Raw genomic sequence first — 144,179 nt, 5'->3', positions numbered from 1 at the left:
ATACACGCGCTTTTGATGAAGCCAACCAGCGTGTACACGCGACTTGGGCTTAACGAACCTGCGTGTATGAACTTTCTCTTCTTCTTATAGTCTGATCATCAATTCCTTGCTGCTGACCTTCTGTACTATGATTTGTCATCAGTGAGGTTTGCCATCAAGGACAACACTTATCTCATAATGCCAACAATCTCCCCCTTTGGACTTGATGGCAAAGCTAACTTGTCACACTTAGAACTATCATCTGATTCCTTTGAGCTGTCCTCCATCAGTCACATCTGATATCTCTTCTGAAGATTCATCAGGTTATACATAAGTGAGATATTCTTCTATGAGAGGGTTGCCATCAAGTACAACACATGCATCATAATGCTCTATGAGAGGGTTGCCATCAAGTACAACACATGCATCATAATGCCAACAATCTCCCCCTTTGGACTTGATGGCAACAACACCAAATCACTCTCCCCCTTTGACATCAAGGGCAAAGGGTGGACCAAGATATTCTCTTCCTTTGCTGAATCATTCCACTGTCCATACTCCCCCTGAGTACCTGCTGAAATCTCTGAATAGTCTCCCCCTTTGTATATGCCAAGCTGTACCAATCTGTCCATGCTCCCTCTGAGTACATGCTGAATCTCTGTTCTTGCTGAAGTGTGTTGATCATGCTCTCCCTGACTGTAAGCAAGGTCTATAAAAGATGTTCTTCAGGAAGAACATGACTCTATACATCATAAAAGACCTTCCTATCACTTAGGACTCATACATACATCCATCTCTCAACTAAGTGAGGATAAACAAGAAAATGACTCATCCACCCAACCAAGTGGGGATACATCAAAAGTTTACATATGACAACCAATCATATTGCATCAATCATCCCAGGCATAGTGGGGAAACCAAAATAGGCCATTACATGACCTTGACACCATGAAAGAGATACCACAAAAGAGATATATGACATAGAAACGAAATAACCAGACCAAGACTTATGAAAGTCACCAGCAGCATCTGATAATCACCATTCAGATCAGCAACCAAGAGATCCTTCTGTTCTCCTTTCGCCTTTGTTTCTCCTGAAATCAACACCAAATGTGAACTAGAACCAAAAGCTTTAAGATAATGCCAACAATGCATCTTTGGAAGATTATCTGCTCCCCCTGAACCTGTGCCAGATGATCTCTGTCAGACCTATATCAGACTTTCTGCAACCAACATCTGTCCCTGCTGATTTCCTTCAAATCTCCATATACGCGTCTGTATACACATAAACAGGCGTATATACGCAGATATCCCTTACGCAACACGCGTACACCATATACGCGACTATCCCCTTGTAAAACGGCGTATGTACGCGGATATCCTTTACACAACACGCGTACACAAATTTCCATATCAGCAACCTGTAAATGTCCTGTAGAGAATAGGTCATCAACCTATAACAAGGTATGTCTGCATCAAATCATCCCTTTGAACAGAATTCAGAGTCATTCACATGTGTGAAACCACCATAGCCATTTCATCAAGCTCTACATGATCCAAGTATCATTACTTGGGAACATCTGCATCAACCAACATATGTAAGTATCAACCTATCATCATATAGATATGAACTCATCATCATGTCTCCAACAAAGTGATATTGAGGAGTCATCCATGTATCAGCACTATGTATCTTGAGCTCAAACTCTTTTGATCATCAGCAACAATCCTTATTCGCATGAGTGCCTGCATCATAACTGTATGATCTTTATGCATATGACAACAGCAGTATATAAGTGACTCATCATCAAGTGATGTATTCAAGCTTTGTACTCTCCTTGTTCTTATGAAGATCACCATGTAAGCACCATACATGCATCATCAAAGAATCAACCATAAATCTGATCTGAACATCTTCTATGTAACTTCAAGAATCATATGAGAGTTTATCATAGACAACTCACAACATCATATCATAGCAAGATATATCATTTATCCATATAAGAATCATCACCAAGGATTATTAACCATAATGCCAACAATGAATTACTAAAGGCATATGCTCCCCCTCAACTAGTGCCATTTGTTAGATCTGATCATGCATATATCAGCAGTAAGCATCAAAACATCTTCATCCTCAAGTTAGGTTCAAAAACACTTCCAGGCATCATACAAGTAACAAAACATTTCCACACATCCTCAGTAGACTGTAGCTATTAACCAACAGAGCAAATAATGGACTGAATCATATCAGATCCCTTTTCTGAGCCTGTCCCCGCTGCTTTTCTTCAGACTGACATATACGCGACTTTGCAGTGTCGAACACGCGTATATACACGACTTCCCTTTAAGGAACTTGCGTATGAGATTCAGAACACTGAAGGTTTACACTTTCAGCTCCCCCTGAGTCTGATATGTCTGTGCTGTGCTGTGTCTCAGTACATTGTGCTGACTGTACTTCCTTCTTCCTCCATATCTTCAAGTGTGATGAGGTTTTCTCCTTTCGGTGTGATGTCCATCCTTTGTTCCTGCATTCCTTTGCTATATGTCCAAGCTTGTTACATGCATAACATCTAACACGTTTCCTGTTCCTTCTGTAGCAATCAGCAGCTTTGTGACCATACATATTGCAAGCAAAGCAATATCCATTAAAGTACCTTGATTGAGATGACCTGTCCGCATAATAGTCTTGAACTCTTCTTCTTCTACATCTAGCTGCAACATGTCCAAGATTATGACATACATAACATTCAACATTATTCATAGGAGGAGTAAAAGATTTTCTTTGAAGACTTTCTTTCCTTGGTTGATGATGAGATTGACCTTTCATCTCCTTGTTGATCATTTTGGATTTCTCTTTAGAGTTCCTTGCCTCACCTTGTAAACTAGATTCACCTTCAATAGATTCATGGAAACCAAGACCAGTCTTTATAGCAGGAGACCTTTGACTACTAAGAATATCATCCAAGGCTTTAGTACTATCTTGAAATCTCAAAAGTTTATCCTTTTCTTCTAATTTACCTTTCAAGATATTTACCTCAACTTGAAGTTGTTCCTCCTTTTCTAGACATTGCTTCTTCATGTCTTCTCCATCTTTCCTTCCTTCTTCCAACTGATGCCTTAATTTGAGAATCTCCTTTTCTTGTTCTTCATTCAGATCCTGCTGCATTTCACGAACTCGGAAGGCACATTCTAGTTGAGATTTTAAGCTGATGACTTCGTTGTCTTGTTTTTCAATTGCTTGGTGTAGATCTGTATTCTGCTTCTTTGATTCTTCAAGATCTCCTTTTAGTGAGAGGATTGTAGCTTCAAGATTTTCATAGTAGCTGGATCTATCTTTGAGTTTCTTGATGGTTGTGCTTCTTTCGTTGACTTCTTTTCTTAATGATGTCACTTCATGCTGCAATTTTTGACATTGGTCTTCCTTGTCCTTGAGAAGCTTTCTTACCTTGTTTCCTTCTTCTAGTTGGGCCTTTAGTTTGGTAACTTCTTCTTCGAAAGCACATTCCCTTTTGTTCAATAGATCTTGTTGATCTTTAACTTTGTCTGCAAACCTTCTAAACATTGCCTCTATTTGACACTTTTCTTGCTCACCCATAAAAGCATGTTCAGTAGTTTCACTATCACTTCCATCACTTTCACAAGGAAATATAGCAGGAACATCAAAGGATAACACATTCATACCTGATAATGATTCTGAATCTAATTCTGAATCTGATTCTGAATCTGAAGAACTTCTTATACCTAATCCCCAATCGACTCTCCCACTGTCATAGATCTTCTGAGATGGCTTCTTCTTCTTATGAGCTTTCTTCTTAAGCTTCTTTCCCATTGTTCCACGGATCTCCTTCAAGTGATCAAGCTTCTACCAAAGGACCTGCTCTGATACCAATTGTTGGAAATAATACTGAGAGGGGGGGGTGAATCAGTATTATCAGATCAATCAAACTTTTCAATTTCATACTCAGAATCATATACGCTACTTCAATTAAGTGAACCCGCGTGTACACGCTACTGTGTCTAATGAAACTCGCGTATATCCAGAGATCTTATAATTCAGTTAGCTTAATCTTCAGTAAATGCATCAGATCATTATTAAGCATATTACCAGTAAACAGGTGCAGAATAACAGAATAGAACATCACACAAGAGCCACACACATGAACACAAAGATATAAGGTGGAAACCCAATGTGGGTGAAAACCACCTGCTGCAAGTCATCTCAATCTTCTTCTTAATAAGAAAATCCTTTTACAATATTTGTACTGGTGCAGTCTTATACCAGTACGGGAGCTACAACCCCCTTTGCTCTTGTACTAGCTGATCCATTTACTAGTACGCAGGCTGCTACCTGCTACAATGCTCCAAAGATCTCCTTTAGCTTTTGTACTAGCTTAGATACTAGTACGTAGGTGCTTGCCTACAATCTTCTCACCTCCAGGTACCACGTTTCATCAATTTTCAGACTGGATACACTGAAGCACAGCACATAATCTGCAAGGCCACTTTTCATCCAATTTTCATATTGGACCCATAACTATCATTGAAGCTCAAAACAATCATCAAACTCTGAATCACTGAAACCCTGTTAACAACAGTCACCAGAACACAGAGAAGACACAGAACTCTGTAATAACCATCAGATCCATCTGCAACTTCAAATATCAAGCTTTACAATGTATACGCTACTTCGATGAATCAAACCCGCGTGTATACGCGCTTTTGCCAAAGACAACCCGCGTACAGATCTAAAAATAATATTTCATAACTTGCAGCTGTACCAGACATCAGTCATACTCATAACACTTATAGAACAATACATGCGTCAGTATGTAGATCTAGAATAAGCATCATAAAGATAGTTCATTTCAAACCATTTGATCCCGATCTCTCCTTAGATCTAGTTCTCCATCAACCGGTGAGATCTCTCCTTAGCTCAGATCAAGCAATGCATCATCAACCCATAACCCTGCATACTGGATCTAATGCTTCATCAGATATACAAGACATTTCAGATACACTTGCCTAATGATTTCCTTCCCTTTATATAGCCTTAGGCCTTGTTCAATACCAAGAGCCAAAACCATAGAAATCCAATACCATCAACTTCAAAACTAGGGATCAATACGTCCGCCGAGACGCCAAGGTCCAAAACCATAGGCACAACTTCCAAGGAATAACCGCCATGGACCAAAGGTACTTTTCCACATACACGCGCTTTTGATGAAGCCAACCAGCGTGTACACGCGACTTGGGCTTAACGAACCTGCGTGTATGAACTTTCTCTTCTTCTTATAGTCTGATCATCAATTCCTTGCTGCTGACCTTCTGTACTATGATTTGTCATCAGTGAGGTTTGCCATCAAGGACAACACTTATCTCATAATGCCAACATGTACTTGTTTTACCTGCAAATCTTCAAGAATTTTCCTAAGCCACACAATTTCTTTTGTTGCTTCAACTACTGCCACGTATTCTGCTTTTGTTGTGGAATCTGCTGGAACTAATTGTTTGCATGATCTCCAGGAGACAGCTCCTTATCCAAGACTCATAGCATATCCTAAAGTAGATGCCCCAGTTTCTTTGTCGCCATCGAAGTCTGAATCAGAGTATCCAATCAAGCTGAAGTCATCCACCTGTGTATACTTGATTCCAAAGTCTCGAGTTCCCTTCAAGTACCTTAGAATTCTTTTTGCAGTAGACTAATGTCCCTCACAAGGCTTTTGCATAATCCTGGAGAGGATTCCAACAGCAAACGAAATGGTTGTTCTGGTAGTAGTTAGGTAGTTGAGACTTCCTACAAGCTGTCTACACTTTGTTGCATCCTCAAATTCTTTTCCTTCAATAGATGTGAGCTTTAAGTTTCGTTCCATTGGAGTAGTAAGAGGATTGCATTCTGTCATGCCAAACTTGTTCAACAGATCTCCAATGTATTTCGTTTGAGAAAGAAATATGGAGTTTGGATGTTGGGTTACTTCAATGCCAAGATAGTAATGAACATAGCCCAAATCAGTCATTTCTGAACTTTTCCCCAATTCCTTCTTTATGGATGCAATGTAGCTTTCATTGTTCCCTATCATCAAAAGATCATCTACATATACCACAAGATATACAACTGTTTTGCCAACTTTCTTGACAAATAAAGTTGCATCATCAAGATCATAATGTTTGAAATTGAGTGTCAGAAGATGCTCAATTAGTTTTTCATACCAGGCTCGCAGTGCTTGTTTGAGGCCATACAAGGACTTCACAAGTTTTCATACTTTATGTTCATGTCCTTTCACAGCAAATCCTTCAGGTTGAGACATAGAAACATTCTCTTTTAGATCTCCATTTAAGAAAGCAGTTTTTACATCCATTTGATGGACTTTCCAACTGTTCTGAGCTGCTAGTGCAAAGAGTGTCCGGATGGTAGCCCATTTTGCTGTGGGGCCAAAAGTCTCCTCATAATCGACCCCTTCCTTCTGTGCAAAACCTTTTTCCACAAGCCTAGCTTTGTGCTTGTCAAGTGAGCCATCAGCTTTATACTTGTTCTTGTAGACCCACTTGCAGCCAATTGGTTTGGTTCCTAATGGAGGATCAACCAACTTCCAAGTGTTGTTCTTTATGAGGGCATCATACTCCTTTTGTATCGCTTCTTTCCATTCATCATGAGAAGCAGTTTCTTTGAAGGAAGTTGGTTCAAAATCTGTAGACAAGTTCAATTCACAATCATAAGAACCATCCATATCAATAGGTGAATTAGAGTCATCCACATCACCTCCATTTTGCCGGTTTGAATTTCTAGTTCCTGTCTTTCCAACCTCATCAGGATGAACGCTTTCAAGTGTATTTGTCAGCCACTTTGGGGGACCTTTCTCAGATGGTCCAGGCTGCTCTGTTGTTTGAGTTGGGATTGAATCAAGATTGAGTCTCCCAATTCTATCAATCACATCACTTAAAGCATCATCTGTTGTTGGAGTTTCATGTGGGGGAGAGTGTTCTTCAGAAGAAGATTCCACATGTTGATCTAGTATAGGAATCCCCCATTCATTATGTGGAATCTGATTATCAAATTCTTGAAATGATTTTGCTTTTGCAATTCTATCCAAGCGATCAAGTTGTCGCTCAACAACATTGTCAGTTTTGGATGATTCAAGAAAAATTACATCTCTAGATATAACAAACTTTTTATTTACTTCATCATAGATATGGTATGCTTTGGAGGTGTTTGAATACCCCAGGAAGATACATTTATGACTTCTGGCACCAAGTTTGTTTCTATGTACCTTTGGTATCAAGGCATAACAGGTGGAACCAAAGACCCTGAGATGCTTTACCGAAGGAACATGTCCATACCACATTTCATATGGAGTCTTGTTTCTAATAGAATTAGATGGGCATCTATTCTTTATATATGCAGCACATAGAATAGCATCAGCCCAAAACATTATCTTTACATTTTTGAAGAAGAGCATGGATCGTACCATATTTAAGATTGTCCTATTCATTCCTTCAGCTACACCATTCTGTTGGGGATTATAAGGTACAGTTGTTTGATGTTTGATCCCATGTTGGCGAAGAGAGTTTTCAAATTCATTTGATGTGTATTCTTTTCCATTATTAGTGTGAATAGACCGAATATGAGATTGTGCATCATTTTCAATCCATTTATGAAAATTCTTGAATGTTTGAAAAGCATCAGATTTGTTCTTCAATAAATAAACCCAACACATTCTGGTGTAGTCATCAATAAATGTCATCATATATTTGTTTCCATTTGCAGAAGGAACAAGCATTGGACCACATAAATCTGAATGAGTGAGTTCAAGTTTTCTATGTGCTCTTGAAAATGAATCATGAAAAGACTGTTTGCTATGCTTTCCTAGAATGCAAGCATCACATTGCTTAAGTTTCCTAGGAATTGTAGGCAAACCAGCAACACCATTTTTCTTCAACAAGCGAAGGTTGTCATAGTTCAAATGTCCAAATCTAGCATGCCATAATAAACTTGATGGAAGTGTACCTTCTTCATGATGAGAATTGTATGAGAAATGTTGTGCACGAGCAGAGGTTCCTTGCAGCTTGAGAAGTCTTTCTTCTTCTATTCCCCTCAAGCTTGCCATCAAACATATGAATGGAGTGACCTTGGTGGTAGATGTGGACCAAGGACAACAAGTTTCTCTTGAACCGTGGGAGATATAGAACATGATGCAGAAGAAAGTCTGGAAGACTAGGCAGTTTAAGCCTGATTGTACCAAGCCCTGATGGCTTGATTTTTTATTGGTCTACAAAGTATACTGCTCGATCAACATTGTCAATAAATTCTTCAAAAAAATCTTTTCTATGAGTCATGTGGTAGGTTGCTCCTGAATCACACAACCAATCATTTTTCCAAGAAGCAAGTGAAGCATTAAATAAATCTTCATTTACTCCAATATTACATTGTTCCACAACATAGTGAGCAGATTCAGGTGCTTTACCTTTGTCTGTATCATCAGTTTTACCTTTCTGTTGGTTTCTTTTCTGCTCAATTTTTTATTTTTATTTTTTTTTATTTTTATTTTTTTTAATTAGATTTATTCTCTCCATATAGGGCTTTGTGTTGTCTTTGTCTTTAGTGAAAATATAAAACATACATCAGCTATTCATTCTCAAAAGATTTCAAATCTCTTCCTCATCATTTTTTTTCGCAACGTTCTTGAATTGTTTTACATGAAAAGGAAACAAAGCTATCTGAATTTGGTCTTCACCAATCTAATCTCAACGTATATACCATAAAACTTCAATACAATTCCATGTGTTAAACAGCGTTAAGAGTACATTCAACAGCGTTCAAAGTACATTCAACGCGTGGCTATTAACACATTTTACATGCCAAAAATTCTTCAACGTATATACCAAAAACTTTCAAAGTATATGCCAATGTTATGTGAAAAAACTTCAACGTGTATGCCAAAAAAACTTCAACATATATACCATCATTCACGCAGCAGACTCAGGCGCCTTTTCACTCGATCTTGCTTCCAGCCATTCAGCAAATGTAAACAAAAAGACAATGGTACCTCCTTCCAAATAATCCCCCAAACCAAGAGTGCCTAGAACTGTTCCAAATCAGCGCCAGAATGAGTTCTCTACTTCTGTGTTCTTCCAATCCACGTGCACAACTAATAATAAGCTGTCATCACTTGAATAATGCGTTCAAGTGGTCCTCCCGCTAATATTGTGAGATAGTCTTTGCATTAATTTGGCACCAAGATTCCAGACGTGTGGCCACTGTAACATCGAAAACCTTATGGTTCAAACCGCGGTTTCTACCATTCGACTGCAAATGTCAAGTCAAACGTAGGGGAACAGTCAAAGAAATGGAACAGTCAGCGGTATAAACCATGCTAAGGTAAGCAACATAGCTCATATTAATCTGTAAGAGTGCTCTTGGTGACCAACATTGGCTTGAATACTTTGCACCATCTATGAAATGGACAAATTGGCATTCCTATCAAATGCAGCGTGACCTGGAACTTGCTACGCCAAAAGAAAGCTACCACAAAAGCATTGAGGAGACGACCTTGTCGCAGAAAGGGGACAAAGCCACGAGTCCATGATGAAGAATCAACAGTGGCACATTGGTAAGGTGGAGTAATTGTAGAGCACAGGTCGTGGGTTGAAACTCACAGTAAATACATGTGTATAACACACAGCAAAATGGAACTCACAGTAAATGAAACACACAACGAATCGACTCCTTCAAGAGGTAACACACTTCAACGAATACATTAAATAATGAATGAGATTTCGCAGGGATATGACAGAGATGTCAGCCTGCAGAACATGGGCAGAATATAGGCAGAATATGCAGGAGGGAGTTACAAAGCAGAGGGAAACTAAAAATGGTGCTGCCTCTAATACCATGTCAGACCAGGCAGTAACTCCTCAACCAAAAATTGATTTGTGTTTATTCCTTCAGGTAAGTCTTCATTATATACATGAGGGAGAGACTGTTCACTTCATCTCCCGATCACTATTCATATTATTTATTTATCTATTTACATTATATTCACCCAATCATGAGGATTAGGTGTCAACAGTGGTCCAAAAAGTGTGCACAGCCTATGGAAGCATTTCATGGTCAAAGCTTTCAATGTGACTCAAGGCTTAGAGGTCATCAACCCTACCCTAGAAGATCAAAAGTATCTCTCTATTTTAACTAGCTCAAAGAAGAAAATTAATATAGCAAAGATTAGAACGAACTCTCATGAGCTTCATAGTGAAACAAGCCATTGGGTAGTTCCTAAAACACCATGGATGGAAAGGATCTGCCATCTCTGTGAGAATAGGAACATCGAGGATGAAAACCACTTCCTCTTAGAGTGCCCCGCATACAACCATATTAGCTCTCAGTTCCATAATCTTTTTCGCAATACTGACCTTCCTAGCCTTTTACGATGTCAAAATTATAATGAGCTCAAGAGGCTTCTCTCCAAGCTTTTTGAGCATAGAAATAAAATCTTAAATCAAACTAAATAATTTGTTTCTTTAGGTCTGATAGACCAAATTTTGGTCTCAATGGACGTTCATCATCATCATCATAATGTGGCTTGTGATTGGTGCATGCAATAGGGCTTGTGGTTGCAGCGTGACCATCAGCAGCAACATGGCTTGGGTGCAAACTAGGTCTGTTGGCAAACTACCTTCGCAACATTGGTCATGGCCTATGGACAATGGCAAGTCTTCCATCCTCCACAAAGCTCATTAGTTTCCTAAACATCTCTTTGTCAATTAGCTCTTATATGTTTTTCTCAGTCTATGGGAGTTCTGTGGTCGAAAGCCAATGTTATTGCCATTTTGTAATTTTGTGAAAATTATGTTTAGTCATGTCTCTGGTCCTTAAAGGTACTCTCGTCAAATGTAGTATATGCAATTTAAAGACACTAAATTGGTGATCGTGGGTTGGTTTCCCTATGGGGCAGCCTCGATCACCAAAAAAAATTGATTGTACTCCTTTTTAAAAGTAATATAATGTCGAACTTCAAATGAAAAAGAGAAATAGATAATAGAAATAAATATGCACATACATCCATAATGGAACAAGTTATTCCCTGAGAAACCCTCACAAGAGAACCCAGCTAGAATGTGAGACCACTCTACTCTCTTTTCTCTAGTATGGAAATATGCAAATACAAAAGAATAGATATTATTTATGCAGATACCTGACACCTGTGGCCTATAAGGCTACTACAAGTAGTTAAACCCCTTTGTTATGATCTCTAACTTCCATTACTAGTTTCTCTTATCAACTATAGAATAAAACACCATAGCATAGAATGGAGCCCTTACTCCTCTAGAGACCCAAAATTTAACATAGACCAATAGCTAAGATTTGACTCCCACAATGCTCAAATACATTTGTGATTTTTGATAATTTAAATTCCTAATTAAATTCCACATGTTTCTTGCCCCATATGCACGAATAACGAGGGAAGTCATGGCATCCTCTTATACCATGGTGGTCAGTATAGTAGGTTAACTTGTATGAGGCATAACATTTGCATACAAACTTTATTTGATGTGATTCTTGCACCAATAGAAAGGTAATTGATTGTGGAATAATATCAAATGATCTAGCACAATCAAAAATATTTTTACACCAAAATATTTCATTTAATGTTTCAAAATGGCTCCAAAATACTTCAAACCTTAATTCTCCAAAGTAGGACTTATCATTAAAATGACCTTACAAGCTATTTTTTCCAATTTTTTCCACTCTAAAAGCATAAAGATAGATGATACATGATATACTGATATAATTCAAATCATAGCTCCCCATTTATAGAGGTTTTTGGTCCCAAAAATCTTTATTGAATGAAGTTAGAAAAATTTCCCCTACCTTCACCTTGGAGTACAAATTAGTTTGCATGGAAGTTGTCCTTTCAGCCTAACCTGCCAAGTGTCATGGACATCTTTCTCAAAATTATGTCCTCTACCAATTCTTCTTGATAATTTGATGCTACTTCCTTTATGGAAAGTAGGACTTTCCCCTCCTCGTAATCCAACATGAAAGGCTCACAGAGTTTGATATTATTCACTTTCACTACCAAGTAAATTTGCATGTATGAGGGTAGATTGCGTTTGTAGGAATTGTATCCTATCATTTTCAATATCTCAAAAGGATCATACCATAAAGCCTTGATCTTCTTACCATGACTCTGTAACCTTTTTTTTTTCAACTATAAATATACTTTGTCTCCCACTCTAATTGTCTTATCTATCTTGTGTTGATCATGCTTGGCCTTATATTTTTCCTATGACTCCCTAAGAATATCTTATACTTGCAAGTGGATCTACCTAATATTTTCAACAAATTTTGTTGTTGTTAATGCATCTCCTATGAAATCCTCCCTTAGTCATCCTTGTAATCCATAGGTAACATCCAAGGGTGAAGGTGGAAAATATCCAAAGAAAGTTTCAAAGTGACACTTACCATTTGTGTTTCCCTTTTTGTACTTGATGGTTATATGAGACTATTAGAAGAACTGCATCCACTTATAATGTGTCTATTGTAGCTTACTCTAGGTTGTAGATAGTATAGTGGCTAATGATCAATGTGTCTGATGGTCTCCTTTCCCATTAAATATTGTTTCCATTTCTTCACAACTTGTACGAAGGCATAGATCTCCTTGTCATAGGTAGGGTAGCAGAGAACTACCACATGAAATACTTCATGCTAATAGAATATAGGTCTTCCTTGCATAAATACCACTCCCATGGCACATCCACTTGCATACATCTCCACCTTGAAGGGATTGTGTGAGTTTTATAATGTGAGAACTAGTTCTTAACTAGTTTTTATTTTAGCTCTTAAAAATTCTTCTATTGATTCTTCCCTCACTAGAAACTCTTGCATCTCACTGATATGGTGTGGAGTGGTGTAGTTACTGAAAAAATTAAAACTATGAACTTTTGTAGGTATTTTGATACCCCAACAAAACTCCTAACTCCAAAGACATTTGTAGGAACTAGCCACTTCATGATGGCCTCCATCTTCTTGGGATCTATCTTGATATCTCATCTACCAATCGCACACCCCATATGCACAAAACTTTTGTGAAAACTCACTTTCTTGAGGTTTTCTAAAATTTGGTGCTTCTTCAAAGTCTTTGTAACTTGCATTAGGTAAGAGATATGCAACTACTAAGTAGAACTATAAACTAGTATATCATCTAAGAAAACTATAACAAATGAATCTAGATATGAGCATAATACATCATTCATTTGTCTCACAAATGTAGCAAGTGCATTACATAAACCAAATGGCATGTCCAACCATTCATCCAAACCATAATTGGTTTTGAATGTAGTCTTCTAGGTGTCTTCTTATTTGACTCAAACCTGGTGATAAACTAATTTTAAATCCAACTTTATGAAGTATCTTTTGTGTTATAACTTATCTAACACATCATGGGGTATTAGTTTTTGAGTGTTGTAATTGATGCAATTTATCAAGTCGCGTCCTTCCTTCATATAATTATGATGGATAAACTATAATATGAGGTTCTTAATCGAATCACACCCTACTCTAGTAGTTGTTGAAACTGCTCCTTCACTTGATTTGCTTCTAAAATGGATTGTCTATACAATCAAATACTTGGAAATGGATAGTATAGAAATAATAGTATTTATTTAACCACTTCTCCCTTATGTGGTAGCCTTTTAGACTCCGGGGACACTTCATCTATATGTTTTTAGCAACTCTTCCAATTGATTTTTCTACTTGTTAGTACACCCCTCAAGGTATGCCTTTTCTCTCATTGACTCATAATTGAACTAGTTTTCTCTTAAGAAAAGTAAAACATATTTCTCACTAAAACTAACCAACTTTTTCTCTTGGTTGGAACTTACTAATAGCATATTTAAGTTACCTTTATGCACGTTAATGATAAAGGACTTCATATCTTAATGAGGTAGTATTTATTATCTCTCTGCATGAAGATTTCATCCCCTATTTACATTTAGGGTCTTCTAAAGATGGCTCTACATACATCAAGTTGTATTACATCCAAATCCACTTCATCAATATAATCAACATTGGGTATATTTTTTGGGCCCATTTTTCCTTAACCTAAACCCTAAAATGACCTAATAAACCTAATTTATACTCCATTTTGTCTACTTTACCCTCATTTTGGCCTAAAAATTCATCAAAAATATATTTAATTCATTCTCTCTTAAATTAGCCCCAAGGATTAGCTTAGTTGGTCAAGTCCCCGTAGTTAAAGCGCATTTTCTATTGAGAGGTCATTAATTCAATTGTCTCAAGAATGTTGGGGTTAGGCTCCGTGGTAGAGCCGACAAGAAGTGACCCTTTTGGATAGATCTTCTTAGTACAAATATATCTTCAGAGGTCATGAACCACATAGAAGAAAAAATGACATTCTCTCTTAAATCATGATTTTTTGACAAAATTGTGCATAATTAGAATATAAATCTAACTAGAAAATGGAATTTCTAGTAAATGTTCATTCATTTGGATATGTGTAGGATATTTGGGTGAATTCCAAGATATGGGTTTTGTTCCTTGGGAACCACATATGGCTGAATATCTATTCACTTTCAAAAAATTGACTCACATGTGCCTAGTTAGAGCTTGGTCAACACAACTTGTTTTTAGCAAAATACCTTGTTTTAGACTAAAAATTAAAATTATTTTGATGTTTAAGACATTTCATCAAATTTTGAGGCACACCAAAGGTGGAACTCGGCCCAAATAGCTATATAATTAGCATTCTAATTTATAGTTATAATTTTTATAGCATTTCACTTCCAAAAATTTGTGTATAAATACTTAAGTATGTAAAAACTTTCATAAGTTTGTAATTTCCAGATTTCATTCTTTGAGAAATTTGGCTTTAGTTTCAGATCTAAAGAGCTGTGTTGTAGCTTTGGACATGTTTATTTCATCAAGGCATGAAGTTTATTGAGTTTTATTAACTAGTAGTCTCAAAGGTGTACATGATAAGGAGTGGAGTTCCCCCACAACCTCAACATGTACACTTGTTTTGTTTGTTCATATTGTATATGATATATTCTCCATATTTTTCCATGATTTTCATGTAGGAAACTTTCACTTTCATAATTTTTCAATTATCTTGTTCATATTTACAGTTGTTGTTAGTTCTGTTTTTCATAAGCTATTAGTTCTCTTGTTTTTCATAAGCTTGTAATTGTTGATACTTGTTTATAAATGTTGTGAGAGATATCATATTTATTTCCTTATTTTTTGTCATAACTTTAGCTATTTCTTATTGAAAAAACTATCATAGGTTAATTGATGCACATTTTGACAAACTTTTTTTTGAACTAAGTATAATACTAGGAATGACCATCCCTTCATCTCTTTAAAGTGAAAAATGCCCTAGTGCATTCATAATTCATCAAACTAGAATTACTTCAAGGCATCATCGTTATTGTTTTATAGATTTTAGCTCATGATTTCATAGATTATACAATGACTATAGAAATAATCATATTGTTGGATTGAGAAAATACTAAGAGTGACCACCCAAATACCCCTCTATTTTGAAAAGGCTTTAGTGCATGAATGTCCATCAAACTAGACTTACTCTAGCATTCATTTTAATTCTTGTCATTTCCAAGCATTTTCTTTTAATGTGAATACCAAAAATCAGCCATACATAATAGTGTAAAATACTAGGATTCAACCACAATAACTTTCGGAAACCAAGGAAACAACATTTGGGACACTGGTGCATGCCTAATCATTCAACAAATTTTAGGTATGAGTGTGCTTTATATTCCTAGAAGTGTGATTGTGATTAGATTAATTTTATTTTAAAGTTTTATATCATGCTTTCTAAGCTTTCTCCTTTGATTTTTGTAAATCTAGTATTTTGAACTAACACTTCAACATAAAACATAGACATAATCTAGTATTTCATTTTCTCACATGACAATTCTTTTAGTCTAAATTTCTTACATATTGTAATGTTCTTCTAAGTTTACAAGCACCTAGATTGATATAAATAATATGTCCTAATTTATACACATGGATTAGCCTGACATTTTTGGTGCTTCTTCCATGAAAATTCATTTCGAGTTTGAAAACTAGATTTAGAGACATTTCATAAAGGTTTTTCATTTAATTTTTCACAGTATAAACATTTAGGACCTAGGTGTTATAGAAATTTTTGGGCACTGCAACCCCAATCATATATGTCTATAAACTGAGTCCCTAAAAGTGTTGTTTCATGCCCTAAAGGAACAAGGTCAGCTGATTACATCATCTCCCAGAATTTCTCCACAGGAAACTGCTCAGAACTGGTCAAAACTGGACCATACATGCTGCTCAGTGCTAAGGGTGCGATGCATCTCACCTACCCAATGTAAAAGGTGTGATGCATACTAGAAAGCCCTTCTGTAGGGTGCGATGGGCGAGAATGGACAAATGGCAAAGATAGTTTGCAAGGTGGATGATCATGGAATCTTCCAGAAACTTCTCCTGTGACACTTGCCTCTCTGAATTCGCCCAAGGATGAGTAAGATATCATCAATCTCCAAGTGGAATCAAGAACTATCAGAGAGAAGACACTAATCAAAATCCTAGAAGCTGACTCACCTCCCTGCAATCATCTATATATGGATCCCTCATCCCAAAGATCCAGAGGCTGGAATTTTGAATCTTGTAAGGAAGTGTTGTTGGTTTCCTGGTGGAATATCATAGTGTTGGGTGATATAAGCTTTTCATGAGGTGAAGAAGGGCTTTCATGCTGGGAGGATGATGTTGGGTCAGATCAATGGGTTGTAATCCTCTCTTCTAATCTTTATATCAATAAATCTATTCAAGTTTTCCTCCACATTCTTGTATGTCTGATAATATATGCATTTGTGTGGTCAATATATATCTGGTCCTATATCGTTTATGATTGTAGATCTCTGCACTTTGAAGGTATTATGTTGCTTTGACTTTACAGGTACGCTTTGAAACAGAGTGGTCGAGGGAGAAGCGGCAAAGATTCGTCGGTGAGGAGAAGGAACAAGCAAAGAACCAAGCGCAAGATCAAGGTTGGTATTCTTTGATCCTCTCCTATCTACTTCTCATAAAGGAAAACAAAAGTAACTTTAATCTGTTTGTTTCTAAGATAGCTACCCGTCTTAGTGGGACTAGCAACTCTGCATAGACACTAGATTTCCCGATAACAAAATGGCGACTCCACTGGGGAGCGAATAGCTTGTTTGCTTGTTTATACTTGTTTGATTTATAAACTTACAGACGGAGCCTGAAGTTAAGCCAGCTAACCTTCGAACTGCATTTGCCATACAAGTGCAAAGTAGATCAATGTTGCTTCAATCTATCTCCGGGTTTTGTTTATAAACTGAACAATTGATTTGCAAACATCCTAATTGCCCTAGTGGTGGCTCTAGTAATCTCATTAGATCAGTCCCTGTGATTTCTATTTACTGACTATCATTAGCTCGGCCTAAATCCCTGAACTAAGCTACAAACTGTGACCAAGAACCAAGTTGAAGTCTTGTCCCTGGACCATCGCACTTTCTCCTCCTGGGAATCTGGATGCATCGCACCTCCCATGTGCAGTAGTTGCGCTACATCGCACTTTCCCTGTGTTGCAGGTGCGCTGATCAGATAAGACTTCTTCTGCTTCCAGATTTTGGTTTCTTTGTTCACTCTCTTCAGCTTTATTCAGGAGTTTTTTTGTCTGTGATCAGTATGCCACTATGGAAACCCCCTTCATTTGCATGATTCCGCCTCCATAGTACAAAGAATTGTGAATGTTTTTATGTATTATGCGCCATTTACAGTTCTCTTTTACAATAGTAGCGTAATCAAACTGTCGTCTTTTGATTTGGAAGTGTCGCAAGTGTTGTTTTCAGTCAAATAAAAGAATTCTATTGTTCTTGATGGTCGATTATATAGTTACTCTTGTATTTGATTTGAGTTAGTAGTTTTTCAAGCGTCGAAAGCAGTTTTCAATTCAAAGTCGCAAAGTGTCATCATCATCTTCCTTTCATTTTTTAAGATAAATTTGTTAGTACTGTCGCTTTGAAAAGATAATTCAGATTTGTACTTAGCATTCTTCTTTCCATTCACACATTAAGAAGGCTGAAAACAAATACATGCATGTGCATTTGCATTCAGACTGCTTGTTGGTTTGATTTAGGACAATGCATCTAGTGTGTGCTCTCTGCTCTATGTTGAAAGAATAGCATCTCTCTTTCTTTAGTAGCTAGGATTTTCATTTCAAAAAGAAGATTAAACGATTGTTTATCATCTTAGATTTCATTTTAGGAATTGTATATCTACATCACGCGGTGAACCTGAAAGGAAAATTTCTTAAGAAAGATCAACTATAAAATAAATTCAATGAACATAAAAACGCTTTGGAACCTAACGCACAACATTTAAAAGTCTAGGTTAGAGACGTATTCCGACGTCGTAAAGCCTGGTAACTATCGCTTTCATTGTTGGTTGGGTGATTCCTCCTCTTTGAGACGACAAGTTCCAGTACAGACTTGTGCTCCCACGTACCATCGAGTATATATTGGGAGACCACAATAGGCTATATCCTTTATCCATAGGAAGTCGTGTCTGCCGCCCTATCGATCGCAATGCACTGAACACAGCATTCGGGAAGATTGATTGCCATACCGTAAAAAGTATTCTGCAGTTTTGCGATTGGTTTGGTAATCCCTCTGTCTAGATTTCCAGAGTAGTCTCTTTGGTTCCTTTTCAGACTCCTTAAAAGAAAAGGTCCATCTGAGCACTTGTCACTTCAGGCTCATTAAAAATCGAAGGCGACTAGAGTCATCTTTTGTTTTTTCTCAACTCTTAAAAATTTTAAAAACAAGTTGTGTCAAAGCATCTAAAATTTATTTTAATCAGAATAACATCGCTATTCCCGCGTTGGTCTTAGGTTGAGAAAAATGGAGTCCACCAACCAAGGATTTCCCCTTGTGGGAAATCCTGGTCCTTTCTCCTCTTGGGGAGATGTTGGTGCACCTCATATGGCCACATTGTCACTTCCAGGATTGACGATTGGCTTGCCAATATGGCTCTTCTCGACCTCCGTTGTTCAGAACACCGTGATTCCTAAACAATCAAGTTAGCAACTAGATGATGCTAAAGTTACCCCCCAACCTTCTGCTTCGTCTGATTCTCCATCTCCTCCTTCCTCTTCGCTTTATGGAGCTGGTAAAGCCAAAAATCAAGTAACTAAGAAGGAGAAGAAGGGGAAGGAAAAGAAGGAAAAGAAGAAGAAGGAGCCAAAGGCAAAAAGGGGTAACCGTGCGTCGTCTAGCGAAACCCACACACTACACCATCCAAGCTTAAATCTCCATGTTTCATTTGCAAAGGAGACCACTATCATTGAGATTATCCTTGTATCACTCGGATCTTAAGGGACTAGTCTCCTCGTTTGCACAATCCGGTGTCATCAACCTCTGAAAATCATGTTGAAAGTACACCATCAACTAGCGAAAGCGAAGCATTTGGACAGAAAGGAAATGTAAATTTCCTTGTAAACTGTGTGAAGGCGACCACATATTCCACCGTTGTCCCTTCCTAGACGAAGCAAAAAGAGTCTTGGATAACCATCTCACTTCACCGATGTGGCTTTCTCCTGGATACAAGAAACTCTTGCCGAGTCCATCACTAGTTGAAAATCTGACTAACATGCCATTGTGGTCAGTAGAAGCATCTATCATTGAATATAAACCCACTGAATCCATACCAAACGAAAGTCAAAAGGTTGAGGCAGCAGTCGACCCGATCTTGCCTTCGGAAGGTCCATCTTCAGATGATACAATCACCGAAGAGAATGAGAACGACGCCGTTCAAATTCTTTTCGTAAACACAGACTCCGATGAACATGGGGGCAATCTACCCATTCCTTTACCACAGGAAGGAATTTCGCCAAAGTCATATCCAGCCGTCTATTCGGTCCCACCTCCAAGCAACCTAGTGGTTTCCTTCGATTGGAAGCTACTAGATAGACCCTGTCTACTGTCTAAAGTACCATTCCAAATCATTGTACAAGCTTACAGAATGGTCATGGTCGATACTATCATAGATGAAGGGGCTTCTGTGAGTATCATCTCCTCAACTGCTTGGAAAGCGCTTGGTTCGCCATCGCTTATGCCTGAGGTGAGAAATCTGACAGGCTTCGACAAAGGAACCAGTCGATCGTTAGGGATCCTTCCAAATGTGCCTATAACTTTGAGAAGGAAAACCATGTATATGAACTTAATGGTAGTCCAAGGGCCTTTAGATTATAATCTACTCCTTGGACATGACTATATTTATTGCATGGGAGCCATTGTCTCCTCACTCTTTCGAGTAATGTGTTTTCCGCATGAAAGCAAAGTGGTCCAGCTCGTAGACCAGCTTTCGTTCCCCGGCTCACACATGGCAAATAGTCAAATACCATCCCTAAATGGTCTTTTCATGCAAGGAATGTCTCATCAATCTCCAGTCCATCCACCTAAAGAACACGAGTAATTCAGGAGGTCGTGACTGAAACCCAGGGGGCATGCACCCTGGTCTGCTTCGGCAGGAAAACTTTGGGTATAGGGTAGGTTTCTGCGAAGGATATATGACTAGTCTGACACCTGTCCGTATAGGAAAATGGGATTAGACCGGATAAGATACCTCCGTTAGAAGGTATGCCTTTCCTAATAGAACAAATGTTTTGTTTGCAAATTGAGGGGTAACCTGTAAAAGGTAGGCCTTTCCTGACAAAGCAAATGTTTTGTTTGCAAATTGAGGGGTAACCTCGAAACTCTACTTCACTATACCTAGGGGCATGTAAACCTTTTTGTGTGCAAGTGAAGAGCGACCATTTATTTTCTTAGTTTGTAGGTTCTCAAACCCTTTAAACTCGTAGGATTGGTTGTTATTGGCTTACATAAAGAAAGGATATGGAGCAAAGCTTCGAAAGGTGCAAGCTCCATAAAAATGGAATCTATCGATGAGACATCCTTATTATACGACTGGCACAAGCAGTTTTTATGTGAAGTTCAAGCTCATTAAAAATTAAACCTAAGCAATGAGCAAATGTTTCCCCCAGAGTTTAAGCTCATTAAAAAATGAACCGGTCTCCGGTAAATAACCATTGTGAATGCATTATCATCAGCTTTTGAGCCTTGGTCATGTTCTCATCATCACCTCCACTCTGTTTTAGCCGATCATACGCCTCCATTTGATTGTTTACCCCTTTTGAGGAATAGCTGCAAAGAGTGATCCCGTTAGCCATCCATGTGACACTGCCGTGATTGGAAAATTCCAAACCTTACCTAGAATCAGCTGCTACCTAAAATTATCACTCGTTCCTCAAAAAACAAATCTCCTTTAAATTATTTTCTTCTGACTCGTAAAATATGAAAATATTGTCGAGCAGTTGGCCTCTCCAGCTCGTTAAAGGTACCGGGAGTGCTATCCCTCCTCTAGATTTTAATCTTTTTAGACCTGAGGGATTATTACACAAAACGATCGAGCGCTTGTTTTGTTCGGCTCGTTAAAATTATCGAAAATTCATCCCTTTCGTATTATTTTATACTTTTTCGGACTTAAGGGATTATATGACAAAAAAGGATTATTGGATTTTCCTTTACGTTCCTTCTCAGACTCTCTAAAATTGAAAAGGGTCGAGTTATATTTGTCGTTAAACTCGTTAAAACCAATAGCGACAAACTTGTCCATATAGACAAGAACAAGTTTCACTGTCGCTAGGCTCGTTAAAACATAGTGACGGGTTTGTCTGAAGGGAAAATTATAGAACAAGCATATGTTATCCTCCTCAGGCTTGATAAAAATAAAGAGGTACTGGTCAGCAATGACTGGGGAAAAATTGGTAAGAAAACTTGAAGAAACTTTATTGGTAGCAAAGTCGCTCTTGAACATGACACTTTCACTCCATGTTTGAGTCGGGTTGGGTTATTCCATTCACCGTTCATATTACCATTGGTCCTCCGTACCATCCATCTTTGGGGTTAACGCTACCAATCCATTTCAAGTGTCGTCGATATGTTCAAGAGAAGTCGATCAAAGAATTCACCAACCCATCTTGTGTCTCATCCGCTGCAATACCTTTACGCTTCATTCTTTCATGACCGCCACCCTGAACCCTGTAGCACCAGATCGTTTTCACCTCCAAAAGTCATTTGCTCCATTCCGTGTCATAGGTGTGGGATTCATTAAGGCCCTCCTACGACGGGTCACTTCTTGTCGACATCAGCTCGTTATCCAAGAAGTCGACCTAGGAACAACCCTTTTAGTACTTTGAAGCTTGCATGCCTCAATGGCAAGTTTCTCACTTTCGGCGACAGGTTTACATCAATGGCCTTCGACCAAGAGAGTTTGCGTGGTGTTCGACGCCAAGTCCAATTTTCACACCACGCGAATTTTACTGTCGTACCTTGAGGGTTATCATCATTATCGGTGATTCCTCTCGCGCCTGTTAACAGCTTACATCATTGGCTGGTAATCAGGCGATGTCTTTCCATGTTCGACTCCAGAACATTTTTCACATGGATAGACTTGTACTTCGAGCGAAGATTGGACGAGTTTAAAGACCCCAGATCTAGTTTCATCCATCCGGGCTGCGATATATTCAGGAAAATAAAGATATCAAATGTACATCATTACTGCACAGATAATCATCTAAATCAAAGGATGATGGCTCTATCAGAATCATCAGTCTGCCACACATACAGTTGTCTGTCCTATGTACATGAAAATGAATTTATAAAGCTGAGCATGGGAATGCCCACCGCAGCTAGATCATGAAAATGTTATGAAGATAATGTATTGTATTGTATCTTATTGCAGGTCACCTTCCAGTTTGAAAAACCTCGGATCCTCATGATAAAGCATTTCACCCGACATCAAAAGATTAACAACCTCATGCTTTATGGGGCAACTGTTATAGACATTTTCGGGAACTGCAACCCCAATCATATATGTCTATAAACCAAGGGCTTCTGAGTCCCTAAAAGTGTTGTTTCATGCCCTAAAGGAACAAGGTCAGTTGATTACATCATCTCCCAGAATTTCTCCACAGGAAACTACTCAGAACTGGTCAAAACTAGACCATACAGGCTGCTCAGTGCTAAGGGTGCGATGCATCTCACCTACCCAGTGTAAAAGGTGCGATGCATACTGGAAAGCCCTTTTGTAGGGTGCGATGGGCGAGGATGGACAAATGGCAGAGACAGTTTGCAAGGTGGATGATCATGGAATCTTCCAAAAACTTCTCCTGTGACACTTGCCTCTCTGAATTCACCCGGGAATGAGTAAGAGATCATCAATCTCCAAGTGGAATCAAGAACTATCAAAGAGAAGACACTAATCAAAATCCCAGAAGCTGACTCACCTCACTGCAATCATCTATATATGGATCCCTCATCCCAGAGATCCAGAGGCTAGAATTTTGAATCTTGTAAGAAAGTGTTGTTGGTTTCCTGGTGTAATATCATAGCGTTGGGTGATCTAAGCTTTTCATGAGGTGAAGAAGGGCTTTCATGCTGGGAGGATGATGCTGGGTCAGATCAATGGGTTGTAATCCTCTCTTCTAATCTTTATATCAATAAAGCTATTCAAGTTTTCCTCCACATTCTTGTATATCTGATAATATATGCATTTGTGTGGTCAATATATATCTGGTCCTATATCGTTTATGATTGTAGATCTCTGCACTTTGAAGGTATTATGTTGCTTTGACTTTACAGGTACTCTTTGAAGCGAAGTGGTCGAGGGAGAAGCGGCAAAGATCCGTCGATGAGGAGAAGGAACAAGCAAAGAACCAAGCGCAAGATCAAGGTTGGTATTCTTTGATCCTCTCCTATCTACTTCTCATAAAGGAAAACGAAAGTAACTTTAATATGTTTGTTTCTAAGATAGCTACCCGTCTTAGTGGGACTCGCAGCTCTACATAGACACTAGATTTCCCTATAACACTAGGGGAGTGGAAGCAATAAGACGAGAGGTAAGAACCTGCACATTCACTTTAGTTGAGTCTTCGCAAGTCCAATTATTGTTTATATGTGTGTGCTTATATTATATTTAGTGTTAATTATGTTTGTTTATGTATTCTTACATTAGACCTAGAGATCAAAAAGGTAGGTAAATAAAACAAAACCCTCCACCAGTAATCAACCTTCAATGGTACCAAGGACATCAAAAATTTAAAATTAATTAGAGGAACAAACTACACCAAATTTTGAAAGAATAACTACTAAACAATTGGATCAAAAACAATCTACATGGAAGAGATTGGCTCAACGAGCAAAGAGGAAACAAGTGCAACTAGAAACATCCTCAGTAGAAAAAGTAAGCAAATCAATTCCTCAACAAGTCCTTGAAGAACTAGGAACATTTAAGAGATAACAACCTCAACTACCTAGTAAAACATTAGAAGGTGATTTTTATTGGACTTAAGAATTTTCAAATTTGTTTGAAAGAGAAAGGTAGATGTGGATACAAAACTAGAATGCAAAGAAAGATAAAAGCAATAAATACATGAAAGAGAAAGAGAACAGGAATTACTTGAAAGAGAAAGAGAAAGACAAGAAGAATTGGTAAGAATTGAAGCAGAAAGGGAAAGAAAAGCTAAGGAAAACCATGATGAAAGAGGATAAAATGTAGGAGGAAGAAAAAATAGACCTGAAGAGAAAGAAGATCGGGATGATGAAACTACTTCTGGATTTCCCATTTTATATGCACCTACAATCTTTGAAACTAAGGTAAAATGAAGAACAATCCTCCTCCTTTTCTTCCAATATTCTACGGTATGCCTACTAAATACCCTGATACTTTCTTTTTTGAATTTGATATTTTATGTCATACATATGGATACATAAGTGATCCACAAAACCTTATTCTATAGCTTGCTACATTGTAATATTCTACATTAGAATGGTTTATCGGATTAATAGAATCCACTATACTATATTGGGATGATATGAGAAAGGCGTTTTTGAAAAAATATCAACCTTATTGTAGATTCTAAATTCCAAAGAAGACATTTATAGTATGAGTCAACAAGAGGATTAAAGTTTGAAAGATTACTTGGAGATAATTATATATAATCTACGAAAATAAAAACAAAGTAATCTAAGTCTTGAGTTTACCCAAAAGAAAATCTTAAAAGGAATCCAATATGATTATATAGATCTCCTTAATATTATGGGGGTAGGTGATATTTCTTTATTGCCTTATGATGAAATTGTTGAGTTGTGCATGAAATACTCCAAAGGAAGAGTTAAATCTATTAAGGGACAATGAGATTCTCTCTCAAAGGTGACTAACTCAACCATGGGAGGAGTTACAAGGGAAGAAGTTGGAAATTTTGTAGAAAATTTTAAAACTGACTACTTATATACTCTTGGCCCTCAAACTAATACACTAAAAGATAAAAAGAAACAAGAAAAACAAAGTGCTCGGTATTATCTATATTTTTCCCTAAATTTAGAAAGAAACATCCTTTATGTGAATTTCCTTTAGATAATGTTGAAATTTGTTGAATTTGTGTAGATAAACACCCAATGAAAAAATTCCCAATAGTATTAGAGATAAATACAACCTACAAGAAAGAAGGTGAAATAGCATAATCACTCTACTAGGTTGTGCCACCAAGAATTCCTTGGTGGTTTCAACCTACAAGTATGACTGAGGAACCAACTTTGCAATTTTCTTAATATCAATATCTTGTATAGAATAAATGGAATGCTCCAATTCCTTGGTAGGATTGGCCTCCTTAGCAACCTCCAAACTAAAATTATCAACAAGGTTGGTGAGGGTAATCTTATGCAAACCAACCTCCATATAATCCCCAATAGCCTTATCAACAAACTTATCAACATCCTTATCATCAACCTTATCATCAACCTTATCAATCATCATATCCCCGACATTCATACCAACAACAACCTCCTTCTCAGTAGTTCCAACAAACTCAAAATACTTATGTCCAATAGCAATTTATGATACTACAAATAACCCAACTTCAATAGATTCAAATACCTTCTAACCAACCTTAACATATACCTACACAATTACTAGCCCAACAAGTGGAAAATCCCAATAGTAAAGTGGGAAAACTCATGTACACTACATAGGAAAGAATACTTCCAACTTATGCAATTATTTTTATCGATAATATCCACTTAAGTTCAGGAAAGGTTTTACAAAAGGAATATATTGTTATTATGGAAGAATAGGAAGAATAATTTGAGGAAATTCCAAACAAAACTAGCACATATAAAAGCACAGAAAAAATTAATAACATAGAAACATTTAAAAGCATAGAATCTCAATAGGATCAATCATTGGTAGCTAAATCATCTCCCTTTCCAGAGAGGTTGATTAAAGAAAATCTAGTGATCCGTCTTGAGCATGATTTCTTAGATTAATTGAAGAATATGTTTGTCAAAATTCTTTTATTGCAAGCTATTAAAGAAATTCTAGTTTATGCAAAACTAATCAAGCATGTCATGTTTTGAGAAATCTAAGAGAAGGATGAAAAACCTAGCTATGATACATGTCATTGATAATTTTGATAACCTATTGTTAAAATAAATTGAAACAAAAAATTATGTTGATTCGGGAAATATAATGGGCATAATTATGATTGACAATCTTTCAATAACAAACACTTAAATTGACTTAGGTGTATATATTAATGTAATGACAATGGACAAAATGCAATGTTTGAATTTATGAAATCTTCAACCAACATCTACAATAATTGATTTATTTGATAGATCGAGGATTAAACCCAAAGTTGTAATATAATGTTTGATAGTCTCCTTGGATTCTTGGGAATATCCAATAGACTTCTTAGTTCTATAGAATAAATCCAATTTAGGTGGACATCTCATTATCCTTGGAAGAACATGGTTGGCTACATCCAATGCATTCATCATATGTATATATCGGGACAAATTACAATCTCAAAAGGAAATGAAAGTAAGAAAATAACATTATATTCCCCTACCAAATCACTCAATGACTTAGATAAATTATCATGGCTTGAAAAAAATGACTGGAAAGAAGAAATAATTTAGCAAATATTTATTGTCACTCTATCTACTGCTTTCAGCGATGAAACAAACAAAAAAAAATTATATTATTTCATTAATAATCTTGATATTTCATAACACTTATAAAAACTCAATATATGACTACAAATCATCTATTACAACAAAGCTTTTATGAAGATTGCACATAACAAATTCTTTGCAGTTTCAAACAATTTTTCCTATAAATTCAATGGTTAATTCAAATACCAAAATTGTTGAAGTAACTTGGGAAAACTTTGAATATCACTTCCACATTGGAAACATCTCGAGAAAACCAATTGATTCAACTATTAAATAAATATTCCAAGTCATTTTCTTGGGATTACATAGATATGCAAGGAACTCACCTAGCACATGCATTCATCACATCTATACATAAAAACATGTAAAACCTATAAGGAAACCTCAATGATAGATGAATCCAATTTTGAAAGAGACAGTCAAGGAAGAGCACGAAAAGTTATTGAGGGTATATTTTATCTACCCCATATCTAATAGTAAATGGATTTCTCCTTAAGTTTATGTTCCTAAAAAGAATGGGAAATGATGAGTCTATGTTGATTATAAATAATTAAATATAGTTGCCCTTAAATATCATTTTCTATTATCATTCATCGACCAAGTCCTAGACACCCTAGCTGGGAAGAAATATGTTTTGTTCATGAGTGGGTTTAGTGGCTACAATCAAATCAAAATAGATTTATAAAATCGGGACAAAAAAACTTTCACATGTCCTTGGGGAACATATTCCTATAAGGCACTTCCCTTCAGTTTGTGTAATGCACCAACTACATTTCAAAGAGCAGTGTTTCCCATATTTTTTTATTTAATACATGAATGCATTGAAATTTATATGGATGATTTTTATTTATATGGAAATACGTTTGAAGAATCTTTGGTTAACCTATAAAAATTTCTATAATTATACATAGATACTAATCATTCCCTTAGCAATGAGAAATGTTTTATGCTATAAACACCATATATATGTTGCAATAATGACTATAGATCTTACTAAAATTGAAGTCATTATTAACTTGCCTAAACCATCCAATCAACTTGAATTCTATATTTGTATGGGATATGCAGGGTATTTTTGTAGATTCATAGAAAATTTTGGTAAGATAGCTCTACCACTATTTGGAATTTCTTGCTAAAGACATAATTTTATCAAAATCAAAATGCTTTCAAAAATCTTAAATAAAAATTATCCACGACACTAATGTTAAGAGGGCCTAACTAGGATTTACAATTCTAGAACTCTATGTATGCATCTAATACAGTAGTAGGGGGGTATGTCTCGGTTGAAAACATAATCTTATGACTATTCCATTTACTTTATCAGTAAAAATTTAACCCTTACATAGCTCAATTACACTGTTATCGAGAAATAGATGCAGTAAATTATGCAGGTGGTTAAAAAAATCCAATATTATGTTATTGGTTATGAATTCATTATCCACACAAACAATTATTCCATAAAATATCTAATGAATAAACCAATTAATAATGGCAAGATTGCACAATGATTGTTATTTTTACAGGAGTTCAAGTTTAGTATCATTATCATAGATTATCCCGGAAGGGAAAAGCATGTGGAAAAATTTATCCAAATTAACTTTATCCTATTTAATAAGAGAGTAAGATTCATCTGAGAACCATCAAGAAGGCTATATGCCCTCTCCAAATAGCTACAACAACACTTATTATTCCATGTATTCATCAATCATTAGAAAACTAAACAAATCATGGCAAGAGCCATAGATAACATACATCATGTAACCAAAAATAACTAGCATATAAATCATGTCAACTCAACCATAATATCACCAACATAATCACTACAAATGCTCATATATCACAATAGGAAAATGTATCATATTAACATGTAAAAATGACAACCAATTTAGGGACTTCCATGTACCACCTAACCATATATTGGGGTAAACCAAATCTCTCTTTTAGTTAATCAGCCTCATGCCATATTCCAAGCATCAATCTGGGATCTCATGGAATAAACCAAAACAAAACCAAACCAAGGCTTCCAGAGGCCAAGCCACCTCAACCCTCAATCACACTGATTCCACTTGTACCTTCCAGAAATCACTAACATCAACCAGATCAGTCTCTACCCAAATTGTTTAGGGCTCCAAGAACTAGTAGCTCAACCCACAGCCTTCCATGGCTCCATAGAATTTGTCCAACCTGGCTCCAAGGACTAGTATCTCAACCCACCAAGGGATTTAGATCATTTGTCCCAACCTAGGCTCCAAGACTAGTAACTCAACCCAAGTTGTTTCAAGGCTTCCAGAGAATTTGTTCCAACCCATATCCATAAGAAACATGAGCACCAATCAGAAAAACAAGTGGAAAAAAACCACAACACCATGGCCATCCAGGAAATGGCAAGTCGAGGCTAAAACCATTGTCACTCTAGGAAAATTTCCATGCCACTAACAACCCATCCCATAAAATCACATGCATAAACCATGCATCCAGAAATTAACAAGGAAATCATACATGCAACCTATTACTTGTAAAGAAATCCATCTATATCTATTGATCCATTTGTTCCTTGTGCTTTCTTGCTTTCCTTTACCTTATTTCTCCAATCCAAGTGAATACTAGAGTGCTCCAAGAATGCTCAAAGTGTGCAAGAGTATGAGAGAATGAGAGAATGAAATGAGAGCTCCAAAACTAGACTCACAAAAGCTCACACTAACCAAAGTTTTGAACTAATCCTATGAAGCCTTTTTATCATTGAGGCCTCTATTTTCTTCATTTTCCTTCATTTTTCCTCTAATTTCCTTAGCATGCAAATCTATGTCTCTTCACCTTCCTCTTCTCCTATTTTGATTTATTTTCATAAATAAATGCCAATTATTGCCTCTTTATATTTTCCAATGCCTTTGCCAATTTCCATAGCCATTAGTTAATCACAAGTTATACCCATCACTATGTTTTTCCCAAAATTAGCTTGGAATATGTGTCCCGTGAGCTTGGTTTTTTATTTTATTTACATGGAAAAAAAACCATGGGATGTTACAACCCCCCCCCCCCCCGGGGGAACACTGTCCTCGGTGTTCTACGAAACCTATGACCAGAAAACCACTAAAAACAAAAGTATACTTCCCATGGAGCTTTATAACATAGTGTGATGTAGTATTTATTATGAACACCTATCGTAAACCTTGACCAACATGACAATCATACCACTTATTGGATCTTTATAGCACAACTCATTGAGGCATCTACAACAACATCCATATATACATATACATATACCAAAAACTCATTTTCTTGAACCAACAAATAATTAAGGATACATAACCCGCATCTGATCAGTCATCTCCCATGTAGCTTCATCAAGCCCAAAGTGCTTCCACTATGCTTTGACCTACTCAATTTCTTTGTTCTGGAGCATGAGTTGTTTTCGCTGCAATATTCATTATGGTTATGGATGGAATTATCCCTTTGGTTCCACCTGCAATACAAACCATTCAATCACATGATCAACATCCTGGACATACTTCTTAAGCAATGAAACATGGAAAACATCATGAACTTTCATAGTAGGAGATAGTGCAATTCTGTCAGCCACTGGTCCAATTCTCTCAAGGATCTCGAAGGACCCGCAATACTGAGGTGCCAGCATGGCACATGATCCAATCTTCGAGGAGGTCCTCTTGGGCTTGATGCATAAGCACACATGCTCCCCAGCCTAAAAATCCTTAAATACCCTATGTTGATCTGCATAACTCTTATGTTTGTCATGTACTAACTTTAAATTCATTTTAATAACCTGCATTTCATGTTCCATCTCTACCAACATGTCAGTTCCAATCAACACCCTATTCACTGGATTTTTGATAGGAGTATTACAACTCCACCAGTAAAGAACCTCAAATGGACTCATATTCAAGGACTCCTTATACCCATTGTTATATGCAAACTCAACTAGTGGAAGATACTCTTCCAACTTCCTCTGTTGATGCATGACATACATCCTCAACATGTCCTCAAGAATCTTGTTGACCCTCTTTTTTTTCCCATCTATCTATGGATGATAAGTTATATTAAAAGCCAACTCTATCCCCAAACCTACAAACAACTCCTTTCAAAACTTGGAAGTGAAATTGGCATCTCTGTCGGATACAATCTTCTTAGGAACACCATGCAATCTCACTATCTCCTTGATGAAAATCTAAGCTACCTCACTAGCTGAATTCATAGACTTAACTGCAATGAAGTGAGCTACCTTACTTAACTTGTTAACCACAACCATGATGGAATCATGTTGTCTAGATGTCCTTGAAAAACATTTAATGAAATCCATGGAAATGACCTCCCATTTCCACTATGGAATCAGAATGGGCTACAACAAACCATATGAATGCTTACACTATGATTTTACCTATTAACAATCCAAACATCATGCAACAAACTCAACCACCTCTTTCTTCAAGTTTGGCCAATGATAGAATTTCTTAACTGTTTTCAGTGTCTTTTGATAGCCTGGGTGACTTGAATATGGATTAACATGAAACTCCCATAAGATAAGTTTATTTATCTCACTGTCATCTGGAACATAAATCATATTCCTGGATCTGACCAAGCCATCTTCCATGAGATGATACTCCTCATCCCTATCACCTTCACCCTATTATTGTAACATGTTCCTCAACTGTTGATACCTATCATCATGTTGTCCTATCGGCAAGATATGCTCTTGTAAATTTTTCCCATAATAACTCATTCTTGCAATGTGATTCACATGCACTCTCCTACTGAGAGCATCTACAACCCTATTCTCTTTTCCCTTGATGTACTTGATCTCGAAGTCAAACTCGCTGAGAGTATCCAGCCATATAGCTTTCCTGGGATTCAAATTGGGTTGGTAAAACAACTACCTCAGTCCACTATGATCACTCAACAGAATAAACCTCCTTCAAAGAAGATAGTGTCTCCACATCTTGAATCGCATGAATGATAGCTACCAAATCAATATCATGAGCTACATAATTCTACGCATGCTCATTCATCTTCCTTGACTCATAGCATGCCACCTATCCTTACTACATCAGGACTCCACTAAGTCCTCTCTTGCAAGCATCTGTACATACCACAAACTCTTTGGTTGGATTTGCAATCTTTAGAATTGGATCATTTGTAAGAAAATGCTCAACTTCTTAAAACTAGTTGCACACTCCTCAATCCATTCAAACTTATTCCCTTTTCACTGCAAGGATGTAATAGGATAGGAAATTTGTGAGAAGTTCCTGATGAATCTCCTGTAATAATCTGCTAATCACATGAATGATATTACCTCATCCACATTCCTAGGAGTTTTCCACTCCATGATAGATTTTATTTTTTCCAGGTCCACTGCTATACCTTCCTTGGAAACGATGTGTCCCAAGTAATGAAATTTAGTCTAAAAGAAACTACACTCACTAATATTGGCATACAATTGATTCTCTCTCAACAATCTTAGCATTTATTAGGTGTTCTTCATGCTCTTCATCATTCTTATAATATATCAATATATCATCAATAAACACTATCAGAAACTTGTCTAGATAAGGACACAACACATTATTCATCAAACACATGAAAGAAGTTAGAGCATTAGTAAGACCAAAAGGAACCACTACAAACTCATAATTTCCCTACATGGTACAAAATGTGGTCTCGTAAATGTCCTCTTCTATGATATGTACCTAATGATATCCTAATCTCAAATCAATATTTGAGAACATTGTTTCTCCCTTCAACTGATCAAACAAGTCATCAATCCACAGTAAATAATACTTGTTCTTGATAGTCACCTTGTTCAATTGCTTGTAATCAATGTAAAACCTGAGAGTATCACCCTTCTTATTCACGAACAATACTGGTGCACCCCAAGGTGACACACTTGGCTTAATGTATCCCTTATCAAGCATTTCCTTAAGTTGCAACTTCAATTCCACCAACTATGGAGTGCTCATCCTATAAGGTGCCTTTGATGTTGGTGTTGCTCCCAGCATCAACTCAATAGAAAATTCCACTTCCCTATGAGGCGATAACTCTAAAATCTTTGTCGGAAATACATCTTGAAACTACTACAAAATCCAACACCTCTTCAAGACTTCAACATCCTCAACATCCTTACCTTTGTCACTAGAAATATGAACTGCAAACATTACACATCCTTTCTTGCTATTGTGCTTTGCTTGCATAATAGTAACCATTCTCATTGATGTATGCTTCTTCTTATCCTGCCAGATTCTTCTTTCCCCATCATCATCCAGACACTCAATAGCCTTATCATAACAATCTACCTTAGTCCTATGAATGTATAACCAATCCATACCCAAAAACATATTATATGATCCCAATAGAAGCACATTTAGATGTGTAGATGTAAACATACCATTCAACTCAAATGCACAAGGTCTCACCCACTGATGAACTCTTTTCTTGGTACCAGTAGCCAACTGCACCAACCAATATTTTGCATGCACTTCCTTATTCAAGAAACACTTATCCACCAGGTCAGGAATGATATAACAATAGCTATATCCAAGGTCAATCAAAATAGAAACAACTTGATCATAAAGCTTACCTTCCATCTCGATAATAGATTCTTGATGATCAACCAACCTATTATCCAATGTTTCATAAGTCTGAGGAATACTCTACCCAACATCCCCAATTGTTTATGCCTCATAATCACTGTAAATATGAGGTTTTCCACCCTAATGTTGTGGAAAATATCTCCTACGATGCTCTCCACCACAAGTCCAACACTGCAAAGTCTTCCTGCCATCACCCTTGTTCTACTCCTCATACTGAAATCCCTATATTATGTCAACTGCATTGAAGTTGTTGTATGGTTGTATGGTGTTTCATTCTCCTTTTTACCTGCATCCTAAGGTCTTACTCATCTTTTATCTCAATTTCCTTTAGTATTTTCATTACATTTCCTATTGGGTGTGTGTTATATTCTTTCCACGACTAGCCCCATGCACAAACCTACCTATGGTTTTGTGCATGGGTTTTTTACATGGTTTTGGGCATGATGGTTTTATGCCCATGGTATTTTGTAGATCTGGTCAAGGGAACTATGGTTATGTTCTAATCGAGGGTTAATGGATTGGGGTTTATGAATGCTTCAGCTTGTATATATATGTATTGTGACATTGAAAGGAATGTAATAAAAATTCAATCTGGTAGACCTGGTTTTGGGGTCGAGGGGAAAATCTCTGTGTATTTGTTTTGTGTTTCTCACCATTGTATATTTTCTGTTTTTTAAGAATTCATTTGTAGGTAATTTTTTTACATGGTTGAAACCTACATTTGGTATCAGAGTTGTTTCGACTTCAAGGGGACGCCTTTGCTACTGAGGGGTTTTTCTCGGGGCATGTGGTAAACCTTGTTCAATGGAGATTCGTGAGATTGATTCTTATGGTGAAAGAAGATGGAAAGTAGTGGAAAGATAGAGATCGAGAAATTTAATGGTCAGATTTTTGAGTTTTGGAAACTCAAGATGGAGGATCTGCTATTGGATAAAGATCAGTGGATTGTGGTAGATCCAGGTACTAAACCAACGGAAATTTCAACTGAATACTAGGATAAGTTGGATCGAAAAGAAAAGAGTACAAAACGATTATGTATCTTAGATACAGTATTGTTGAATGTAATAGGGGAAGCTAGGGAAAAGGCTTTGTGGAACTAGGTACTTTGTACCAATCTAAGTCTTTGGTGAATAAATTGTTCCTATAGAAAAAGTTGTATAACCTGAGGATGAAGGATGGATACTCGGTGGCAGAGCATCTAAACTCCTTTAATATTGTGGTAAGCCAGTTGTTATCTATTGATATAAAAAAATTAGATGAAGATAAGTGCATCAGCTTGTTGTGTTCTCTACCAGATTTGCGGGATAGTTTGGTTGTTGCAATAGGTAGCAATACAACTACCTTGAAGTTTGATGAAATAGTCTCATCCTTGTTGTCAGAGGAGATGAGGTAGAAAAATATGGAGGTCCAAAATGGATATGCCTTGTGTTAGTGTCAGTCTTTCCAGCCTTCCTCCAGTGATCAAACGTGCTCTTACAAAGTGATTTTGAAGTGTCAAGGTCAAATTTTGTCATTTCAGTGAGTCTTCAAGCAAAATTTGGTCACTAGGCATTAGGTCTAGGGTTTGCTTTCCCTCCTTCTAAAATTGCCCAAATGCCAATCTATGTCACTATTCAGCTGATTCTATCATCATTCATAGGGTTTTAATTATCATGTCAGTGTCTAATGAGCCATTTTACACCTTGTTCATGCTTCAGTTGCGCGTAGGCAAGGTCATTTCCCTCTCCTAGGGTTTTGAAAGCTAATTTCTCTTGGATGGTCAAATCATTAGCAAAACTTGTATCCAGATGTTCATACACCTTCCCCTATCCTTCATGTACCTTATCCAATGCTTCCCATCACTGAGATCCCCCAAATTCCTTATTTTCGCACAAACCCTAGTTTCTTGCTACAACCTGGCAATTTTCTAGGTTGGACCTGTGTTTTGCCCTTTTGGACACCTTCCCCTCACTGGATTTCTGAGATTCTACTTTCTCCTGCTTCCTAACATCCCTCCCCACTCCCAAAAATTTCCTTAAGAATTTACAAGCCCCTCATCCCCTTCATTTCGCTTCATTTCGACAAAATCCCTTGTTTCACACATCGGGATAGGTTTTACTCACATGATGTTTCAGAGCAGTTAAAGATGAATTTTGGAAAAATGAGAGAGGTTTTTGTCCACAACATGCCAAAGAAGAAAAACCTCCTTCAAGTTTTACACAAGTGTCATGGTTTTAGAGAAATGTCAAAAATATTGTTGCCTCAAGAGAATCGAATGCACCTCTGAAGTGACCTTGGGAAAATCAAGTTTTCTCCTAGATTGGTTGGCCAAATGACTTTCTTGATGCATCAAATGATAACTAGACACAATGATCTTTCCAATGAGCTATCATGAGCTCAATTTGGAGTTGAGGAAGGCATTCAAAAGTTGGCTGCAACAGCACTCTGCCTTGAGGCAGCCTCATTTGGCACATTTTGACCAGTCTTGAGCGATTTAATTTTTGACAGGGAAAATAAACTCCAAATTGAAAAATTCTAGTTTTGTTGGAAATTAGACTCAAAGACCTTTCCAACGAGCTATCCTGCGCCCAATTTGGACACCGGGAAGGCCTCCAAAAAGCATCTGAAAGTCGCGCTACGCGTAGGGCTCAGGCACGCTACGCATCAGGGTTTTGGCTCAACGCGTAGTGCGCCGCGCGCTACCCTTAAGTTGGGGAGGTCCATTTCACAAAAACTCAGAATTTTTGGATTTTTCATGACAAATTACACTTGCTCAGCCACTTCCAAGACATTTCATGGAGATTTGAGCCCCCAAAAGGTCAAAAAACAAGCAAAAAATGACCTTCTGCCACTTTTTGGACACACAGGAAGCAGTCTTGGGCGATTGCATTTTTGGAGGGGAAAATTGGCACCAAATTGAGAAATTCCACTTGGGTTGGAAAGTAGACATCCAGACATTTCCAACAAGCCCACCTGAGCCTCATTTGGATGCCTGGAAGTGCCCTAAAAGTGGGCTGAAAGGCGTGCTACGCGTCAGGGAAATTTGCCAGTTTTGCACCTTCAGCTCAGGAAAACGCAGCATTTGACCAATTTTGACTTTTTGGTGGGATTTTTCATCCTCCTTGATGTAATTGATGTAATTTTATGTTGACATGACACTTTTTTTACCTATTCTAGAAGATTCATTCATAAAATGGCAAAAAATTAATGAATGAATTGGTTTCCTAGCTTATAGAGGCAAGTTGTTTTGATTGCCTAGATTGTAGTGCTCAGTTTAGAATTGGTTGAAACAGCTCCTAGGATGATGAGCTCGACCCCTAGAGGCAAGGGAATGTGTTAGCTTGCCTATATTATGTGTTTTCTTAGTCATTTTCATGGTTGGACTCTTGAGGGATAAGCTTAGATTGTTTTACACTTTGTATCTCTGCAATTTTGGCAAAGGAAAGACCAGGGTTTTGCGGCACTATTTGGGATTCCTGTGGTTATTTGTGTTGATGGTGTGTTTCTCTCATGTACTTGTAATTTTGTTATGTGTATCATTTTCTTACTATTCTCTTCTGCAAATTAAGTAAATGAAGTGTTAAGGTAGAATTCATGGTTTCTATGCTCTGCCTTTAAGTTTGCTTAATATCAATGTTTTCATCTGTTTAAGGAGAACTCTCGATGGTTTCTTGCTCTCCTTAGCTCCTCACTGGTCATATCCATCCATTCACTTATTTCTAAGGCATCAAGACAATCTCCTACCTTGCCCCAAAAAGACCTCTGCAAAAACTGTATCTCATCCCCGCACCCAAAATTGTCGTGCTCAGTTTTCCAACAAAACCCTAAAAATTTAAAATCAAACTTTTCCCATCAGTTTACTAGCCTAAAATCAGTGTTCTTTATTGGTCATCTCAGCCCTTTGAAGACCTTTTACCGAGATAGACCCGAAGAGAGCCCTCTCTTGTCCCCGTAGGGCTAGCTACGAGGCTAAGTGGTTTGATGTTGCCTTGGATTTTGTCTTTTTCAGCCTGAGGCCAAATTCAAGCGCTAATACCTTGTCTGTACAAGGATGGTCCTAGAATAGAAACAAAAATAAGTCCTCGAGTGGGAGATCTAAATCTCCAGGAAAACCTGTAAAAGTGTGATGGAAATGTGGAAAGGAAGGGCACTTCAAAAATGATTGTAGATCTAAAGATCCTGAGAAAGGAAAGGGATCCGATGATGCTCCTTCTATAGAGGAAAAAACTACCTTAGTTGAAGGTGTGGATGTGTACTTGGCTTCTTCTTCAAGTATACATGTAGATCATGAGGCATGGTTGATTGACTCACGTGCATCATTTCACTTCACTCCCCATAGGAAGTGGTTCTATGAGTATGAAAATTGTTATGGTGGTGATGTCTTCTTAGGGGATGATAGGATGGCTAGAATATTTTTTAATTCGGGCTTCTATGATCCATAATGAATTAAGAAAACTATTTCAGTAGAAATCACATAAGATAAATTTGTGGCTGACGGGTTTCGAACCAACAAGTGTGGTTCATCATCAGGACTAGATGAAGAGGAAAATCATGGAAAAGGCTTAAATAGAGAGCAATGTAGAGACCATAATTTCAAGTAACGACTATATTTCAACAGTAATATTTAAATTATGGTATTAATTTATTAAAAACAAATATCAATAAGTAACGGCTATATTAAATGACTAGTTTTTGAAAAATAATATTTAAATTATGATACTAATTCATTAATTTATTAAAAACAAATATTAATAAGTAATGACTAGTTTCTAAAAAATAATATTTAAAATAATTGGCTAGAATCGTCAGACCTGGAAAATTCAAGTTGAAGTTGCAAGGTGGAAGGATTAGAACACTTTTGAGTGTTCTACATATTACTGCCTTGGCCAGAAATCTAATTTATGTAAGCAAGATGGATGATGCAAGTGTAAAAATAGTGTTCGAGAAAGATACCTACAAGATAGTTCGAGGAGCACTGGTATTGATGTGGGGAGTTTGGAATGGAACTATGTACAAGCTTCTGCGTAGCATTGTTATTGATGGGTGCAATGATTGTGTGGTTCTTGAAAGTGGAGTAGAAAATATAGTGGTCTCTGGAGAAAATACGATGCTATGGCATCAAAGGCTTGGACATATTGGAGAGAAGGGCCTTCAAATACTTCATGGTAATGGTATGGTAGAAGGTATGTATAATTTCTCTCTGGATTTCGATTTTTGTGAACATTGTGTATATGGGAAGAAAAATCGAGTGAGTTTCCCCTCTGATGCTAAGAGCGCGAAAGGGATATTAGAGCTTGTGCACAGTCAGGTGTTTGGACCTCTGTCGGTTCCATCACTAGGTAAGTTTGTGTACTATGTATCATTTATAGATGACTTATCAAGGAATACATGGATATATTTCCTCAGTATGAAACCTAAAGTCTTTGACGGGTTTGAATAATTTAAGGCTTTGGTGGAAAATCAAACAGAGAAGAAGATAAAGGAATTTAGGACAGATAATGGTGGATAGTTCTACAAGAAGGAATTTGAAGAGTTCTATAAGAAGTGTGGTATAACATGACAGAAGACTACTCCATACACACCTCAAAAAAATGGAGTCGTTGAAAGAATGAATAGGATGTTGATTGAAAAGGAAAGAAGCATGCTCAGTGGTGTCAAGTTACAACAAGAATTTTGGGCAGAGGCGGTGGAGACTGCACGTTACATGGTTAATAGATCACCTTCATCAGTGTTGGAGGATAAGACTCCACGTGAGGTATGGATTGGTAATAAATCCTCTCTTTCACATCTGAGGGTATTTGGTTGTGATGCATATGTACATGTTCCAAAGGAGAAAAGAACCAAGTTGGATAGTATATCTGAAAGGTGCATCTTTATTGGGTATAAGGATGGTTTAGAAGGTTACCCAGAAACAAGGAAGGTTGTGTACAACCAAGATGTGGTGTTTAGAGAAGTTAAATATGTTATTAAACATGAAGTCCTAACAAAGGAACCTAAGAAGATAGAGTTTGAGCTAAAGGATGAAGAATCTGATGCTACAGCAGAAGAGCAATTAGAAGATGAAGAGACATAAACTCCAACTGTGAGAAGATCAGTTCGAGAAAAAAGGTAGACATAAAGTTCTGGTCCATCTTCTTTCTGTTCATATTTTTCCTTATCCATTACTAATGATGATCATAGAACTATCAGGGAGGCATTTTTGGACATCCATGGATTTGTTGATGCAGACTGGGCTGGAGATCTGGATCATATAATATATACAAGTGGGTATGTACTTAACCGATTTGGAGGTCTAGTCAGTTGGATGAACAAGAGAAAGTTTGTAGTGACACTTTCAACTACAGAGGCAGAATACATGGTAGCCACTCATGCAAGCAAGGAAGCAGTTTGGTTGCAGAGATTGTGTTCAAATATGGGGTTAGTACAATGAGTTATAAGGATAGACTGTGACAGCCAAAGTGCAATTTTCTTGGCAAAGAACCCTGCTTATCATTCAAATACAAAGCACATTGATGTTCAGTATCACTTTGTGAGGGATATGGTTGAGGACAAAAAGGTGTTGTTAGTAAAGGTGGACACTTTGAAGAATATTGCAGATGCATTGGCGAAGTCTGTGACCACTGATCATTTTTCTTGGTGTAGAGAAACAAAGAGCATTGTAGGGCTGGACCAATGACTAAGCTCTCATGTGACCCCATGTGTGGAAAAGAAAACAACAAGTGGGAGAATGTTGGGTGTGTGTTATATTCTTTCCACAACTAGCCCCACGCGCAAACCTACCTATGGTTTTGGTGCATGGGTTTTGTACATAGTTTTGGGCATGATGGTTTTTTGCCCATGGTACATAGTTTTGGGCATGATGGTTTTCTGCCCATGGTATTTTGTAGATTGATCCAAGGGAACTACAGTTATGTTCTAATCAAGGGTTAATGGATTGGGTTTTATGAATTCTTCGGCATGTATATATATGTATTGTAACATTGAAATGAATATATTAAAAAATCAATCTGGTAGTCCCGGTTTTGGGATCCGGGGAAAATATATATGTATTTTTTTGTGTTTCTCACCATTGTATATTTTCTATTTTTAAGAGTTTGTTTGCAGGTATTTTATGTATAGGGTTAAAACCTACATTTCCAACCATGCTTAGGCTCCAACTTACGCTTAGACTACTCATAACAATGTTTCAACTTCCCAATTACTTTCTCCAATGTTTGAGGGTCTTCATACTCAATCCTATGCTTAAATGTTAATAAAAGTCCACTAACAAATATTTGAATCTTCGTATTCTCATCCTTAAGATATGGCACATAGCTCAACAACTCCAGAAACTTAGTCATGTACTCTTCATCTATCATATACACCATCTTCAACTCATAGAATTCCTTATCCTTATCATCATAGTATCTCTTTGACAATTACTTCTTTCTGAAGAGTCTTTTGAACTCATGCCAACTCAACCCCTCTATCCTGATGCCTCTGACATGCTTCACATCTTCCCACCAGATGACAATTTTTCCCTTGAGACTGAAAATAGCTATCCTCGCTTTCATATTCTCTATATAGTCATGCAATTTGAATAATTTCTTCATCCCAAGTAGCCATGATTCTGCATCTTCTAGTTTCTTCAACTCTCCATAAAATTTAGGAGGCTTGGCTTTCTTTAACTCATATAGAAAGTACTACTTCTCACTCCTCCTCTAAGGGTGATAGTGATGATGACCATGATGCCTCTTTGATCTAGAACTAGAATAGAACCCATAACCACTACCTCTCATGTCGGGTGTATCCATCCATCTACCACCTATGACCATGTTGTCCATGTTCAACCTATGCCTTCCATGAAACCTACTACCAGATGCCCCATTGGTCATTTCCTCTTGTCCATAACTGATTCATGGTTATCCTCGTCTCTTTAAATTTGATAAGGTCTGAAGGATTGTTGCATTAACCTCAATTTGATTTTCTTGGGATCTGGCAATTCTTTCCTATGACTGAATGATCTTGTCATTATCTGCCTTACAACTTTTGATCTCTACGTTTAGACTTCTCAAGGTATCTGCTATGTCAGGATAGTACTTATCTCTTTGCTACTCAAGTAATTTTTAAGGAGAGTAATGTGAACTGTAATCCACCATCTTGTTTTTCATCTTTCATCTTCTTCTTCCCACAAACATACCATGTTAGATAAACCTGATATAAACATAATCCAACATACCTCGACGAAGTTCAAGGAAGGCTATCTCATCTACGCAAATCAGTCCAGATTAACGCAATACACACACACACACACACATATCATCAACCTCAACATGATGACACAAATGCAACAATGACCATCACAAGAAATAATCAACCTTCATGCATGATATGTTGGGTGTATGTTGTATTCTTTATATGATAGACCAATTGAACTACAAAACACCTTGTTTCTCTCTATACTACTACTACTATTACTTATCATATATCTGGAACTTTAGCAGATCTCGCTCTCCAAAACATGTATTTCTAATTGAAATTTTGAAATTTCATCATATAAAAAATGTTAGGTAAATCAAATGGTTGGCTGACTTTATCCTAATCTGCTAATTTTTTATTGATTTGTTTCTATTGGCCCATATTTCATAGTTCTTGTGTTCAAGAAGGCCTTTTGTAGACACAACTGGGTAAAACTTAAAAATCTCTTACTATTTTTCCCAAATCTCTTTGCAAAACTTGCTTAGTTATTTTCTTCCCCCTTTTCCTACTAGTAAAGGCCTTGGCGGAGTTCGTTGTAGTTAATGCATATTCAACAGAATTGGGGTCTTTTCTATTTTCTCTTCATTTCTTCCATCGATTGAGAGATCATTCTCTTTCACTGTTTGATGATAAAATTTATCCTTTTGTCCCCTCCTATTGAAATTTGTAACTAGGTTCGATCTTCATTGAAGTATTTGAGATGTACTTATCAAAAGAATGAAGAAAATATTTTTATTATTATTTCTTTGACTTATTAAAGCATGGGTTTCATGGTTGGGTCATTATGTTTTAGGTCAAAGTCCTAATTGAGTACTTCTAGGATTTATTATGATTCATTACAGTCATTGTACATTTAAAGAGACCCTTCCTGGGATTTTGGATCATGTAAAAAGAATTATTTTTTAGTCAAAAATGAATTTAGTCTCCTCCACACCAAGTCAGCCTCAAGACAAGTAATTCAACCTCAAAGAAGGGCTATTAATACAAGGACTTCGAATTCATTTGGAGCATCTCATTCTCTCCCACATACAGAGGGGGGGCGATCAGTTAGAAAATCAACCATGTTAGAAAATCAGAAAGGCAGAAAGATTTTCTTATATATATAATTTTTTGTTATTATTTTATCTTTATGTTCTTCTTTGATATTTTAGTGTTGAAAATAGCAACAAGAAATGTTAAAAATAACATCTATAAATTCCAAATTAATTTGTCCTTGAATTAAATTTTAATTATTTTCTCATAGAAACTTGTAATAGTTAACTAAGTTAAGTTGACTTAGTTAACGTAGGAATTTCAAGTTGGAAGTCTATCTGAATTCATGTAAGTGTGGTCCCAAAGTTTTAGGGGTCCATATTGAGTTTATTTGAGTTGTAATTAGATAACTCGATTTGATTGAGTTATAGATAGTTAAACTAGTTCTAACTATTTGTGGAACTAGTAGAGGTCTAGTAGTGACTTGGTGCACTGATTTATCCTGAGTGCTAATCCAACTAATTGAAGATTCCCTCATAAGAAACTCATGCATGTCAGTTTAGAGAAGGACCCAGTTGATACTAGAGTCTAGGGACAGTGCACTATCAGTCGTATGATTTTCTGAGTTGTACAGATCATGCATGCAATCAGTTACAGACCTAAGTTTGGATTGCACAATTTTGGAAGCATGATTTCCAAATTAAATATGGGTTGATCCTCTTAGGAATTGCACAAGGAAATAAGGGTTGGAGAGAAGTTGAATAGACTAAGGTTTGGCTTGAGCTAGCTTGTGAGCAAATAGTTGATTATACTTGTTCGAGGATTGGAACAAGCATTGTATTTTCATCTTGGATTTCTGATTAATGCAATATAGATAGTAGGGGTTTTGAGATGTGGCTTTCCCCAAATATATATTGTGTTATGTTCCATTCATTATCTTCCTCTTGCTGATTATTGTGTTCATCGATCATTGGTTTCCACTATTTGAAGGTAGAGTAGATACTTGTCTTGTGTTTTAGGAAATTACATGAGTTGTGAATCTACAAGAAAATCTACATGGTATCAGAGCTAGATTTGTAGAAATTTTCTACATGGTATCAGATTTGAAGACAATATAGTAGATGATATTTCGAGTTTAGGGTTACAGGTGAAATTCGAATTTGTAGTTCATACTTCAAAGTAGGAAAATGGCTTTCTATGCTTTGAGACTTGAGTATGCCTTGGATGGCAGCTTGAATTACATAGCCTAGAAGGTCAGGATGGAGTTAGTGCTAGAGGATAATGGCCTCAAGAAATTCATTGATAAATAGATTCCTAAGCCACCAGCATCGAATGCCAAAGATCTGACTGAATGGAAGAAGTGTGTGGCAATGGAAAGGTGAATTATCCTTGAGGGAGTTCAAGACCACATTGTCTTAAGTCTCCATGGAAATGAAAATCTGTATGTTATGTGGAAAGCATTGATGGACCTATTTTAGAACAGCAGTGACCATAGGAAGTTGGAACTGAAGTACAAACTTCGAAAAATCAAGATGAAGGTGGGCGACTCAACTCCAAATTACTTGACCAAGTTCACCCATTGTTAGGATGAGCTTGGAAGTGTTAGAATCATTATTTTTGAGGATGATATGGTGAGCCTAACTCTTCTAGGACTTCCCAAGAGTTGGCACAGTTATTAAGACTATATATATGAGAGGGAGAAGCTCCCATATTGGGAACGGCTGTGGTCAGATTTGGTACAAGAGGAGCTTCAACGGAACACTAGAGATGGGACCTCTTCCAAAGAAGTGGAAGAGAATTTATCCTTAGCGAGTAAGGCAAAGAAGGCCAAGGGAAAGAAATCCTAAGGCGAGGTAGGCGGCAAGAACATGGACTTGTCGAAATTCAAGTGTTTCACTGTCACGAGCACGGGAATTGTGCAACGAATTTCCCAAAGAAGAAAGCAAGCAAGAAGGAGCATATAGTAGCTGCAACAAATGAAGCTCTAGCTTCACAATTTGAACTTAATTTCACTCTCATTTCATGCGTGGCCAGGACTGTCATGGGAGGCGTGTGGTATCTTGATAGCAGTGCCTCGTTCCATATGACAGGGAACAGAGATATCTTTAGTGATTTTGAGGAGAAATACCTCAAGCATAGCATAGAGTTTGGAGATGACAGGAGGTATAAAGATATCAGGATCAGTACAGTTACCTTTCATAAGGAGTCTGGCTCCCCTCTCAGAATCACAGATGTGATGTATGTTCCAAGACAAAAGAAGAATCTTGTTTCAATTGCGGTATTTGAAGACCATAGCTATGATGTGATTTTTAGTAAGGGAAAGGTTTTCCTTAGGCACATCACCATAATATAGGTGAAAGAGATCGATGCACGAGTCAAGAACCTGTATGTTCTTGAGGTTCAAGATGCATGCAAAGAATTGAGGAGCAAGGAAAAGGTAAGAGACTTGTTGGTTGAGAGGGAGAGTGAATTACCTCTCAATGTGCAACCCGAGAAGAAGCCTTAGAAGCAGTCTCAGACAATTGTGGAGTGGCCACAATTGGAGAAGTAGTGAGGAGACCGAGTGAATAGATCCAATCAAGCAGACAAGAAGCAGTCTCAGACAATTGTGGAGAAGCAACAATTGGAGAAGCAGAGAGGAGATCAAGTGGAGGCATCCACTCATGCAGAGACCTCCAGTAAGGGGAAATTTCAAGCTAGGTGGGCAGAGGGAGCACATGCAGCCATACCTCTAGGTGAGAGGTGGGGCAATGTGAAATGATAGTCCTAATAGGGTTGAAATTGGGTAGGGTCCATTGAGAGTTTTTATCTCATGGATTATACCTTGCTACAGGAGCCCAAAGTACATAGTAGAAAGAGGAATGAGTAGCAATTGATGCAGTCAGAGATCAAAGTGACATAGGCTTGACAACAGAGATATTGAAGAGTGTAGAGAAGGGTTGAGAACAGTGCAGAGAGACAAAGTCAGCAGAAGCACAGAGTTTTCAGTTTCCAAAAGTAGTAGTAGTCAGAGACTTTGGTGACAAACGCATCATACTAATTCAGGTTGGATGTTTTTTTAGTTTTAGGAGTTGTTGTAGCAACAACACTAGAGAGAAGTGTTGCATCCAAAACATTCCAAAGGTTCAAGGTCGGGATAGAGTTGAATTCCTTTCTGGTTGAGAGGGAGTGTTGAAAATAGCAACAAGAAATGTTAAAAATAGCATCTAGAAATTCCAATTTAATTTGTCCTTGAATTAAATTGTAATTAGTTTCTCATAGCAACTTGTAATAGTTAACTAAGTGAATTTGACCTAGTTAACTTAGGAATTTAGAGTTGGAAGTCTATATGAAGTCATGTAAGTGTGATCCCTAAGTTTTAGGGGTCCAGATTGAGTTTATTTGAGTTGTAATTAGATAACTCAGTTTGACTGAGTTATAGACAGTTAAACTAGTTCTAACTATTTGTGGAACTAGTAGAGGTCTAGTAGTGAGCTGGTGCACTAGTGCATCCTCAGTGCTACTCTAGCTAACTAAATATTCCCTCATGATAAACTCATGCATTTCGGTTTAGAGAAAGACCCAATTGAGACTAGAGTGCAGGGACAATGTACTATTAGTTGTATGTTTTTTTGAGTTGTACAGATCATGCATGCAATCAGTTATGGACCTAAGTTTGGATTGCGCAGTTTTGGAAGCATGATTTCCCAATTAAATATGGGTTGATCCTTTTGGGAATTGTGCAAGGAAATAGGAGCTTATAGAGCAGTTGAATAGGCTAAGGTTTGGCTTGAGCTAGCTTGTGAGAAGAGAGTTGATTATACTTGTGTGAGGCGTTACCCTCTGTAATTGCCTCCAGGTTGAGGAGAGGAACCACAAAGGTAACCATTTCAAACCACTTCTAGGTTGGTAACTAGCCACTTCCAACCTAAGAGAGGGCTCTCTCTGGATCAAATACTAGATCTGACCTCTATTTGACTCAGGAGGCTAGATTAGGGATTAAAAAGTAAAATGATTGAATCTGGTTCCTTGCAACACAAGCCAAGAGATCCATTGGGCATGGAGTCAAGAGGTCTGAAATGAAAACAAATCTGGGAAATCCACTCTGGAATTCGTCAACAGAGGCAAGATAGACATATGGACTGTGCCAAAATTAGAGGGTTGTCATTGTAGTGGGATGGAAAGAGAAACATTCAGTGGGGCATCAAGGTCTCAGCTGTAGAATACCTTGAAACCATGCAGAAGACTTTACAGACAGATGTTAGAAGGCAGAAATCAGAGCATTGTGAGAATGAATTTTGACACATTTCTTAATCTAAACATCTAAATAGATATGAAAGACTTGGAAAATAAAGAAATAAATACACAGAGAAGTTAAACACTAGCAAATACATCACAGGAATCTCTTCAAATTGAATCCAAGCTTGCAAAACCCAATTTTATTGAATTTCAGGAAAAGGATTACAACAGCTCCAGGAGCTCAGAACAGTGCTACAATTCACCCAAATCCAACCCTTTACACATTAAAATTACAATAATATATAGGAAATAATTCTCCCCCGGCTCAGGAGGTTGAATCTAACCAAATTTCCAAAGATAGCAGCAGTTACATTGAAGTTTGGAACTGTCTGCCATGAAAAATGGACCAGACTGTTGAAAACTAGGGGTCACTTCAGGAGCTCGTATCTCCTAAATCATGATAGATGTGTAAAATTTGGAGGAAGTTTTTGTATATCAGCTTGTTCTGAGAAAAAACCTCTCTCAGTTTTTTGATATTCATCTCTATTTACTAGGATCTTCATTTGAAAAATATGTGTTAAACAGGAAAATTATGAATCTCGAAAACTAGGGCTCAAAGATGCATTCGATTCTCCCAATATGTAACACCTGTGGGAAAACTAAAAAATGTTAATGTCCCTTACTCCGTGCTTGGCCATAACCTCACTCATATTTTTAGAACTCATCCCCGTTTACCCAGAACCTGTTTCGGAAGTTAACTGGATAGAATGGTGAAAATGTCCAGTAAATCCCTTATTTTCAGTTGTGACATCCATCTCATGGTTCAAGAAGGTTTAAGAAACCCCACACAATACCTTAAGCATAGCATAGATGAGCACCCAAAATAATTTTTTCTACCCCAAACACCCAAGAAGCTAGAGCAACTACCAATGCATGCAAAATAATGTACAAATACAAATGAAGAGCAAATTCAAAGGATGTTCCAAGAGTTGTGATTTGTTTTATGAGGATTAATTCCCGAATTGGAATTTCTTTGTTATGTATAGGAAAAGAAGTCCTTCTACTACTTTGGGAAGCCTTTCACCACCTTCACTATTCACAATAACTTTTGTACTAAAATCAACAATAGTTTAGATATGTTTTCAACCTTTACCTCCTCTATTTTCAAGTAATTCTCCAGTTTTTCGCCACAAAGACAATGCTCTTGATTGCCATGACAAGCCTTTTGGTTCAATTGCAACCTTACCCAAAACCTGCTACTAATAAAATAATATGAGCTATAAAATCCTTAAATTTGGGAACGCCATGAAATGAGGTCAATACGCTCATGAATTGGCATGAAAATTATAGAGTACCAACATCGTCTCCATCTGGGGATGACAGCTCCTTTAGGAGGTGTCAAGAACCACAAATCTCTGAATTTGCAGATCAGTGCCTTGTGCATTGGGCTGATCCCTTTCTAAAACTGAGCCATAAGCTGAAGAACTCTACTGCTGAGACTTACACACTGAAATCTGAAAATTGAAAACACCTTTGCAATATAACACTAAAAACAAACCAAACTGCAAGATGTTGAAAAAGAATGCTCAAAATGTTGAGCTTATTCACACACCCTCCTACTCTAACAACTGGAAAACTTGCACAATCAAGTGATATCAAAATGCCAGTGTAACCAATCAAGCAAATGCCTCCTTGATTGATTCTCCCAATCAGATTCTCTGTACAACAATAAATATTTACAATTTGGCACCCAAAAACATAGCTGACAATGATCTCCATCATCACTAAATACTGCAATAATTACCTTCACTACTGACTGCAATAAACTTGCCACTAGATCCCCAAAAACATGAAAATTTACCTCTCGCTGATCTAGAAGAAACAAGGTACCTTTTCCTCTTGAATCTAATCTCTCCTCATAATGTACCTCAGAAAGAGTGTGTTCCTGGTCTTCAAAAAATTTTGAACAAGTAGGTGAGTAAATTTCTTCTTGAAATAAAAATTCAAAACATGAAACATGAGAAGAAAATTTTGAATGACGTTCCTTTGCAATTTGAATACATTGTTGATCATCTTCATATGTTGCAATGGAAACAACTTTCTCTTCACCAACTGATGGCTGATTGGAATTCTCTTCAGTCAAGGCAAACATGGTTTGCTGGAAATTTTCCTGAACTGGATGGCAGCTAGGATTTGATTCTTTCTCATGTTGTTGGAAGGGAATTTCAATCAAGGCCTCTTGAATTTCCTCATCCATCAATTCTTCATCACCATAAACACTTTCCAAATGATGAATAAAACCTTGAAAATTATTGCAACAATCTTTTACCAGTAGTAAAGATGGATGTTCTTCTTTAAAATTTTCATAAAACATCATATGAAAATCAGCAAGTGAATAAATACAACCAGGTGGAAAACCTTCATACCATGATCTTGCTTGTTCCTCCAAGGTGGCCATGAACATCTTCATCAGACAATCTTCAGGAAACTAAATCTACAGCCTATGTACATGCATGTGAAATTTGACCAAGTGAAGAGCAGCATACTCTCCTCCCTGATTTCTGAATATGGGAAAATATGTTTGCCAATGTACACAAGGCATGCGGTTTGGAAAACCTAGAATGTGATCTCATTTTAAAGGAGCATACCTTCTAGATATAGAACTCATCTCTATTTCTAGATCCTGCTTCTAGTGGAGTCTTTAGATCAAGTTGGATTTGATTAGAGTTATCAGGTGGGATACTTCAGCCTTTATGTGCTTGACTAACTGTTGTCCATCATCAACAAATCATATCTAAACTTCGATGATCTTTCCCTGGGAATATGAAACTTTTCGCTTCCCCAGTATGGTCTCCAAGATGTTATTCTCTGTAATTTTCTCCAGGCTGAGGAGAGGAACCATAGAGGTAACCATTTAAAACTGCTTCTAGGTTGGTAACTAGCCACTTCCAACCTAAGAGAGGGCTCTCTCTACATCAAATACTAGATCTAACCTTTATTTGACTCAGGGGGCTAGATTAGGAATTAAAAATTAAAATGATTGAAACTAGTTCCCTGCAACACAAGCCAAGAGATCCATTGGGCATGGAGTCAATAGGTCTGAAATGAAAACAAATCTGGGAAATCCACTGTGGAATTCGTTAACAGAGACAAGATAGACATATGGACTGTGCCAAAATCAGAGGGTTGTCATTGTAGTGGGATGGAAATAGAAACATTCAGTGGGGCATCAAGGTCTCAGCTATAGAATACCTTGAAACCATACGGGAGACTTTACAGACAAATGTTAGAAGGCATAAATCAGGGCATTGTGAGAATGAATTCTGACACATTTCTCAATATAAACATCTAAATAGATATGAAAGACTTGGAAAATAAATAAATACATACACAGAGAAGAAAAACACTAGCCAATACATCACAAGAATCTTTGCAGATTGAATCCAAGCTTGCAAAACCCAATTTTATTGGATTTCAAGAGAAGGATTACAACAGCTCCAGGAGCTCAGAACAGTGCTACAATTCACCCAAATCCAACCATTTACACATTAAAATTACAATAATATATAGGAAATAATTCTCACCCAGGCTCAGTAGGTCAAATCTAACCAAATTTCCAAAGATAGCAGTAGTTACATTGAAGTTTGGAACTGTTTTCCATGAAAAATGGACCAGACTGTTGAAACCTAGGGGTCACTTTAGGAGCTCGTGTCTCCTGAATCATGACATATGTGTAAAATGTGGAGGAGGGTTTTGTATATCAACTTGTTCTAAGCAAAAACCTCTCTCAGTTATTTTATATTTGTCTCTATTTACTTGGGATCTGCATTTGAAAAAATATGTGTTAAACAGGAAAATTCTGAATCCCGAAAACTAGGGCTCAAAGATGCATTCGATTCTCCCAATATGTAACACCTGTGGGAAAAATGAAAAATAATGTTCCTTAACCTGTGCTTGAACATAACCACTCTCATATTTTTAGAACTCATCCTCGTTTACCCAGAAACTGTCTCAGATGTTAACTGGGTAGAATGGTGAAAATGTCCAGTAAATCCCATGTTTTCAGTTGTGACATCCATCTCATGGTTCAAGAAGGTTTAGAAAACCCCACGCAATACCTTGAGCATAGAATAAATGAGCACCCAAAATCTTTTGTTCTACCCCAAACACCTAGGAAGCTAGAGCAACTGCCAATGCATGCAAAAGAATGTACAAATACGAATGAAGAGAAAATTCAAAGGATGTTCCAAGAGTTGTGATATGTTTTATGAGGATTAATTCCTGAATTGGAATTTCTTTGTTAGGTATAGGAAAATAATTCCTTCTACTACTTGGGGAAGTCTTTCACCACCTTCACTATTCACAATAACTTTGGTACTAAAATCAACAACAGTTTAGATATGTTTTCAACCTTTGCCTCCTCTATTTTCAAGTAATTCTCCAGTTGTTCACCACGAAGACAATGCTCTTGATTGTCATGACAAGCCTTTTGGTTCAATTGCAACCTTACCCAAAACCTGCTACTAATAAAATAGTATGAGCTATGAAATCCTTAAATTTGGGAACGCCATGAAATGAGCTCAATACGCTCATGAATTGACACGAAAATTATAGAGTGCCAACATTAACCACTCTCACAAGCGAAGACAACACACAGGGGCAAGCCACAATACTACTAATGGGAGTCTTTCTTTTTATGTACGTTTTTGCCCAATCAGTGATAGGGAGGCTAGTGTAGGCCTCGAGAATCAATTTATCGCCACACCTTGTAGCTCGATGTGTATTCAGAACTAGAGCATTGTCTAAACTAGAGTGGACATTCCAAGCAGTTTTGTGCCCATGTTGCGTTTGTTTGTGCCAATCGACATTCTCGAGCCCGAACACCCCAAATTCCACAAGTAGATAGAACAAGGAGAGGAATCGATATCGAGCAAGAGAGTCACATGTATACAAGAAGACAAGAAAAGAAAGGTAGTCATTATCAACAATAGAGCATTCAAAGACAACTTTGAAGAATGGTTGCCACCTCCCGCCTTGAGCTTCCACCACCACCTGAGCCATGTACAGAGGATGTGTAACCAACAGTCTCTCAATTATAGCTGGCTCAAGGTACCTTGCATTCCAGGGTCCCATGTTACGAGTTCAAAGCGAGTGCCTAAAGCATTGAAAGGCATCAGACTAGAATTACTAATGATATAAGTCTCCTCTTCCCTGCAGAACCAGACAATGGTTCCGAGGAGACTGCCCATTAGTTCTATCAAATTCCTAGTTATCCCACAGTTCATCTCCCAACTTGCAAGTGTTGCCCTTACTCTCAAAATTCTAGAAATTATACCATATACCATTTCCAAAGGCTTTGGTGGGTTGTTTCCCAAGGCCTCTCGATCACCTTCCACCTACATTTAACACGCCGCATGGGATGGGAGTTACTCTCCCTATCATTTGAGTGTTTTCGGGGCTCACCACCATCGACGGTTTTTTTGTCTTATTTTTGACACTTTAAATTTTTTGATATATTAAGTATGGATAAAAAAATTTAAATGTTGGTGATTTTCATGCGGATTTTGAAAAATATTTTTTAGGCATATTTTCGACACTTTAAATTTTCTTATGTCCTAAGGATGCACAATTTTTTTTTCAATGTTGATTATTTAACCATTTTTCTAGGTATCTTATGTCTCTTTTTGTTTCTCATCATAAGATGTTTGTTTTTTAAGGGTTTTCCAAACTTGTATTCTTTGTTTTTCTTTACAATGTTTTTTTATAATGAAATTTTTTATTTTTGTGCAAAGTTATATATATATATATATATATATATATATATATATATATATATATATATATATATATATATATATATAGATATATATATTGAAGTTAGGATTTTTCATATATTTATATATCTTTAATTAATACTTCAATAGACATAAAATAATTGTCACTATAAAAAATAAACACTGGAGAAAAATATACATTTTGCATATAGAAATATCTAAAAAAATACGTATTTCTCTACCTTTTCACTAAAAATAACATGTTAATTAAAATATTTTTATCAATAAAATAAAAACAAAAAAAATAGAAAAATAACAAATTTTAATAATTTTATATCCAAGGGTAATGAAATTTGAAGTTTTTTCCAATAAAAAATGATTGGGATAAATTTGAAGTAACAAAAATAATAATAATAATGTTTTAAATAAATAAATATATATATATATAATTAAAAAAAAAAAACATTAAAAAGGAATTTTTAAAAAAAACATTAAATTAAAAACAAAAATAAAAAAAAGAATTAAAAGAAAAACATTAAAATACAATTACAATCAAAAAAAAAAAAAAAAAAAAATTTAAAAAAAAAAAACATTAGAAATTTTTAAAAATAAAAATAAAAATCGCTCAAGCATTTCACCTGACATAGGGCCAGTGGAGCGACATTCAAATCATCCCTCTACTAGCTGGGGGTTGAAAGGATGGCGAAGCGACATTCAACGCTATTTCGTCGGCCCTGCATCAGCCCTTTGGTCCCCGTTTGGCGAAGGGTTGATTCCAAGCTAGCGGAGGGACGATTTCAAGAATCAGCCCTCTGCAAGTCGAGGGCCGAAGGGTCAATGCAAGGTCAGAAAAAGAAACGTTGAACACAGCTACAATTGCCCTTAGGGCCTGACTCGCGGAATCGGCCCTCGACCAACCAAGGTCCAATTCCAAGAATTAGCCCTCCGCCAACCAAGGTCTGAAGGGTCAATGCAGGGGGATTGGGATTTTTTTCAATCTTTTTTTAAGTTTTTATTTAAATGAATTTTCTTTAATTTTTGTATTTTCATTTTGTTTTAATGTTTTTTATTTTTTTTATTTTTAATTATCCAATTTGCTTTTATTTATTTATTTTTTATGGGTTAATTTTTTTCTTAAATTATGTTTTTTTGGAAATATTTTTTTGTTTTTTCATTTATATTTTATATTTCTTCATTTTTTCTAATATTTTGCTTTTGTTTTTATTTTTATTTTGTTGTTTAAATTTTTATATTTAATGAGTTAATTTTATTTTTTTTACATTTTTAATGTTTGATTTTTTTAAGTGTGTTTTTATGAGCTTATTTTTTTATTTTTATTTTTAATGTTTGATTTTTTTTTGTGTGTATTTGTTTATGAGCTAATTTTGTTCTTTTTACATTTTTTATGTTTGATTAATTTTTTTTTTTTTTAAGTTTTTATTTTTTATATTTTTTTTACTTGTTATTGTTTTTTTTAACTTCTTTCTTTCTCCATTTTTTTTTTCCTTTGTTCAATCTTTTAATTTTTGTTTTTTTGTATTTTTCATTTTTATTTATTTATTATTTTGTTTTATATTATTTTTTTTGCAAGATATGTGTTGATTCTCGACTAGTAACCCGACCACATTATGTGTCAATTTGATAGTTGATTTTAAAGTTTTCGTTATAATGGATCAAGTTCACACCCATAGTGTTTGAATTTCATGGTTGACTTTTAAATTTTCATTGTAGTGGGTCGAGTACGCCTACATTACATCTCAATTTGATGGTTGATTTTTAAATTTTCGTTGCAATGTGTCAAGTTGTCTTAAGTTAAGATTTAAAAATAGTTATACTTTTAGCATTTAAATAGGAAACTACTCTTGGTATAATGACTCTTGGTTGAAATATGTTGAAATATGGCAATAAGAATATTCCAATTTAATTTGTCCTCGAATTAAATTGTGAATTAAAATCAAATTTAGTCTTAATAGCTACTTGGAAATAATTTATTTATTTATTTTAAATTAATTAGTTGGAAAAATTCAAGTTAGAAGTCTTTCTGAAGTCATACAAAAGTTATCCCTTAAATTAAGGAGATAAGATTGAGTTATATTTGAGTTGTAATTAGTTAACTCAATTTGCTAAGTTAAGTCCAATTAAATTAATTCCAAACTGTTTGAGGAGCTAATAGTGAGTTAACAGTCAGTTGATGCATGCATGCACTCAACTAGTGCTACTCCAATTAACTGAAGATTCCCCTCATCAGAAACTCATGCATGTCTATTTTGAGAATGACCCAATTGAGATTAATGTTCAAGGATAGTGTACTATCAGTTGCATGTGTTTTCTCATGGAGAAAACTCGTGCATGCAGACAAGGACTTATCCTTGAGGATTGCGCAGTTTTGGAGGAAAGGTTTTCCACTTGGTGAGAGAAGATCATCCACAAGGAATAGCGCAAGGAAATAGGAGCTTGGAGGGTAGAGAGGAAGGCTAGAGAGAAGCCAAGATTGCCTATGAGCATTTGTGAGGATTGTACTGAGAGCTGGCTAGCTATGAAAGCTAAGGCTTTGTATAATTCCTATGTATTTCCACCATATATGATAATACAATAGTGTGGGGTTTTTAGTTGAGGATTTCCCCAAAGTATTTTCATGTGTATTGTGCCATTGAATCTTCTTCTTTTGGTTATATTTTTCAGCTCGATCTTTAAGCTTCCGCAAATTGATAGTAGAAGTACGTTATAGTATTCTGCTTTGATTTATATTGCATTTTCGGGTTAACCTACACATATTTTCTACATGGTATCGGAGTTATGAACAGTATACTGAGAAGAGAATTCGAAGTTTGAAGTTCAAGGTTGTAGGTGCAAATCAAATTCATATCATACTTCAAGGTTGGCCAATGGCATTCTATGGCTTGAGACTCGAGTATGCCTTGGAAGGTAGCTCGAATTACATAGCATGGAAAGATAGAATGGAGGTTGTGTTAGAAGACAATGGCTTGAAGGAATTCATTAATCAAGAAATCCCAAAGCCAGCTTCAACTAATGCACAAGAGTTGGCTGAGTGGAAGAAGTGTGTGGCGAAGGCAAGACGAATCATCCTTGAGGAAGTTCAAGACCATATTGTCTCGAGTCTCCATGGGAAGGATACTCCATTTTCAATGTGGAAAGACATTGAAGGACCTCTACCAGAACAGTAGCGACCAGAGGAAATTAGTACTCAAGGATAAGCTTCAAAGAATTAAGATGGAGAAGGGCGATACTATTTCCACATATCTGAACAAGCTCACCACCTACAGAGATGAGCTTGGTAGTGTAGGAATAACTACTGTCGATGATGATATGGTAAGCCTCGCTCTCCTTGGCCTTCCAAATAGTTGGAATAGCTACTAGGACTCCGTGAATGGAAGGGAGAAACTACCAAATTGGGAACGACTATGGTCGGATCTTATGCAAGAGGAGATCAAGAGGAGCACACAAGATAGTTCTTCACCCAAGAATGATGATGAAGAAAATCTGGCCTTAGCAATTAAGGCAAGGAAAGGGAAGGGGAAGGCTTCCCATTTCAAATCGAATTCTTCTCATGGAGGGAAGAAGGGTGACATGTCTAAAGTAAGATGCTTTAATTGTCACAAGATAGGACATTATGTGACTAATTTCCCATCGAAGAAGTCCAAGAAGGGATCCTTGAAAGGATCGAAAGGTGAGGCATTAACCTTTCAGTTCGAAATGGACTTTACCCTCATCGCATGCATGGTGTCATCGATGATGGGTTGTGTCCGGTATCTTGACAGTGGAGCCTCATTCCACATGACTGGTGATAAAAGTTTATTCAATGCCTAGGAGGAGAAAGACCTCAAGATGTGCATAGAGATGGGTGACGACGGAAGGTATAGTGTTTCAAGAGTGGGCACGGTTGATTTTCAAAGGGAGCATGGATCTCCTCTCACCTTGACAGATGTGATGTATGTGCCTGGACTGAAGAAGAACTTGGTATCAGTCGTGATGTTGGAGGACAAAGGCTACGATGTTGTCTTCAGTAAAGGAAAAGTGTTCCTAAGACACATAGCCACGGGCCAAACCAAGAAGATAGGGATTCGGGTAAAGAATCTCTAGGTAGATGATTGTGCAACATTGAGTACGAAAGCAGAATTGGTGCAAAGCCAAGACATTGGCGAGTTGTGGCACAAGCGATTGGGCCATTTGCATCATGGAGCTTTGAAGATAATGGAGCAGATATCTACAGGACTTCCCAAAGGTAAATTTGAGCAAGTTGACACATGCAAAGGTTGTACCTTGGGAAAGTACACCAAGTCTTCCTTTCATGATCGAGACAGACGAGCAAAGGCTATCTTAGAGTAGGTTCATATTGATTTGTGTGGACCATTCTCGACAACATCCACAACAAAGCAAAGGTATTATGTGATTTTCATTAATGACTATTCTCGTAAATGCTGGAGTTATTTCATGCATAAGAAGGACCAAACCTTCACAAAGTTTTGTGAGTTCAAAGCTTTGGTCAAGAAAGAGTCAGGGAAGAAGATCAAGGCCTTGAGAAGCGACAATGGTGGAGAATATGTCTCTCAATATTTTAAGGACTTTTGTGCAACAGAAGGAATTAAACGAGAGTTGTCAGAACCTCATAACCCACAGCAGAATGGGGTGGCCGAGAGGAAGAACAGAACTATTGTAGGGGCAGCACGGGCAATGTTGCATGACTAAGGCCTACCACTTCACTTGTGGGCTGAGGCATGCAACACAGTGGTCTATTTGCAGAATAGAATCCCGCATCACATACTTGGGATGAAGACACCAGAGGAAGCTTTTTAAGGTAAGAGACCAGTTGTGGGTCACTTCAGGATCTTTGGTTCATCGGTATATTGCCATGTGACAAAGGATGCACGAAAGAAGCTTGAGCTGATAGCAGAGTTGGGGATATTTGTAGGGTACACTGATACACCTCACAAATATCGGGTGTACTTTCCTACCAGTCGGAGGACAGTGGTTCGCAGAGATCTCAAGTTTGATGAGCAGAAGGCCATGCGAATTTCCCTTGAGAGGGAGCTCCAACTACAGGCTATGGAGGAACTGTTGGTTCCTAAGGAGGAGGAGCTTCAAACTGATGCGGAGAAGCCACATGTAGAGGTTCTAGGAGTGGAGACATCCACTCAAGAAGAGTCTTCCAGAGATGGATGGAAGCGCACAAGAGAAGCTGACAGATTGTTGGAGGATGCGAGAGAGAATGTGGGAGCACCATCTTCTCAACGCAGATAGAGGAGGTCACCTAAGAGGTACATTGGATACATGGCCCTTGCTGGGGAATGTGTTGAAACCAAACCATCTTCCTTTGATGAAGCAATGCAGCAGCCGATTTGGATTGATGCTATGGTGGAGGAGTATGACTCCATAGTTTGTAACAGTGCTTGGGACGTGGTTCCGAGACCAAAGAACAAGTCAGTTGTGAGTTCCCGTTGGCTTTACAAGGTAAAACAAGTTGTTGATGGTAGTGTGGAGAATCATAAGGCAAGATTTGTTGCCCGTGGAGTTTCACAAGTCGAGGGGCTTAACTATGATGAGACTTTTTCTCCTATCACAAAGTACTCATCTATCAAATCTATTTTGGCACTATTAGCACAGATGGGTTGGAAGATCCATCAGATGGTTGTGAAGACTACTTTCCTCTATGGCCAGATTAAGGAAGAGGTGTACATAGAGCAGCCGGAAGGTTTTGAGACCTTCGATTGTGAGTCGCATGTGTGCCGACTCAAGAGAGTGTTCTACATGCTGAAGCAAACACCTCGTGCTTGGTACACTAGGATAGACAACTACTTCACCGAGTTGGGCTTTACAAAGAGTGAAGCGGATGCGAACCTATACCACATCGTGGTGAAAGGTAATTTGTTGATCATCGTACTTTATGTTGATGATCTCATATTGACTGGTGATGATCAGTTGATCGTTTCTTGCAAGGAGGACCTTGTAAGAGAATTCGAGATGAAAGACATGGGTCTCATGCATTACTTCCTTGGCATGGACGTGTGGTATAAGGATGGTGAGTTGTTTGTGTCTTAGGGAAAGTATGCCAACGAGATACTCAGGAGATTCCACATGGAGAAGTGCAAGCCCATGCAGAATCCTATAGCAGGTAACTAGAGGAAGGAGGTTTCTACTTCAAGAGAAGTGGTAGAGGCTACTGTGTACAGGTAGCTTGTGGGTTCACTGATGTACTTAGTGAACACATGACCAGATTTGTGCTATGTGGTGAACCAACTGAGTCAAGCGATGGTTCAGCCTAACAAGATGTTTTGGAAGGCGGAAAAGCATGTATTGAGATACCTTAGAGGCACATCTCAGTATGGATTATGGTACATATGGACAGAGGGAGTGAAGCTACAGGGCTTCACTGATGCAGATTAGGTAGGCAGTCCATCAGATCGAAAGAGCACATCAGGAGGGATTTTCAACCTTGGGTCAGCAGCAGTTTCTTGGTACACCAGGAAAAAGAGGTCGGTTGCACTCAGCTTGGTAGAGGAAAAATACATGACTGCAAGTCATGCAGCATGTGAGGCCATCTGGATGCAGAAAATCCTAGTTGGTTTGTTTGATCAGAGGATGGATCCAATTGTGATCTATTCTGATAATCATAGTTGTATCAAACTCTCTAAGAATCCAGTATTTCATGATAGGTCCAAGCAAATCGACATCCGGTATCGTCATCTTAGAGATTGTGTAGCGAGGAGGATCATGTTGCTGCAGTATATTTCGATAGAGGAGCAAGATGTTGACATTTTGACAAAGGCAATGTCAAAGTGTAAATTTGAGTTCCATAGAGATAGGATCGGGTGGCAGATAATCCCTTTCTTGTTGAGAGGGAGTGTTGAAATATGGCAACAAGAATATTCCAATTTAATTTGTCCTTGAATTAAATTGTGAATTAAAATTGAATTTAGTCTTAACAGCTACTTGGAAATAATTAAATTAATTAGTTGGAGAAATTCAAGTTAGAAGTCTTTCTGAAGTCATGCAAGATTTATCCCTTAAATTAAGGAGATAAGATTGAGTTATATTCAAGTTGTAATTAGTTAACTCTGTTTACTGAGTTAAGTCCAGTTAAATTAGTTCCAAACTGTTAGAGGAACTAATAGTGAGTTAACAGTCAGTTGATGCATGCATGCACTCAACTAGTGCTACTCCAGTTAACTGAAGATTCCCTCATCAGAAACCCATGCATGTCTATTCTGAGAAAGACCCAGTTGAGATTAATGTTCAAGGACGGTGTACTATCAGTTGCATGTGTTTTCTCATGGAGAAAACTCATGCATGTAGTCAAGGATTTATCGTTGAGGATTGCGCAGTTTTGGAGGAAAGGTTTTCCACTTTGTAAGAGAAGATCATCCACAAGGAACAACGCAAGGAAATAGGAGCTTGGAGGGTAGAGAGGAAGGTTGGAGAGAAGCCAAGATTGCCTGTGAGCATCTGTGAGGATTGTATTGAGATTTGGCTAGCTGTGAGAGCTAAGGTTTGTATAATTCCTATGTATTTCCACCATGTATGATAATACAATAGTGTGGGGTTTTTAGCTGAGGCTTTCCCCAAAGTATTTTCATGTATAGTGTGCCATTGATTCTTCTTCTTCTGGTTATATTGTTCAGCTCAATATTTAAGCTTCCGCAGTTGATAGTAGAAGTAGGTTATAGTATTTTGCTTTGATTTATATTGCATTATCGGGTTAACCTACACAGGTTTTCTACAAAATATGTTGAAAATTTAAGGTTTTTTATAGTCATGATATTTGGTTTTAATTTCATGATTGAAAATTTGTCAAAATTTTAAGGTTTTTTGGAGTCATGATATTGTATGTTTAATGTTATTGTTAAAAACAGTTATAAGTATTTTATCTTTAACGCCATGGCTGAAAATTGTTGCAATTTTAAGGTTTTCCAAAGACATGATATTTTATCTTTAATGTCATGTTGGAATTTTAAGGTTTTTCGAAGTCATGATATTTTATCTTTAACGTCGTTGCTAAAAAATGTTGAAAATTTTACCCAAAAAAAAGACATTGTTCCAACATCAACACTTCTTCGTTTTCAGGGCCTTTTTTGCACACAAAAAAAAAGTTTTCACTGTCATATTTAAAAAATGTTGAAATTTACCATAATAAAAAAAAATGTCATTCTAGCATACACACTTTTCATTTTTAGTTTTGTTTTTCATGTTTTTTGCTAGAGTTCTCGTTTTGAGGTCACAACTCTCGTTTGATTGGTAACTTTGTTCTTTTCCTTTTACATATGTGTAACTCCCAATAGAAGAAGAATCCATTTGACAGAATGACAAGATGAGGAAATTGTTTATTATAAGGACTGAGGAGGCATAAGGCGAGTGATTCTGAGAATGACGGTAGCAAAAGGGAAGGGGGCATGTGTGACAGAGTGTGAGTGACAGGTAGGTGAGAAGGCCTCCTCAAATTTAGACCCTGAGAATGATGACGTATGCACGAGTCAAAAGGCTTAGGGTTTCTGAGTTTAAGGAGTAGGAATTTAGCAATTAAACATGTTCCTTCACCCTAATAATGAATTTATGACATTAATTGCACTAGTTTATCCAACTTTTTGGCCTGAGGTATGAATTTCCTTCAAAGAAGATGCACGCAACTTACACAACTAGGTTGGGCTTTAAATTGCTTAAATTTATGTGAATTTTTGTAGAATATGGATGTCAACAAAGAGTATTTATAAATAGAGGTGGCTCATTGGTCCCATTAGTGTGATTTACGTGTTTCTTTGCTAAATTTGGCAATTTAAAAGCTCCAAATGCACAAGGGGTTGGGACAGGAAACAACAGTGGGAAAATGCCAAAAATAGACTTTTGCAAGTCCTTTATGCCAGTCACCACGTGATACGTGTGGGAATTTCATTGGTGGGAAAGTGTGAATGACGGCATGTTGGAGTCAGCAGGACATGGGGATGGCCACGTGGCACACTGACAGCGCATGATGACTCAAAAAACATGGCATGTTTGATGACGGGTGACTTCGTGACAGGTGGAGTTGGTTGAGTGGTCGACGTGTCACACCACATGGAAACCTTTCTCATGGTTGTAAAAATAATTGTTGAAGCCCAGGATTATGTGTGAGGCACTCCAAGAAGGGACACGTAGCATTAGTCTCATGTCCCTATGACGTTATCTTTCTTGCAATTCCATGGTGCAGGATAACTTGAGCCGTAAGATGAAAGGAATTCTTCAACATCCGATTTGTACATGTGTAATTTTCTTCAGGTCCCAATGACCTCAGGCTGATGCAGGTTGTAAGTTGGACTGGACCACATGGATGATGATTGGGAATCGACATGATAACAGGTGGACAGATGATGTGGAGTTGTTAGCTAGGTGTATGAGTATATCCATGTGGAGGATGGTTCAATAGGTGGATAGGTGATGTGGCATATGGCGAGATATGTGGGTTGTTGAGGTGGATAAGACATGTGGCACATTCTGTAAGGGGAAGGTTGCGGCATTTGAAAGTTACAAGGGCACGTGGGAGGCTCGTGGAGTCGACACGTGGCCCCCTCCACATCACTCCTCCACATTAACCACCAAGTGGTTCTATGAAGCGGGGTGCTCTGAGCCATACGAACAGATGGCACCTCCATCATCATATCATGACAATGTGCAGTTGTGTTGATGATTCGCCTATTACCCTTTCCCTCTAGCCTAATGCACTTGTGATGAGTGTGTCCGCTAGTTCCCAATGCCCATGGACCATGCTGCAACATGGTGCGATGGCATGTGCCTATGATAGGAAATTGATGTTGGCACCCATGAACGACCACATTTGAAGCTAATCATTCAAACCTTTTCCCTTGGCCTCCATATTTTGCAAGGGTGTTGCATTTGAAACCAGCATCGGCTCCATGGGGGACAACAAGCCCCTGTGGTCTATTGAGAACTTGTAGTTCCAATGTCTTCTATCTTTGGTTTGTAGAGTCTACTTGGAATTGGCGTCTGCCTATTCTTATGACTTTATTGAAATTAAAAAAATTGCAGCCTTGTGCATAGCACAAAAGGTATATCTATATATATATATATATATATATATATATATATATATATATATATATATATATATATATATATATATATATATATATATATAGATATATATATATATATATATATATGTCTATATATATATATATTGTTATGCTCTTAACCCGCAAAAAGATACCCAAATACAGAATATGCGAAGAAAGATACCCAGAACATAGAATAGTGAGAGATAACAACAAATATTTTATTATTTAGAAAGCAATGTTCACTAGCCTCTTCGAGGGGGCAACCTCCAATAGAGCAGAGCTCGATACAAAAATAAGACACGATGCTCCTCGCAGGGAGTCTCTATCCTTTATATATGACTCATACATGCAATACCATGGATCAATACCATGGGTTTTATTAATACCATCTATCTAATACCATGGCCCTTTTGCAACTAATTGTGGTCCCGTCATTAATTGCGGGTTACCCACTTACAATTATTAATATGGGCTTTATTGACTCTTTACTAGGACTCGATCCCACTACATAAATAAGGGGGTTAGGGTGGGACCCTAACATGCCCTCCCCCTTAAGAATAGCCTTGTACTTAAGGCTGAAGCTGCAGAAACTGCTGAAGAATAGTGGCTGGTTCCCAAGTTGCATCTTCTGGAGAGGTGTCTTTCCACTTGACGAGAACTTCCCTAATCATGCGGCCACGTAGGTGCCTTTCTCGTGTGTCTAGGACCTGTTCAGGTTGGAGCCAGATTGACCCTTCCTCGTCCAATTCAGGTAGACTGGTTTGAATTCTGCAATTGTTTCCAATCACTTTATTGAGGCATGAGACATGGAAAACAGGATGGCTTTTTGCAGTAGGCAGCAAAACCAGCTTGTAGGCTACTTCTCCAATGCGCTGAAGTACTTGATATGGTCCGTAGAATTTTGGAGATAGTTTCTGACAACCCTTGTCTTTGAGTGATGTTTGCTTATATGGTTGCAGCCTCAAAAAGACCTGATCCCCTTCTTGAAATTGGCGCTCTGAGCAATGCTGGTCTACATGTTGCTTCATGCGGTTTTGAGCTTGATGAAGATTCTCTCTAAGATGGGCGAGCATGGTTGCGCGGTTTTGTAGGAGTTGATCCACTACTTGTACCTTTGAGCACCCCTTGATATAAGAAGTAGGAGAAGGAGGGAGTTGACCATATACTGCTTCATAGGGAGTCATTTTGGTGGTGGCATGATAGTTGGTGTTATACCACCATTCAGCCAGAGGTAACCACTGTACCCAAAGATGTTGCTTTTCTGAAGTGAAACACCTAAGGTAGGTTTCCAGACATTTGTTGACGGCTTCAATTTGACCATCTGTTTTTGGATGATAAGAAGCACTGAGTTTTAGTTGGGTGCCTTGTAGCCTAAAGAGTTCCTGCCAAAAATTACTGGTGAAGATCGGGTCGCGATCGAACATAATAGAAGTGGGCATGCCATGCAATTTGAAGATCTGATCCATGAAAGATTGAGTGACCAAAGTCGGTGTAAACGAGTGGGGTAGGGCATAGAAATGAGCATACTTCGAAAGTTTGTCCACAACCACCATGATGACTGACTTGTTTCCTGACTTTTGAAGACCTGTAATGAAATCCATAGAAGCATACTTTGAAAGTCCTTCCACAACCACCATGATGACTGACTTGTTTCCTGACTTTGGAAGACCTGTAATGAAATCCATAGAAACCTCCGTCCATATTGCTGCCGGGATAGGCAACGGTTGTAATGTTCCTGGTGCTTTAACGGTGTCCCCTTTGTGGTGTTGACATACATCGCATTCTGCTACAAAAGTAAGGATGTCCTTTTTCATGCCTGTCCAAAAAAATGATCTTCTGGTGCGAGCATACGTCTTCTGAAAGCCTAAATGTCCTGCAATGGGGGATGAGTGCAATTCTGCCAAAATGCGACTTTTGAGGGTGGATGTTGGTGATATTACGACTCTGTCCCTGTAGCGAAGAATCTCATCCTGCCACGAGTAGCCCTTGGTGGAATTTGGATCCGCCTGCAATTGAGAAATGAGTTGGGAGAGCCTGGGATGTGAAAACCATTCCCTGCGAGCCTCTTCAATCCATTCTGGAATGGGAAGGGAAATTGCTAACAGGGTACTTCCCTCCTCAAATTGACGAGATAATGCATCTGCTACACTATTTTCTTGTCCTTTCTTATAAATGATCTCATAATCATATCCCAGCATTTTGGCGAGCCATTTATTTTGTTGTGGGGAGGATAGGAATTGCTCCAAAAAATATTTAAGACTGTGATGGTCTGTGTGGATTTGGATATGTCACCCCAATAAGTAAGGTCGCCAGGTCTCTACTGCATGTAAAATGGCCATCATTTCCTTCTCATAGGTAGATTGGCCCAGATTCTTCCCACTTAGTTGTTGGCTTGTGAAGGCCAAAGGTCGCCCTTCTTGTATTAAGACCGCCCCAATACCTGTACCCGAAGCATCACATTCAATGACAAAAGATTTGGTGAAGTCAAGGAGTGCTAAGACTAGAGTGGAACACATGGCATTTTTGAGAGCTGTAAATGCCTGTTGTGCATCCTCATTCCAGAAGAATGAAATTTTCTTCAGGAGTTGAGTGAGGGGCTTCGCTATGCGACCATAATTGCAGACAAATTTGCAATAATAGCCTGTGATACCCAAAAATCCTCTCAGGCTCTTCAAGGTCTTAGGTTGAGGCCAATCCTGCATTGCCTGGATCTTTTTGGGGTCCACCTTGACACCTTCACGCCCCACAATGTGGCCCAAATACTCAACTTCTTCCATGCCAAACGAACACTTGGACATCTTAACAAATAATTTATGCTTGCGGAGCAGTTGCAAGAGTAGATCTACATGTTGAAGATGTGCGACCCAAGTGCAACTATAGATGAGGATGTCATCGAAGAAGACAAGGACAAATTTCCTGAGATATGGTTTGAGAAGGTGGTTCATAAGGCTCTGAAAGGTAGATGGGGCATTACAAAGACCGAATGGCATGACCAGGAACTCATAATGGCCTTCATGAGTTCAGAAAGCAGTCTTTGGAATGTCGACTTCCTTCATGCGAATTTGGTGGTAGCCTGAGCGCAGATCCAGCTTAGTGAAGAATTGAGCCCCATTGAGTTCATCCAGCAAATCATCAACCACCGGGATGGGAAATTTATCTTTGACTGTCAACTTATTGAGGGCCCTGAAGTCTGGACACATCTGCCACTCCCCATCTTTCTTGAGCACCATGACCACCGGTGATGAATAAGGACTAATGCTAGGACGAATGACACCTGCTTCCAAAAGTTCCTTGATTATTTTTTCTATTTCTTCTTTGGGTGAACGGATATCTGTATGGGCGCACATTTGGGGGTTGGGCCCCTGGAACCAAGGTGATGCTATGATCATGTTCCCCTCTCGAGGGTGGAAGCTCATGAGGCTTGTCAAAGACCGATAGATGGTTATTCAAAATTTGTTGCATCTCAGGATGAATCGGCAAAGACTTGGTTTCGACTGCCTTTTAAATTGAGCTATAACTCCATGATGGCCCTTTTTTAGCAATTTTTCCATCCTATGCGAGCTGATGATAGAGGGAGCTCCCGCCTGGAGTCCACAGAGGGTATGTGTGGAGTTGTTCTGCTTAAAACTCATATATAACTCCTGGAAATCCACTGTGATTGGCCCAAGGGTGCGAAGCCATTCAACACCGGGGACAATGTCGCACCCTCCCATGTGTATGGCAAACATCTGGGTCTTCAACTGATAATCCCCCATTTGAAGTTTGACATTTTCACAGCGGCCTTCACATTTCATTGTGCCCCCATCCGCAATTTGGACTTGGAAGTTAGAAACTGCTCGTACAAAACAATGCACTACTTCCGTGACTTTTTGATGGGTGAAATTTTGTGTACTTCCACTATCAATCAAGACTACTACTAGGAGATGTTTAATAAAACCTCTGATTTTGAGAGTTTGAGGTGAAGAAATCCTGGCCAAAGCATGCAGTGAAATAACGGGTTCGTCAGTGACATTGTCCTTTTGGTTGTCCTCTTCTACGGCCTCATGTTCCTCCAGTGGTGGATCTTCCTCTGATGAGCTGTAATCAGTGGCATCAATTTGAAAAAATTTGGGCTCCTTGCATTTATGACCTGGGGAGTATTTTTCATCACAGTAGTAACATAATCCTTGCTTTCTTCTTTCGGCCATTTCTGCAGGTGACACCACTTTTGAAACTTAAGTGTTTGAGTCGTGCTATGAACCTGTGGGGGGCAACCCTTAGCTGTGAAATTTGGGCGATTGTACTGGGCTGCTAATGCACATTCCACGTTACGAGCTACCTTGCAAGCCTCTGTCCATGTGGGAGGGTGGTGCAGTAGGACGTGGGCTTTTATGGCTTCTTTAAGACCGCTGATAAAACATTCTATGTAGAACACATCTGAGAGACCCCTAGTGCGGAAGGCTAAGGCTTCAAAGGCTGTAACATATTCATCCACTGTGCCAGTCTGTCGAAGCTTAGTAAGACAACCCAAAAAAAAAGATTCCTGGTCAAAGCGGTCTGTAAGAGCTTTTTTGAAGGTGGTCCAAGTCACAAAAGGTCCATTGCAACGTTGATGCCATTCCCACCATTGCCACCTTTCAGTGTCCAAGTACATGCTCCCCGCCATAAGCTGAGTCTCATTATCTAAGATGTTATTCAGATTGAAATACTGCTCCATTTGTGCTATCCATGCCGTCGGGTGAGAACCATCAAATTTATGCATATCCAACTTGGGAGGTCACGGACGGGATTGTTGGTGGGGGCCCCAGAGGTGAAGAGAGTGGCTAGACTCACCCTCATTGTGTCCATTGCCAATATACGCCTCCTCGTGGGCTTCCTCCTTGCCCTTTGGGATTATGCTAGTTAGTCTGTCAAGCTGAAGTTGGAGGGATTGCAAGGTTTGTTCTAGTTTGTCCATCCTCTCATTAGCCATAGCCTGAGCTCTAGTTTCTACCATGCACCGACCTAATGTTCTTGAAATTTGGGACCGCCCAAAAAAAAATTTCACTAAGAATTGAACTCAGCTCGTCGTCCTGATTCTGATGGGCTAAATCACCAATAAGCGCCCCGGAATATATATATATATATATATATATATATATATATATATATATATATATACATATATGTATATATGTATATATATATATGTATATATATATATATATATATATATATATATATATATATATATATGTATATGTATATATATCTATATATATAGATATATATATGTATATATATATATATATATAGATGTATATATATCTATATATATAGATATATATATGTATATATATATATATATAGATGTATATATATAGATATATATATATATATATACATATGTATATATATATATAGATGTATATATATATATATATATATAGATGTATATATATAGATAGATATATATATATATATATATATATATATATATATACATATATATATATATATATATATACATATATATATATACATATATATATATGTAGATATATATATATGTATATATATATATGTATATATATACATATATATATATATATATATACATATATATATATATATATATATATATCTATATATATACATATAGATATACATATATATATATATAGATATATAGACAATGAAATATTTGGGCAGATCCACCTGAAGGGATTACATCCCATCTGCTTAATAGTAGAGCCTAACCTTGAAGGCGTCGAGGAGATTTGACCCCCTGACCTCCATTAGCTAAGTTCTTTAGCAATGGGAATTCGACCAATTCAGCGAACCCTCGAGGCTATATATTATATATATATTTCTTTTATTTTATTTTTCCTTTTTTCTTTTTTTTCTCTTTTTTTGACAATGGTGCAGTATTCAGGTGAACAATTTCATTGAGAACCTACCATTGACAGGGTTCCTAAGGAAATCTCCATCAAGTGTCTCTAGTTGATAAGTATTGTTATCAAGAACTCCCTATACTTGAAATGGACCAATCCGTAGATTATCGAACTTTTCATGCTTGACTTTATGAGCTCAAATTGAGTCCCATTTCAGTACCAAGTCTCCAAATTTCAAGTCTCATCCCTCTGCTCTTTTAGCAAATATAATCTCCATCCTCTACTCGTGGGTTTCAGATTTACTCAAGGCCTCTTTTCTCTGTTCTTGAACTTCTATCATCTGATAGATCCTCTTCTACATACGGCTGATATCTGGTCCCTCATCCTATAATAGCTTCATCACTAGCAAGGTGAGATTCATAGGAAAAACCACATCCATTCCATACACCAGCTAATAAGGTGAGGTGTTGATAGCTCTTTTGGTATTGATTTTTTCTGCCCACAAAGTATATTTGAGGTTTGCATTCCAAATCTTCTTATTCTTTTCTAGCATCCTCTTAATAATCCTTATGAAATTCTTATTTGATGATTCTGCTAATCCATTCCCTTTAGGATAGTATGTTGTGGAATGCACCAATTTTATATTGTAACCTTGACAAAATCGTATGATTTTCAAGGACATGATGCTTGAGAATTATCTGTGACTAGCCTTCTGGGAAATCCAAATCTAGAGAGAATTTTACCTTCTAGGAAGGCTATGATCACCTTCTAATAAGTCTTGTGGGTCGGCATAGCTTCGACCCACTTGGTGAATTAGTTTGTGGTTGTAAGAATGTATTTGTGCGGCCCACATGAATTTGGGTGTATCTCTCCAATGAAGTACAATCCCCACTATTGAAAAGGATCTTGAACTTTGATTGGTTTCAGAGGTAGATATCGAAGCTTATGTATCCCTACAAACATTTGACACTTTGGACAAGCTTGAACAACAACATTAGTATCTTTGAACAAGGAAGGTCAATGGTATCCTACTCTCAAGATCTCATGGGTTGTGAACTTCCAGGCCTGATGTCCTCCGCATACACCTTGATGGAACTTTGAAATTATTTTTGATACTTGATCTTCAGTAACACAAGTAAGATTCCAACAAGGTCTTTCTAATACAAACCTTCATCCAAGATGTAGTACTTGATTGCCTTTATTTTCAAATATTTTCATTTGGCATTAGGTATTCCATGCGAACATTCCAAATTTTGTAGGAAGAATATGGTACCTTTATACCATGGTGAATTTTGGAACTTTAAGAGGTCCTTCGGGAAGGGTTTTGGTGGATTCCTTTCACCCGATACTAAGGGTTCTTGTGGATTCCTTCCTACTGGAATGAGAGGTTCTTGTGGATTCTCTCTTCTAGGAAGAAGAGGATTTTGTGGATTCTCTTCTTCCGAAGAAGGAGGTTCTTGTGGATTCTCTCTTCTAGGAAGAAGAGGATTTTGTGGATTCTCTTCTTCCGAAGAAGGAGGCTCTTGTGGATTCTCCTCTCCGTAGATATAGCATAGATTTTCATTGGTGCACATTTCTAGCACCGCATGATTTGACTCGGTGAGAAGTTTGGTTAATTCTTGGCCCTTGGTAAGCTTGGTCGACTTGATTTCCAAATCGTACTCTTACAACTTAGTTATCCATTTTCCTTGTTAACCATCGTTATCGATTTGAGTAAGTATTTCCTTTACTACTACATATGGAACATATGTTATTACTTTGGAATATAACACATATTCTTGAAATTATTTTAAATCATTTACCATGGCATAGCCTTTTGTATCTAGAATGATATATTTAAATTATGCATATCGTAAGGCATGGATTAAAAATGTTATAGGTTGCTCATACCCTTCTTCATTTGTAGCAGGACTAACGTGACGATATGCTTGGAGGCAAAGGAGAAAATTGGGACTCCTTTGAAAATTCAGGACTTGCTAAGACTGGGGTTTCCATGATATCCTACTTGATTTGTTTAAATGAATCCCACACTTCTGGGGTCTATCTAACATCATTGTTATTTTTGAGTATGCGTGTTATATGCTTTAGTAGCTCTACAGAATTTGTGATAAACTTGCATAGAAAATTGATCTTCCCCAAGAATGATTGGAATTATTTCTTATTTCAAGGCAAACCAATATTTGATATGGCCTCAACTTGTTCTAGGTCAATTCTGACACCTTCATTTGAGACGATATACCCCAACAATTTCCCTTCTTGCAAACCAAAGAATGACTTCTTAGAATTCAATGATAAACCAACTTTTTCACACTTCGTGAATGTTTGTCTCAGGTGCTCCAAATGAGCGTCATTTTATTTTGAGAAAATAGTCATGGCATCCATATAGATGACTATGAAACAATATCTCTTTCCCACAAATGTGATATCCATATCTCTTTAAAAGGTAGCTCTTGCGTTCATCAACCCAAAGGGCATTTTTTCTTACATGAAGATATTCCGTGGCATCGTAAATGTAGTCTTATCTTTTTCATCTGGGTGCATCGTTATCTAATTATAGCCTGAAAATCCATCCATTGTTGATATTTTGGATGCTCCTATAACCTTTTGCAGCAAGTGGTCCATCTTGGGAAGCGGATAATTGTCTTTCAACGAACATCAATTCAAGTTTCTTAAATACACATAGAGTCTCATATCTCCATTCTTCTTCTTGACTGGTACCATATTAGCCACGCATTGAGAATATCTCAGTGGGATAATAATATTCATGTCCAAAAAATTTATGATATCTTTCTCTATTGTTGGCAACAAAATGGGATTGAACCTCCTGCGTTTATACACAAAAGACATAACATTTTCTTTCAATGATATTCTATGTTGAATAATAGAATTGGCATAAGTTTTAAAATCTTCATAACTCCTTGCAAAAACATCTTTAAAATTCTTAAGCAAATCAACATACCTATTCTGAATTTGGGCTCTAAAGACTTGGCTAGTTTTACCTTTTGTGTATTTTCTTTTGTACCAATGTTGTGTTCCTCAACATTTTCATCTACTAGGTGAAAAACTAGCTTGGTGGGCACCTCGTAGTGATCAAAAATCTACTCAAGTGGACCAATCCTTTGGGGATGAAATTTTTTTTGAGTTGGATTACCTCATGACCTTCAATTTGATTCATGAACTTGCCATCAACATCTTTTGGATCTTCTTCTTTCATATTTTTTTTGGACGTTTCTTCCTAAAAGTCGATATTGATGGTAGAAAATTCATTTATTGATTCGAGTAATCTTCTTAGTTGTTGGTCGTCTTCAAGGACCTACTAAGATTTTACATTGTTTGGAACAAAAGGCATGTACTGCATTTCTACTTCATATTTCAACTTTGGTTTAGGAGGTGGTTTGAAGGTACTTTCCGCAATCACCAAGGCATCTACAAGTTGATTATCTTCTCTACACACAATTGTAATGTTAAAATCATTAAAAAAAATTCAATAATATCCCACATTGCATTGAGATGTGATCTCATTTGGGGGTGCTTAGTGGTGTAAACATTTCTTACTTGTAGAACTACCAACTCTAAATCCCCAAATGCTACAAGGTTTTTTACTCCCATTTTATGGGTTCTCTAGTCCTAGAATTAATGCTTTGTATTAAGTAATGTTTTTCGTGGCATCAAATTCTAGTTTAAAGGATAGTGAAATGTTTTGTCTTGTAGGCGATATTACAATCACTCCCACCCCTATTCATCCTTGAGCATTTGCTTCGTCGAAGAATGATTTCCATATTGAATTCAATTTGTTTGTTTGTTCCCTCTCAATAAGGGTTGATTATGTCTCAACCATGGCCTTAGGGATGAATGATAGGATATAACATCCCATCCATTCTTCTATGGCATATAGCAGTATGTTCTTAGACTTATTCACGTCACTGATGACATATAAGAGTTTGGCTTCTCAGTGCAGTCTTCATTCTTGTCCTCCAAAAATAGGTATGGTAGCGTATGATAATTTCATTTGGAGAGTTCCACCCAATTTCCCAACCCATAATCTCGAAAGCAGCATACCATATGAGGCACGGATATTGGCCACTACTATGTTCATGACCAGGCTCTTGTTTGGTATCTAGGTGAGAGATACTATCAAATCCTTAATAAGGTTGTGTTGTAGCGGCTACAACCACCCTCCAAAATTTTGCATTAGATTCGTTTTTGGAGCCTCCCTTCCAACTTCTCACAGCAACTTGCCTTGCTTCGTCAAGTTCACAAGCTTCATTGTTTTTCTTACACAAAGGCAGCATTTCGATCACAGCTCGATGCATTCCCCCCCACAGGCTGATCACCTAGACTTGGTCTAGTTGCAAGCTAAGCAACTCCCCCAAGAAATTGCGCAATTCTGGAGAGCAACTAGCCTTCCCTCCAGAAATTGTGAAATCCTGTCTGGCATCCTGCTGGGCTCCAAAATTACTCAATTCTGCCAATCAACCCTCACAGAGAAAATTGCGCAATTTTCCCTAGCAGGGATACTCAACCCAAATTTTGCGCAAATCTAGGCAGCAGTCAGCTACTTTGCCAAGAAATTGCACAAATCTCCTAGGCAGCCAACCCAGCTCCCAGCCAGAAATGTGCATTTTCTCCCAGCAATCGAGCAGTCTATTGCATGTGTATCTGAGTTGACGGTTCCCTTCGGGACTGAGCAACACTAACTTGCATGCATGGGCTACTTCTCCCAAAGCAGCATGCAAAGGCATCCCTTGTTTTAGGGATCTATGTTTAGCAGTTGGAGGTTACATGCAAGGATCATTTCAAAAACCTCCCCCCAAGTGTCTCTTTCCCTAGATTTGTGGCATGCAAAACTAGATGATGTAGAGCTCATTCCTCACATCAACCTTGCAGCTCTGACATCCCACATCACATCTAGCAGTTGTCGGCACACTCAACTCAGCTGCTTTTGGGTAAGCCCGCTTTCCATGACATGTGTTGCATTTCTAGAGATTTGTGTGTTTTGCTTCGTATGAGCATTGGCTGCTTGATTTCAATGAGTACTTGTTGTCATTTACATGTATACTAGCTTATCCTAGCACTGTTTCAGTTTTCGTCACTATCTCACTATTGTCGCATGCATGAAACTGTTTTTCACGAACGGTCGCCGATTCGGCGACTTGTTTCACCCACATGCATGTTATTCTATTTTCTGAATCTGTCATTCACCATTTTCATGCATGATCATTCACTTATGCTTACACTCAGTGTCACCATGCATTCGCGTTCAGTTTCTCATCGACGAGTCTGGGCAGCCTTGGCCTGGACTCTGCCTCACCAAGAGTCTCACCAAGACAGCATTGCGCAATCCTGAGAGGGAAGGCTCTATCTTCCTCTGAACAAATGTGCATTTCTACCTAGTGATTGTCCTCTAGGAATGTTTTGCACATTTCTGAAGGACAGTGACTGTTGGCCTAGAAAATTGCGCAATGCAGTCACTGAGCTCGCAGCCATTGCCAACCATGGAAAATTTTAGGGGCGAATGTTCGCCCTTTGGCGAAATTAAGGGGTTTTAAATTTTTACTGGGCGAATATTTGTATCATAGTACATTTTTACAAATCACCTCAAATAACCCACCTTGTTTTAAGGGAGAGGGTAAAAAAGGTAAATTTAGCCCTTGAAATTAGGAGTTACAACATTCCATTCACCCTAATTTTCAAGAATAGGTTTTATTTAAGTGAATCCTATGGGCCAAATACCATATTTATAAAAGAGGTATGGTAAATTAATAAAAATATAAATAAATGAGAGGTATGGTAAATAAATAAAACATTTTTTATATTTACTCCATAAGTCACCTTATATACATGCAAGGGTGTAAACAAATAAAAATATAAGTAAAGTGGAGGTATGGTAAATAAATAAAACACTTACTCAAAAGGTATGGTAAATAAATAAAAATATAAATAAACTAGACGTATGGTAAATAAATAAAACCTCTTTTTATATTTAGTCCATAACCCTCGTTCTATTTATGAAGGCTCAAAAAAGAGGTTTTATTTAAGTGAATCCTATGGGCCAAATACCATATTTGTAAAAGAGGTATGGTAAATTAATAAAAATATAAATAAACGAGAGGTATGGTAAACAAATAAAATATTTTTTTATATTTATTCCATAAGTCACCTTATATTTACAAACACTCAAAAAATGTATTATATTTAGGTGAAACCTATGGGCAAAATACTATGGGACAAATACCATGGGCTAGATTATTATTAATGACATGAAAAAAACATTATTAACCCTAATAATAGTGTTAATAAAAATAAAAATGGCACATGGTATTGACCCATGGTATTCACCAAGATGGCACATGGTATTGACCCATGGTATTCACCTGGAATGTAGCCTATTTAAATGGGGGGATTAAAACAGCATAGATCCATCTTTACTCTGTATCTACTAACCCCCGAGAGGTATCAAATATCATGATATGCAAACTAGCATAGAGTGAAAAAATATTTGATCCCTTGGTGGATCAAGAGTAAAAATGGATGTTGTAATTTAATATATGTTAAACATTTTAGCTTGGTTAAAATAAAAAATAAAATAAAAATCAACTATTAATTTTATTATTTTTTATAAATTACTAATAGTAATTTTTAAGCTCCAGGTTTATGATAACCCATGGTATTGACCCATGGTAATACCATGGTATTCATGTGAGCAGAGACTATTTAAAGGGTAAATTCTATCATCTTAGATCCATCTTAATTCTGAGTCTACCAAGTGCTCAGAGGGATAAATAGATTTCATCCCCCAAGAGTGGTATATGTGGAGTTAAGATGGATATAGGTTGGTTTTTATGATAATGAAGATATTAAATAGACTTAGGAAATTATATTGTAAAAACATCTTAAGGTGAATGGTTAAAGCATAGACATTGGACAAGTATATTTGTATACTTCTGTTTTAAACTGAAACAAATCTAGGGCTAAAAGGAATGGATGATTGCACTAGTCATCCTTCTATAACTTTCCAACATAGGCTGGAGTAAACAGATTGTAATTTGGGTAATTTTTCTAACTGCAAACAGGAACATACTTGTGTATTGGCAGGGTGGTTACGAGGTCCCTAGAAGTGATGAATTTGAATTTTTCTTGGTTTTAAAATAGTATTAGGTTTTTTCTCATGCTTTCTATGAATGACAAGGGTGAATTTTATCCTACACCCACTAGGTTATCGATATGTAATTTCGGTAATTTTGATTTCAAAAGATATTTTAAAGAAATGCAATGATTTCATTTGTGTATTCAATAAACACAATATTCTAATGGAATTTTGCATTTGTGGTTTACCTATATAGATTCCATGGAGAAGTATTAGTGGTGTGACATCAATTGTCCTCAAGAAGAGGCTTTAGTTTTACTCTTTTCTGGAAGCAAATACTTTCTTCCAACATTTTTGAGTTCCATGAAAAATTTGAAAGTCCTAATAGTATTCAATTATGGGTTCAAGAGAGACATAGTATTCAATTATGTGTTAAAGAGATCCACAATGAATGATCTATCAGCCTTATCTTCACTTAGTTTAAGACTATTCACTTGGAGAGGCTGCTGTAGGAATTTACAGGGTAAGTTCCTCAGAAAGAATACCAAGAGGACACCGCTCACAACCAGATCTCAAATCAATACACCAGTATTTTTGACGTGGTTAAAACCCTCAGAGTGCAAGGAGGGAAACAGTCCACGGCCTGTCCCAACGTGGGTACAGACAATTTATTAATCAAAGAATGAAAATTTACATAAGCTTCTCTCATGCACGGATTGCCCGAACAATGACCCTCCATGCGCTTTAAATAGAACTCATGGACCAATCGGGTGTCAAGCCACGGATCAAGTGTCGGTAATACCGAGGTGAGAGTGAACCGTCGGATCACTACATATCGTGACCGTCGGATTGTAAGTTACAAAATGTACAACGGTAAAGAAACACACTTTACCTAACTCTAACCTAACTCTATACTAGACCAAGTTGAACTTAACTATATCCTATGTGTCGGAATATCCTAACATCCCCCCTTAAGAACAACTTGGGATAGGATTGAAGGATTTACAAATATGACACAATAGGAGAAGGAAGGAGGCACTAGAGCCTATCCCCCCTTAGTGACAACTTCCTGAACTCCAAGCATATATCGAAGTTTAGTGAACTTCGCCTCTGTGAGAGCCTTTGTGAAGATGTCTGCAACCTGATCATCTGTTGGACAATATTGCACTTCAAGAACATGGTCATGAATGAGCTTTCTGATGAAGTGCATGTGTAGTTCAATGTGTTTGCTGCGCTGATGCTGGACTGGATCTTTGCATAGCTGAATGGCACTTTGATTATCACACCAAAGTGTGGTTGGATGCTGCTGCTCAAAGCCAAACTCTGATAGGATCTGACGAAGCCACAAGGCTTCCTTACTAGCTTCCACGGCACCACGATACTCTGCTTCTGCTGATGAAAGAGAAATGGCAGCCTGTTTCTTACAAGCCCATGTAATAGGTCCTGAACCAAGAGTGAAGACATAACCGGCAGTAGACTTCCGATCATCAAGGTCACCAGCCCAATCAGAATCAGTGAAACCAACTAACAGAGGAGCTGCTTTGGCACTGTAATGAATCCCAAACTGTACTGTACCTCGAACATAACGAAGTATTCTTTTAGCTGCTTTCCAATGACTTTCACGGGGGTTTTGCATAAAACGAGCAACAAGGCCAACAGCAAAGGAAAGATCAGGACGAGTATGGGTTAAATACAAGAGTTTTCCGACAAGTTGACGGTATAAGGTAGCATCAACTTCAGGAGAAGTACAAGAGACTGAAAGTTTGACTCCAGACTGAAAGGGAGAAGGGCTGGCTTACAGTCTTCCATGTGAAAATGACGAAGAATATCACAAGCATACTTGGACTGGGAAAGGAAAATACCCTCTTGGGATTGCAAGACTTGAAGACCGAGAAAATAGTGTAAGTGTCCTAAGTCTGTCATTTCAAATTTCTTTTTAAGGCTGGACTTCACATGGTTTATAAGGTTGGGATCACTACCAGTAAGAATAAGATCATCAACATAAAGAACAAGGATGATGAGAGAGTTGCCCACTTTCTTGGTGTAGACAGTATTGTCAGAATGACACCTAGAAAAGCCAGATTCTAAAAGAAAGCTATCCATTTTGGCATACCAAGCTCGAGGAGCTTGCTTGAGGCCATAAAGGGATTTCTTAAGTCGACAAACGAGGCTGGAGTCTGTTTGTATGAAGCCAATGGGTTGTTCCATATAGATTTCTTCCTGCAAGTCACCATGCAAGAAGGCAGATTTAACATCCATTTGATGGACTTCCCATTTTAAAGAGGCAGCAAGGGAAAGAACAAGGCGGATAGAGTTCATTTTGGCAACTGGAGAGAAGGTTTCAGTGTAGTCAATGCCTTCAACCTGTGAAAAGCCCTTAGCAACTAGACGAGCTTTATGTTTATCAACTTTCCCATCTGGTCCATACTTGGTTCTGTAAACCCATTTGCATCTAACAAGTTTGCGTCCCTTTGGTAGAGGAACAAGATCCCATGTATCATTTGTCATCAATGAATGATATTCTTCATTCATAGCTGTTCCCAATGTGGATGGCCTGAAGCTTCTGCAAAAGTGTCAGGATCATGATTTACTGGAGCTTGAGCCAGTAAAGAAGAGGCTCTTTCAAACTGAGAACGTGTACGTCGCTGATCTGTAGGATCACCGGCAAGATCACCTGCTGCATCCCGAGTAGCACGGACCCATCTTGGAAGTTGAGGATCCTGAGAAGGTGGGGAAGGATTATCATCCTCGCTTTCATCATCAGAAGAAGAAATGTTTTCAAAGATAGAAGAGATAGGAAGAGGTGGCACATCCGCCGGACTAGGCTCGCAGGCCGATTTATTTTCATCAAATTTTACATCTCTTCTAATGATAACATTTTTGGACTTAAATGGAATAAGTCTATAGCCTTTTACATCTTCAGAATATCCAACAAAAGTACATTTCTCACTCTTAGGTTCTAAGGCTTTATGCTTTTCATCTGGAATATGGGCCCATGCTTCACTTCCAAACACACGAAAGTGACTTACATCTGGTTTAATGGAACTCCAAGCTTCTTCTGGAGTGATATTCTCTAGAACCTTAGTAGGAGTGCGATTGATTATATAATTTGCACAATTAATTGCTTCGGCCCAAAAACTAAGACTGAGTCCTTTAGATTGCAGCATACAATTAGCCATTTCCTTTAAGGTGCGATTTTTCCTTTCAGCTACACCATTTTGTTGTGGAGTGTATGGAACAGTATGTTGCATTTGAATTCCATTTTCGGTGCAAAAGTTGATGAATGCATTTTTAACATATTCTCCACCATTATCAGTTCTTAGCTTAAGAATTTGATGTCCAGATTGTTTTTCAACGAATGCTTTGAAGGCCAAAAAGGTGGTAAATACTTCGCTCTTGAGTTTTAAGAAGTATACCCAAGTGCGTCTGGAGAAATCATCAATGAAAGTTAAGAAGTACTTGCAGCCAGAGAATGAAGCAACAGGAAGAGGACCACATAAATCACTGTGCACAAGCTGTAAAGGGGCTGAGGCGTGCCAAGAGGCACGTTTGTCAAAACTGTCCCGATGATGTTTTCCGAGTACACATCCGGAACAAACACCATCTTTGCAAGATACCATAGGAAGACCTGTCACCATGTTTTCTTTACATAGATGCTGAAGGGAGCGATAGTTTAAGTGACCATACCGCTCATGCCAAAGTTTGCTCACTTCATCATTATGAGCAACAAATACTGAGGGAAGATGGGATGACCCAAAGTTGTGAAACTTATACAACCTTTTGGAATCATCAGCAAGACCAGTAGCTAGAATCTGTTTAGGATCTTTTAGATCCTTGATTACAACATCATGAGGTGAAAATTCAACAATTTTACCTTCACCTGAATGAGTTATCTGATAGACAGATAGAAGGTTGCAGGATAAGTTTGGAACACATAATACATCATTGAACTGACCATTGTCTAGATGAACAGTTCCAGTCCCTACAACATTAAGAGATCTATCATCACCAACATATATATTTTTGGTGTTACAATCATTTAAAGAAGAAAACATGGCTTGGTTTTTGGCCATGTGACAAGAGGCTCCAGAATCAATGAGCCACTCATGAGAATGAGAAGAAGAAGAAGATACATTTAATGCATAACCAGACTGAGATGATTGACGATGACATGCAGAAAATGCCGTTCCGGAAGTTGAAGTTGAAGTAGGCTCCAGATGGATGTTATGTTTCTTCATTGCGGCTTCCAAGGCTTCCATCTTCTTAAAGCATTTAGATTCTAAGTGGCCATCTCGATTACAAAAGTTACAATGTCTGTCAGTCTTCTTCCATTTGTTTTTATTGGTCTTGTCATTGCTGAAATGATCTTTCATCTTGAGGCTGAGTTGGTTTAGGACCATTCCTTTGAGGATAAGACTTCTTAGGATTCTTTGAATTTGGTTGCTGCTGGGCGGCTAACGCTTTCGAGGAAGAGTTTCCAAGATTAAGAAGACCAAGGTGTAAGAGTTTTTCTTGTTCTCTTATTAAGGAATCACAAAAGGAGTCAAAGGAAGGGGGCTTGTAGTCTTTGCCTTGACAAATGAAAGCTTCCCTGGTAGAATGGAAAGTGGAAACAAATACAGAGTAGGCTGGTCCCAACTTAGTAAGGATGGAATAAATAAGGTTACCATCTTCTTTCTTAACTTTAACACCTTCCAAGAGATATCTAAGGGTCTTGAATTTGGACAAGAAATCTTCAATGCAAGAAAAATTATTAGGATCCAAAGTAAGCAACTCATTCTCAAGTTGATGGGCTCTAATTTCATTTTTAATCCCAAAAACTTTAGCAAGTTTTTCTAATGCTTCATGAGGAGTTTCAATTTCTGCAATGTGGAATCTAAGATCAGGAGAAACAGACATTCCTATCAAACCACGTGCTTGATCTTGTCGATTTTCCCATTTTTCGGCCTTGTCTTCATCTTTGGGTTTCTTCTCTTGGTCTGTGGCTATTCTGAAGAGACCTTTACTTCTAAGTAAATCTCCCATGTAGGCTACCCATTGGAAGTAGTTAGTGCTGTCAAGAATGACTTGGCATGGACTTTCCATTTTTTGAAAAGCAACTGAAGCTGAAGATGCTGAAAGTAAGTGGTCCAATGGATAGATCTCGAAAAAATAGGCGGTTTTAAAAAAAACGGCTCTGAAAAAGGCTTCCGGATGAAGAAGTTATGGCTTTTTGAAAAAAAATTGTTGACGTTGCCGGCAAAGTGCGCGAATGTGCGGGAATGAAAAAATCCGCCCCCACAAAATGGAGACTTGAACCCAAGACCTCTACTCTCTTAAAAGGTCTTTGAACCAATTGATCTATACAAAATATTTGAGAGAGAGAGAGAGAGAGGGGGGGGGGGGGGGCCTCGATTTGCGTGCTTGCCTTGGGAAGACTCTTTTCCCTACAAAACACAAAACACAAAACCCAACACGAATATCCAAAGAAAAACGAACCTTACGGCTCGAAGTTAGCTTTAGCCAAAAAACTAGAAATTTTAAAAAAAAATCTCAAAGTTAGCTTTTAGCCGAAAAACTAAATATTTTTCTCAATGTTTCTGATTTTCCGAGATCACACTAAGGTGCAGGGAAAAGAGCATACGCATGAGAAAAATCCTTTCTTTCTGTTTCTGATTTGCCCAGATCGCACAGAGTCGCAGGGCAAAGAGCATACGCAGAAATGAAAGGTATAGATCCGGAGAAAAAAAAAAAGGCTAAATAAACCGAAACCGAAATAAGCAGAGAGAAAATGACAGTAAACTGCAAAAAAAAACACTGTATACCTCCCGATCTGAAAAATGACGCAGCTAGGGCTACCGGAAACCTTTTCGCGTGAAACGAAAGGGGTTCCTCACTGAAACAGATGCTCTGAACGCAACAGAGCAGTCCTCTCGGCCCGAAAGCAGTCAGAAACAGCAGATCTAGGAAACGACAGCCGCATGCAGTTCTACCGGCTTCAGATTTGGATCACCAACGGACGCGGCCCTCAAATAGCTCTGATACCATGTAGGAATTTACAGGGTAAGTTCCTCAGAAAGAATACCAAGAGGACACCGCTCACAACCAGATCTCAAATCAATACACCAGTATTTTTGACGTGGTTAAAACCCTCAGAGTGCAAGGAGGGAAACAGTCCACGGCCTGTCCCAACGTGGGTACAGACAATTTATTAATCAAAGAATGAAAATTTACATAAGCTTCTCTCATGCACGGATTGCCCGAACAATGACCCTCCATGCGCTTTAAATAGAACTCATGGACCAATCGGGTGTCAAGCCACGGATCAAGTGTCGGTAATACCGAGGTGAGAGTGAACCGTCGGATCACTACATATCGTGACCGTCGGATTGTAAGTTACAAAATGTACAACGGTAAAGAAACACACTTTACCTAACTCTAACCTAACTCTATACTAGACCAAGTTGAACTTAACTATATCCTATGTGTCGGAATATCCTAACAGCTGCATGTGCCCCCACTTCAAGAGCATAGTAAAGTCATGTAGAACTTAGAGAAGCTATCTTTAAGCTTTTAGTGAAGATTAGAAAAATGTCTGGGTTCAATAACACCCAATCAAGCATTAAGTTTCCAATAATGCTAGATTTTAACCTGGAGCACTTTTGTGATTTGGAGTAGATGCCCCCTCGTATTTGTGACACGTCTTCAGTTGTGAATTGGACTATTACTAACTGTCATTTCCTTTGAAAGTTACCTGATGACTTGGGGAACCTCAACTCTTTAAGAATGTTAAGGAAGGAAAGAAAGTACATTATGCTAAGTTCTCTTATGCTTTTCAAGTTTTTCTTAGATATCTGCAATGTCTCAGGTAGGAAAGTACATTCTATTAATGAAAATTTGTCTTGATAGAAAGGCCCAATTTCAAATTCTAATGCTTTCAAAAAACATTGTATAACTGTAATTTTTCTAAAAGGAAAGCATATTTTTTCAATTTAAGTATCATGATCCCATATTCCAACTTATTTTTCAGTAACCCATTAGGCTTTGTAGCTTTGAATAAATCCATGTCTTTTGATAAGATCCTCTTCCAAATTAGAACGCAGTTTCCTTTTGGCAATAACCACATAAAATGTCTTGATTTTGTTATTGAGAAAATAGAGGTTGTGAAACAATCCTATGCCATACAAATACTTGATTCATTGGTTATGTATCAATTATGGCTCTTGATGTAACAATGTCTTGATTTTGTTGCTTGAAAATAGAGGTTATGCTTTACTATTTCACAAAATTTCTTACAATCTTTCCATAAGTATTGATTTGTAATCTCAGTCACTGAGGGATGACAGTAATGACAAAGGTAATATTCCATGGTTTGAAGTTCCCCTCTTACTAAATATTTAAATATCTCACCACAATTTAACTGTTAGTTAAAGGAATTGTATTTGATTTGTAAACAATTCATTGCTTGATTTATAGATTTTGATTTTTTCCCTTTTTTATTTTTTTCTCAGATTTGGTATGAGATATCTTCCAAGATTTGGGTTCCCTAGTTTCCCCACCATAGCTACGAGGTTCAGATGCTATCATTAAATATTCTCGAATGTTACAACTTGTCCAGTAAGTGTGCTTTGAAACATTGTTGTTGCTTTTCCATGGTGTTAATGCAAATAAGCATTGCAACTAGTGCCATTATTTAGATTAAGTGCCGAAATCTAGGTGGTCTTGTAATGATGGAGTGATTGTTTTCTAGCTACTAAGGCCATATGAATTTTTATCTCTTATGTTGTCCCGAGATATTCAAATTCAGAATAAGAATTAAGGTCTCATTTCCACTGTAGATTGCATTCAGTTTCTTGAACATAATATATAGTAGATTATCTTTTACTAATCAATTGTGGATGTGATCCCTCGCAGGAAAGGAAATTCAAAGTGACTTTGATTTCACATTGATTTGTCAAAACATCCACACAGGAAAGGAGATTCAAAGTGACACAGATTTCACACTGATTTGTCAAAATGGAGGCAAGAGAAAAGGAAACTTTGTATTCAACAATGCTCTTAATTTCATATGTACATGCATAGACATATTAGTAGAAAATATTGAAGGGTTTCCTAAGTAATATTTTCCATTCCACTACATTCTTTACAGCTTGTAAATAAATAACTCGGAACAATTCATTACACTACTTGTTATTCTTTATTAATCAGTGGTTAAGATTTTGATATTGAACTGACCAAGATTTTTCTTCCTTCTGTGAAATTGTGTGTTCTATAATGCTTCTTTTCCATTCAGTATGTATAGCATATAAAGTGTTTCTAATGGAGTAGGAATATTGGAAAGTCTTGTGATCCTTGAACTATGTTACAAGGTAGAAACTCGACGGGGCAGGGTAGGTGCATCCCCACAAAGGGGTCACAAATACCAAAGTTGGTATTGGCTAGTGCCTTGAGCTAGAAAATTTCCTTTACCCTTGTATTAACAGTGAATCTGGAGAGGATTCTAATATTATCTTTATAATATTTATATCAGTTAAGATTGATGAATAAAATTCATGAGACATGAGCTAGGATGTCCTTGCAAGGTGGTTGTTGATTATTGGAAGCCATGATGGCCATTATGTCAGGCTAGGTGGTCGCACTCCCTTGATCGTGAGCACGATTGTGATCAAGATGGAAGACTTCATAGTCTAGATTGATTGTTTAGCAGTGATAGTTAGTGGGCTCATTCACAAAAGCTTCTATTTCACTAATCCTTTTGATAGAGTTGTCAGATTCAATTTCCAAAGGTTTTAATTACACTATAGAGTTGAGTTCTGAGAGAGTTTTGATTCACAATGTTAAGTATAGCAACTATGACACTTGAATGAAGACAAGCATAGTAGAGGTATCAGACTCTGTTATAAACTTACCTACATATTATAAGGGACTTGGTTGGCTTTTTTATAATTTTATAAACAAGTTCCATGTCGTGGAAATGTGAAAAAAAAAAACAGTGATATTTCCACCATGTGGCTCTTGTCATATATGGTTTTATACTTTTTCAAAAAATTCTCTAAGAGTTCACAATGCTAAGATTCACTAGGACTTTACAAAGTTTTATTATTTAGTGAAAGACTCGCCAAGATCTTACAAGATTTTATAGTTGAGTAAAATATTCGCCATGCTTGGTGAGAGATTCGCCAAAAAGTTATATATATATATTATATTACTGATAAAATCGCCTTCCATTTTTCCTATATACCATCGAGATTCGCCCATTTATTATACATATAAATTTAGGGGGGTTCTTAAAATTTTCCCTGTTGCTAGCTGAGATTGTGCATTGCGCAATTCCAGCAGTCAGTAGCTAGACTAGACTGTGCATTGCGTAGTTCCAACAGTCAGTCAGTCTCCCAGCAACCTAGACTATGCCTTGCGCAGTCTTGGCAATGAGTCTCCCGACCTCTCGGCCGAAATTACGCAACCTTCATGATTTGTCACATAGATATGTTGCAAATCAGTTCTCAAGTTCATTTTGGTTTTTCATTGACAGATTGGTTGCCATGAGTGTTGCCATGTCTCCAGGTATTGCAGGTGTTCATCTACCTCTCAACAATGCAGGTGCAATGGTTTCCAAGAGGGCAGAGTCGAAGACACCTTTCAGAGCACACCTGGATATGCAGTCGATCAAATTTCTATGAGCTTTCCTACTCACAAGATATCAATTTGTTCGTAGAAAAGGACATCAAGATATGACAGCAGCATCATGAATAGTAGCTGAAGGCGGCATACTGAATGAAACGAACGCACCGAATGCAATGAACGCAACGAATGCAACGAACACAACGAACGCAACGAATGCAACAAATGCAAAAGGAAGGTTGTTGACAAAACAAAGGCATAACAAAGTTGCAAGCTCAAGAAGATCCACTAAAGATGAAAGCAACTTTGGAGACTTAAGCTATGAGGTGATGGCGGGACATGAAGATCGTACGAAGACAGAGAATGGAACAAATAAGGAGTTGCATTTGCTGAAGCATCAACTCAAGTAAGAACATGAAGTTGCACAGATAGACGAATGAGTTGCAACAGGAACAGGAACAGCAGTGGGCGCCACATGCACTCACGGATGAAACTGTGCCCGTACAAGTTATATATCTATCCCAGTAGTTGGCACGGAGCATACATAGTGAGCAGTGTTGTTGATCGCATGAAAGGGATTCATGTCATTGTGCACATGCATGTGATCTAACCTATTAAGCACACTCACCAAGGTGAAGATAGGAAGCAAGTCCAACTGGAGCTGAACATGTACTTCGGTAGGTTCATGGGCATGACCACCAGCACAAACTTGAAGATCAGCACAGACACTATGCATCAGTGTGTTTCTGGTTCAACCACACCCAAGAAGACCATGTGCATGTTATCATATGATTTAGACGAAGGAGCCATACCAATGCAACCAGATGCAATGGAGGCAATAGTTTGCTTCAGCAAGATGTCACCATGAGGTGCATATACACCATCATAGACGACCAAGCTTGGCATCAGCTCACCACCTTCACCATCACAAGCATGTCAAAGAGTTTGTCTCACCACAACAGACTGAGTGTCAGTAATGTCTTGCATGGCTTTCTCAAGCCATTTTGTCTCACATGAGCACATGTGCATTGTAATGTAACGTCATGTCAAGTGGAAGTTCAAGTGTCAATAGTTGGATGTAATAGTCATAGAGTAGATGAAGAGTCATGAGGGTAGATGAACTGTCACAAAGGTGAATGTCAAGGGCCGCACCCTTTGCTATAAATAGAACCTCATAACTCATTTTAAAGGCTTTTGGTCAGCCAAGCTTCTGATAAGACTATGTTGGAGAGCTTGGACAGTATTGTAATGCGCCTTGGCTTCTCCATTTCACGGAGCTAGTACATCTCTTTGGAGGAGCAGGTGGATGTGGTTGTAACGTTCAAATGTTGGGGCTAGCAGGTGTACATGGATGTATTGTATGACTGGAACCTACACTTCTTTATATAATAAGAGCTAGCACGTTTCATGTATATGTTGTATTGTATTCCAACTATCTTGTTTACTCTAAACGACATATGCATTTGCTTTCTTATGCACGCATGTATGTACTGTTCTGTATGAGCATGTATGAATCTTTCTGAAATGTGTTGATTAGTTTAACCATCACTTTGGATTTCCAACTGACTTTCTTTCCAACTTGTGATGCATCTTCACTTGTGTGTTCCCTTCCCATCCGAGTACTATTACAGGTTGTTAAGGGGCACACTTACCTCAACCCACCAGTGTTAGAACCTCTCATGCACCTTCCTTGACTCACTGCAGTTGTCACGCCCTTGCTACCAATAGAGTCATCTTACTAGCCTCTGTGTGAAATCGCGGTCAAGGCATTACCATACAACCCATTGTTGGGCTCCCACACCAAACGTTCTGAGGTCTAATTGGGAATTTTTACTAGGGAAATCCCCTTACATGTTCGCGGGTCGAGCACCGTCAACATTTTGGCGCTAGAAGTAGGGCCAGATGACAAGCTGAGTCCTCACATACATTTGAATCTGTACACATCTATCATGACTAACTACCGAGTTGCTCTTCCCAAATGTATGCCTTATGGGAACGATTTCATCATCTCAGAAAAGCTCTGAGATAACTTGTCTTATAAAACATTTGATGGTGGAGGCTATGTAGCCTTGATAAGGCACGCTATCAGCATTCTAGGCTCATGTGAAAGACATGGATTCTTTGAAGAATAAATGAGTTGCGCACTGTTCATCTACACGCTTCGAGGGCACCCAATGCACTAGTGTTCCACGCTACCCAAAAAATATATTCATTCTCTTGCTCATCTGGTCGTAGAGATGGACCATGATTTCAATCACTTTAACTGGAAAGCACTTGATCAAGAAATTATGAAATTACAAAAAGCACTTGATGAATCCGTTGATCAGTTTTACACACGTTTTGTAATCTTGCATACTGATTCCCTAAAGATGAAATTGATTGGGAATTTCTCGATGGGAGATTTGAGTATCTTCTTGAAATATCTGAAAATCCACAATTCTTGAAATCACTCGAATCCCATGCATACTCCGGTGATGGAACTACGCAATCATAGGCAGGCATAGTTGCTATCACAAGTGATTGTCGGCCTTCACCTCATCAAATAGCTCCACCACCGCGGAGTGAGGTGGGAGATCATGCACACACATATGTTGAACTATCACATTATCCCAACCCACTTGCTCTTGAAATCTGCGCAGATTTGGCTTGCAAGCATGTTGGTTGTCACATGGATTCATTCCCTCAACCTCCATCCCCATGTTTTGTTGATCCTCCAGATTATACTGTCTTGTGTTCTTCCATTCCAAACTCCTCACCTACTGTGAATGAGGATCAAGTTGTCGACAAAGTTGGGTTATGTAGCCAACCTGCGCCATCATTCATGATGAGTGTGTGCAAAAATCTAAAGAATAGCTCGCAGTGAAGGATGACTCCCTTCCGACCGTGCCTCATCCGCTTCATCCTAACACCCTTGTGATTCTGCCACTGCTGATTTCCCCTATGAAAACTTATTTCCATATGTTTCTACTTCCGATCATTCACAGGACACCTCAGATGTCAAACTGTCATTACAGTGCGGAGAGGACACATCTTCCTCGGAAAATCTATTCAATTTGTCATTTATCTTTCTTGAAAATGAAGAGGGTGAAAATATTTTCTTCTCATCTACCGCTCTGTCTGATTCATCAAATCATGAGGATGCCGACAAACATCCTGATTTTTCTGATCTTGGTTATCGTGATCTATTCACTTCCTCATCTGACCACGATGTTGATTCAACCGTTGTTAATCTATCCAAGACACTTGTTGCCTTGTTGGGGCTTGACCCAGGTTCGAAGGTGATTTAGACAAACAAATCCCAGTACTACTGGCCCTTTCAGCAACAGTCCACGAAGCACGGACTGAGGTCTCACCTGAAGTAGTATGGGAGGGTGCTAGAACTAAGTTTCTGCACCCTGGAGATGTATGATGAGTTCAAGTGGTCTGTGGTTCGACCCTGTGTGCACATCGTTACACGCACTTACCCGTACCTCGCAACTTGAGATGTTGCCTTCGTGCAGCCCTACTCGGGGGCCGAACACTGTTATTACCAAAGTCCTTACTAGTATTCCACTATTAGTTGATTAACTTAGCCTACTGGCATGCGTTAAGTTATACGTAGCAATATAAATCATTCATACATGTGCGCGTAGTATAATTGAAATTTATATCAAACAGGTAATAATCGAAGAACAAATACATGGAATTAAGATAAAACTTCTCTTTATTATTATCTTCCTCAGTTACAGACTTGAATCCACCCTCCGCACTCAGTTGCAGGGGTCCGCGCACTCAACTGTGGACTGCTAGGGCTCTGCGCACTCAGCTGCGAAGCCTTCTCCTACTCTACAACCCAAGACACACTTTACACTTGTGACTCAATCACTTAGACTTGTTCTCCCTTCATTCGTTATCTTTTACACTTAGAGCCTTGCTCTATTTATACAATCCCATGGTCCGTCGACCATGGGTAAGTCGACATTACATTACAAACTAGGGCAGACAACCCTATGACTCTAACATACTTCTGCACCCACAATTCGCAGGGCTTTACAACATCATTCAGTCAAAACATGGGCTTTGAGCCCCAAAACATGCCTCGGGGGGATTCCATGCCCAACAGGCCCCCAACACAAACATCGTGACTCGCCCTCGAGTCACTCTATTAGCATGGCGATCTTGGCACAGAGTTCCTCTAACTGTCCTCAAACTGTGCTAATGTCGACAGCGCACTGAGTCATTGCTTGCTAAATTTGTTGCATCCTTTGTTCTGAGACCTCTGTGTCTGGGGCGCTTCTCTTCATTAACGTGTGCATCCCTTGTATGTGCGTGAGATTTCCTTCGATGCTTGTTGTGATAGTGAAAGCCTTGTCGATCCACGGCTGGACGTGCGCTTTGAGAACTACCTCCTTATGTCGTGCCGCGTCCACCTGCTCCTTCAGTGCCTTAGCTTGTTGCATCCTCGCAAGCCGCTGAGTGAGGACTATTGTCTACATAGTTCCTCAGACACTGTCATATTGCTGTTGAAGTTCTCGCGCCTCTGTCTCTAGGCGCTAGATGTTGGGGTTCTCCTACAGAGTTGTGAGGACCTCAAGTGCTTGCTCCAACAAAGTGGTACAGTCTTGCACTGCACCTCTAATTTCTTCCAATCCCACTGCGATAGTGCTAGCGCGCTGTTCTCGGACCTCCGAGGGAGTGGAAGTCTGCGCCTTTAACCACAACTCGGCTATCTGAAGATTCAACTCTAGCTGAACCTTGGTCGTTTCCTCTCTAGCCTCGTGGACTCTGGTTGCCAACTTGTGGATCCACACCTCTACTGGTAGGTCTGCTGGAATGGCCAACTCCGGGACGCATCAGAAAGCATTTTCTACCACCTGCACCAATTGTTGGTTCTGCGACACCAATTCGTCGTGCTGCAAACTGAGTTGTTCCATGTTTATCTTTTGTTCGCTGAGAACTTGGATCGCGTGGCTCTCCCTAGCGCGTAGTTCTACCATTATCCCATCCTATAGCAGATACAGTGTCTCACGCGGAAGGGCAGCCAAATTAAGGCCAAGGCCTTTTATCATGTTAACTGCAAATCTGTCGATCTCGTTCGCTGCTACTAGGGCCCCTTTCGGTAACACTATTGTGTTTTCCATTCGTGTGTGCAGCATCTGTTCTGCTGCCAAGGATTATGTTGTGAGGTGGGTGGAAAGGGTACCCACTTGAGGAGGCCACACCTGTAACTCCTATAGCTACGCCCTGAGGGCCCCCGACACAGTCTAGTGCTCCTACATAAAATATTGAAGGGCCTCATTTGTGACATTGTGAATCGTCTCGCCAATGTCATGCAGATCACCTTCGGTTGAGGTGATCGGGTCAATGGCCAATTTCGGGGCCTTGACCTTCTTCCTTGGTCCTGCTCTTTCTGCTGTGTGTGGGTGCTTTCACTGTGTGGATGCAGTCCTTAGATCCGCGCTCCCTTCTACTGTTTCTGCTTCCTCTGCCTCCTGCCCCTACGAGGACATTACTTGGCCCTCATCCTCCTTTGCGATTGTTGCCTTTGCTACCTCTTTTGTTGTTGCTACTTTTGCAGCCTTCTTCTGCTCGGCGACTTTCTATGCCACTTCGCGCGCTACCCTTACCTCAGCTGTTGTTGTTTCCTTCCGCCTTTTCTCAGCCAATTGTGTGACGCGTAGCTTGGCATCATCCTTCTTCTTCTACGTTGCCGCCTTCTCAAGTTCTACAAGATCTGGGGTGCGCCATTCCGAAGGCCATGTCTCCAAGACAGTAAAAATGGCGTCATCAGTGGCTACAAAAGGTAGCTTCATCCACTACTTCACCGGATCCTTATGCGCCCTGATAAAAATGTTGCGCATATCACCTTTAAAGTCTGCAAAAACTCTGCAGACTATTGTACAATGTGGGCGACAGGCACAGCCTTCGATTGGTCCACATCTAGATGCTTATCTCCATGAGCACCCAGAATATTTTGGTGTCGCGTATCCGTTTCACATCCTTTGTGGCCTAGAGCGAAGTGTACTTCATGGCCTCTGGTAATTCTCTGTCAATGCTGGGGAATTGACTGTCCTCCAACAGTTCCCCCGCTACGAGAATTATGGATAACAACAACCACGCATAGTGGAAGGTTTTTCCCTGCTCCTGGGCATCACGACAATTTTTCAAAAATTCCTCGCAGAGGAATTTGGACCAGTTGAACTAGACCCCCTCCATGCACTGCTCGGCCAGTGTGACCACTGGTGCCAGTACCTCATCGATGCGGCACTTCCTCATAACTTTGCCGACCAAGATTTGGGTTGTTACGCGTACCCCTTTGTCCGTGATGTTGGAGATGGCGTCGCCCCTGTTCTTCTTCTCCAGCTTGTATTTCATCTTCATGGCTTCTGTAAGGACCAAATCACTACCCTTTCCTTTGGCTACAGTCCCGGGGTCCTTTCCTTTCCAGGGGAGATGATAAATGTAGTGAATTAGGTCCATCATGATGGGGATAGGCTCCTCCGGCCATAGATACCCATCATGCACCAGGCAGAGCAGCTGCCTGATGAAGAAAATGGTTATGGGCATGGGGTGGAAATGTGGCACCCATAATAAGTTCAGTAGCCCAGCCTTTTCCACACCGCGTAGCCACTTCCATGGTTCTAACGTTGTCACCACCCCCACAATGTTCTGCTTCATGAGGTTCCCAGTTTCCAGGTGAGGGAACTTCTCATGGTCAATGAGGTCCCAATATTCAAACTTCATGGTTGGCACATGGCCCAGGTGCGTGCCTTCAAACACAATGTCGTCTGGGAGGAACAAATTCTGGACTGAACTCTTAGTTTTGTCTAGGTCCTTCGGAACTTTGGTCTTCCCTTTCCATGGAGGGACATATGCGGGCAGTTTTGTTGCAAAGCGTGTAGGTCGAATATCCTCCTCCATGTCTTCATCTTCTTCTGTTATAATGATAAGGGCCTGCAAATCTTCTTCTTCTTCATCTGTGTTGATCGTGACAGCTTTCCCTTTTTCTGCCATTGATAGCTTGTTGTGTAGTGGGTTCCTTGGCGACACGTGTATAGGAGCGATTGCTTGTTTATCTTTCTTGGGCCTCGGCGTTCGCAGTGATTTGGGGATTTCTGCCACAACCCTGACACCTTCTGGAACATCCTCCACCATTGGGGTCTACGTGGCCTCACTGGTGGTTACCTCTTCAATTCCCAAACCATCCTTAGTTGTTGTCATCATTTCTAGGTTGTATTCTATCACTCGCAAACTCAGGGGCTCAATTGTCGCTTGGCTCTCAATGCTCAGTTCTCTGCTCAATTCTCAAATGACCAAGTGTTGCTTTCTAGGTAGCCCTTTGTGTTTTATAGCAGCTTTTGAATTCAAAGTTGGCTGTTCCCCCAATTCCAGTCCATTAATACTTTCTTGGCGACAGATTTTCCCAAATCTTGCCCATAAATCACGTCTTAAATGTCCAGTGCCTGCTCCATTTGGCCTCAATTCGAGCATCCTTTAGTGAATTGTGACTTCAACAATCACTTTCTGTCCAACCCATGTGGCAGCGCAGCCCTTCATGCGTGGTCGTAGACCCTGTGACGCTCTACTTCTATGTGCATCCCCAATATCGCACTGCTCCCAGGTAGAATAGTTTATAGTCCCACGCTTCCTTTCAACTGCCTGAAGCACTAAGACTGTCCTTCCTGTGGCTAGTCAGGTGGTCACACCAACCGTGTGGGACTCCATCCCACCCTCCACCATGGTTGCTATGGTCAACATCGCACACTTTACTACTCCCAATGCGCTACCCTAGTCACTACGTTTGGCGATATGCAATCCAAGCCAAGGCAGCAGACTAATCAATTTACGGCGATAGTGCTCAAACTTGTCTTCCTTTATCTTATCCTCTAGCTTCTTGACCTCTGCGTCCATCATAGCACTTTTCTTCCTTAATCGTACCCTTTCTTTTTCAAGTTCGCAGAGTCTAAAGTTTCCTCGTCGGATTTCTTCCTCAAGTCCTATGTGTTATGTTTCTCGCGGTTGTGTGATTCCTTCTTTCCGGGCTTCGCAGACTGTCGTATCTATGAGTGCTACTATGCGCGGACTAGGATTTGCATGCTCCATAGGGATTACAACCCCTGCCTCATACTTCAGCTTCAGAAGTTCTCGCGCGGTCAAGGTTTCGCACATGGTCCTATAAGCCCATAGAACCACTGGTATGTGCAAGTCCCAATCAGTGCGTCTCACATGGTCGACCGTGTTCAGCACTTCGCACACCTTGTCAAAGGCTTCCCCGTGGATAATCCGTGCTTAGTCTTATCATACTTCGTCATTCATGCCCTCATCTTGCCCACTCCTGCTTGTTTTTCCTGTTTGCTATCATGAGGACAGTGTGTGTTTGTGCAGGTTGCGTACCATATGCCTATATCCATCTAGAGAGGTGGGCGCATAGGCTGTTTTGTCCATCATAGCCAGCTTTCATCCACATCTGAGGCTTTGCAAACCGTATTAGCATCATTCTTATGTAGTTGCGCCAATTCTCAAAACTTCTTTGATGTGTATCCCACCAACTTGCGGGCATAGCATGCAGTACCCATTTCATAGCATCGAACCGTTGCTATTATGGCACCTCTCTTTCAAATTTGTTTAGGAAATCATCCACTGCTATCAACCCATCATTGATCCAGGTCTAGGTGTGAAGAAGGACCCTTCCAAGACCTTTTACTTTCGTGATGTGTTAAAATGCATTTTAAAAGAACATTAATGAATACATCTGCATGCTGAAAATAAGAGGAACATATCAATCATCAACACATGAAAACATAAGCGTTGATAACGGAGTTCGTCCAGGAGGGACTACATCTCTGGGCCCATGTGTCAAGATGGTGTAGGTTGTTGCATTAAATGTTGTCCATAATGGTGATGCACACAAGAGATGATGTCTCGATCATACAAGAAAAAATTCCCTCACGTAGGAGTGGCTCTAAGAGATATCCCACAACTTGGAACTCTCAATCAAAAGACTCCTATCAGTATGATACAAAAACATGCATGAGAATCCCACCAACATGGCACAAAAGGGATGTCAAAGAAAAACACATGCATGATGACAACAATAGTATCCCAATAACATACAACAAGGGATCTCAAAGCATAACATAAAGAGTCATGACAGGAAGTACATCACATAGAAAGATTCTGCATCAAACCAAGCAAGGAATCATGACAACATGAAATAAACAAGATCCTACATCAATATCAATCAAGGATCCATGCAGCATAATGTAAAAGAAGAAGTAAATGGAAAATAACCATATACCTCACACCACGGGCCATCTGAAGAAGTGGATGCCTCACTACTGAAGCCGCTCAGACCATCGATCTCAAGGCGATGATCATATGAAGATGGCTACTTCGCACAAGAATGTGGACATCTGAAACATAGCTATCAATGTGTTGAAGCTTGCTGACACATTGATTCTCATAGCACCGATCAAGAAGAATCGATCATAAGGAGAAGAATCGATCAAAGAAGAAGAATCGATCTCAAAGAGAATAACTGCTCTGGAGTCTTGGCTCTGTAGCTCGTTGGCTATCTGGCTCTATAGCGCTCTGGCTTATGTCAGTGCAACTCTGCAATCTACCAGAATTTCAAGCGCTTTCTGGCTTTCATGCTTCTTTGCAGCTCTGCGGCTCTGTGAATTTGAAGCGCTGCTCTGGCTTCATGCTTCTTTGCATACTCAGGCTCTTGGGCCTCTCTCCACGCAACCTTTTGGGCTCTCTGTTACACCGCTCTCGCCCTCTGTTACGCAGCCTTTTGCCGCTCTCGGCTCTCTGCATCCATGCTCTCGGCACTCTAGCACAGGCTTTCGGGCTCTCGGGCACTCTCTGGCATGCAAGCTCTCTCCCTTCTCCCCTCGACTCTCTAATACCCATCATGTTTTATAACCTATTTGGTACAAGGCTACTTCAAAACTAGAGGTCTGTTGCTTAAGAATAGAAGCCGTTTGTATAGAACAATCAGCGGGCGCAACAACCTTTAAAAAAATATCCTTTTTATCGTTTTACAACGATAATACAAAAACCCATAAAACACTGAAAAACATTGAAAAATATGAAAGTTCGGATTTCAAATTTTATAGAATCAGACCTATAAATCGATGGGGTCCGCACTATATCGCAATAGCATCGCCCCTTCGTATCAGGCTCGCCGATCTCCCGATCGTCGATTTAATCTTGGTCGTTGATCGATTTCTGATCTGACGGCTAAGATCACGTCGCATATCACTATTGCTTCTACCAATAGCCCTGCATATCGAGGGATCTGATGATGCTGAGCATCAATCATTCTGATTACCGATATCGGCGATCGCTAATCGCAATCGCAATCGGCCCAAGGTTCTGGTCCTCAGCCTTTGGGTTTCGCTGACACTGATCGCCGATGCCGATATTCCATTGCTAATTTACAAGCACCGATATAGCCAATCACTGCCTGAATAGCACCGATATTGGCCATCACTTGCCTCCGATTGCAATTTTCCTTATAAAGGCTTAAAACCCATTTTTATGAGAAAATCCTCCTTTTCCAAAAGAACTAAGGCAAACACTTTTCGCAATAACTTCGCCATCCGGACTCGGATTGACGAACTGTTCATACCTCCATGATCAACATGACGAGATCTATGCTTTGGTCTTATGTTGACACCATTCCAAACACTTTGATTTTCAAGCGTTTCCATGCCATGATGTCTGAAGATCCACCTAGATCAATCCTCCCCACTGAGGAGCTTTTAGTCGTCCAAAAGCATAAAAAGTAATCTGCAACTCTCTCTGTACCCTATCTACATCACAAGCATCCTGAAAGGCCTCGCTTCCATCTCCTTCACCTTTGTTCTTCGGAGCCTTAAGCGACGAATCGACACCTGCTACACCTGCAACCTGTAGTATATTGTTTTTGTAAATTACATGCTTTGAATGGCATGACCAACTAAAGACCCAAACGTCCCACACTTGCCACGAGTTTATAATACATACTCGATGGTCAAGTTTACATCAAGATGGACGTAACACTCCAGCTATGGCAACAAGGCCAACCCATCATGGTTGCTTCAAAAAGTGATGGAAAACACATAATCACTGCAACATATGATTTACACACATCAGGCCAATACTATTGTGTGGACAAGTGATGAAACATAACATCACTTTCAAAGTTTTAATATGCGACTCAAAACATGACCAAACATCATTGTTGCTGACCACGTGATGGAAACACATCATCACATTTACATTTTAAAATGCAACAAGTAATTTACAAAAGAATGACCATCAAATGACAACATGTCAAGAAACCATTTCTCACTTATCTTTGTGAATGGGTCACCTCCTTGAGGTGGTTTTGCTTGTCGAACAACCACTCTTCCTGGTTCACGCACCGACGCTTTGTCTTTAAGGTGCTACTCTGGATGGAGCTTCCAGCAAGTGGCTCTTTGATGGCCATTTCTATTGCAATGACTGCAGTAGGCTTTCTTCCTCCATATCTGCTTAACCTGTTTCTTTTCATGCTGTTGAGAGGGTCTTTCACGCCTCATGAGTGCTGCCATTCTTTTCCAACACTTAGAAAAGGTATGGTTAGGTAAACCACAAAAGGTACATGTTTTTCAATGCCTTGACCTTCGTTCATTATTAAAAACATGATCATAATCAAAAGGAACATTCAAAGATCGAAAAAGATTATACCTTCCTTTGCTATTTCTGATGCCAATATGGCAATGAGAGCTTGCCTCAGCTCTCTCCCTACAATGAGCACTACCGTGGGATGATGAGAATGTGTTCCCATGATTCTCTTTCCTTGATGATTTCATCGATGTCTCGGATGACTCTAACACCTTCAAGCACTCTCCTTTAGTGTATCTCGAGCCTGCAAATGGATGTTCGTGCACAACCTCCAAAGGTTGAGTGATGCCTTGGTTATTAACACCAAGTTCTTTCTCCTCGTGCCTCATATTTGTACGAAGCCTCATGTTTATCCCTGTAATTGAGATCTCCAAACCTCCAACCGACATCATACTATGAGAAGATGAAATTGAAAGGAAATCAACATATTTTACCTTCTCTTTCAATTTGGAAAGAACTGATAAGGGTTTCTCATCATTTGTTGTTGGTGGATTCCTAACTGTCTCGGCACCTTCCCCAACTTCTTTCCTGACGTACCCAAGTCCTTCCTAACGGGGTAATTCCTCTACTTTGATGGGATTGACAATGCCTTGACCATTAACACCCAAGCCTTTTCCTTCATATCCCATTCCCTTCAACAGTTTGGAGCCAATTCCTATGGTATGATTTTCAAACACAGCGAAATCATCATCAGGAAACATATATGAAGATGGAGAACTACTTTTTACCTCACATGGGTTACGCTGCAGCTTTTCCAAGGCCTCGTCCTTTGCTTGCAGTTGTCGTAGCAAACTTTGTTTCTCCTCCTTCTCTTCATGTAGACGCATCTTCAATTCATCATTCTCTATTTGAAGATTATGTTTGTTTTGCTTCAGTTCTTCCATGGCCTCTTCTGTGGCTTTCAACTAAAGCTACAATCGCTCCTTTTCCTTTGTTTCTTTCTGTAGAGTTTCATACACAATTTCCACTTTCTTGGAAATTTCAAGCATGGTCTCGTACATCGCTCTTTCATCCTATGTCATTGCATGTTCCATTGTTCACGCTGCAATTCACATACACGTAAAGACCGCTCTGATACCACTTGATCCAGGTCCAGGCGTGAAGAAGGACCCTTCCAAGACCTTTTACTTTCGTGATGTGTTAAAATGCATTTTAAAATAACATTAATGAATACATCTGCACGCTAAAAAGAATAGGAACATATCAATCATCAACACATGAAAACATAAGCATTGATAATGGAGTTCGTCTAAGAGGGACTACATCTCCAGGCCCTGGTGTCAAGATGGTGTAGGCCGCTGCATTAAGTGCTGTCCATAATGGTGATGTACACAAGAGATGATGTCTCGATCATACAAGAAAAAATTCCCTCACGTAGGAGTGGCTCTAAGAGGTATCCCACAACTTGGAACTCTCAATCAAAAGACTCCTATTAGTATGATACAAAAACATGCATGGTGAGCATCCTGCCAACATGGCACAAAATGGATGTCAAATCAAAACACATGCATGATGACAACAAGAGTATCCCAGCAACATACAACAAGGGATCTCAAAGCATAACATAAAGAGTCATGACAGGAAGTACATCACATAGAAAGATTCCGCATCAAACCAAGCAAGAAATCATGACAACATGAAATAAACAAGATCCTGCAATAATATCAATCAAGGATCCATGCAGCATAATGTAAAAGAAGAAGTACATGGACAATAACCATATACCTCACACCACATGCCATCTAAAGAAGTGGATGCCTCACTGCTGAAGCCGCTCAGACCATCGATCTCAAGGTGACGATCGTATGAAGATGGCTACTTCGCACAAGAATGTGGACATCTAGAACATAGCTATCAACGTGCTAAAGCTTGTTGACATTTTGATTCTCACAGCATTGATCAAGAAGAATTGATCATAAGGAGAAGAATCGATCAAAGAAGAAGAATCGATCTCAAAGAGAATAACTCCTCTGGACTCTTGGCTCTATAGCTCGCTGGCTATCTGGCTCTGTAGCACTCTGGCTTATGTCACTATAGCTCTGCGATCTATAGCTCAAGCGCTCGGTGGCTTCCATGCTTCTTTGTAGCTTTGCAGCTCAATGGATTTGAAGCGTTGCTCTGGCTTCATGCTTCTCTACGTACTTAGGCTCTCGAGCCTCTCCCCATGCAACCTTTTGGTCTCTCTGTTACACCACTCTCGCCCTTTGTTATGCAGCCTTTTACCGCTCTCGGCTCTCTGCATCCATGCTCTCGGCACTCTAGCACAGGCTTTCGGGCTCTCGGGCACTCTCTGGCATGTAGGCTCTCTCCCTTCTCCCCTCGGCTCTCTGTCACCCATCGTGTTTTATAACCCGTTTGGGACAAGGCTGCTTCAAAACCAGAGGTCTGTTGCTTAAGAATAGAAGTTGTTTGTATAGAACAATCGGTGGGCACAACAACCTTTAAAAAATATCCTTTTTATTGTTTTACAGCGATAATACAAAAACTCGAAAAACACTAAAAAACATTGAAAAATCCGAAAGTTAGGATTTCATATTTTATAAAATTGGACCTATAAATCGATCAGGTCTGTGCTATATCACAATTGCATCGCCCCTTGGTATTGGAATCGCCAATCTCCCGATCATCAATTTAATCTTGGTCGTTGATTGGTTTCCGATCCGACCACTGAGATCATGTCGCGTATCACTATCGCTTCTGCCAATAGCCCTGCGTATCGAGGGATCCGACGATGTCGATCACCGATCGTTCCGATCACCGATATCGGTGATCGCTAATCACAATCGCAATCGGCCCAAGGTTCTAGTCCTTGGCCTTTGGGTTTCACCAACACTGATATTCCATCGCCGATTTACAAGCACCGATATCGCCGATTACTGCCTGAATCGATATCAGCCATCGCTTGCCTCCGATTGCGATTTTCCTTATAAAGGCTTAAAACCCATTTTTATGAGAAAATCCTCCTTTTCCAAAAGAACTAAGGAAAACACTTTTCGCGATAACTTCGTCATCCAGACCCTGATTGATGAACCGTTCGTACCTCCACGATCAAGACGACAAGATCTACACTCTGGTCCTGTGTCGACATCATTCCAAACACTTTGATTTTTGAGCATTTCCATGCCATGGTATCTGAAGATCCACCTAGATCAATCAAACACAGGCAGATCTCTTACCTCTGTTGTCACGCAGAGTAGTGATCTTAACATCATGTTGCAATTGAGCGTGGTTACCTCATGTAACCGGTTCTGCCATTGTTCTATTTCCTCATCTGAATCTGATGTGCAGGAGCTTTCACGCTCCCACAAAATCCTGCCATCTGTTGTAGGATTCACCCAATCCTGTTCTCGAGCAGTTATCTTGTAGATACAGCCTAGATTGTCATCGTGCACTGGCTCTGTGTAGCATGATCCTTCTGCAGGGTGTAAAGGTACCACTACGCGCAGTGACTTTTTCTAAAAAATCATTTTGTGCTTCTTCATATTTATCACTCTGTTCATATCAGTGGCCAAATCTATTCCCAATAGCGTGGGATAGGGATTATTGTCATCAAAAATCTCTATCACTTTGAAATCTGCAAGCGCACTCGCACCTTCGATATCTACCATTATCCCTACAATCTTCCCATTGGTAGGATCTTTGGCTAGTTTTCCATTCGCAATTGAATAGGAGACCATTGCAACGTGGGCCTGCCCATACGCTCCCATGTTTGCTTTGGTAGTACGTTCGCGTCCAATCCTAAATCCAGAATCACTTGATCCATTTCATATTCCTCAATTTGTGCAGTTGATCTCATCTCCCTTCATGTTTACGTTGTGTGCTTCCCAAGCTTTTAGACTCCGCATGGTTCTCCTGACCCAGTGCACCTAGTGATGAGTTCTTGCAGTCCCTTTACCGCCTTGTTGTTGCGCAACAACTTCATGCATGTCTACAGAAAGGTAGTAAGCATTGATGGGTCCATCTTCGGTTCTAGTTTGTCTTTACTACCTGAAGTGGAGGCCTATGTGCTCTTCTTAGCTTCCATGAATGTCTCCTTCGCGTGCTCCAAATTGAACTCTGGTTCCTTTGTGGGAGCCTAGCAAACTCAAGCACTCTCTTCTGGCTACTTAACTTTGTCATCTCCTGTCGTGATACCACTTCAGATCACAATGTTTACATTTGAGTCCTCTTCGCGTGGCTAGACCTCATCATTTGCAGATTCTGAGTCGGTGGAGGCTGGATTGTTCCTTTATCACGCAACCTCACTATCAGTGTAGGGCAGTCCCCTGTCTCATGATCAAACTAGGTACAATATAAACATGATGCTCTCGTCAGATTTGTACAATCACAGGCATAGTGCCCTGGCCCTCCGCAGTTGTAACAAATCAGCTGCCCGTGACCCCTTCCTAGTCCCATTTCACCTCAACCTCGTTTGCGCCCCTAAACCCAATGCGCGTCATCCCTGTATTTGGATCGAGGGTTCGCATTTCAGTCTAAACTCTGTAGGTAGGGGTCTGATCCATCATCAATTCATAGCTTCTACAGGTGCGCTCATCATGGCCTACTGATCTGCAAAAGTTATAGAACAACTGTTGGGACGTCTGCATATACTTCTGTAATAAGTGGCAGTTATCTGTAGTATGCTTCCCTCCTATCTGAAAAATCGTGCACCATAATGCAGGCACCTCGCTCGACCCTGCGTGTGCCTCTGGTCTCAATGGCATTGGTCCTCCTCCCGCCAGGTAGTTCGCGAAAACTGGACAATGGTCCTTGTCATGTCCCTGGCCTTTGCACTTTATGCACCATACCTCCTCGCGTGCCTCTGGGCGAGTTGTCCTATCTTGTTTCAAACTTTGCATCTCTAGACACAAGTTTTTCAACTGTGTGTGGATCTGTTGGACTCCCAAACTATGATCTTGTATTGCGGTCTTGTGCAATCTCATTGCAATTTCCAAAGCTTCGACCTGAGTGGATAGCTTCTACTATGACAACGCGGTCCTTATATGCGGTGTTAGTGACACTACAAACCATGTGTTGTGTTGCCCATCCGTCAAGGTCATGTTGGCTTCATGAATCATACCCTTCAGCCTCTGATCTAGCTCCCAGGAGGTCTCGCCTAGAAGCATCGCGATTTCCTTAAACCCGATAATCGATTGTGTCTCTGATTTTGGCCTGCTAAATTCTCTATTTAGCGTGGCTTGGATATCCGCGATCCCTGCGTTTGGATTTTCATTGGAATACTTAATGTAACATTTCAGTGCGCGATCCTGCAATGTGCTTACCAGCATCTCCTTCTTTATATTTTCATCCATAACTCCCTGTGCTTCCCATACAGCCTTTACCACGAACCAAAATTGGTCTGGATCTTCATTCCCTACTCCTTTGAATACCGGAAACTTTATTGCGCTCGTCATATTGAACTGTGGTGGTGGCAGAGGTGGTGTGGGTGAAGATGGGGGTGAAGATGGTGAACTAGTGGTGGTGTAGGTGGGGGTGGTATGCACAGAATTCGCTGCCTTATCAAACTGATCGCACTTCATGGTGAAACTTTCGCGAGCTCTTCCTCATTTTCTCGCTGAGGCAAAATCAAAGGGCTAGTTTCTATCTCTGTGCTACCTTCATTTCTATAGATCCTCCCACTTCCTGTAGCCCCAAACATCAATTTATTTGCATAACCTGCTTTTCACACAGTATCATTTTAATCCAAGTGTTCAAATATTTAACGTACTTACCTCGCGGTCCTTTCAGGAAGCGTCATTCTGCCTCGTTGTAGCTGACTGAAGTGTCTACCACAAACTCGGTGATAAACCCTCCTATAATTTGATCGAGCCAATGGTCCACAGTGTGCGTGATCTTATCTTTCGATGCTTCTAGTCTGTGCACCAATTCTAGAGTCCACACAATCGGTTTGTCAAGCCTACACCTTCCTTGACTATCTGCTAGCTTTTCAATCCACTCGTACAACTCAGAGGGGAAGGATGCAAAGAAAATTTCATGGATTTCTGTATATAAGTAGCGCTCTAACCATTGTTCCTTCAATATTCACAGATTCCTATTTTCCTGCACCACGAACTTGTGAATTTTTCTTTCCAACCACCCTTCAATTTCTTTCTTTGTCAGATTCCAGTGACACGACATCAAACATCTCTTATGCAGATCCCGGTCTTGGCAATGGAACCATTTGTTGGCTTGTTGGGGCCTGACCCAGGTTCGGAGGTGATTTAGCCAAACAAATCCTAGTACTACTGGCCTTTCGACAACAGTCTATGGAGCGTGGATTGAGGTCTCAACTAAAGTAGTATGGGAGGGTGCTAGAACCTGGTTTCTACACCCTCGAGATGTTTGATGAGTTCAAGTGGTCCGCGATTTGACCCTACGCGCACTTACCCGTACCTCCCCAGCCTAAGATGTTGCCTTTGCCCAACCCCACTCAGGGGCCGAACATTGTTATTAATCAAGTCTTTACTCGTATTCCATTGTTAGCTGATTAACTTAGCCTACTGGCATGCGTTAAGTTATACTTAGCAATATAAATCATTCATACAAGTGCGCATAGTATAATTGCAATTTATATTAAACAGGTAATAACCCAAGAACAGATACACAGAATTAAGATAAAACTTATATTTATTATTATCTTCCTCGGTTATAGACTCGACTCCACCCTGTGCACTCAGCTGCAGGGGTCCGCGCACTCAGTTACAGACTACTAGGCCTTTACACGCTCAGTTGCAGAGCCTTCTCCTACTCTATGACCCAAGACACACTTTACACTTGCAACTCAATCACTTAGACTTGTTCTCCCTTCATTCATTATCTTTTACACTTAGAGCCTCGCTCTATTTATACAATCCCATGGTTCACGGACCATGGGTAGGCCGAAATTACATTACAAACTAGGGCAGACAACCCTATGACTCTAACATACTTCCGCGCCCACAATTCGCAGGGCTTTACAACATCATTCGGTCAAAACATGGGCTTTGAGCCCCAAAACATGCCTCGAGGGGATTCCATGCCCAACAACACTGGTCTATGATGATCTATTTATCAACGAAGTCGAAACCCCCCAGATTGTCGAGGCACTTCTGCCCGAGATGATGGTTATGTCAGGCCCTCGTTGTCCTAAGTTTGGTCTCACTTTTGGCTAGGAAATTGTGGAAACACTCAAGGCTCCTCATCACTCTCTACTTTGCACTGAAGGTCAACCAAGCACCCAGATTTTGCTTCCTCCGCTCGAACTACACGATCCCATTGCTCATGCATTGGAGGAATCTTACACGGCAATCACACATGCACAACACAAGTGGTCTACCTTTCTCACGTTTGCTTGCATGTCACAGTCAAGAGAATGCACACACTCAACATGTACACGCAGTGTAGCACAACATCATGGCAGCTCCACAGAATGCATGTCATTAACTTTCACTCATCTTTGTTCAGTGGTCACTTGTAAGCTCGTAGTGTGTTGGTCTTCATTGTTACATCTTTCTTGTTTGCTAGTTCACACATTTGTCTTCTTCGCAAACCATGCCTTCACCAACATGGGTCAACCAACGTGAGATGACCCATGCACTGTTAGCTTAAGAGTAGGAGTAGTGTTTGCTTTTGAGTTGTTTGCTTGCATTCTTGTTTGATTACTTGTTTTTTTTGTTTGTTTGTTTGCTTGCTTGTTTACTTACTTGCTTTTCTTTCACTTTTTCTTCTACTCTTGCTTTGCTTTGTTGTTTGTTAGTTCACTTGTTTCATTTTCTAGGATAGTTTCGCATGAAACTATGTATGGCTCTTGAAGCAAGTTGGGTAAAGTATAAGAGGCCTTGTGTTGCTATCACTACTTGGTTATCTGTCAGCTTTCCTACGTATGAAGAAATTGTTACTTTTATTCCATGATACGTTGAACGAAAATACGTATTGTTCGAAGTGAACCTTGGTGAAAACACAACGCTTGCGCGCTAACTAGTGTCACCTACTCTAGTTGGTTTTTTTGGGTTAACCCTTGTCAGCTCAGTCAAGTAGATTAAGGTGAGGGGGGAAACCTTCACAGGCACGTAAAAGGTATAATAAACTACTTCTTTATAGGAACAACCTCTTCTTCTCTCAATAAGTTGGGATCCCTCTTCTGCCTCTGAAATGAATAAGTGTTATGCACACTTACGAAGATGAAAATAAAGAAAAAGTGAAAAAAATTGAAAAAAAAATGATAGTGAATAAGATGAAAGAAGAGAAAGGCTTCTTCTGTAGAGAGGTGATGCAAGTAACTCCACCGGGGTACTAACCAGGCTCAATGGTAGCGGAGCCATGCTTGTGTTCCTATGTGACTCCGTCGGGGTACTGTTCAGGCCTGCTGGCAATGGAGCAACACTAGAAATGGAACTAAGACTTTGATGAATATACTGCTTGTGCACCAATATACCCCTCAACCCCAATAAAAAACAACTGTGTTTCCTTGGCTTGGAATGTGTGTCAATCGACCAAGAGCTTGGCAGATGCTACATATTACAATCAAGCTAGTGTGAAACCAAGATGAGCTGAGAAATGAACAATAATTCTGGAGGTGTTAGACTTGCTTTTCACAAACAAGGTCCATTCAAAGAGTTGGAGCTCTACCAGTGTGTCGCCAAGTGTTGTAGCGGCTACAACCACCCTCCAAAATTTTGCCTTAGCTTTGTTTTGGAGCCTCCCTTCCAACTTTTCACAATGGCTTGCCTTGCTTCGTAAAGTTCACAAGCTTCGGTGTTTTTCTTGCACAAAGGCAGCCTGTCAATCACATCTCAATGCATTCCCCTCATAGGTTGATCACTCAGACTTGGTCCAGTTGTAGGTTGAGAAGATCCCCCAAGAAATTGTGCAATTCTGGAGGGCAACCAGCCTTCCCTCCAGAAATTGCACAACCCTGTTTGGCAGCCTGTTGGGCTCCAGAATCGTGCAATTCTACCAGTCAATCCTCACAAAGAAAATTGCACAATTTTCCCTAGCAGGGCTGCTTAGCCCATAATTTGTGCAAATCTGGGCAGAAATCAGCTGCTCTACCAAGAAATTGCGCAAATCTCCTGGGCATTCAGCCCAGCTCCCAGCAAGGAATGCACATTTTCTCCCAACAATCGAGCAGTCTATTGCATGTGCAGCTGAGTTAACCGGTTCCCTCTGGGAACGAGAAAAACTAACTGGCATGCATTGGCTGCTTCTCCCAAGGCAACATGCAAAGGCATTCCTTGTTTCAAGGATCTATGTTTTGCAGTTGGAGGTTACATGCAAGGATCATTTCAAAAACCTCCCACCAAGTGTCGCTTTCCCTAGATTTGTGGCATGCGAAACCGAACACCGCAGAGCTCATTCCTCACATCAACCTTGCAACTCTAACATCCCACATCACATCTAGGAGTTGTCGGCACACTCAGCTCAGTTGTTTTGGGGTAAGCCCGCTTTCCATGACTTGTGTTGCATTTCTGGCGCTTTTTGTGTTTCGCTTTGTATGAACGTTGTTTGCTTGATTTCAATGAGCACTTGTTGTCATTTACATGTATACTAGCTTTTCCTAGCATTGTTTCAGTTTTCATTTCTATCTCACTACTATCACATGGATGAAACTATTTTTCACAAATGGTCACCGATTCGACGACTCATTTCACCCACATGCATGTTGTTCCATTTTCTAAATCTTTCATTCACCATTTGCATGCATGATCATTCACTTATTATTACACTCAGTATCACCATGAATTCACACTCACATTCATGTTCAGTTGCCCGTCGACGAGTTTGGCGGCCTTGGCCCGGACTCTACCTCACCAAGACATCATTGTGCAATCCTGAGAGGGAAGGCTTTGTCTTCCTCTCAGGAAATTCACATTTCTACCTAGTGACTATCCTCCGAGACTATTTTGCACATTTTTGAAGGACAGTGACTGTTGGCCCAAAAAATTGCACAATGTAGTCACTGAGCATGCATTCATTGCCAACTGAGATTGTGCATTGCACAATTCCGGCAGTCAGTGGCCAGAATGGACTGTGCATTGCACAGTTCTAGTAGTTAGTCAGTCTCCCAGTAGCCCAGACTGTGCCTTGTACAGTCTTGGCAATCAGTCTCCCAACCTCCCGGCCGAAATTGTGAAACATTCATGATCAGTCACACAGATACGTTGTAAGTCAGTTCTCAAGTTCATTTTGGTTTTCGACTGACAGAATGCTTGCCATGAGTTTTGCCATGTCTCCAGGTATTTTAGGTGTTCATTTTCCTTTCAGTAGTGCAGGTGCAATCGTTTCCAAGAGGGAAAAGTCGAAGACACCGTTCATATCACACCTGGATATGCAGTCGATCAAATATCTATGAGCTTTCCTACTCACGAGATATCAAGTTGTTCATAGAAAAGGACATCAAGATATGACAGCAGCAACATCACAGCGAGCAGCATCATGAACAACAGCTAAAGGTAGCATATCGAATGCAATGAATGCAACGAATGCAATGAACACACCGAATGCAACAAATGCAACGAACACAATGAATGCAAGAGGAAGGTTGTTGACAACATAGAGGTGGAACAAAGTTGCAAGCTCAAGTAGATCCACTAATGATGAAAGAAACTTTGGAGACTCAGGCTATGAGGTGACGGTGCGACATGAAGATCGCACGAAGACAGAGAATGGAACAAAGAAGGAGTTGCATGTGTTGAAGCAGCAACTCAAGAAAGAACATGAAGCTGCACAGATAGACGAACAAGTTGCAGCAGGAACAGGAACAACAATGGGTGCAACATGCACTCATGGAAGAAACTGCACCTGTACAAGTTATAGATCTATCCCAATAGTTGGCACGGAGAAGACATGGTGAGCAGTGTTGTTGATCGCATGCAAGGGATTCATGTCATTGTGCGCACGCATGCGATCCAACCCATTCAGCACACTCACCAAGGCGAAGACAAGAAGCAATTCCAACTGGAGCTGAACATGTACTTCAGTAGGTTGATGCACATGACCACCAACACACACTTGAAGACCAGCATGGACACTATGCATTAGTGTGTTGTCGATTCAGCCGTACCCAAGAAGACCATGCGCATGCTATCAGACGAGTTAGATGAAGGAGCCATACCAGTGCACCCAAATGCAATGGAGGCAAGAGTTTGCTTCAACAAGATGTCACCATGAGGTGCATACACACCATCATGGATGACAAAGCTTGGCATCAACTCACCACCTTCACCATCACAAGCATGTCAAAGAGTTGGTCTCACCACAATGGACCAAGTGTCATTAATGTCTTGCATGGCTTGCTCAATCCATTTCATCTCACATAAGCACATGTGCATTGTAATGTAACATCATGTCAAATGGAAGTTCAAGTGTCAATAGTTGGATGTAACAGTCATAGAGTAGATGAAGAGTCATGGGGGTAGATGAATTGTCACAAAGTGGAATGTTAAGGGTCACCCCACCCTTTGCTATAAATAGAACCTCATAACTCATTATAAAGACTTTTGGTTAGCCAAGCTTCCAATAAGACTATCTTGGAGAGAGCTTGGATAATATTATAACGTGCCTTGGCTTCTCCGTTGGACAGAGCTAGTACATCTCTTTGGAGGAGCAGGCAGATGTGGCTGTAATGTTCAACTGTTGGGGCTAGTAGGTGTACATGGATGTATTGTATGACTGGAACTTACACTTCTTTATATAATAAGAGCCAGCATGTTTCATGCATATGTTGTATTGTATTCCAGTTGTCTTGTTTACTCTAAATGGCATATGTATTTTCTTTCTTACGCACGCATGTATGGACTGTTCTGTATGAGCATGTATGAATATTTCTGAAATGTGTTGATTGGTTTAACCATCACTTTGAATTGCCAGCTGACTTTCTTTCCAACTTGTGATGCATCTTTGCTCGTGTATTCCCTTCCCATCTGAGTACTGTTACAGGTTGTCAAGGGGCGCACTCACCTCAACCCCCTAGTGTTAGAACATCTCATACACCTTCCTTGACTCACTGCAGTTGTCACACCCTTGCTACCAACAGAGCCATCTTACTTTCCTCTGTGCGAAATCGCGGTCAAGGCATTACCATATGACCCACTGCTGGGACTCCCACACCAAACGGTCTGAGGTCTAATTGGGACTTCTTACTAGGGAGATCACATTACATGTTGGTGGGTCTAGCACCATCAATAGGTTGAGACATTTTACTCTTATAGGATCAAAGGAGTAGAGATCATGGTACGAATTAGTGATATCTAATCCCAGCTCAACCATGACCAACTTGGGCATGAGGTTGTGGGAGGCTCCCGAGTCCAGCATACAATTATGAAGTAGCTTATTGTGAACATTTAAAGTGAAATATAAAGGACGACTATCGTCATCCTATTATTCTACATGTGATCTGCAATCCACATAAGGATGGTCTTCTTGGATGTTTAGAGTGTTGTTGTGGGAGATTTTCTTAGAAGGGGTCATGAGTTTTTGTATTAGCAGCTAATAAGTCAGATTTTGTGCTAGTTCTATTAAACGGAGGAGAACTTTGATCTTGCTCAACTCTTGCTTAAGGTTGAAAGGTGGCGCTAGGATTTTTTCTGACTCCTTGATCTGTTGAGTTGTTACTTGTGGAGAGATATGACCTATTGACTTCTTAAGTTCCTGAGTCGAATTTGGAATAGGATCTTGAATGATCTTAACTCTCTTAGTTATCAACTATTTCACTTTCTTTAAAACTTTAAGAGGTGGAGTATTAATCCCTTGAGCGGGCTCAAGATTGGGTGATGATGAAATTGCCTTTATCTGACGATTCATGTCAATAGGTTTACCTTACATGAGTTGCAAATAATATTGTCTTCTTATTTCCGCCATCACGAAGTCACTAATATTTTGATATTGAGATGGTGGGATCTCATAATATCCGTATCCCTCATAATCATATGATGTATAATTGTCTTACATTGCAAGGGAGTTTGCGTAGTTTGCTTTAGTGATGTAGAAGGTGGGATTTTGATCTCCTACCCAATTGATATATTCATCCTGCATGTATTCTTCAGGGTACTCGTCTATTTTTAACTTAAGGTCTCTCCTCATAGGATATTTTATTGGTTTTTCCTTGGATCTCTTTTCCCCATTCATTTATTATGGTTTGAATGGTTTACAAATGAAAGGAGGGTTACAAGGAGGTGGGTTAGGATTCTTTCTTGTTCCTTCAACTTTGAGCTTGGAAATTTTATTTGATAAGTTTATGTTCAGTCGATTCATCTCCTCTATTCGCTCTTCAAATGAGTCCTTAGTGTACGTGGGATGATCAAGTTCGTCCTTTATTTTCTTCTTCCCTTTGTCTTTATTTCCCCACCTCTCTCTTTCCACATTGTGATTCTCATTCGTTACTTCCACTCTTCTCAGTTTTCCTGTGGCAGTTAAATTTCCCTCTATCTCGATTACATCTAATTACATGTCAAAAAAGTTCCTGGGTCATCTTTCTTTGAGCATAATAGAGAAATCTAGCTCAAAATGGCACAATTGGCAATGGTAGTGATGGGAGTAAGTTTAATCTCATTGGAGATCTTGTTGTAGAGATTATTAAATCTTTTTGTGAATTCCTTTACGTTTTCATACGACTTATTATTTACCACATAAAACTCTATGAAATAGTATTGAAAGTCATTTTTCTCACCCCACTAGGCATGGAATGTCCTTTCCAAGTCATCCTACCAGTGTAATGATTTAGCAGGAAGAATACAGAACCATTTTCACACATCCCCCTCAAGGGTCTGTACAAATAGCCTCATAAATACATCCTTGTCTTTTACCATGAATTTGTCGGTGAAGTCTTGGAACGTGCTTGGAATGCGCTAATATGTTCCTCAGCGGCACCTTTCTTTTCGCCACTAAACCTGGGTAGAAACTTCAAGTAATTTTCAAGCATGTCATGTAGCATCCAAAGAAAATCCAATGGGTCATATCATGTTGCGACCCAATCCAATGTTTGGTCGGGTTGATTTTGTTGATTACATCGTTAACATTGTCCAACTATGATGTGTTGTAAGATCATTTCCCTAGCGGCAGATGATATTTGAATTATGGTTCTCTTAGTAGTTTGTGGAGTTGCCTTTTCATATTTATTTCTAGGACTCAGTGACTCAGAATGATTGAGTGTTATATGTGAAGGTATAGTAATTGTATGAATAGCCTCATAACAAGGCAGTTGAGCAATGATTGTTGCAAAGAGTGGAGATGGAATACAGGTTATTTGACTTCCTAAGAGTTTTTCCTGTAATGTTTTGTTATGTTGACTCGAGGTGTACATAAAACACTCAGGGTCGAAGACAAGAGGCATGAGATCCTTATCTGGATTACTCTGGGTGTGTCTTCATGATGAAGCCAAAGTGTGAATATGTAAATGATGAAAAAGTGTTAAGATGATGAAATAAAATCGATACGAATATGTACATAAATTAAGAATGTACAATGGGTGTGTCGAGGATCGTAGTTAGTTGGTTAGTCATTGTAGAGAGTGGCTAATAGGATGATGGGAACTTATTGGTAAGTAATGAGAAATTTGGATAGTGGAGTTGTTAGGTGGAATTCACAATGAATTATTTTAGACTTTGTCCACCACAAATATCAGAATGAATGTCATTCTTCCCAGGGAATGAATTCAAATCGTCCCCAGAAATGGCACCACGAGATGTTGGGCCACTAGAGTCACACTACATTGTGTTGTAGTGCAGAGTCTGGGAACATCTAAGTGTGATCTTATTTACTGCTTTATTCCTAATATATTATATTTAAATCAATGTACATGGCCATCTATTGTTTTTAATATTGTTCATTGTATTTTATATCCCTTTGACTTCAGTGTTGTAACTCATGGTTTTTAACTAAGAAAGGTCAAAAGGTGTAGATGACTCAAAATGCATGCAAATAAGACCATATATTTAAATTGTTCTTGTAAATGTGTGTTTATATTGACTGTGTAATTTTTCTCTGAACTCTTTTTCTTCTTCTTTTTTGCAATTGCTAGAAATAATTAAAAATTCACGCATGTTATTTTCTCCTATAAAATGTCACAAGAAAGTAAAAATACATGAAGAATTCATCGCAACCATGAAGTACAATCTCTATGCAAAAATATCTCACTATGCTAAATGTAAATCTATAAATTAGAACAAAATTAATATCTCACTTATTTGGAAAATTGATTCATCATTCACATTTAACATTCATAACATGTTCTTGAAAGAAAGTGTTTAAAATATGCATGAATAATCTTCAAATTTATCTTAGGTTTGCAATAATTGTGAAATATGTTTGGGACTCATGGTTAAGGAAAAACCACTAGCCATTAAATACATTTGTTGGGCTACATTTCCACTAAGTTTAAGTTGGATTATTCATAACCCTTGGGTTTGACATGAAAAGTTGAAAATGTGAAAAATGGATGAAAAATGGAGAACAAATCCTACCTAATTCAAAGGAGCAATTAAGAATTCCTTTAACTTATTTAAGATTTGGTGGGCAGCTAAGCAATTAAGAATTCAACCGTTAGAAAACAAAGAATTTTGAAATTTATCATTTCTTGAAAAACCCTTATAATAAGTATAAAATAGGTTGAGATACTCTTCAAAATACCTTGATAAATCTTGAAAAGCTAAAATAAACTATCATATTGATGCAAGAATTTATTTTACTTAATAATTCTCACACAATTCACACAGAAAATCAGGTTCACAACTCAAAGTGCCATGGAAATTGCATAAACACTCATTTAATTGGTAGTAAACGTAAAAACATGAGATGGGTATGAAAAACACATGATAAAAAGATATATACAGCCCAAGAGTTACTACAATGTTCTTTCTTAAGATAGCTTCAAGAACTCCTATTAATTCATCAAAAAAATTGGCAGAGTTTCCCCTACAACTAATACCCCCCCCCGCCCTTTTAATTTTCAAAATGAGGCCTATATATAGGCACTCAAGAATTTAGACCTCACCCTAAAACACTATTGGTACTTGAATAACCACCAAAATTTGTTACAAAATTTCCAGTTGTACAATAACTAACTTCTTCTAGAAGTTTCTTGAAGAATCTACTGGTTGTGAGGTGGGCCCATTCAGATTTGGCTTTGGTAACTCTTTATCTCTCTCTTGGTTGGGCGTTGGCTTCCTTCTCTCTCTTGGGTGATGCCTAGGTCAAGCGCTACATTGGGTGCATTGTCGATAGTGGTGCTAGTGATGTTGATGACAATGTTAATATTGGAGTGAGTGTCGAGGCTAGTGTCGATTGGTGGAGTTTCATCTAGTGTGTAGAGCTCCTCGAACTGGAATCGTGATTTGTTGAGGCTACTTGAGATTCTAGGGTGAATCCTTATTGTAGAACCCATTCATACGGTCCATTAGGGTCTTCCACTCTTTGTCGTATGGGTTGTCACAATATCAGGACTCAATAATGACTCACTCTAAACTCGTAATGTCTTCACGGTCAATTTTGCCTCTTTTCCTTAATATATTCTTGAGTAATAATAGGACTTCATATTGGTTATTGTATAACTTCATAATCTTATTTCCAAGAAGGAAATAATTCTCTCTTCCAAGGCCCATGTGACCTTCCTTAATTGCAATGAGGAGTCTCCTGAAGGACTTGTTGTAGCGGCTATAACCACCCTCCAAAATTTTGCCTTAGCTTCATTTTGGAGCCTCCCTACCAACCTTTCACAGCAGCATGTCTTGCTTCATCAAGTACACAAGCTTCAATGATTTTCTTGCATAAAGGCAACCTACCTACCAAAGCTTGATGCATTCCCCTCACAGGTTGTTTCTCCAGACTTGGTCCAGCTGCAAGCTGAGTAGCTCCCTCAAGAAATTGCGCAATTCTAGAGGGCAACAAGCCTTCCCTCCAGAAATTGCAGAGTTCAATCTGGCAGCTTGCTAGGCTCCAGAATTGCGCAATTCTACCAGTTAAGCTTCATCCAGAAAATTGCGCAATTCCTCCCAACAGGGCTTTTCGACCCAGGAATTAAGCAATCCTAGGCCGTAGTCAACTACTCTACCCAGAAATTGAGCAAATCTCCTGTGCAGTCATCCCAGCTCCCTTCCAGATATGTGCATTTTCTCCCAATAGTTGAGCAGGCTCAATTGGTTTGACCAGTTCCACCCGGGACCAAGGAAACTTGACTTGCATGCATGCACTACTTTTTCCCAGAATAGCAAAAGGCAACATGCAAACGCATCCCATGATTTAGGGTGCTATATTTAGAAGCTAGAGGTTACATGTAAAGATCGTTTTAGAATATTTCGTCCAAGTGTCGCTTTTTCCTAGATTTGTGGCATGTGCATCATGAGCTTCAAACTTATTTATTCAACGCTTCAAAGTTCATTTCTTCACGTCGATCTTAGAGCTCTGACATCCCACAGCACATCTAGGACCCTTTGACACATCCAGCTTAGCGATTCACAGGTAAGTCCTCTCAACTTGTCTTTTACAACATTTCTGTCGATTTTTGTGTTTTCACTTGTATGAGTGTTGTTTGCTTGATTTCTTTGAATGCTTGTTGTCATTTACATTCATACTAGCTTGTACTAGAACCATTTCAATTTTCATTGCTATCTCACTACTGTCGCATGCATGAAACTATTTTACACGAATGGTCGCTGATTTGGCGACTCACTTCACCCACATACATGTTGTTCCATTTTCTAAATCTTTCATTCACTGTTTGCATGCACGATCATTTTCTTTTGCTTACACTCATTATCATCATACATTCACTTTCACATTTTCTTTCAGTTGTCCGTCGGCGAGTCTGGGCAGCGTTGGCTTGGACCCTACCTCACCAAGACAACATTGTGCAATCCTGAGAGGGAAGGCTCTGTCTTCCCCTCAAGAAATGTGTATTTTTGCCCAGTAGCTATTCCCCGAGCCTGCTTTGCACATTTTTGAGGGATAATGACTACTAGCCCAGAAAATTGCGCAATATGGTCACTAAGCCTGCAGCCATTACCAGCTGAAATTCCGCATTGCGCAATTCCAGCAGTCAGCAGTCAACCTAGATCACGCAATTCCAGCAACCATTCTTGCTTCCCTGATAGCCCAAACTTCCTTTTGTGCAGTTCTAGCAACCAATTAGCCAGCCTCCTTGAAGAAATTTTGCAATCTTTGCCTATCAATCCCCAGGTATGTGTTATGTCGCTCCTGAATTTGCGTTGGTTTTCGCAGACAGATTTCTTGCCATGTATGTCACTTTGTCTCAAGATCTCGTAGGTGTTCGTCTTCCTCTTGAAATTTTAGGATCAATGGCCTCTAAGAGAGCAGGATCAAAGGACACTGATGGAAGTGCAACTGAAGCAGCGGTTGAGCGAGTGTCTGTAATTCTATCAATCTATGAAGATACCAAGTCGATTCTAGACAAGGACTTCAAGCTGAAATTGCAAAAGGTTAATGATGCACTTATAGGCACATTTGGGGAATACCTCGAGGACCGCCAGGTATACTTGAACATTCACAAGTCTGGCTTGTACCAAATTGCATGCAGATACCTCACGTTCCCATGCGTGGACATGATACACTGGATCATCTCACACACTGACCCTGAGACGATGACCTTGAGCAGTGTCAGCGAGATAAAGATTGCAACCTTTAGGGCACAGGATTATGATGAGATGTATCACATTTTGGAGCCCGTGACTATCATGTAAACTCCCTTCATATTACCTAGCATCAATGCCAACTCCAGAAACATTCTGAAAAAATGGGTAAAGGAGCCAGCTAGATTTAGGATGACACCCAACCAGATCTACAAGAGGAAGATACTACGGAAGGCATATCAATACTTGGTCATCTTTTCATGTCGATTGTATGTCCAAGAAATCATGGAAACCTTCCCACATAATTGGGTGATTGTGTTGGACCAACTGGTCAGGAAGGGTAAACCCTGCAACTAGTCTAGCATGTTGGCTCATCAGTTGAAGGAATAGGTAACAAGAGCTCAACAGTCACCCAAAGGTATGCAAGAAGAAATCTACATGTCCACCTACATATTGGATGCAGTCTGTGCCCAACAGGAGTTCCCGGGCTTGAAGTGGGCATGGTCACCAGTGGAGATTGCTGTGAATACTTATTGTAAGATGTTGTCCGAATGCAGCTTCAGAGGAGTTATCACATGGTTGTCTGATCATCTTTTCACCCAGATTTACAAGATGATATTTGAACAAGATCCACCCTCCATGTCGATGGAAACAATGGAGGCACTAATAGACATAGATGATTGGTATGCCTCACCGTTCGGCACCTTCATATAGAGGTACAGTGCGGAGAAGCCTCCGCATGTTCTACCGAAGTTTTCCTTGGACGTGCTCGTCATGCAGGAAGTAAAATATCACATCTCGGCAGGATTGATAGCTAGGCTACACTGGAAGAAGAAGGCACCTTGGCCCACTCTTCCGCTCATTGGGTTATATGACATCCAAAGTTTCAAGAATTCAGATGTCAAAGAAGAGCAGATGAAGAAGTATCCATTCAACCTCCAAAGTTACAATCCATATGACCTACATTTTCTTGTGAAAGATCATTGCACGAGAGTACAGTTCAACTGGATCCATGAGGCATTTCATTGGGAAGAGGATGACCCATGGAGATATTGCTACAGTTTCTCCAAACCCAATGGATAGGTCAGCTTCGTTGTTGAATGGTTAGCGAAGCAACATGAAGCAGCATCTTGGAGAGCACCAGAAGCAGTAGCAGCAGTAGAGGTGAACATACTAGTGCCCGACAAGGACAAGAGGAAGATTTTCAATCGCATGGGGGAAGAGAAAAGCTGCAAGTTCCGAGAAGATCCACTTGTAGAGAAAGCAGTTATGGCTATAGAGACAAAGAGGTAACAGTGCGATAAGTGAATCATGCAAAGGCAGAGGGAGAAATAGAGAACGGAGGAAATAGAGAAGGAGTTTCATGAGTTGAAGAAGGAGTTTCATGAGTTGAAGGGGAAACTCTGAAAGGAACAATAGTTGCACAAATAGGAGAAGGAAGCACAACAGCAACAGGTACATCACGGGCGCAACATGTTCAGATGGATGAAACAGCGTCCGTACAGGTAGTGGACTCATCAAAACAACTGGCATCAGGCAAATAGGGTGAACCATCACAAGAGCAGCACTTCACTCGGGAGATAGAGCGAGTGCTTGAATGAATGGATATGGACATGGAGTAGCAGGTGTTACACAGTAATTTGTCACTGTCTTCACTCCAGTCCTTCTACTGTGTCATGTGTCCAAGTCAAACATGCTCATATTGAACAAATGCTCTATTGTGCTGCCAAATGACCCACTTTTCCTAAGTTATCTGCCTCATCATGACTGTGGACTTAATATACGTGCTAAAAGGTGCTCATAAACAGTCCAGATGTGCTGCCAGCACGGAGGTACATCTAATTCCCACGATGGTCCGATTTCATGCTCTATCATGAGGTTACTTATTATCTTTAGCGATGATTTGACTAGTTATGTTACTCACTAGCGATGTCAGCGTTATAGCTCAGTTATGCCCCCGCAATGATCGAGATTGGGCAAATTTGTTCCAACATTCGGCCATCCAGATGACTCCAGACCTGGTTGTTGGCATAGTTTGTATCACCCTCCTTTCTCTGGCATGGTAGTTCCATCAATTGTGCTACCTTCCTTTGTGATAAGCTCACTCTTCCACCTTTCATGGAGACTCCTTCTCCTATTTAAACTCTCACCATTGCTATGCATTGCTAGTTTTCTGATAGTTGGCTAGTTGAGCAGTGTTGTTAGTGTTTGTGAGTTTGCTAGATAGCTGGTGTGAGTGTGATAAGTGTGGGATTGTTGATATCTCGTGGAAGGTTGTGAAGTGCCCTTAATCTTGTGTAAAACTTATGAGTGAGAGAGATCTTGTATGTTGGGAGATTCATCTTCAAAGAGTGAATGCTTGAGGAACATGCTGGTTGGATCCCTCTGAGAAGGCTTGTGACGTCAAGACTTTGGTTGTAAGCTTACTCTTATTTCATTATTAATACAATCAATGATGTTTTCCTATGTATTGTATGTAATTTACTTGATAGCTCATGACTTCTTGACTTTGTGAGTAAACAGATCATTGTTGTTTTCTGGTTACGTGCTTTGTTGTATTTCCTTTGCATTGTTTCAGGTTGATCACTCATTAGGAGAAGGAAGCGGAAGCTGGAGCAGCGCAATGGAACTCCATCAACCACCGGTTGAGGTAGGCCTCCAACTATGACTATTTAAGGAAAGTTATTTTTGATATGTCCTTGTTTTTTACTAGACCCACTCTAGGGCTAGAGGGGTTGCCTCTGTCCGCAGAGGGAACACTTTCCTGCATCACAAATTGGTGACTCCACTGGGGAGCTTGGCCTTTGTTCTTCCTTTGTTTGCTCTTGTTTTGATTTTTGATTTGGTCTCTTTTGAAGTTTGGGGATTAGTTATCAGTCTTTTGAGTTTCCTGGCTTGATCTGGGAAGTACCTCTATTTGATTGAAGGATTGACTGCTTTTGATTTGGGAGTTTTGGTTCGCCTGTCATTGTTTTGAACATCATCGCAGATTTAAATTTAACAGTCGCGTTGTCATCATGCTCACCCTTTTGTAATATCCTGTGCATCGCGTAATTACGCCTCACAGTCGCAACGGTTCTAAAAATCTGACCATCGCAGAAAAGTCGTGTACTTCCGCATTGACATCGCTCTGTTGCTGCAATTAGTTCTTTATCAGTGCTAGTTGCTTGTGTATTACTTGCGCTGATTACTGTAGAATTGATTTTCTCAATTCTGCCTCCTGAGTCCATCAGTCCTGCTGGTCCCTTGCTTTTCTCGCTTGCTTGGTAGCTTGTTTTTCACTGTTTATGGTTGAGGCACTCTTTTGTGAGCTTTGTTGAATGAATCTTGCTTTTTTGCCTGTGTGACCTAGTTCATTATTTCAAGTTTCTTGAATCAGTTGGCTTGGTTGCTTGCTTGCTCAAGGTTCGTTTATAGCTTTTTGTTGGTTTGATTGAGCCTTCCCCTTTGCTTGTTTTTGGTTGATTGTTTAGTGACTGTTATTGAACCAATATTTGGCATTGATTCGATTTCTTTTCGCTACCGAACATAGATCACAATTGTTTGGGTCAACCGGTTTTTCCCACACTTGCTTGTTGCTTATTTGTTTCTTCTAGATTTAAAGACATCAAAATCAAAAGGATTGCATTCATTTAGTGTACGAAAGTGAATGTGAATTTGCATTTCAAGTTTGCATATTGGAAAGCAAATGATTAAATCTCTCATTAGTAGTATTCGTGCACTTTATGAATTGATGTCTATATGCATTGAGTGACTGCCTTTGTTGTCTTGGTTTTCTTGGTTTGGGAATAATCTCTCTACCCTCCCATAGGTAGATATTCCTTGAAGGAAAAAGATTTTTCATTCATTCTAGCTGCATCCTAGGATTTGTTGTATACATACGGTAAGGCCAAAAAACTGAAACATAATCCAAGATCAACTCTAAAATGAACTGAATAAATCTAACAACGCATTGGAACATAACGCACATATTTAGAGGTCTATGCTAGAGACGTGCTCCAACGTCATTAAACCTAGTCACTTTTGTTTCCACTCAAGGTTTGGTGATTCCTCCTTCTGTGACTCAATAGTGGTCTAGTACGGAATTGTGCTCCCATGTACCATTGAGTATATGTTGGGATACCCCACTAGGTTATCATCCTTTATCCTTAAGAACCCGTGTTTGCCGCCTTACAAACCGTAACGCACCGAACACAACATTCGGGAAGATTGACTGCCGTACAGAAAGTCCTTGGTTTTCATATGACTGCCAAGGTGTATATGTAGTTTTACGGGTTGTCTGGTAAACCTTTTGCCTAGTTCTCCAGAGTAGTCACTTTCGTTCCTTTTCGGACTCCCTAAAAGAAAAGGTCCATCTGAGCACTTGTCACTTCAAGCTCATTAAATATTCGAAGGTGACTAGAGTCATCTTTTTGTCCTTTTCTCGACTCTTTAAAGATGAAAAGGTCAAGTTCTATTCCTGTGTCTTAAAATTTATTCGGCCACGTTCACATTTACCCTGTTAGATCTTGTTTGCGAGGGTTCTTTCTCGTTAGTTTTCCTAGGTTTTTTGAATCAAATCATCCTGGCAGAATCACCGATCTCGTCTCCCGTTCCAAGCAACCAAGGGTCTCCCTCTTCTGTTTCTCTTGAGATACTGGTTGTTAGTGATACTCTCCCTGTTATTCCGAGTATCCAACCAATTAACTCTCGCGCTCCAGAAGACGAGTCTTACGATATTCATTGGAACCCTGTTTGGGAGCCTTCCGAAGAAGATATTCCTAGTACTCCTCCTAGTGTTTTAGTCCCAATGTCTTCTTCTGACATGGATGACACATCCCCCGTTACGAGTGAAGAATCCGTTGTGACGAGCGGTGAAATTCCTATCTCAACGAAAACTACACCCTTCCGTGTCACCCCTCTCGGTGTCACGTTGCCTTTACGCTATAAGGCTTTGAGGGATGTTATGGGTTCTAGGACCTCCCTTATGAGTTCCATGTGGTCTCATACCGTCACTCTAACCTCAAAGTCTTTTATTCCTCAAATTCACAATGTGTCTGTCACCTCAGTCCTGACTATTCCAATTGTCTGTGTGGCTTCTTCAACCCCTGTTGTTGGTGTCGTCACTGCATCCTCAGTTGTGACCACTGTTGCTGGACCTTCGTCCGGATCTGCGAATAGTGGCCCGTCGGCATCTACACCCAGAGTTGTTGATCCTACACTAAATTCCCCACCTTCTTTTGGTTCCATTCCAGCATAGGGGGCATACGATCAATATTTGTATGCTCTTCAGAATCCGGACCCTCAAGATCCATTTCATTATTATGATTCTCAAGGAGCTCATATTTATTACCCCGGACCTTTGCCCTCTTAGCCTGCGGTTGAGGTTACAGTCCCATTATCCGTTGCTTGGGGTACCACCGGTTATCATGGTGGCCAAGTACCCCCTGCCAATTTTCAAGGACCACCTTATCAAGGTCAGCCGTCTTACACGCAGCCCTCCTATGGGCAGCAATATTACGGACAGCCTTATCCAGGGCAACCTGGAGGCCCACAAGGACAACCCTTCCAGGGACAACCTTCGGCCTCTGGTGGTTCATCTTTTACCTATTTTGGGCAACCTTCTGGTAATCTGAGACAACCTTACATGCAACAAGGCCAACCTAGTGTCCAGCAGGGCTACCCTTCTGGGCAAGCTGGTCAGCCTTACGTTCAGCAAGGCCAACCCACTGTCCAATCTAGTCAATCATCTGGACAAGTTGGTCAGCCTCAAATCCAATCAGGTCAACCAACTGTCCAATCTGCTCAGCCATCCGGTCCATCAGGACAGCCCTCAGTTGTGCAAGGACAACCCAATACCCAGCAAGCTCAACCTTCTGGGCAAATGGGTCAATCTCAATCTCAACTAGGTCAACCTTCTGGCCAGGTGGCTCAGCCTCAGTTCTCTCAAGGACATCCATCTAGGCCTGCTCAATCGGGCACTCAAATGATTGTTGCTTCTCAAGCTCCACCCGGTTTTCAGCCCCAGTCTGGGCTCCAGACCCAATCTGGTCTTCAAATGCAAGTTGGATCCCAATCTCAACCTGCTTATCAAACACAGCCTGGCTCCCAGGCTCAGTTTGGAGCCAAGTCGCCTTATGGTTTCCAGCCATAGAAAATTTTAGGGGCGAATGTTCGCCCTTTGGCGAAATTAAGGGGTTTTAAATTTTTAGTGGGCGAATATTTTGTATCATAGTAAATTTTTACAAATCACCTCAAATAGCCCACCTTATTTTAAGGGAGAGGGTAAAAAAGGTAAATTTAGCCCTTGAAATTAGGAGTTACAACCTTCCATTGCCCATTTTCAAGAATAGGTTTTATTTAAGTGAATCCATTCGCCCATTTTCCAGAATAGGTTTTATTTAAGTGAATCCTATGGACCAAAGGCCCAAATACCATATTTATAAAAGAGGTATGGTAAATTAATAAAAATATAAATAAATGAGAGGTATGGTAAATAAATAAAACATTTTTTAGATTTACTCCATAAGTCACCTTATATACATGCAAGGGTGTAAACAAATAAAAATATAAGTAAAGTGGAGGTATGATAAATAAATAAAACGTCTTTTGTACTTACTCAAAAGGTATGGTAAATAAATACAAATATAAATAAACTAGACGTATGGTAAATAAATAAAACCTCTTTTTATATTTAGTCCATAACCCTCGTTCTATTTATGAAGGCTCAAGAAAGAGGTTTTATTTAAGTGAATCCTATGGGCCAAATACCATATTTGTAAAACAGGTATGGTAAATTAATAAAAATATAAATAAACTAGAGATATGGTAAACAAATAAAACATTTTTTTATATTTACTCCATAAGTCACCTTATATTTACTAACACTCAAAAAATGTGTTATATTTAGGTGAAACCTATGGGCAAAATACTATGGGACAAATACCATGGACTAGATTGTTATTAATACCATGCAAAAAAACATTATTAACCCTAATATTAGTATTAATAAAAATAAAAATGGCACATGGTATTGACCCATGGTATTCACCAAAATGGCACATGGTATTGACCCATGGTATTCACCTGGAATGTAGCCTATTTAAATGGGGGAATTAAACTAGCATAGATCCATCTTTACTCTAGATCTACTAACGCCCGAGAGGTATCAAATATCGTGATATGCAAACTAGCATAGAGTGAAAAAATATTTGATCCCTCTCAGGGCTTAGATGTTGTAATTTAATGTATGTTAAACATTTTAGCTTGGTTAAAATAAAAATCAACTATTAATTTTATTAATTTTTATAAATTACTAATAGTAATTTTTAAGCTCCAGGTTTATGATAACCCAGGGTATTGACCCATGGTAATACCATGGTATTCATGTGAGCATAGACTATTTAAAGGCGAAATTCTATCATCTTAGATCCATCTTAATTCTGGGTCTACCAAGTGCTCAGAGGGATAAATAGATTTCATCCCCCTAAGAGTGGTAGATGTGGAGTCAAGATGGATATAGGTTGGTTTTTATGATAATGAAGATATTAAATAGACTTAGGAAATTATATTGTAAAAACATCTTAAGGTGAATGGTTAAAGCGTAAACATTGGACAAGTATATTTGTATACTTCTGTTTTAAACTGAAACAAATCTAGGGCTAAAAGGAATGGATTGATTGCACTAGTCAGCCTTCTATAACTTTCCAACATATGCTGGAGTAAACAGATTGTAATTTGGGTAATTTTTCTAACTGTAAATAGGAACATACTTGTGTATTGTCAAGGTGGTTACGAGGTCCCTAGAAGTGATGAATTTGAATTTTTCTTGGTTTTATATATAGTATTAGGGTTTTTCACATGCTTTTTGTGAATGACACGGGTGAATTTTATCCTACACCCACTAGGTTATCGATATGTAATTTCGGTAATTTTGATTTCAAAAGATATTTTAAAGAAATGAAATGATTTCATTTGTGTATTCAATAAACACAAGATTTTATAATTGAGTAATGCTTGGTGAGAGATTCGACAAAAAATTAAATATGCATATTATATTATTAATAAAATCGCCTTCCATCTTTCCTATATACCATGGAGATTCGCCCATTTATTATATATATAAATTTGGGGGGGTTCTTAAAATTTTCCCTGTTTCCAGCAATCCCAAGGGAAAACTCAATTTTCCCCGTACCAAAATTATCAACAACTGCAGGTGAGTCCTTATCAGAATTACTAGCAATCGTATGTTGCTCCTGCAGGCCAAGTTGGTAATCAATGGAATGCTGGGGAAAATCCAGGGTCAGCCATCTAGTTATAGCTATAACCCCTATGGAAAAAATCCCTACGGACAGAACCCTCCTGGGCCAAATCCGTCCGGACAGAATCAATGGGGGCAATAAGCAGCTGGCTGGAACTCTGGTGCTACCTCCTACCCGCAGCCTCAGATGTCCTTTAATCCTCAATTACCCTTTTTAGCAATATTGGAATTACCGGATGTGTCCAAACTGACCAATGATCCTATTCTTCATAATCTATATTGGTCGTCGGTTCCAACTATGATTCCCGGTGATTGTCCCAAATTTGATGGTAAAGTTGGAGAAGATCCCCAAGCCCATGTTATGACTTATCATCTATGGTCTTCATCAAATTCGTGGCTTGATGATTCAATCCAGCTCTGCCTTTTTCAACGGACCCTCACTGGCTCTAATGCTAAATGGTATATTGAGTTAGCTCGTGGATCTTTTCAATATTTTAACTCGTTGGCTATGGCATTTTTAACTCATTTTCAGTTGCTGATTCGATATGAAACAGGCACACATCTCCTGACATCCTTAAAACAAACAATGGCTACGCATATCTCCGATCATATCCATGAATGGAGACTGCGTCGCCATTTGATTAAGTTTTTTATTCCCGATCAGCTTCTGACCGACTGGTTCACGAACTCATTTGTCGGTCCGATAGCCCGGGACATTGCTATGGGGGCATGTGTAACTGAAGAGCAGACTATTGCGCGTGCTCAGTACCTTGTCTTGGTTTACTCCCAATCCAGTACCCTATATGATTATTTGCTTGATGCCCTGAGGCCCGAAACTTCCAAAGCCCCACCAACACCATCTGTTGACGGTGTCATTGGTTCTATTAATCCGCCCTCTAAGAAATATTCCGCGAACCCTGGGAAGCAAAAGTCGAATGCTCCGAATGAAAATACTTCTCAGGTTGTATCCAATTCTGGTAATACTTCCGAGGTTAACGCCATCCAGTCCACCATGACAGACAAAGCCTCAAAAGGAAAGAAGAAGGGAAAAGGAAAGAATAAAGCTGATCAACCCAAGCAGGATTCCCCTAAACCTCCACCCGAGGAAGGTGCCAAATGCAAGCCCAAGTATCCTTGCCTTATCTGTGACAAGGATCACTATACCAAAGACTGCCCGAGGTGGTCTGAAGTTAGTTGTTTGTTGAAAGGTGCTCCCAGGACTCCTGCCATGCTCAAAGAGCCTTTTCCCTTGCAGCAAACGCAAATGGTGGTTGATCCATCTCAATCCTCTTCTCCCTTTAGTTCCCAAGTGTTTATGGCTGGGACGATTCCCGTCCACATTAGTACTCGGGAAAAAGAGTATCTGTCACCTGCCAGGAAAGAGCCTGAGGTCCCCTCTAGCGCTCCTCTGTCTAGTTTTGGTCTGCTCCATATTGAGAGACCTAGCACTGAGACGCCCATCCGACCCCCTCCTAAAGGTGTACTCTGGAAATCTTCTTACAACCCTAATGCTCGTGCTGCTCAGCACTATAGCATCATTGAGGACTTAGCCCAGGCTCTGTCAGCTATGTCCGCTTTAGAAGTTCTCTAGAGTTTCCCCTCTCAGAGGAAGTCCTTGCTATCGGCCATCGGTGGCATTGACTCGGCCGACTCAGATTTGATCACTTTTGACCTAGACAGCCATATACCGAGACTGCCTCACCAAATTTCCTTCCTTATCCAAGTCATCATCAATTCTAAAACGATTCATCATACTGTCATTGATGAAGGCGCTTTGACTTGCATAATGTTTGTTGCTTGTTGGAAGGCTGTCAGTTCTCCAACTCTGAGCCAGTCTCCTACGACCTTGGAAGCCTTTGATGGGAGAGAGTCTCACCCTTATGGTATACTCCAACACTTGCCTATTACTTTGGAAGGGAAGACAGTCGAAGTGGAAGTTTAAGTCGTTGATGCCAATCTAAATTACAACCATCTTTTGGGACGAAGTTGGACATATGCCATGCGAGCCATGGCTTCATCTCTATTTCATGTCATTCGTTTCCCTCATCAGGGGAAGATCATCACAGTAGACCAGCTGTCTTTCTTTGCCTCCTCTTCCAATGGCAACATGCCCTTTGTGGAGCATACCTCCATCCCATGTGAGAGTGTGGGAGCTGGACTATTTAAAGATCCTACCCTTATGGGTGTTTTTTCACTCCCACCTCCCAACGTCGCTCCTATTAATATGATTTCTATTCGCTCTGATCCTTGGGTTCTCCCCCCCGCTGATCAGATAGAAACTTGGGGCAATGAGATGCCATTGAGTCCTGCTGAGCTCAACTACGTCGAAATTGTTGCTGCATCGGCTCCACCCTCTTAATCTGCTCCTTCGAGCAGAGCTCTCAACTCGTACACTCATTCCCCTTGGCTTGGAGGCGACACTTCTTTAGACCCTTTAAAGGAAATTTTTCCTTCTAATGAAGCCATTATTGAGACCATGTCTCTCGAGGAACCCCCTTGGTCTGATCATCACCATCGTTCCTCGTTTCTCCCTACCCATCGGGAAATGCTTACCTGTCTCGAGCAGTTTGCTCCTTGTCTCCCATCCCAACCCCTTCAGACACCCATTCAAGTTTATCAAGTGTCTTCTGAAGGGAACATGGGAAACATCACGCAAACTCAGCCAATCGACATCTCTGTTAAACCTGGGATTGTCGAGCACATCCATGTCGGAGTGACTTGTACTTCGGAGGAGATTCAGCTCTATACTGATCTTTTTCGCGAATTCTGTGATGTGTTTGCTTGGTCTTATGAAGAAATGCCTCGCATCAATCCTAGCATTGTGGTGCATGAGATACATATGTATCCGGGTGCTAAGCCTGTTCGACAACGTCTACGCCCCGTGCACCCCCGAAAGGCTGCGGCTATTAAAGCGGAAGTTGAAAAGCTTCTTAAGGCTGGTTTTATTTACCCCATCCCACTCACAGATTGGGTCTCCAATATTGTCCCTATGACTAAAAAACAAGGCACTATCAGGGTCTGTGTTGATTACCGTGATATTAATCGGGCCTGTCCCAAAGATAACTATCCCACGCCCTTCATTGACCAGCTCATTGATGAGTGTGATAGGAGTGAAATGTATTCATTCATGGACGGATTTTCTGATTATAACCAGATTAATATCGCGTCGACAGATCAGCACAAGACCGCCTTTATCTGTCCGTGGGGCACTTTCACCTACAAAAAGCTCCCTTTCAGTTTGAAAAATGCCGGTGCCACCTTCCAACGCGCAATGTCTTATGCATTCCATGATATTCGACACATTGTGCAACCTTACCTGGATGATCTACCAGCTCATTCAGCAAAACGCTAGGACCATCCCACTCACCTTCATGAAATCTTTCTCCGTTGTCGACACTACCGCATCCGGCTTAATCCACATAAGTGTGTCTTCTGCGTTGAGTCAGGCAGACTTCTCGGGTTCATCGTCTCCCGAGAGGGTATCCGTTTGGATCCCCTTAAAGTCGAGGCCATTCTGAATCTCCCTCCCCCTGCTTCTTTGCAGCAATTGCAGAGTTTGCAGGGCAAAGAAAATTTCTTAGGACGATTCACTCTGAACTATGCCGAAGTGGCCAAAGGCTATACGCAATTATTGAAGTGGGATACCCCTATTCTTTAGGATATCACTGCTCAAGAGTCCTTCGAGCACCTCAAGGTTCTCCTTGTTTCTGCTCCATTATTGCGTCCTCCTAATTATCATCATGACTACACTCTATATTTGGCCGCTGTCGATACCACCATTGGCATGGTTCTCATTCAAGATGATGATGATGAAACTGAGCATGTCATTTATTATCTCAGCCGCAATCTACTAGATACGGAAACTTGATACGCTTACGTCAAGAATTTGGCATTAGCCACCGTTTGTGTCGTCCAATGCTTCCGCCATTATATCTTTTTGCACACCACGACAGTGGTTTCTGATTGCAACCCAATGACGTACATCCTGTCACATGAGTTGCTGGGGGGCAAGTACTCGAAGTGGATTGTTATCCTCCAAGAGTTCGACTTGGAATTCACCACTGCCAAGTCTAAGAAATCCCTCGTCTTTGCTGAGTTGCTTTGCTCTTTTCCATCTCTTACCGCGCCCTCTCGGTTAGAGGACCATATTCTGGATGAAACTCTGTTCTTAATTAGCACCCTCGATCCCTGGTACGGGGATATCATTATCTATCTATAGACGTCCTCTTTTCGTCCCGATGTGTCTAAGGATGCTCGGCAACAAATTCGCCATCAATCTCAGCCCTACCGTATTATTGGGGACACCCTGTACCGTCTCGGCGCCGACTCTATTCTCTGCCGATGCTTAACATTCGAGGAAGCTGAGTGAGTTCTAAATGACTGCCATTCTGGCACCTGTGGTGGTCACATGTCCGGATATGCTACTGCTCAAAAGATCCTCCGTGCTGGTTACTTTTGGCCCTCCATCTTCAAGGATTGCATTCTTTTCGTCCGCTCCTGTCACGAGTGCCAAATCTACCAGCGGAAGATGCGCGCGCCCCCTGCTCCATTGCACCCTGTTGTTACCATCGGCCCTTTTGCCAAATGGGGCATTGATTATATGACCTGTAACCCTCACTCGGCCGGGGGGCATGGGTATATTATTGTTGCCATTGATTACTTCACAAAATGGGCCAAGGCGATGCCCACACTATCTGAAGACGGTCACACAGCGGCACAATTTTTGTCTAATCATGTTATCTCATGGTTCGGAGTCCCTCAAGCTATCGTCACTGATCATGGTAAGCATTTCCGTAATCATATGATGACTGAGATAATAACCCAGCTAGACTTGCGACATGATAGCTCGACTCCATACTATCCTTAGGCCAATGGTCAAGTAGAAGTTGTCAACAAGGTTCTAGTTACGATGCTTCAACGCACCATTGGCATGCACAAGTCTAACTGGCACTTGATGTTGTTCTCTGCCTTATGGGCCTACCGAACTTCTGTAAAGGATGCCACCGGTTTCACCCCGTTCCAATTAGTTTACGGATGGGAGGCTACCCTTCCCATCGAGTGTGAGATCCCTTCTTTGGAATTTGCCATCGAATTACTCCCCAACACTACTCCGGTAGAAGAACGCCTTCTTTACGTAGAATGGTTGGACGAGACTCGTCGACTAGCCTCTCTAGCTATTGAAGCACAGAAGAAGAGAGTGAAAACTCACTTCGATCATACTGTCCATCCTCATTCTTTTGTTGAAGGAGATTTAGTCCTGCTCTACAATCAAGCGAATGATAAGTTGGGGGCAGGAAAATTCAAGCCCATGTGGCACGGGCCTTATATTGTAGAGCGAGTTTTGCAAAAAGGGGCCTACGAGCTGATTGATTATGAAGGGAACCCTCTAGATAAGCCCCGAAATGGGCTTTACTTGAAAAAGTATTATGCGTAAGCTTCATGCACTATGATTTGTACATACGTGTGTTTTAGCAGGTGTGTGTGTGTGTTTTCATGTTTTGGCTTAGTGTGTAGGCATATTGCCATGTATTGTGTCTTTTGCTTCTTGTGCAGATGTCTGGTGCACCTTACGTTGGTTTCGCTGATGGTGTCTGCCGCAGTACCCGTAACCTATCTTCTGCGGCATGGGTGATCTACGATCCTCACAGTCAGTTGGTAGACCTTCAAGGTGTTTGTCTAGGTTGTACCACGAACAATGTCGCTAAATATAGTGCTCAAAACTATCACCTGATAAGAACCTTTGAAAAAGGCGGATAACACTATCGAGCCTGAAAAACATAGAGAAAACAAGAAAAATAGAGTATCAGTGGCTTAAAACTACATTGCATGGGAGCCGTTGGATCTCGCAGATCAACGGTCCAGATCTGATCGGCATACCACAATCAACAATGGCAAGCAGAGTCTATCAGAGGCGGCTCTATGGGAAATGTGATAGCAATCAACCTAATTAAATGAGAGCCGTTGATCTATGCATGCAGATCAACGATCCAGATTAACTCGCAATATCGCAATCGGAGATTACAAAGGAGCGCTTACAAACGGCTCGAAGGATCAACGACATGTGATTGCGATATCGCAATATCGCATCAGAGAAATGCAAGGGAGCAGGGCCGATAAAAATTCGATTGTGATAGCCGGACCCGATAAAATTATGAATGATATTTGATAATATTTCAAGTCCAGTAAAAGGGCTTTTTCAATGTAAATCGCATTTTTGTTAAATGAACTAAAAACAAAAGAAATGTGAATAAAGCGATAAACCGGACCCGAAAGGGTTTATACATGCAGGTGTATATGTTTTGAGATTCGAAAAAAGCAGGATTTCGGGCAGGCTGTAGGCGGTAAGTGGTTTTGGTCGGGCTCTGCCTGAGCCCATACACTAGTTGCCACGTTTCCAAGTGCTGGAGAGAGAAAACCACCCTTTTGGGGCGGTTAACCCCTGTACCCCTGAGCCGCCCGAAATGAACCTCAACCGTTGGATAAATATCTCTCAGATCAACGGTGGAGATGCGATAAGTGATATAAAGGCGGACACAATAGGAGTTGTAAGGCGGAATTTATACTATTTCAAATCCAATAAACGACAGATTGGCGAATTTTCACAATTTTACATGTATTTCTTTGTGTAAATAGAGAATGACCATTTTTGGGATTTCAAAGGCATCGATGGTCTGTTCCATTATAGAAGAGATGGCCACCATCCCTGAAGGCGTTTAGCAATGATTGCTAACGCTTAGAGGGAGATTTGAGCAGACAGAGGCTGGGAGCCAAAGAGCCTGAGAAGGGGAAAATAACAGACAGCACCTATTGGCTTTAAAGCCACAAACTAATAGAAGACAGAGTTAAGCAATGCTGAGACAGAGCAAAGACATAGATCAAGAGTGATAGAAAGAGTCTGTGTACTCAGAGAGGCTTGAGGGATTCAAGAAAAACTCCTGTTGTTGTATCTGTTGTGTGGAGACTCAATTTGAGCTCATACTTTGTAAAACTCTGCTCTTGAAGACATAATAGAGAGGCCACCACTGAATGCTGGACCAGGAGATGTAGCCCAAGAGTTTGGGTGAACTCCATATTAAGCTTGTTGTGTATATGTGTGTTTGTCTATTATGTTTCTTTAACTACTTCATTGTGTATGTATTTCGCAATCTTATCGATCCATTGAACAAAGTAACATAGGCAGATCCATGCACATGAGTTTGTAATACCTTAATAATTGTCTAAGATCACATTATCAGATCAAACACAGACTTAGCTTAGTTTCCTTTGCTTACCCCTTAGTCTATTTTTGATGCTTTTACCTCCGTAACTTAGAGAATTAGCATTAGATTAGTGATTGATCTAGTAATTCAGCTTATCATAGTTATTTAATTGGTTAGCTAGGGTTTGGTGTGAGTTTAGCATTACATGATTGTTTTCTTCATTACTGCAGTACAGTAGTTATCCATTAGAATATATTTTCTCTTCTTCCATCAAAATCAAGCTTCTTCTGACCCTATAGAATTCTGGCTTGGAACCCCTGGGGTCTCTTGCCAGATGAGCAGTGACAACAGGCAATACCTTCACTTCTACTTGTGCATATAGCACTGTCACCTCCAAGTTTGTACAAACCCTAGGTTGATAAGTAAAGCTGGTAGCCCTGGGAGTTGCATCATTCTTGCTACAATACCTAGGCTCATCAGGTACCTATTCTAGATAGTGATCTTGTTCAGCGCCCGATAGTCAATACAGAGACTCTAGGTCCAATCCTTTTTCTGTACCAATATAATCTGACTCCCACAGGGTGATGAGCTTGGCCTGATGTGCCCTTTCTACAATAGTTCCTGAATCTATGAATCTACCTCTTGATATCATCGTTCTCCAGAACAGAGCATCGATAGATTGGTCCATTGGGCAATGGCGTGCCTGGGGTCAGATCGATGGAGTGCTTGACCTTACAGTGCAAAGGTAACCCTATGGGTGAGATGAAAATGTCCCTATACTCCTCCACAACCTTGTCCATCTATTGTTGCTGTGCAAAGGAGCCCTACCTGGAAGTCATGGCCACAGCCTTCTTCTTGTCTTGGGGGCGAATCATAAGGAAAACAAATTTCCTAGTCTAGGAAATTATCTTACTGCATTACTTTGCAGTGATCAAAGAGATGGCGGTAGGCAGGGCTACCTTCGGTATCATGTACAACTTATTAGCCAAAGTAATAATCACAGAACGAGGTCTAGACTCATATATAGCATGTCGCTTCCACAAGTATGGTGGTCCTAACAATACATTAGAAACTTCAAGAGGATAAATGTCACACAATTCCTCATCCATGAAGGGCTTGATGTTATAGGGAAGGCGACACTGCTAGTTGACACGAAGACCTCGTCCTTAATGGAGCCACCGATGGTGTACGGTTGTGGATGTGTTATAGTCTTTAGGCCTAGTCGCTTCACGACTTCTGCTGAAATGAGGTTCTTTTGGCTCCCGCTATCGACAATGAACTACAGCGGAGAATTTCACCCACATCTGTGAGTGGAAGAGGCATTCTCCCTCCTCTATATCTTCAAGCTCAACTTTTTGGATCTTTGTGGTCGCCACATTGGCACTGGGCTCTGCATCAATGATCTGCTTCCCTTTGTCAGTCCCCTTATTGGGTTATGATTTAGAGTCAGAACCTGCATCTGATTCAAAAGCCTTCAGCTCGACCACCAGTGACTGCTTGGCCCGACACTCACTTGTATTGTGAGTGGAGCTCTTATGGAACTCACACCATTTTTTTGTATCCTTCTTCGTCTTCAAGGTGTTGTTCTTTACTTGTGGCTTCGGCAGGTTGTCCTGGGTAGCCCCGCCTTGACTTGGTCCCTTGTTTTGTGGTTTGGGGGCACCTTTTCCTTTCTTTGGATTTGCAGTTCCAAAGTCCCGCTTCTTCTGTTTAAACTTCTGCCCAATCTTTACAGCATACCAGTACGCCATGCTGAGCGAGGAAATGTCTAGGAACTCCATCTCATCCTGGACGTACTTGTGTAGATAGTCGTGGTACTCGAGCACCAAATTCAGCTCAGTATCCTTAATACCTAGCTTCGTGCAAAGCGTATGGAAAGTATTTGTGAACTTCGACACATCTTGGTCCCTTCCCTACCGTAGCGCTGTCCACTTTATGTATTTATCTTCATAGCTCTCGACAGGGTAATACTGTTCCTTGATGGCATCTCGGAAAGAATTCCAACTGGGTGTAGCTAAAAATAGCAAGGGTTCACTCTCATCCTTTTGTTCATAGTAGGTTTCCCACCAGTCCTTGATGTGTGGGGTGGCTTTGAGAAGTGCAAACGTAATCTTCTCCCGATTGGAAAAGTCATGAACTGAAAAATATCCTTCCAATAGATTTAACCATTTATCTACGGTGTCTACATCTATAAGGCCTTTGAATATGGGAATATCGAAGTTAAATTGTACCTTAAAATGAGTGGTGCCTCTAAAGTGGATGTTGGATGAAGATGCATCTCCTGTGTGTAGTCGTCGAAGGATCTGGGCAAAGTTATCCATCATCACATCCCTCTATCACTCGAGGGCTTCTTCAAGCAACATTTTGAAAGGATCTCTTGCCCCCTCGTCTTTCTTTTCTTCCGCCATGGGAGGTCGTTGATTTTGTGAGGCTGATCCTACAATGGTTCAACCAGATCGAGCCCTAACTCCTTATACCCTGACCTCGTTGGGGACATGCAAAGAAAAATAGAGAAAGAGTAGACCGCTCTGATACCACTGATCCAAAATTAAACTGGAACACAACAACTTACAAATATACTCATAAACACAAATATGCAGCAGAAAAGCACTTCATTTCATTAATAGAAAAATATTGAACTATGCTTACAAACAAAATGGAAAAAAGATAGCTCAAGCGATGGTAGCTTATCTCTGAGAAGAGATGTGGCAGCTACATGTCTCTGAACTGAGTTACAATGAGGCTCAAGGGCCTTTTTTATTATTTAACAACAAGAGAAGACCCTAAACAACCAAAAGCCTAACCCGAGGAGATGTAACACTAAGAGTTTTTGGGCCCCATTGGGGTTAGTTGGGCAGCCAACTTCCCGAGGTCGTAACTTGGTCATATCATCTTCGTTTGACGTGTATGATACCTCGTTGGAAAGATCTCTCCAAGGACTAAAACTGTCGATGCAATTACCTACATAATCATCAGCTATTAGATAGGTAATCGCATCGGCTGTTGTATTCCTCGAAGAGATATTTCCAACAAGGTATCATACGCATCAAACGAAGATAATATGACCCAAGTTATGACCCCGGGAAGTTGGATGCCCAACTAACCCCAACAGGGCCCATAATCTCTTGGTGTTACATCTCCTCAATTAGGGTTTTGGTTGTTTAGGGTGTTATCTTATTGTTCAATAATAAAAAGGCCCTTGAGCCTCATTGTAACTCAGTTCAGAGGCATGTAGCCGCCACATCTCTTCTCAGTGATAAGCTACCCTTGCCCAAGCTATCTTATTTCCATTCTATTTGTAAGCATAGTTCAGTATTTTTCTATTAATGAAATGAAGTGTTTTTCTACTGCATCTCTATGTTTATGAGTATATTTGTAAGTTGTTGCATTCATGTTTAAGTTCGCATCACCTCCAGTGACTTTATTCTAGTATCCCTAACGATGAAATCTGTAGGAATTTACAGGGTAAGTTCCTCAGACAGAACACCAAAGGACACCGCTCACAACCAGATCGCAGATCAATACACCAGTATTTTTGACGTGGTTAAAACCCTCAAAGAGGGAAACAGTCCACGGCCTGAGCCAACGCGGCCACTTCAGGAAAGTTATTAATAAAAGAATGAAAATTTACATATGCTTCTCTCATGCACGGATTACCCTACAAATGACCCTCCATGCGCTTTAAATAGAAATCATGGACCAATCGGGTGTCAAGCCATGGATCAAGTGTCGGTAATACTGAGGAGAGAATGAACCGTCGGATCACTACTTATCGTGACCGTCGGATTGTAAGTTACAAAATGTACAAGGTAAAGAAACACACTTTACCTAACTCTATACTAGACCAAGTTGTACTTAACTATTTCCTATGTGTCTGAATATCCTAACATCCCCCCTTAAGAACAACTTAGGATAGGATTGAAGGATTTACAAATATGACACAATAGGAGAAGGAAGGAGGCACTAGAGCCTATCCCCCCTTAGTGACAACTTCCTGAACTCCAACCATAAATCGAATTTTAGTGAACTTCGCCTCTGTGAGAGCCTTTGTAAAGATGTCTGCAACTTGATCATCTGTTGAACAATATTGCACTTCAAGAACATGGTCATGGATGAGCTTTCTGATGAAGTGCATGTGTAATTCAATGTGTTTGCTGCGCTGATGTTGGACTGGATCTTTGCATAGATGAATGGCACTTTGATTATCACACCAAAGTGTAGTCGGATGCTGCTGCTGAAAGCCAAATTCTGAAAGGATCTGACGAAGCCACCAGGCTTCCTTACTAGCTTCTACGGCACCACGATACTCGGCTTCTGCTGAAGAAAGAGAAATGGCACCTTGTTTCTTGCAAGCCCATGTAATAGGTCCTGAACCAAGAGTGAACACATAACCAGCAGTAGACTTCCGATCATCAGGGTCACCAGCCCAATCAGAATCAGTGAAACCAACCAATAGAGGAGATGCTTCGGCACTGTAATGAATCCCAAACTGAACTGTACCTCGAACATAACGAAGTATTCTTTTAGCTGCTTTCCAATGACTTTCACGGGGGTTTTGCATGAACCGAGCAACAAGGCCAACAATAAAGGAAAGGTCAGGACGACTATGGGTTAGATACAAAAGTTTTCCTACAAGTTGACGGTATAAGGTAGCATCAACTTCAGGAGAAGTACAAGTGACTGAAAGTTTCACTCCAAACTGAAAGGGAGAAGGGGCTGGCTTACAGTCTTCCATGTGAAAGTGGCATAGAATATCACAGGCATACTTGGACTGAGAAAGGGAAATACCTTCCTTAGATTGCAAGACTTGAAGACCGAGAAAATAATGTAAGTGTCCTAAGTCTGTCATTTCAAACTTTCTTTTAAGGCTAGACTTCACATGGTTGATAAGGTTGGGATCACTACCAGTCAGGATAATCAACATAAAGAACAAGAATGATAAGAGACTTGCCCACTTTCTTGGAGTAGACAGTATTGTCAGAATGACACCTAGAAAAGCCAAATTCTAAAAGAAAGTTATCCATTTTGGCATACCAAGCTCGAGGAGCTTGTTTGAGACCATAAAGGGATTTCTTAAGCCGACATACAAGGCTAGAGTCTGTTTGTATAAAGCCAATAGGTTGTTCCATGTAGATTTCTTCATGCAAGTCCCCATGCAAGAAGGCAGATTTAACATCCATCTGATGGACTTCCCATTTGAACAAGGCAGCAAGGGAAAGAACAAGGCTGATAGAGTTCATTTTGGCAACAGGGGAGAAGGTTTCAATGTAGTCAATGCCTTCAACCTGTGAAAAACCTTTAGCAACAAGACGAGCTTTATGTTTATCAACTTTCCCATCTGGTCCATACTTGGTTCTGTAAACCCATTTGCATCTAACAAGTTTTCGTCCCTTTAGTAGAGGAACAAGATCCCATGTATCATTTGCCAATAATGAATGATATTCTTCATTCATAGCTATTTCCCAATCTGGATGGCCTGAAGCTTCTGCAAAGGTGTCAGGATCATAATTTACTGGAGCTTGAGCCAGTAAAGAAGAGGCTCTGTCAAACTAAGAACGTGTGCGTCGTTGATCTGTAGGATCACCGGCAAGATCACCTGCTGCATCTTGAGTAGCACGAACCCATTTTGGAAGCTGAGGAGCTGAAGGAGGATCCTAAGATGGTGGGGGAGGATTTTCATCCTCACTTTCATCATCTGAAGAAGAAATGTTTTCAAAAGTAGAAGAGATAGGGAGAGGTGGCACATCTGCTGGACTAGGCTCGCAGGCCGATATATTTTCATCAAAATTTACATCTCTTCTAATGATAACATTTTTGGACTTAAATGGAATAAGTCTATAGCCTTTGACATCTTCAGAATATCCAGCAAAAGTGCATTTTTCACTCTTAGGTTCTAAAGCTTTATGCTTTTCATTTGGAATATGGGCCCACGCTTCACTTCCAAAAACACGAAAGTGACTTACATCTGGTTTGATTGAGCTCCATGCTTCTTCTGGAGTGATATTCTTTAAAGCCTTAGTAGGAGTGCGATTTATTATGTAATTTGCACAGTTAATTGCTTCTGCCCAAAAACTAAGACCAAGTCCTTTAGATTGTAGCATACAATTAGCCATTTCCTTTAAGGTGTGATTCTTCCTTTCAGCTACACCATTTTGTTGTGGAGTATATGGAACAGTATGTTGCATTTGAATTCCATTCTCAGTGCAAAAGTTGATGAATGTGTTTTTAACATATTCTCTTCCATTATCAGATCTTAGCTTAAGAATTTGATGTCCAGATTGTTTTTCAACAAAGGCCTTGAAGGCCAAAAATGTGTTAAATACTTCACTCTTGAGTTTGAAGAAGTATACCCAAGTGTGTCTGGAGAAATCATCAATGAAAGTTAAGAAATACTTGCAGCCAGAGAATGAAACAACTGGAAGTGGACCACATAAATCACTATGCACAAGCTGTAAAGGGGCTGAGGCGTGCCAAGAGGCATGTTTTTCAAAACTGTCCCGATGATGTTTTCCGAGTACACATCCGGAACAAACACCATCTCTGCAAGATACCATACGAAGACCTGTCACCATATTTTCTTTACATAGATGTTGAAGGGAGCGATAGTTTAAGTGACCAAATCGCTCATGCCAAAGTTTGCTCACTTCATCATTATGAGCAACAAATATTGAGGGAAGATTTGATGACCCAAAGTTGTGAAACTTATACAACCTTGTAGAATCATCAGCAATGCCAGTAGCTAAAATCTATTTAGGATCTCTTAGGTCCTTGATTACAACATCATGAGGTGAAAATTCAATGATTTTACCTTCACCTGAATGAGTTATCTGATATACAGATAGAAGGTTGCAGGATAAGGTTGGAACACATAATACATCATTAAACTGACCATTGTCTAGATGAACAGTTCCAGTCCCTACAACACTAAGAGATCTATCATCACCAACATATATATTTTTGGTGTTACAATCATTTAAAGAAGAAAACATGGCTTTGTTTTTGGCCATGTGATAAGAAGCTCCAGAATCAATGAGCCACTCATGAGAGTGAGAAGAAGAAGATACATTTAATGCATAACTAGACTGAGATGATTGACAACCACATGCAGAAAGTGCCATTCCTGAAGATGAAGTTGAAGTTGAAGAATGCTCCACATGGATGTTATGTTTCTTCATCGCTGCTTCCAAGGCTTCCATCTTCTTAAAGCATTTGGATTCTAAGTGGCCATCTCGATTACAAAAGTTGCAATGTCTATCAGTCTTCTTCCATTTGTTTTTATTTGTCTTATCATTTTGTTGAAATGATTTTTCATTTTGAGGCTGAGATTGCTTAGGACCCTTGTTTGGTTTAGGACCATTCTTTTTAGGATATGACTTCTTAGGATTCTTTGAATTTGGTCGCTGCTGGGCGGCTAACGCTTTCTTGGAAGAGTTTCCAAGATTAAGAAGACCAAGGTGTAAGAGTTTTTCTTGTTCTCTTATTAAAGAATCACAAAAAGAGTCAAAGGAAGGGGACTTGTAGTCTGTTCCTTGAGAAATGAAGGCTTCTCTTGTAGAATGGAAGGTGGAAACAAACACAGAGTAGGCTGGTCCCAACTTAGTAAGAATGGAATAGATAAGGTTACTATCTTCTTTCTTAACTTTAACACATTCCAAGAGATATCTAAGGGTCTTGAACTTGGACAAGAAATCTTCAATGCAAGAAAAATTATTAGGGTCCAATGTAAGCAACTCATTTTCAAGTTGATGGGCTCTAAGTTCATTTTTAATCCCAAAAACTTTATTGATTCGTTGCATTGCTTCATCAGGAGTATCAAGTTCTGCAATATGGAATCTAAGATCTGGAGAAATAGACATCCCTATCAATCCACGTGCTTGATCTTGCCTATTTTCCCATTTAGCAACCTTATCTTCATCCTTCGGTTTCTTTTCTTGGCCTGAGGCTATTCTGTAGAGACCTTTACTTCTAAGTAAATCCTCAATGTAGGACAACCATTGGAAGTAGTTGGTGCTGTCAAGGGTAACTTGGTATTGAATTTCCATTTCAATGGAAACTGAAGCTAAATATGCTAAAACTAAGTGTTCCAATGGATAGATCTCGGAAAATTAGGCTGGTTTAAAAAAAACGGCTCTGAAAACGGCTTCCGGATGAAGAAGTTATGGCTTTTTGAAAAAAAATTGATGAAGTTGCCAACGAAGTGTGGGAATGTGCGGAAATGAAAAAGTTTGCCCCCACAAAATGGAGACTTGAACCTAAGACCTCTACTCTCTTAAAATAGCTTTGAATCAATTGAGGTATACAAAAAATTTGAGAGAGAGAGAGAAGGGGGAGGGGGGGGGTACTTTGGGTTGCGTGCTTGCTTTGAGAAAGCTCTTTTTCTCTACAAAACAAAAAACACAAAACCCAACACGGACATGCAAAGAAAACGAACCTTACGGCTCGAAGTTAGCTTTAGCCGAAAAACTAAATATTTTCAAAAATGAACCTTACGGCTCAAAGTTAGCTTTAGCCGGAAACTAAATATTTTTCTCAATGTTTCTGATTTTCTGAGATCACACTAAGGCGCAGGGAAAAGAGCATACGCATGAGAAAAATCCTTCCTTTCTGTTTCTGATTTGCCCAGATCGCACAGAGTCACAGGGCAAAGAGCATACGCAGAAATGAAGGGTATAGATGCGGTAATAAAAAAGGCTAAATAAACCGAAACCGAAATAAACAGAGAGAAAATAATAGTAAACTGCAAATAAACATTGTATACATCCAGATCTTAAAAATGACGCAGCTAGGGCTACCGGAAACCTTTTCGCGTGAAAAGAAAGGGGTTCCTCACTGGAACAGATGCTCCCAACACAAAAGAGCAGTCCTCTCGGCCCGAAAGCAGTCAGAAACAGTAGATCTAGGAAACGACAGTCGGATGCAATTCAACCGGCTTCAGATTTGGATCACCGACGGACGCGGCCCTCAAATAGCTCTGATACCATGTAGGAATTTACAGGGTAAGTTCTTCAGACAGAACACCAAAGGACACCGCTCACAACCAGATCGCAGATCAATACACCAGTATTTTTGACGTGGTTAAAACCCTCAAAGAGGGAAACAGTCCACGGCTTGAGCCAACGCGGCCACCTCAGGCAATTTATTAATAAAAGAATGAAAAATTACATATGCTTCTCTCATGCACGGATTACCCTACAAATGACCCTCCATGCGCTTTAAATAGAAATCATGGACCAAACGGGTGTCAAGCCACGGATCAAGTGTCGGTAATACCGAGAAGAGAATGAACCGTCGGATCACTACATATCGTGACCGTCAGATTGTAAGTTACAAAATGTACAAGGTAAAGAAACACACTTTACCTAACTCTATACTAGACCAAGTTGTACTTAACTATTTCCTATGTGTCGGAATATCCTAACAAAATCTTCTCTAATTTGAGCTTGGACTTTACATTATTTAGTGATACCTGTAATTTAGAAGCAGACATAGTAGTGTTAGTGAGTGTGAAATACATTATCTCACTTGTTTGTTTCTGCAGGTCCATCTAGTCTATGGGATGAATATGTTGTGTATCAAAAGTGAACACAGATTCCTTGTAATTTGCAGATGACCTAAGAGTTGATATTTTAGCTTGGAGAAATGCTATCTACATTTTTCCCTTCTCTGAGTCGAAATATGATAGTAATATGTCATGAGAAACAGTTGTTTTTTTCCAGAACTATGTATAAGTGGAGGCTTTCAGCATTTCATTACTTTGCTTAATTTCCTTGTATTTGGCAAAAATGTTGGGCTCAGCAGTGTCTTGAGCCAAATCGACTGTCTTTGATGTCTTTAGAGGATCTCCGGAAGTAGATGAAGACGATGATCCTATGAAGATATCCTTCTCTATGTTAGACACATGAGGACCTATCTTTACAATAGTCTGTTGTTCTTTTCTGTCTTGCTAAAAAACATTTGCAGAGTTAGTTTTTTGCTTCTTATCATAAACTAGGAAATCCTTTACTCCCATTTCCATCACTGGGGAAGACTATTCGTCTCTTGCGCTCCTCTCTTGTTTCTCTTTATGTATGGGTGTTCGAGTGGTTGTAATAGAGAGAACCTGCTCCTCTACCTCCTGTAGTGTGTTTTCCACCCACTGAGTCTGGTTCATGTACTGCTCAATTTTGTAGGTTTTTAACGCCGTACAGAAATTACCTGCATATGAATTCTAAAACACAAAAAATAAACAATGCAAGAGCATAACACATATACACAGATATTTCCCCCTGGATCCCAAAACCGGGACTACCAGCTTGATTTTTCTTTATGTCCCTTTCAATGATACAATACATATATATACATGTCAAAGCATCCAATACCATGGACCGAAAACCATCGCGCCCAAGACCATGTGTGAAAACCATGCACAAAACCATAGGTAGGTTCTCCCCACCTAATATAGGGTCCAAACAAATTTCCCCGAGGCACTGCCCCAGACCCCGTAGAGGGGGGCTACCCGCCCCCCTTTAACCCCCAGTTAACTAGGGAGGCTAGTCGTGGAAAGAATATAACACAACCCAACAAATTTTTGGTCGAGGAGTATGTGAATAAGGTGTGGTATTTTTCTCCACCCTTAGCTTTGAGATCAAGCAAAAAGGGTCATAAGACCAGGTGAAACTCAATTTAAAATTCATTTGCTTCAGCAGCAAATCGGCTTCCTTACTAGTTGATCTGGTATTGCAGACAAAAGGTCCCACTTTGGCTTTAATCTTGAACTAGGCCTTCTTCTTGGCTACCACGAAATGTAGGTCATCCATGTGAATCATCTGCCAAATGTACTCTAATGAGAAAAGTCTCATAGGCACAAATTTGGGCAGTTTGTAAGGTTGCATCTCACACCCATATATATGAATTTCTGTGTATGTCTGGTACAAATAACAGTCCCTTGTCTTAACTTTATCACTAAGATGAAGAATCTTCTGAATGTCTTCACCTATCCTCGGCTCCACATCTGATCCGAATCGGATCCATGAAAGATTGTCAAAGAACCATGACTGTATCAAGTCGAACAAATCTCTAAAGAAGTCCAAAACAGCGATCAAAAACACCCTGAACCAGTGGCAATGGCAGCCAATGTGGAACGACGAGGACCTCGGTAAAATCGCGCTGACTGAGGCCCATGGAGACCATGCAGGAGGCCAAAATAGCCCCTGGGAGCCCAGGAATGGGAAAAGGAAGTGATTTTTGATGTGCGATTTAATCGCGCATCACTAGGTGAACAGGGCCGCGAAGGAAAAAGGTGAGCACCTGGTCGTGTGGGGGAACCGGAGGACCGCGAGCGGAAAAAGGAAAAAGCGCTAAAACACAATGGCGGGACCCGCGCTCTAGAAACCAGCGATTTTGATCAGGGTGCCCTTGAACAGTAAGAGGTTTTGGACAAGAGCAAAGTGATTCCATACACCGATTGACACGTGGCAGGCGGAGGTGAGAGAAAACCGTCGTTGATCGCGCGTTATCGGTCGAGCAAGTCAACTGTGTGAAACGTGCGTATGGCATCGGATCTGGAGGACTCAAATCGGACGGTTGAGATCATGCCCAATGGAGGAAGTGGAATCGACAGGGAATTAAGCCGCGTTTTACAGGGATTTGGAATCCGTTTGACCGCCACGGGGGAGGAAGAATGCATCCATGGAGTAACTGAAGAAACAAACCGACGAAGCATGCTAGTGCCATTTAGAGGAGGACAAGTGGCCACTCCCTGAGCGTTCATGATGACACCAAACACAGGGGACTCCAAGCGCAGCTGTAGAAGGTGAATCGACGATGGGAAGAGGAACCGAACAGGCATAGGGATTGAATGGCTAAAGCCATGAACATAGGCAGTCGAATCAGTTAGAGTTGAGTAGAGTCCAAGCGACCAAGAGAGATAGTGAACAGTGAACCCTGAGAGGAGGACTGAACACAGAGAACAATAAAGCATAGCAGAAGAGACAGAGGGCCGAGCTGATCAGCAGCAGCATCGAGCACTAGAGAGCTTGAGGATCCAAGCCATCCCATAGAGGAATCTGTCTGGACTAAGCATCACATTTGGCTCTTTCCACTGTAGACCAGAAGGTCACAGAGCTGGTAGGAAGAAGAAGAGTCTATGTACTCCAATGGCTTGGGGAATCCAAGAACCACCCTGCCAAGCAAAAACCTACTTCAGGTGAACTCACATTGAGTCCCTGTATTGTAAATTCTCTGCCCAAAGGCACAATAAAACAAGGCCACCACTGAAAGTTGGACCAGAGACGTAGCCCTGGAGAATAGGGTGAACTCCTTATTAAAATTATTTGTGCCTTTGTGTTGCTTACTGTATTTCTCTATTGTCTTTCCATTTTATTGTCTGTGTATTCGCAATCTGATCGATCTGTTGTTTCAATAACATAGAACACACACCAGCATATGAGTCTGTAATACCTTAGTTTAATAAATCTTTAGCTAATGTCACTCATAGGGTGAACATCAGATCAAGTGGTATCAGAGCGTCAAGGCTATAAGGTTAGACAAGCTTGTGTTGGTTTAGCTGTGAATGCTCACAAGATCAAAGCTCAAATTAGGAGAAGGAGAGTTGGTGGAAACTAATCCCGAAATTGGGAGAGTCTATCCTTGAAAGACAATGTCAGAAGAAGGTTCTATGGGGCCAAACCCTCAATTCATAGAGAGTTTCCTAGCTATAAAGTCTATGGTTGAAGAAATGTACAGAGACTTTAGAAAGCAAAAGGTGGAAGATGCATCAAGCTCTAAGCAAGAGAAAGAAGAAGATGAGTCTCACTTCCATGACAACTCCAAAGGAAAGGGGAAAGAGGAAAACTTTCTCACACCTCCTAATAGCCCTGTGCATAATAAGAAAGCATCTTTGATTAAGCTAGATGTTAAATTTGATTTTCCTATATATGATGGAGAGCTAAATGCTGAAAAATTGGACAATTGGATTAGACAAATTGATGTGTATTGCAAGGTACAGAACATAACCTCAGACAAGAGTAAGATTTAGCTAGCAAGCCTACGCCTAGGAGGCACTGCCTTGGTTTGGTGGGAAGGCAGAACCCAAGCTAATATGAAAAGACATGGCAAGACCATCTC

The sequence above is a fragment of the Pinus tabuliformis genome, chromosome 4_1, assembly GCF_031772625.1.
Source record: "Pinus tabuliformis cultivar Carrire ecotype Pingquan chromosome 4_1, CPIR1, whole genome shotgun sequence".
NCBI lineage: Eukaryota > Viridiplantae > Streptophyta > Pinopsida > Pinales > Pinaceae > Pinus > Pinus tabuliformis.
Note: the sequence above shows the minus strand (reverse complement) of the source record.